This window comes from Labrus bergylta, chromosome 15 (genome assembly GCF_963930695.1).
Source record: "Labrus bergylta chromosome 15, fLabBer1.1, whole genome shotgun sequence".
Classification (NCBI taxonomy): Eukaryota; Metazoa; Chordata; class Actinopteri; order Labriformes; family Labridae; genus Labrus; species Labrus bergylta.
The window spans coordinates 6,902,102-7,045,438 of NC_089209.1; the positions used below are offsets into that span (position 1 = coordinate 6,902,102).

Genomic DNA, 143,337 nt, shown 5'->3' on the forward strand with positions numbered 1-143,337 from the left:
AATGGGTTTTCTTTTTGTCCCTGATTTACTGAGAATCCAAGTATGAATTTTATTTCCAGGTCAAGTATTACAAAACATGTATCATTTACTTGTTTTCCACTTTAAACTAAAAAGCCTTAGTAGACAGCTGTAGCCAAAGTGAAACTCAGAGAGTGAAAGCTTGATAACATTGTAAAACACTGATATGAAACATCAAGGGAACCTGAAACAGTTAAGCATTAATGAAACAAACCAAAGGTCTTCTTGTTCCTTAACTCTTACATTATTGCACTTCTGTAGCTCCCCAACAGGAATAAGAAGAGGGGGACAAAACCTTGCAAACAAACCTGAACACTAATCTAATCACCTCTGGGACTTGTCAGGATATGACTTTTTTTTTTTCTTCCAGAGAAGATTAGGTGTGTATTTTAGCCTGCAGGAGTGATCTTGGCCTGGAGTGAATGTGGGCGGGACTTCCAGCCTTTTTTGTCCGGCACGCTCCAATGGGAAAAGGCACCTTGTTTCATTTATGAGCACCTAAAGGCCACGTCCTATTTGAAGGGACTCAACATAGTGAAACCAAACAGTGTTGTGCCAATATGAAAGGACACAGCTGAGGACATTTCCTGTGCAGTTCTTTATTGTTGTGCACCATAGCTGTGTTCAGTGACTACAGCGCTACAGGTATGTTGAGGATTTGTGACCAGGCTGTCTATTTTAATATATCTACATTAGCTCTTTCCATACAGCAGACTATTGAATCCTCTTTGAGCTCTGTGTTTGAGCATTTGCATGTGTCTACTTGTATGTGTGTGTGTTTCTGTGGTAACGTCAGGGTGTGGATGGGTGCGTTCTTTCTCTTACATGACTAATGAGGCAGCAGAGATCAGATCCAATGTTTTGGAAAAAAGAAAGTTTGCTCAGCAGTATTTACCCTGAGCTTTCTGCGCTTTCTCCGGAGTGGACAATTGACTTCTCCACGTTTTCCTGTTCCCTCTCTGAGGTTGATCTTTCGCTGTGGTTGGAGGCTGCATGGCTTCGGGTGGAGCAGAGGAAGACGATGGAGGCATTCCATTGGACATCGACAACATGCACATGCTCCTCCAAGGTCAGTCTATTCCTGTACTTTAATATGTGCTGTGGAAAGTGATTTGTTGTCATGGGAATTACAGTGCTGACCAAACTCGCTCTGATATGACAGAACTCTAATACTCACGATGAATGCATGAGTTTACAATGTGCATTACATGGCAGGTTGACCCTCAGGTTAAGGCAGCGCCAAGCTAAGAAGTGAGAGTGTTACATGCACTGTGGGCTCGTACATTTTGAGGGAAAGTGGAGGTGGTGGCCCGTCTCACCAGCTTTTTGTAAACTTAATGACGACACATTTTATTTTTCTGTTTCAGGACGTCACATCCAAAACATTTAAAGACTTTTCTGACAATCCAAAACATTAAGTAAACAGAAAGGCTCTGAACGGGGCGCTGCTGGGGATGTGATTAGTGTGCACGCTCCATGTACAGAGGCTATAGTCCTCTTATGTGGGCGGCACAGGTTCGAATCCGACCTGTCTGCTTTCCCACATAATTTCCCACTCTCTGGTTTTTGGCTCTATCCAGTGTCCTATCTCTAAATAAAGACAAAATAATCCCCAAAATAAACCTTAAAAAAACTCCAGAAAGTCTGTGAACTGAAACCACTGAGACAATGTAACATGTATGATAATGAAGGGGTTAAGATTCAGAATATTACAATGATTTAGAGAATCTGCTGCTTTGTTTTTGTGTTGACTCATTTAAAAAAAAAAACTGTCGTAATTTAAAAAACATTTGCACAAAGACTAAGTTATAAAAAGTCAACTTTGAATGTGATCTATATTTGTAATACAGTCTCTTTAACATCCATTATCCACCCAACTTTTTGCTAAGTCTGCACAAAGGGACTGATATTTGCCCACGTTTGTAGAAAAAAAAAATGAGGCATGTAATTTATGAATGAATTCAATACAGTTGTTTACCTATTGACATAGTATCAATAATATTTTAATATTCACCTGAACACACTAGATGACAGCTGCTGCTTCAGGCACACACAAAAGGACAGTTGTAAGGTCAAGTTTACAAAATGTTCTGTTGTTACAGAGATGTATGCAGCCTCTATCTTTATTTTTACTGTTGAATTTAAAGACTAAATAATGGCTTGTGTTTGGTATGAAATGATTCACTCTAGTTCACAAAAATAAAACATGTCACTCGTTGTCTCAACAACTGCAGACATACAGTAAAGTCTGTGTTTCTATACTGCTCCATATTATATCTTCAACTTTCATCACTAAAAGACCTGTAGAGTTTGTTTGCTCTACACCAATAAGCTTGCATTTGAGGAAACATCGAGTTTCCTGGTCTTCAATCATCATTGCATTATTTTGACTGGATTATTCGTTTTACTTCATGAAGTAAAAACTACCGCGCAGGAAAGATGTTCATTTGGCTAAAACCTCTAAAAATGTCCACTGCAGTCATAGTATACATCGTAGCCAATCACCAAACATACACACATGACAGAACTAAACAGGTCATGTCATTATTGCGTTGTAAAAATAAGTGAATGAATCTTAATTTCATATATTTGTTTTATATTTCTGAGACATTTCGATGCAGAAATGTGCAGAACTTAGTAATGATGTCTCATCAGTGTCCAGAATTTACATTTTCTTTCACAGTTTTTTTTAGAATAAGATTTTATTAACCATCAGGCTCCAAAATAAATGCACGACTATAATTACAAGTTATTAATATGGTTTATTTTGGGGCTTTTTCTGCCTTTCTTGTAGAGACAGGACGAGTGGATAGAGTCTGAAATCAGGGACAGAGAGAGAGTGGGGAATGATATGCGTGAAGGGATTTGAACCCAGGCTGTCCACTCAGAGCACTACACCCGTTGTACATGGGGCACGTGCTCTAACCCCTATACGCTATCAATGCCCCCCTTACTATGGTATCCTAGCTGAATATAATATCACAATGTCCTTATTGAAATCTCCACACACACAGAGACTCTCATGACATTAAATCATTTTCTGTTTGTTGATCTATAATTGGTCCATGAGAAAACACATTTGACTGATGCGTCTGAAAAAGGCCTGAAGCGAAAAGTTATTATACATGTGATGAAGCCGCTTTCTTCTTTTGTACTGGGCATGCCAGTGAACTGGGTGGAGGCCAGCGATTAAAATTCTGAGGTATTCCCCTCCTTGGCAAGCTCTTAAACAAACAGCCGACTCACATGGAGGACAAGTGTGAGTGCATAAAACTGAAAGCGATTTTCTCTGATTTCCACAAACATCTCTTTATTGATAAAAGGATTGACTGATGATTTAGTCTCATGGGACCACACACTACTACTGTGTGTCATTATGAAGGTTGTATTTAAAGTCAACACTATCACTGATCATCTAAACCTCTTGGGTAACATCATCGCTTTTAAAAACATAAAGTACAGGACCAGGTGCCCTTCTGTGTGGAGCTTGCATGTTCTCCCCCCCCTGCATGTGTGGGTTCTCTCTGGGTACTCCAGGTACTCTGGCCTCCTCCCACAGTCCACAGACCTGCTCGTTAGGTTTATTTGTGATTCTTGATTGGCTCCATTTTTGCTGTCAATTTACTCTCCAGGCTATATAGAAGATAAATTCCTATGCTATACCTCCCTCCACATTCCTATGAGATTTTCATCTCTCCTATGACACCGTAACAAGGACATCCTTTAACACATTATAAATAGTATAAGTTTAATATTTTGGTAACAGAAGCTTACAGGTTCTGGTCTAGTACCCTTTGAAGAACCATGTATGACCAAATCCGCTCACTGTGTGTGTGCATACGTCTGTCTGAGAGTTCATTATCGCTGTGAGAGTGTCTCTGTGTGTATTAACTGTGTGTGAGAGTGTCTCTGTGTGTATTAACAGTGTGTGTGAGTGTCTCTGTGTGTATTATCTGTGTGTGTGAGTGTCTCTGTGTGTATTATCTGTGTGTGAGAGTGTCTCTGTGTGTATTAACAGTGTGTGAGAGTGTCTCTGTGTGTATTAACTGTGTGTGTGAGTGTCTCTGTGTATATTAACAGTGTGTGTGAGTGTCTCTGTGTGTATTATCTGTGTGTGTGAGTGTCTCTGTGTGTATTATCTGTGTGTGAGAGTGTCTCTGTGTGTATTATCTGTGTGTGTGAGTGTCTCTGTGTGTATTAACAGTGTGTGAGAGTGTCTCTGTGTGTATTATCTGTGTGTGAGAGTGTCTCTGTGTGTATTATCTGTGTGTGAGAGTGTCTCTGTGTGTATTAACAGTGTGTGAGAGTGTCTCTTTGTGTATTAACTGTGTGTGTGAGTGTCTCTGTGTGTATTATCTGTGTGTGAGAGTGTCTCTGTGTGTATTAACAGTGTGTGAGAGTGTCTCTGTGTGTATTATCTGTGTGTGAGAGTGTCTCTGTGTGTATTATCTGTGTGTGAGAGTGTGTGTATCTGTGTGTGAGAGTGTCTCTGTGTGTATTAACAGTGTGTGAGAGTGTCTCTGTGTATATTAACAGTGTGTGAGAGTGTCTCTGTGTGTATTAACAGTGTGAGAGTGTCTCTGTGTGTATTAACAGTGTGAGAGTGTCTCTGTGTGTATTAACAGTGTGTGAGAGTGTCTCTGTGTGTATTATCTGTGTGTGAGAGTGTGTGTATCTGTGTGTGACAGTGTCAGTGTCTATGTCTGTCACCGTCTTGGAAGCCATCCCGGCTTGTATCCAGATCTTAGCTGGCAGCCGTACTCCAGCGTTAAGAGGAACTCCGGGTCACCGTGTGTTAGACAGGGCCGTGTTATGCTGTTTAAACTTCCCTCATTATACATGGATTTACTGACTATCGCTAATAAGCATGGAGGGCGGAGGAGTGTGTCACTCGGCTGCTGCTGGTGAGTATCTGATTACCTGCCTGCAGCTCAAAGGAGCGCTGCACTGTTGTTATGAAGTTTCAGGATTATGAATGATTCAGCTGCAGCATGTTTCAGACAGGGGAGGTCAGCTCCCTCTGAACATTTATATTTAATAGTTTGTTCAGTCCAACTGGAGTTGGAACTAGCCTACCAATGACAAAAACAAAAACAACAATTTCACACCATTGCTGCTCTACCTATTGTAAAGCATAGTGAGACATAAAGGAAACAATGTACTAATAATGAAACACTGCGTGCATTTTTTATTTAAACTCAAAACTCAAGTTTGAGTTTAACAGAGGCGCTGCTTGTCAACAGGCAAGGCAGGCAACTGACAGGGCTGCAATGACACTAGGAAACCTTCCTAAGAGGGCCCCATCTGGCAGCATTCCCTCTTATTGCCCTGCTGAACGCTGGTTTGAGGGCCCCCCCCCCAACTGATCTTTTCCTTGGGGCCCCAATAGACTCGCCACTGGAGCTTAAATAATATCGCAGCTCTTCATGTCATCCAACAGAGAGAGTTCTAGCGTTCTCTCATTCTTTACTTTCGATTGTGAAACGATTCAAATCTTTTGTCTGTTTCCTCGACAGTGGAGCATGATCAGATTCAGAAAAGGACGTTCACCAACTGGATCAACGCTCAACTCTCGAAGGTAAGTTGAGCATCACGGGTACACATATCACTCATCTGTGACGCTCGTTGGATAAATGAACACAACATGTTTGCTGCATTTGTTGAAGAGCGCTCGAGAGCTGTATGCATGTTATACTTAAAACAACACAAGAGTAATCTTTTTTATGCTTGTCAAGTCAGAACCTTGTACTTAAGATAAGATAAGATAAGATAATCCTTCACTGATCCCCAGAGAGGAAACTCAAGTGTTGCAGCAGTAAAAGACAAGAAGAAGAGTACAAATAAAATGAGAATTTATAGGAATAAAGATAAAGGCAATATGTATTTACAGCTATTACAAGCAAGTAATTCAAAGTAATAGTAAATAATGTGTTTTTTTTTCTTTTAAATGAAACTTTATTAAAGATAACAGCACATAAACGTTTGTTATCAGCTATCAAATGAGAAAGATCTTTATGAGATTTTTCAACTTGTCAGTTGAAGTGTTTTATAGTGAGTGTGTAAGAGAAAGGATGATGTAATGGTGCAGGTCAGGTTTCCTACTATTTGTTCACATGTAAGAGGAAAACTGTTTTGTATTGCATGCCTTCACTTTCTGCACAAGCTTTAGAAATGTCTTCGATATTTTGTCTTAGATGGAAAGTGCTGACTTATGTTTTTGCACAAAGTTAAGCTGCTTTTCCGTGTGCTATACTTAGACAAGCTTGAGCATTAAAAATGTTTTCTTAAACTCTACCAAGGGACTGTTGTGTGGCATGATGTCATGCTGCGGTGAAGCTGTAAGTGATATTAAGCAAACTTTAGACATGCTGACTCATTGCTGAGGTTCAGTGAAGCAGCTCATCACAGATCTGAGACACTGAGACGTCTGTGACTCTCGCCCGGCGTATAAATAGTTCCCCGGTGAAGCAGAACAGCGCGTAACCTGAATCCTGCCACCTCGTCATAAAAAAACACTCATGCCCATCTGACTGCACTCTGAAACCACTGGTTCATAACCTGCCATCTGTTACAGCAATCTCCTGACCAACCCCCAACAAGAGATTCTTCCTGTATGTCTAGAGGACAGCAGTCACTGCTTGGCGTGAAGCTTCGACCCCTGAAACTGAAATATGAAGCCATTACAGATTCATAACAGACAGTTTTAAATGAAGGACTTTTGGAGTTATCACATTTATTTATTGAGGAGCTACAGTATATGTAGTATTTAAAGAAACATGATATGACCAAATAAATACTGATATACTTGGCTTTTTTTTTTTGTTCCTTGCACGTCAGGTTTTTTGTTTTATTTGCTGAAAATTTCATTTTCTCAATCCTCTTGTTTATTTTTTACTGAATGACAAGAGAGTACTCTGAATGACTTCTTGTTTTGTTTATTATCAGCAGATTGATATTCTGTCAAACAGTGACCCTCTGCTATACTTGAAACGTCCAACATCCATCTACCATTGACACCAGAAGCCCCTAAATGTACTCTAGACGCCCCCTTCAGAGGCTTTATCATTGTCGGGCAATAACAGATCGGTTCTGAGATTACTGGGTCCCCAATGATTTTAGTGTTATGATCAATTGCTCTTGATGCTGTTGTTGATAGCGTATACTTTAAACTGTTTATTGTGTAAATGCAAATTAAAAAGGCGTTGATCTTCTTTGCCAAAGATTGACAAGTGAAGAGTCGTCATAGTTGCACTGGATGGATCAGTGCAGTTTAAGATGGGTGATATTTTTCCCCTGATCTCAAACATCCTGCAGCTGGATTGACAAATAAATCAAACTTAACTTTGTTTGTTTGTTTGTTTGTATTGTTACAGAGATGCCCTCCCTCACACGTGTCAGACCTCTTCTCTGACCTTAAGAATGGGTCACAGCTGCTCGACCTGCTGGAGGTGATGACTGGTCAACCTATGGTGAGTCAATCAGATGGTTTTTTTTCTGATTCCTCCTAAAAAAAAAAATCCCTCCAAGAAGTTTATGATTGATCTGTATGGCAGTATTCCAGTGTGAGTGTTGGGCTAGTCGAAATCCAAACAAACACAGAAACAGATAAAGTGGATATTATTCTCACAATAAAGCTGATGTTGTGATTTGTCTTCACAGAAAAGACAGAGGGGCCGAGGGGTTTTCCAGCAGAGGGCCAACATCGAGACAGCACTAAACTTTCTCAAGAAAAAATCAGTAAGCTTCCACAAAAAAAAAAAAAAAACATGAATAATGGCAGAGAAACTCAGAGAGAAATACACTTAGGTGTATTAATGAATCTGTTTTGTTTGATCAGATCAAAATGGTGAACATTAACATCCCAGATATCATGGATGGACGGCCCTCCATCATCCTCGGCCTCATCTGGACCATCATCCTCCACTGTCACGTGAGTACAGATCATAACTAATGTTCTGAACACCAATACTGCTTTCAAAGGCACGGGTCATGTTATAGCCGTTGTATTGTTCTCTCTGTTTTAGATAGAGGAGCTGGCCAGCACTCTCTCCTACAGCTCTTGTCATTCCTCCCTCGACTCTCTGACCAGCCTGGACTCCTTTTCTGGCAGCCCGGTCCCAGCTAGTCCAGTCCATGCAGGCCGGACTTCACCTCTGCATAAACACTTCCGAATATCTGCCAAGAAGGCCCTGATCATGTGGGTCAGGGACCAGTGCCAAAGGTTGGTTATCCACCGTCTGTGTACGGTAAATCTACTTCTAGGCCTACACTGCTTTTAAGGGTATTTAATTTGTGGTTCTCTCTCCAGGGCTGGTTGCTCTCTAAGTGTGAAGGACTTTAAGAAGAGCTGGAGAAGCGGAGAGGCCTTCCTGGCCATCCTGTGCTCTCTCAGGCCACAGCTGGTTGATCTCTCTCTTGTGCGGTTCAGACGCAACCAGGAGAACCTGGAAGAGGCGTTTCACCTGGCTGAGAGGGAGCTCCACATCCCCCGTCTGCTGGAGCCCCAGGGTGAGGCTGACTTTTTCAGATTGTCAATAAAGTGTTCTAGCCATCTATATCCAAATAACAAAGAGCATTAAACGTAACAATCAAGGTTAAGATTTTTTGGACCACAGTAGTAGTTTTGAATTATATTACGTTGGTCACCTGTTTAGCCTCATACATGTGTCTGCCACCTTGATTTTGGTAGATGGGTGCGACCATAGACTGGATGTTATCTCAGTTACATCGACCATTTGTTTCTAAAGAAGGGTACTAAACCTTTCTTTGTATTTTCACTTCAGATGTGGATGTTAAAGACCCTGATGAGAAGTCCATTATGACTTATGTGGCCCAGTTTCTCCAGTACTCCAATGACATGCCTTCACCTGATGACCACCTGCAGGTAGGCAACCAAAACCAGAACTTCACTCTCAGTGTCACAGCTTCTGAAAACTTCACTGCAGAAATCACAACATAGCTGAAGTCAAATCTGAATCTGTCCTCTTAAAAACAAACTACTGTTTCGCCCTGCTGCTTTCTTTCCCTGCTCAGTCCTTCAACCCAACGTTTCCTGTTTACCCAACATTTCCTGTTTATTCTTTTGATCCTGTTTATTCTGTTGTGGTGTTGGTGGGGTAGCTGTTTCCTCTGGTTGAGCCCTCTTCTCTCCCATCTGTCAACTTGCCTGCTCACTTTACTCCTGCATTCGCTGTCTCACCGTTACGCCAGGTAGCTGTAACAACTCCTCTTTTCTCTTTAAATCTTTTATTTGCTAGCTTTTCGAAATTCAATTTTCGTGAGTTCAAAAGTTATGACTCCCATAAATACACCTCAATATTGAACCTTTAGGTCCCCCAAAGTGAGCGAGCACTAGAGTTGACCTCCTGGCTGCAGCAAGCCTACCAGGAGCTGTCAGAGGCACGCACAGCTACAAAACATTCAAGCTTTGCTGAAAAATATCAGGTGAGGCAAAGAACAAGCTCTCAAAGAATAGAAAAAAAACAACAACTGTGAATCATTTGGACAGTGTTAAGAAGATATGTCTGTATGTGGATCATCAGGTACTTCAGAAACTGTCTGACTCGTTCACTGAGCAGAGGAAACCAGTGATGACCCTCCTCGCTGCAGTAAAGCGCTGCCCTGAGCTGAGCCAGGAGCAGCGAGCTCTCAGGACAGCGTCGGATCGTCTGGAGGAGGAGGTGAGGACGTCCACAGATGGAGAGTTGTAGTCACTTATGTTTTGTCTGGAGTAATAGCTCCGTCCAATTCACTTCCTTCGTCCCTCTTCAGCGGACTAATAAACACTTCGTTAGGCTACATTGCAAAGACCAGAATCTGTACTCATACCAGGTTTCTGTATGTGTGTGTCTTGTCCAGCTGCAGAGGTGTAAAGCAGACCTGGACTCAAGTCTTCCTCCTCCTCTGGACTCAGTTGTGGTGTGGCTGCAGCGTGCAGAGGCAGCGCTAACAGAAGACGGAGGAAAACAGAGAGATCATGCAGATGCTGCAAAAGATGCAAGAACTCAACAAGACAAGTTAAAGGTTAAAAACAACAGACATTATGCATTGGCTTCAACAAGCTGTAGACTGGGGTTGATTTAGGCCATAGATATGAACTGGAAATGTGTGTTATCTGTCTACTTGTGAGATGAAACTAGTTGTCATAATGTAACATTTTTATAATGTTGTTTTTTCAGACATTGATTAAAGAGATGAGCCATCATGTCAATATCCTTGATACCTTCAAAAACATGGATGTCTCGGGGAACTTAGTCGTGCCCCTTGAAAAGTTTGATGAGGTAAAAAGACGGTAAGTGATATTCAGTGATATTCAGTTTTGATTATTATCGCAGCATTTTGGTTCCATTAAAACATTCAAATGATGCATAAAAACCTTCTTTTTTTTGGAACAGTTTAACAAATATCAGAGTGACAGCCAAGTATCAAGGGATCAAGTTGGAGTACAAGGAATCTCGTCACACTGTGCTTGATCTCCTGGGCCGCGTTGATGCTGAGGTTCAGACATGGAAAGCCCCCTACAGGTCCCAGGAGACAGTGACCCAGCTTCTGCAGGACTGGCATGTGAGTATCTGAGAGCAGGACATCAAATAAAAAAAAAAAAACTCATTCTGGCAGTATTATTGTGGTGGAAATGGATTTTAACAAACTCTCTTGCAAAGGATTTAGGACGGCAAATCGATGATATTGGCTTTAGTTAAAAATAAAAGAGTAGTGTGATAATTGATGCTTTTTTAGAAACTTGCACAAGTGACGACTTTGGTTGATTTGTTTTCTAGGAAACTATGGACCGCCAAGGACAGCTTTTGATTCTGATGGACGCTCTCCAAAAGCTGCAGAAAAAGGCGAATGCTTACACAAGCAAGGCAGCGTTAAGTACGAGCTGAATATGTGCCTGTGATTATTTGCTCTAAAGCACCGAATCCTACCTTCATATTTTATGTGAGGAAATCTTATTTCCAAAAGATTTGACCTCTGTACACTCTCTCCCGTCCAGGTGGAGATTCCCAGACTGTTACTCTGCAGGTGAAGGAGGCAGAGAGGGAAGCTGAGTTGATACAACAGGCTGTGACGGCGGTGAGAGGGACGATGGAGAGAGTGGCGTCTGAGTGGGAGACTTACAACGACTGCATGACTTCTCTGCAGACATGGCTGACACAGCAGAGAGACGTGATGCATGATCAGGTACCTCAGTCTGTTTGTCCAGAAAGAGAATCTTTTCTGACTCTCAGTGTTGCAACGTAAACTAATTCCTCATTGAAGTGGAGATCCATTATCATTTCTTGTTTTGATTGCTGCAGGATATGAGTAAGTGGACATCGTGTCAGGCCAGGTTAAATGAGGCGGGGAACTTTCTCATCGAAGTGACAGATTCTTCAGCCAGCCTCGCTCTGACAGAGCAACTCAGAAAGATCAACATGCAGTGGGCTGGATGTGTGAAGAGGACGAAGTTTGTGAGTATCACTGCTCTCACTGATCCATCCACTGTCACTTCAGACTTAACCTGTCGTTAAAGTAAAGCTCAAGTAAATGTAGACTTCATTTCAAAATGATGTAGCTTTTTTTTCCCATCAAGGCTTTTTTTCTTTGACTTTTTATGGAGCAAAACAAAATGTGATTTTCACATGATGGCATGTTTCTCTCAGGGTGTATCCTCAGAGTCCAGTGTAGGCCCTCTGTGTCTTCAAACGGTGCCTTCACTGACCCAGGAGGCCAGCTTTCTACTAAATCAGCCACTGGAGGTGTCCTCAGTCCCACTGAAGGCTAAACAACAGAAGCTACAGGTTAGTAAAGATACATGAAGGGAAAGATGGAAACAGTCATAACTCTATAAGAATTCTTATTTTATTTCTTTTGTTTTCTCTTGACCAGCTGATCAGCAAAAAGATGACTGAGGTGGACCTCTCCTCTCTCAGTCCGTCCACAGACTTCACACCCCCACAGGTGATGCAAAAATCCCCAACCTATCTGTTATACATTTCAACAGGTTTCATTTCTTCTAGCAGTTAAAACTAAACCAGTTCTGTTCATAATGCTGTGACAAACTAAGGGCAGGTTTTTACATCTGATGACATCTGATGACTTGTACGTGTACGACAGGTGCTTGCTGAAGCAGAGAGGACCTGTGGAGAGCTGCAGAGGGCTGCATCCAGGCTGGAGGGCCGTCTGGCAGAACTGAACCACTGGAGCACCGAGACCCTGGACTGCTACCAACAACTAAAGGAGAGAAAACACAAAGGACGTCCTGCGCTGCAATCTACAGCCAAAGTCAGCGAGCTAAAACTTTGTGAACACTCTAATTATCAGGCATTACCATAGTCATCGATGTTTTGTTTAAACCATCACAAATAATCCCAGAACACCTCATACTCATATATAACATGTAACACAGGACAAAATACATAAACAGTATAACATGATAATATAAGTAATATAATAGACATAACACACTGCGTGTTATATAAATCATTTCTAGGCTCTGATCTCTCGAGGCCCGCAGCTGGAAAACCAGGTTGTAACTGAGGGGCAGGATCTGCAGGTCCTTGTGGCTCAGGTACAGAAAACCTCTCCTCTGCAGCACCTCAGCACCTCTGACATGCAGGACAGGATCTCAGAGGCGGTTAACCACTGCCAGGTGAGTTCAAGTGACGTTTGGTTTCGTTCCTCAGGTTCTTCAGTTGTTGCATATTTAATGTTGAATAATGTCATCTGTATTTGTTTTATTTTTTTTTCTCAGGAGATTCTTGGCATGTTTAGCTCGCTTGGATTCCAGCGACCTGTTGGAGCAGCCAATCAGACACAGAAGCAGCCAGAGCCAGGGGCCATTGTTGTGGCCAGAACCAAACATGTGGACAAGATTGGGAATGTTTCCGTTCAAACCCACATCCCAAATCAGTTTCTAGCAGAGTTTCCATCTCAGTTGCCTCGACAAAGAGCGAAAGATCTCCAGCAGATTGTTACGCAGGATGAACCGACCATTGTCATACCCCGAGTCCAAATACTGCCTCAGCCTTTAAGAGAACCAGTACCACAAATTCACTCTCCTCTCACTCCAACTAGAAAAGCTACTGAATCCCATCCTATGATTCAGCCTCAGTCATTTCCCCAAACCTTCAATCAGGCTCCAAGTCCAAGTTTTTCTGAACTTGTAACAAGTACAGTCTCCAAGGAAAAAGAAAGCCCACACACTTTACAAACCAACAAATCAAAATCCAGATCTGTAAGCAAACCGAAGACTCCACAGACAGAGAAAAAACCTCCTCTTCCACCAGCCATGGACCGCAGTGAGGTTCATTCAAAAGCCCAGTCAATGGCAAAGAGCCGACTGCTGAAGGCCAGGTTTCACCTGCAAGGACGCATCCAGCAAGCCATCAACTTATTTGGAGGCAGAGACATTTCAGACACACAAGCCAAGAGGAAACAGGTATGCTTTAAAAATACAAATTAAAAGGTCAGGCTTATTCCCAGTGCATGTTTTCTTAGTGACAAAAAAGCACATCACATATTTTATCCAGTCTTTCAACGAAGAGCAATGTATGTGGATTTGCAGCAATGGTATTTTCATTGTTTGAATTTAAAACCAGATTAAAAAAGAAGTACTAAAGCAGATTTTGTTTTCTACATTTACCCACCAAAAATATCAACTCTGTTTTAGCTAATAAGTAAGAGTTATTTCAGAATGTATGTGAAGCCAGCTTGTTGGCACCATGTTGCTTCAAAAGCGTAAATCCAAGCTGCTTTTCATGTTCCAACATCCAGACCTTAAGAATAAAAAAATCCAATCTTCAAAATTCAGATCAGTCCTTTAAAGGTCTGTGGTGTTTTGCTTTGCACAGCTGCCAGTCTTGTTTGTCCGTCTTTGTCCAGCTTTGTGTCTTTTTTTGTTCAGAAAGCTTTAAAAGTTCTTCAGCCTGCCGTCCTCGAGGAGTTCCTGGGTGCAGTGGAGGGTTTTGGGGCCTTTTGCACGGGGTCCCAACTCCAGGAAGTGAGCCGCCTTTCTGACTCGGTCAGGAAACAGTGGGAGGTACGACAGGGGCTCCATTTGGAAAACCTATACTGTTTTTAGAAAATTCTGTCAGAAAGAAAGGTCCGGTTGAGATTTTAAAGCAGTATTAAGGCTTTAAAAATACATTTTTTTAAAGTATCACCTCTGAATGTTTCTGTTTTTTTCCCATTTGTAATAAATTAAATGTCTTAAAGATTGAATAGATGGAGTTGGTTAAATGTGGGAGACCAGTGGTAGACTGTAACTGGCTGTGGCATCAAATACATTTATTAATATTCGAGCAGGTTGCTTGACAAGATGACAATTCTTGGGGCAGCGGAGAGCCTAGCGGTTATGTCGTGCGTCCCATGTACAGAGGATTGAATCCAACCTCGGCCCTTTGCAGCAAGTCATCCCCCACTATCTCCTCCCAACTCTCTCTTCAGCTGTACTTTCATATAAAGGAAAATGCCCCCCCCCCCCCCCCCCCCCCCTCCGAAGAAAATTGTCCCTTCTAGAAGTAAACTTACTCTTAGCTTAGCCTAGCTTAGCTTAGCTTAACACACAGACTGGAAACGGTGGTGGAAACATTAGCCTAGCTCTGTCTAATGTTTAAAAAAAGCCTAGCAGCTCCTCTAAAGCTCCTCTAAAAAAACAATATAACTTGATTGTTTAGTCAGTAAAAAACTAAGTTGAAAAATGTTTTTTTTTTCCCAGACTTTATGCTAAGCTAGGCTAACCGTCTCTTGGCTTTAGCGTCATATCAAATGGACAAATGTGAGAGTGTCTATCATCTGACACTCTCTCTCAAAATTGTACTATTTCTGATAAAATACCGTTTTAAATAATATCCAGTTAACTCTTTTACTCACAAACTGTCTGAATTTTTGGTTAAACTCTTAAACTGCGGCGCACTTCCACAACTAAATGAGATTATTTCAGGGGTTCCGTTATGATACATGATGAATCATGCATGATTACCTGGCACCACTTAAATATAAGTGTCTGCTTGTTTGTGTCGCTCTCAGGATGTACGCAGAGAAATTGCTGCTTTTGTTCCCGTCTTGCGGTCTCACATCAGAGCGGGAGAGCATTCATTTTCTGTTGTGCAATGTGAAACGCAAACTAACAATCTGCATGAAGCGACTGACCAGACTGACCGTGGCTCTGTGCTGCAACAGCGACAGGTATTTGCCCTAACTCTGTATGATTCACGTTAACATTTGAAAGTGTTGTGTGACTCTGTTATTATAGTAGCAAGATAAAAAAAATAAAGTTTGAGTTCAGTGACTCAGGAGTTCATGTTTCCTCTCAGGCCGTCACAGATGAAGACGCATCTGTGGAGGAACGAGCTGAATCCCTGCAGGAGCTGTGTGACACGCTGACACCAGGAGAATCGTCCCTAACAACAGACCCACTGAGGGAGTCAGAGGAAGTGCAGGAGACACAACCCAGTGACACAATGCTCCAATCTGACCAGTAAGATCCTGCTACAGACAAGCACTATGAGATGTTGCATACAATTCTTTCATATACAACTGTATGATTTTGATTTGTATGCATTGAAAGTCTGCAGCTTTCAGAAAAAAACATTTTCTGCACTGCAAGTTATTCTTTGGATCAACAAGTCAAAACATGTCCTTTACCCAGCCAGAATAAAACTGTTTAATGAGGATCATCATTACATTGTAAAAAAGGAGTTAGTGTAACATTTTTAGTTGAAAGCCTTTTTCATTTTTTTCGAGATATAATCTGTGACTGTGAATCAAGTTTCAGTGCTGTGGATTTCACCGTTAGGGCCTTGTAGTCATTGAAATAATATTGGCCACCCAAAAATCCTTGACTATTATTGTTTAATTGCATTGCCAGAGGTGGGATTTATGTTGAAATTGATTTTTATATGACATCAGAGTGCCTCGGACTTTCACTTTAGACTGCCTCTCCACACCTCAAACTTTTTTATTAGCTACTTTAAATTGTGACTTTGGATTTAGATATTGTTTTGAGTCCCTGAGGTAATAAGCGTATTAAGCTACTTCATTAAGATACATGTAAACATGCATTTCACCTCTTATTTGTAAGATCAATTGAAGTTGAATTTCAAATTGAGATAAAAATGCTTCAGGTTTTATATATTTGGACTAAGCCTAACCCCCTTAGAGTTAGGCTGCACACAACAAAGAAGATCAGATTTCCGTTTGAGCAGCTAATTTCAAATTGGAATAAAACAGAACAGAATAAACCCTGAAATTATACAAAGATTCATCGCTACTCTAAATGTTGAGTCATCGTACTGCACGGTCTTATAGAAGCAGACAGCCTCTCTATAAACGTTTGTCACTCTGTAATCCTTCAAGTCTATTATTCTTAATGAGGTTCCTCTTGTACTGAGTGGTTCTAACTGACCGGCCCCGACTTCCCCCCCCTCGATGAACATTTCTTAACTCAGCAGGGGACGGCAGCTCTGGGGTAACACCCCGCTGAGAGCGACTGGCACGTCGGCCGACACACAGCGGAGCAACAATCCCCCGCAGGAACAACACGCTGACAGCCCACAACAAGACCTCTCACCCATGGGCGTCGGTGTGTCGGTGCAGCCCTGTAGGGATGTCCTCCAGGTCCGAGCTCAGGAGGTCCCAGCTGAGAACAAAGATGACCTCAGGCAAAGTAAAAGCTCTGCGTCTGGGAAGAATCTGAAACCTGCACTTAAAGCCAAAGAGCAGCAGCTGACAGCTCGTCTCCTGCACATCACAGGAAGACATCAGCAGACACAGGCTCATATACAGGTATCATGAGAACGCACGCTTTATGCACTGAATTTATTTCTTTGTCTTGGTTTATCAACTATTTCTAATAGCATAATTTAAGCTTGATCTTGCATCTAAAAGTTACTTTTTGTGTTTTGAAAGTTATGTTAGTTATTTAGTTAATTAGATAAAGAACTCACTATGATTTAAAAACAGTTTTAACTCCATGCATCTTTTATAATGAGTCTTTAATTCTCTTTATTCTTTAGTTAACATTGCATTATAAGTTTTTGTATTGAACTTTTTTTGTGGTTTTCTGTGCACGTGATCCTCCACAGGCGGCCTTATTTAACAGTAGGTTATGTTGGGCCTGTCAGGCAGTCTTTAATAGTTTTTGTTTTAGTTTTTTATGACATGATTCAGTTTGCTTCTTTTAGTCCAAACTGACGACCCATCTGTTAATATAGGACTATCCTGTTTTATATGCATGCACCCTTTGAAAAATATGAGTGTAGTCTGTCTTTCTGCCTTTGGATGTGTAACTAGTACAAGCATTCATAATCATTATTTTGATCTTGACTGAGAGGTCGGTGGACTTCACAGAGTTAAAGGACAAATCTCCCAACAGACCTGTAGTATTGCTTAATATGTAAATTATGTAACCTGAAAATATGACAAATGTTTAGACAAAAGAATCCACCTTTCACGACAGCCCCATAAAATACCTTTTATCTTTGTCAATAAACGATTAGGAAATTATTATTTTTTTGTTGTACTTTTCTAACCAAAAGTCAGTCATTAAGGCAGTTTCTGAGTAACAAAGAGAACATTTTCTGATATCTGAAATATATTGATAACTCTGGTAGCTGTAATGCTGGATTATTAGAGAAAATATCCCACATGGTCTCAAAAGTTTTTTATTTCGGGGCGCCGGTACCCTAGTTGTTAGAGCTTGTGCCCCATGAATGGAGGCTGGGTCCTCAAAGCGGGCGCCCCGGGTTCGAATCTGACCTGTGGCTCCTTTCCCGCAAGGCATTCCCTTTCTCCCAATTTCTGATTCTATCTGTCCTGTCGCTGTATTAAAGGCATAAAAAGCCCCCCAAAAAAACTTTTTAAAAAAGAAGTAATTTGTACGGTTTTTGACGGGTTAAAAATGTAAAGGACTCGAGGAGGTTTTAGTTTCATTCCATAACATTTGAGATGCTGAGGTCCTAATTCGAAAAGAGAGCATGGATATTAAATACGTCAACACAGAAATAAAATAATAAAAAGTAAAAGGTTGTGAGTAGAATAAAAAACTTAAATTTAGTGTAAAAAGAAATATATACCAATATATGAAAATGTAACGTCAACAAAAATGTTTAAATGTGGAGAAAGAATATTAGAGTAGTCAAGTCAAATGATACAGACAGAGGCAAAACAAAACTGTGTACAAACTCAAAACATAATGTCACTGAATTATGTAATCAAATAATGAGGGAGTGGGAGGAGGAAGCTAAGCCACCTCAATCACACATTCCTGATATTTAACTTTAGCAGCAGAGACACAGATGGCGGAACTGAAACATTTGTTTTAAAGGGTTTGCAACGTTGATTTGAAAAGACAGCCTGCTGATTTTTGTGGATTGTTTTTAGAAATAGTGCATTTTCATCCAGTTCTTCATGTTTTCTTTACATTGTACTTGTTGCATATGCAGCTTTGAATTGTGTTCCTTTTAAGAGACATGTTAACAAAGTGTAAAATGCATTTCCTGAAGTGTTGTGCAGGTCAGATAAAAGCTCAGCAGTCTCTGTGGCTGGGAGTGACCTGTAGAAGACACAGCAGCAGCTGCAGGGTGCTAATCCTCAGTAATTGGATAGGCTCACCGCTCGCTCCATCTTTCCCTCCCTCTCTTATCTGCACAGTTACGATGTGACTCTCCCATCTCCCAGGCTGTTGTCAGGGGCAACACCGTGGAGACCAAACAGGAGCCAGAGTGGACCGTCATCCCAGAGACAGCCGCCCCACATCAGGAAGAGCTCTCCCCTGAACAGGAAGTACTGGAAAGGTAAATTCTGTGTGTTTGAAGGCAACAGAGCATGAGAAGTAAAGTTACTACTTTGACCTGAGAGGTTAGCAGAGTATTCAAACTGGAGAGAATTCTTTCTTCTGCTTCAGCTGGATCACAGACTCCTTCTTTTTTAAACACTGACATTATAAACTTAATGTGCTTTAAGGATGATAAAGTCTGTGATACTTTGATTCCACAGGTTGTAAAATGATTCAATTTATTTTATTTTAATGATCGATAGTTAAAGAACCAAACTTCAGCTCTTCAGGCCTATTTTTAACCAAAAGCTTCCGCGAGCTGAAAAAAAAGAAGACTTTCTACACTGCACAAAATAACGTTTCCAATGTATTTATGCATCGTAGACTGTGTTCAGGAGTTTGCCTTGGACTTGTGATTTTGTTGCCATGGTAATGAAACAGGTATCACTATTGATACTTTTTTTGATGTTTAATTTTGGGCTTTTCATGCCTTTATATCTTTAGAGATAGGTCAGTGAATAGAGTCAGAAATCAGGGAGGGAGAGAGAGTGGAGAGTGACATGGGGGAGTAAGGAGCCTCAGGTCGGATTCTAACCCAGGCTGTCCGCTTGGAGGACTATAGCCTCCGTACATGGGCCGTACGCACTAACCACTAGGGTACCGATGTGGAATATTGTTAAATTTTTCACTAGAATTGTATTGAAGTTTAAAATTCAGATATCGTTGAAAACAGAAAAATCCAAAACTCACAACAATCTGTCTTTCATCAACCTCATTATTATTATTATTGTTCGAAATGAAAAAGAGACAATTTAGTAATGAATTTGATGTTAATGTTGATGCAGGTTTGAAATTAAAGATAAAGCCACCCAGTTTTAGGGGCTAAGAAACTCATTTTTGTTGCTGTGGTATTGAAACAGCCATTATTTAATTTTTACGAGAATCTTATCAACATTTCAAATGTTGGTATCATGATAACTCTGACTTCCCCACAATAGATAACCCACCTATCCTGATATTAAAGTTACTTTGTCCTTGACTTCTGCAGGTTGACCTGTGTAGAGAAAGCTGCTGACCTGATGGATTCTGCGGACCTTCAGGTGACACTGACGACAGAAAGACTTGACTGGATCATCAGAAAACCAGTAGACATCTCCACCTTAACACTGCCTGATCCTGATTTGGTTTCTGATTTACAGGTACATCCATGCCTAGTTCAGACTATCAAAACATGAAGTCTACGAGATAATTATGCAACAATTATGATGAATCCCTCTTGTGTTACACAGGAGATGGATGTCAGGCTGCAGTCTGAACTGAAAAAGCTAACTGAGGAGGAAAGACGAGGGCAAAAAGTCAAAATCTCGTCATCCCTCAGTCCGGCTCTGCACAGCAGCGTCCATCATCTGGAGCAGCTCAGACAGCGGCTGGAGAAGGTTCAGTCAGCTGCCCTGGCCCTGGATCACTTCCTAGTCACAGTCAGGGAAGTGAAAGCTGAAATCCCAACCCCGTCGACACACCAGGACTCCAGCAGGCAGCAGAATGAGACAGACTGGAAGCAGGACAGACAGTCTTGGCAGCAGAAGTTGCAGAGGGCTGCGGAACAAGCTGACAGCCTTTTAAAGACAGCGGGGATGACTCTGAGCAGGGATGGTTCGGCCGTGACGTGCCAGGATGTGGTGACGTTTTCGTCCCAGCAAGCTGAGGAGGAAGAGTCGATGAGTACCAAGAAGAGCGAGAGAAACAACGAGATATTTCTGATGGGACAAAAACACAAAGAGGGGATTAAAGAGTTGAATCCTTTGGAGGTTACACAGTCTTGGGATGATTCATCACAAAAGGAGGGAGCACAGGAGCAGAAGATGTCTCCAAGTGTAGTAGAAGAGGAGTCAGAGTTGGAGGCCAAAAGACGAAGACTGGAGGGAGATAATGAAACGAATGAACAAAGGGCGAATGTGCAAAAGGATCAGACGTGCAAATCTGAAGAGAATGTCCACAAAGCAAAGGACGAGAGGAGAAGAAGAAGCAGCCAGGTTAAGAGAGAAGAAGAGAAGAGGGAGAGTTTGGTTCAGAGGAGAGTTGCATTGATAGGAGCACTGAAGGAGATGGAGGGAGCAGCTGAACAGCTGGGGTTAAAGGAGCCCAGCCTGCCTGCTCTGCAGCAGAGGTAAGACACTGATCACAGACGTGCAGAGAGAGAATCTCTGGTGTTGAAAAATGAAGCCGATGCAGAAGTGCAGAGGACTGCAGTTCCTTTAGTGTCCACTTGAGGCTGGCTGCGAAAGCCTGGATATCCTCATTAGAGTCCTTTTTAAAATGCCCAGTGTTACAGAAAAAAAAGCTCATTGTTTAATTAGTTAAAACCGAATGGGGGGGGGGGGGTTCTTAATAACTGATCAGTTTTGATTATGTATTGAAAGCAGACAGATACTCATACATTTGCATGTTTAAGATTGTGGCTGAAGGTTGGCATCTTGTCGCTATTAACTCCAACATAACTTCATCTCTTTGCCTGTTTCTAGAATAAGCAAGTTAGGTAGAGATAACATTTCCAATATGGCGGCAGGCTACAGCCGTTGTTGGGCTTCAAAACTTTGCTTCAGCAGAGAGAATAAAATGAGAAAATGTATATTTTAGAACGTCATAAATTCCTTTACACATATACAGGTATAACATAAAATAAAAAAAACTTTTTATAATTCATGTTATACACAAAAAAAAATAAACAAGGACATGTTTGTTGCAGCACTTCATTGCAGATATATATTAAGCTCAAGTTAGGGTAAAAAGTATCATTATACTGCATACTTTGGATGAAGCAGTACTCTTTATCTCTATGCTAATCTTGTCTTCTACATGTGTACATAGGGTATTAACAAAAACAATCTTAACAGTCAAAAGTATCACTACTTACTATGTAATTTAAAAAACCTGTTCCCCATTTTGCTGTTTACCTACCTACCTTGGGGCAGCGGCTTGGGGAACTAAAAAAAACTATGTAGAAACAATTTTGTTGCTGATGCACTTGTTTGAATTCATAGGTCATAAAGAGGCATTACTTTTTACTTCATCCTGTTTTATAACTACAGAGAAACTCCTCACAGTAGTTCCTGAATTATAACTATGAATATGAATTGATATCATTATTTATTTTGTTATCTGGATGTTTCAGTCACATCACTCGGCTCTCTCAGCATGCTTAAGTGAATTTCTTGTGCTGCAGGACACGCGCCCTAAAAGAGCTGGAAAGTCGTCTCGCTGGCCTCCATGCTGAGCTTCAGCACCTTAAAGAAGAAGCATCAGAAGCAGGGTTCTCTGACGGGAGTCAAACCGGAGAGGTGGAGGAGGTCTGGGAAGAAACGACTAAAGCTGTGACTGAACGGTAAAGACAGAAGTTTCTCTTCCGCTCTCTTCCTGAATGAATGCGATCTCAAGGTGTTGTGGTTGAGTTTGATGCCTGTGTGTGTGTTTTTTTTAATTCTGAATCACATCCAGACTGCAGCGGTGTCGAGTCCTAACAGAGCTGCTGAAGAGGTTCCAGAGCCTCCGTGGTGAGCTGAGTGGGACTCTGCAGAGGGCAGAGAGCGACATAAATGAACAAGCCTCCTACATGGGGAAAGAAAACTTGCAGAGACTGCACACTAAGGTACACCACACCTCTAATTCCACTGGTGAAGGAGTACACCTCTGTTGTTGAATTACTGCTCGAGTGTGTTCAATGCGCATGGTGCGTGCTTTCTTGTGTGTGTCTCCTCAGGTCCGGGAAACAAAAACCGAGCTGACCGGCCTCGGGGACAGGATAGAGGAGGTGCGCAGTGTTTGCAGGCAGCTTCACACTCATCTACGTCAGATCCCAGAATGCACCACCATCCCTTTTGAGGAAGAAGCAGATGCTCTCATGGACCGCTGGCTGGATGTACGTACAAGTTTCAACAAGCTGTTCTATTTTAGTTATCAAAGCATGTGGTGGTCAGGGTTTCTTTTCTTTTAGTTTCTCAGCAAGGAAACATTTTTTGTTTACACACTACAATCCTTGGTGTGCTGCTTTGCAATCAAGAAAACTCCTTAAATGAACAAAAATGTTGACTGTATGGGTCTTGAAAAAAATCGGTGACAAGGAAGAATAACTTTGGCAAACGGTGTATGTGTGTCCTTCTTCTGAGTTTAGATCCTGTCCTGGAATGGTCTGTATTTGTTTTGACCAGGTAGGCTGTTTTAAGACACCCCCACACGGCTGTTTTAAGGCACCCCTCAGTTTGTCAGATATGAGACTGGTGATCACGGCAAGCCAACAGGTGGTGCAGCGATGGAAGCTTGCAAGCGAACTGATTCAGATAGAACCCGATCAAACAAGCCTCTGCTTGTTTCTAATAAGCTCCAAGAGTAGAAACATGCTCAAACTAGGACAAATATTGGAAAATGGAGAGAGGTTAGAACGCTAAAAGGTTTACAGACCGATGCAGAGCTGGCTAAACACTGAAGCTTCTTTGTCCGCTACATGTGCACATCTACTCTGTGGAGGCGATGTGGGGAGATGGCTCCCTCCAATGTTTTGAATTTTTAGACTGAATTACCCACTTTGAACACTACATGTCAGAGTTACATACTGCTCCTTTAAGAATGATTTTCTTAGCATTTAACTTATTAAAGGAGACTTCACGTCTTTGTTTTATCGAGTTGTTGATCCTAAAGGGAAACACATGTATTGTTTTGTTGATGATTAGAATTAAAACAAGCAGTTTCCTGGATCTTGATGTTTACTTTGGTTAAGTGCTCACTTTCAATACAACTCAAATTCTCACAGATTTCAGAAAGAACCGATTCCCACCTTGAAAACCTTCACCTTGGCCTGACTCTGTGGGAGGGGGTCCTCCAGCTGGGAGCAGAGGTGGAGAACTGGACCACCAATAAACTGGCAGTCTTCGCTGAGTCTCCATCCTTTCAGACTGAGGAAGATATTACAGCCTTACAGGTAAAACTGACACCCCCTCTCTCCACCCCCAACCTCTAGATATGGACCTGTTTTGTGAAAGAAACATGTCCTCCAGTTTTCTGCGGTTTCTTTAACAATAATCATCTCCTTCTTGCTGTTTTAAGAACGAGATTTTAGCCCAAGAGGAGAATACTGAGCGTTTCCACAGGAGAGCCAGTGAGGTTCAGACGCTGCTTCAGAGCGCAGAGCCTCCTCTGGAGCTGCAGGTACAGCATGCAGCTTTTGATTTAGTTTTCTGTTTGACATGAAGATGAATCAGCTTCATATAAAGCTACTGGGATGGACGAGTCAGCATATACAAAGGAGGTTTAATTTTCAACTCCAGCCTACTTTTCTGATGTATTAATGATAAAAAAAAACACATTTCTGTTTGTGACTATTTCATTTTGACATATTTTAGGGCCTTGTCACTTTACATTATGGCTGAAAGATACTTTTGGGACTCTAATCTAGCACTTCTGTAGTTATGATGGCACCATCTTACACTGAGTCTTTCATTTAATGATGAAATCTTGACCCAGTCGACCCTCAGTATCCTGTCAGCAGTTGACCAGACAGAGTCAGGACAGGTCTCTTGATTTCGTTTGTCTTGTTTTGTCACAGGTTGTGGAGACCCAGATGAGGAAGAAGATAAAGGAGCTGAAGGAGCTTGCCTCTGAGGCCGAGGACGTTCACAGGCAGATGGTGGCTGCTCAGGAACAAGTCACGGCGAGGATGACTGAATGTGCTAACGCCCTCCAGAAGATCCAGGACTCCCTCCTCACGCTCGGGGGTTCAGATGTTCCAACAGTCCTCGCAAAACTTAAGGTGAATTACATTTTAAAGTTTTTTACTTTCTCTGAATTAAGGACTGAAAGATCCTAATTTATAAAATATTGCAATGAGTTTTGTGAACATTGCATTCTTTTAGCTGGATTTTAGGTGTAGGAGATTAAACACAGTTTTGAGGTGGAGACCAACCAGGTGTTATAAATCATGATGTCGTTGTTTGTTGAAAAATATGATCATGATGATCCCACAAAAGTAGTTTAAAAAAAATCTACTAGACTCAGAAACATAGAAACTAAAAAGGATGGGAAACAAGATAAGCATTGACACCAAAAAGTTTTCATATTGTTACAAGAATTTGGTGTTTAATTTCTGTGATTGATTTAGCTTTTGTGTCTTTCAAATCATCTATTTTGAATGGAAACCACATGATAAGTGTACTGAGAGACTGTAATCACATAAAAAACTGTACACATAGAAGCTATTTCATTGTGACAACAAAGTACGTGTTGATTCAAACTTCTGAGGCTGTGCTTGTAATAAACAGAATCAGCTGTTAACCACTACATACACTTTTTTTCCCCCTGTACAGGATCTAGTGTTGGAGCTCCAGACTCAGGATGAGCAGGCAGAGAGTGTCCTCGGGGACCTGAGTGTCATCTCCTCCATAGCCAAACCACTCAGCCTCCAGAGTCTGTCTGTGGACGGGATGCAGCTGCAGGACAAAGTCCGAAACACTCATCAGCTCTTCTCTGAGGTGGAGGAACAGACTGAGAGGAACATCCAGGCTCTCGACAGGTAACCGTGCAGCGTGCTTAGATTCATGTTTCAGCTGTCATTTAATGCACAGATTTCTACACCTGCAAAGTAATGCTGATTGACGTCTCTTCTCAACCATGTGGCGTACTTACACACATCAGTCAACATTACAGCTTTTATTGCAACGTTTAAACTTTCCAATAAGGCCATAAGAGAGCTGCTGGACGGGGTTTCACACGTTGTCAAGGAGATCTAAACAGAGAAGCTAAGCAGGAAAAACTGGACTGATAATGAAGCGAGGAGTGCAAGGAGCGTGTGAACATTTGAATTCATTAAGAATGGAGGATGCTTTTTATTACACATCCGACCTATGAATTCCAATCATATACCAGAATATATTTTTCACTTTATTTTCAGACTTCAGCCACAAATAAAACACACATCTGTAGTTCACACAGATAAAAGGTTCTGCTTATTAAAGGGTTGGGTTCATGGCATTTGTCGGTGACTAGGAGATATATTTAAAAAAAAACACCAGACTTATCCTTTAAGCTCTACATGTGACAGATACCAGCTCTGTGTACAAACAGTCTTAGAGATTCATACAGCTCCAACTCTGAAGATCAAAAAGAAGACGGCAGGACACGTTTAACTTGTTCTCTCAAGTCCTCTTTGTAAGCTGATATCCTGCAGCAGAACTAAGATTTCACTTTTACATACAGTGTATTGTTCATGCTGTAAGTGTGTGTGTGTGTCATGTGCATGCCTCCAGTCATGCTCCATGTGTGTCGCAGGCTGCAGAGGGAGAGTGAACATTTAGCACGATGGTTGCAAGCGGCTGAGGAGAGAGCGGGGAATGAGCAAGACCGTAGTGTCTTACAAGTGGAAACACTTCAACAGAGGTAAACTGGTTATTATGCAAGAAATAAATATTAATAATAACTAGGATTTATATAGCCCCTTTCAAGGAACCCAAGGACCCTTACAATGGTAAAAAGTGGGGTGGTAGTGAAATAAAATTAGATCATCATAAAGATGGGGGGGGCACACCCATATATAAAGATTTCAACACCAATAGTCTGATCATGTACAATCCATCCATCCCTCCGTTGTCATTTTTTTGGATTTAGCTTAAAGCTCGTTTACACCTGCTGTCAATTGGCAGAGACTGTGAAGTGAAATCACAGTTCTGTGAAGTGATTTTGATTGATGAGTCAGCAAATAGAAAGTTGTTTAGTCTGTTACACCTTCGAGATGACTGACACATGTATTATTACATGACCTGGTATTTCTCCGCCTTCTGAGTGACAGCAATCAGGCTGAGGCGTCATAAAAGACCAGAATAATCATTACCTACCTGTTGTTTAAATTAATGGTGTGGGAGGTAGGGCATGAAGTATTTTCATACCAAACAGTCTTATAACCATGCTGCTGCTGCATCATTTCACACTTAGCACATCAGTTATAAGCTTCATGCTGTCTCTCACCGTTAAATCATCTCTTTTTAAGACAAAACTTTGTTCAATTCTTGTTCAAATGTCCTTTTTGTTTTCTTCTCATGCCCCAAGACATGTCACTTTCTTCCATTCTTCTTTTCAACAAAAAAACCCAAAAACCTCCATTTATTTTGTCCCATCATTAACATTTGAAAGTGTGAATAGCAGGTGATTGAGCATCATCATTGCCCATATCATATTTTTTTCCCCTGCAGGGAGAGGACACGAGATATACACGAGCTTGTGTCGTCTTTACAAAACAGCAACCTCCAGGAGTCTCCTCTGGTGGAAGAGGGGAGCAAGCTGCTGGAGAAATACAACAACGTTCAAACCAGTCTTCTGGGTGGCTCCTCTGAGAAGCAGAGCTCTCTGAGCAGGAATGTTGAAGCATCTCGGACTCTTTCAAAGTCTACTCAGCCCTCAGTCGCAGATCTGAGACCAACTGTTGCCTCTGTGCTTGGAGAAAGTGTTGATACTCAGAATCCTGAAGATGGGAGACGTCAACGTGATCGAGTAAGAAAACAGTGATTCATGTAACGGAGCAGTGTTGAAGTCACATGAGGGTGTGGTCACACTGATCTGTTGTTTTTTTCTCTTCTGCATTTGTTTCTACTTGTCCTGCAGTAAGGAGTGTCCAATTGTTGCTGAAAAGGCAGAATAGTTTGCACAGATAGTAAAGGCAGAACACTCTTCTGTCTGTCTGTCTGTCTGTCTGTCTGTGCAGGGACAAGTTTCTGTGATTACAGATTAAAATGTGTCATTAATACTTCCTGTGAATGTTTTTCAGGCTGTGAAAAGTGCCATGGCAGAAGAGGAGGCTCGCCTTGAGGAGGTCAGTGTCAAAAATATGAGAAATAGTTAAATATGGTAAAGAATCCTCTGCCATCAGGGTGTGAATGTGTAGGTGTGGCACGTGCTGTAAAATCACTTTGAGTAGTCAGAAGAAGAGAAAAGTGCTTTACAAGCTCAAGTCCATTTACATTAACAAATAAAAATGTGAAAGCATTTTTTAATGTTGTATTAACATCCTACAAGTCCCATAAAGTGATTTTATTATCCTGTGTGCACACAATACTCTGTGAATATAGCTGTTCATGATTGCCCTTCAACTACGTGCTTTTTCTAATGATTCCACGTGCCATTTATTTCCATCATTAGCCATTATTTGTCATTATTTGGCACTATTTGGAAGTACTTTGCTATTCCAATTTAGTGAATATTGTTAATGATGGAATCTTTGTAGCTCGACATCTGAATTGATGTTTTGTGTGTAACATGATCAAATAAGTTGATTTTTCTTGTTAAATCTGATATTTATCATGTGGCATGTCTGAGACAACCTCTAAGAAATGATGAATCATGAACTGTCATGCACAGGATAAATGTTCCGGCCTCGAGGAAAGTGCACGTAAAGAACATCAAATTGGTGAGTTGATGCAGGACTGCCAGCGGAAATTGACGTCCCTGCAGGAGAAGCTCTCAGCCTTTCAGCCGGAGCAGAAAGAAAGCTCAGCCGCACTGATCACTGATGCTCCGGCTCTGGAGGTAAGATCCATTAAGGGAGCTCACCAACGTAGAGTAACATGTCAGACATCTTTTATTTCAAAGTCCTTCTACTTTTCCTTCTCCATGAAATACGTTTTTGGTTTAACCACCTGTTGATCTGTTCCTAAAAATGTTCGTCTGTTGCTCTCTCACGGTTCAGGCTTTGCTACAAGAAGTGACAGACGTGGAAAAAGACCTTTTACAAATTGTAACACTCAAGGACTCCATCTCAGCCAGTGCCACAGCCGAGGCTCGGGCCAGCCTCTCCCAGCAGGTCGGCATCCTCCAGAGCCACAAGAGGGCGCTAGACGACAGCGTCAGAGAAAATCTTGCACTGCTCGCTGAGAACAGAAACCGAAGAGTACAACAAGTAGAGGAAGAAATCTGCTGTGTGCAGACAGCAATGAAGGAGCTGATGGAAAGTTTAGATGGGAATCTGTGTGGGAGCGGAGAAGTGTTACCTGATATCAGGCCGCTCAATCAGCAGTGGCACATACTACAGGTATTGTTTACTTAATCCCAGAATAACAGCAGAGAACAAGCCAATTTTTACTTCAACTTTAAATTCACCTACATGTAGACACTCAAATAAACATTTCTGTCTCTCTCAGGATTGTGAAACCAGGCTGGAAGAATTGGCTGCAAAAGTTTCTGATCTGCAGAAGACTGGAGAGACAAACATCACACATGAAACACATCATCCAGATGTTATGTTGTCTGTGGAAACAGCTGCTAAAGACCTGGACAGGTACTCCAATCATCGTTTGAAAACAGAGAAGACGCATTTTTAAAATGATTGATCATCCAGTTGTTATTGATAAATGCTAAGATGATGGTTTTATTACAGCTAAGAATTTATTAGAGGATAAGGAGTGTTCACACTAAATTCTTAACTTTTAGAATTAGACATGTAGGCTTCAGAAGGCTTCAGTGTTTTTTTTAAAGTCAGAGGTCAGGGGTTGGGGTGGATGAAAGGTCATTTCCACAGTAATAGTTCAAACTCGTTCACCGTCATGTCAGTAAAAAGGAGGGTTTGTATTCTCTCTATTTTTGACTGTGTTTAAGTTTCCTGACATCGTTGTTGACCCTCTCTCTTGTTCTCACTTCACAGCCTCAGGTCTGTTGTTCTTCAAAGTAAGCAGGAGTGTGTAGAAAACACAGCTGACAGGGTGAGACAGGACATCAGCCGGCTGCAGGAGTGGAGCCAAACTGCTGAACCTTCATCGTCCAGCCAGGTAAGACTCACACACTTTTATGTTCATCCATTTATTCAAACTCAGAACATAAACAGGTAGGCGCACTTCATGTCAGACAACAAACTTTAACAAAGTTGCACTTTTTATGTCATTTATGCAACACAGAATCGTAGACTGATGATTAACCAACATTTTTCTTATTGGAGGAATGATTCACTGAAAATTAAAAATCATTCACCCGTCAAGTGTTGGCTTGGCACCTTCCCATCTTTTGTTCTTTTTGGCCGGGTTTCCAGTTTCTTATTTATCTTTGATTACTTTGGGATGGTGATATTTACACTGAATAAAGCTCAGGGTTAAATTTTAAACCTGTGTAGGCTCCTGTATGATAAACAGGTTCAGATAAATGAATAATAGAAGTTTTGTTTTTCAGAGGTTTCATTGGTTTCTTTAAACAATCGAGCACTGCAGCTCTTTGAAGGTGTTGCTCTCTGTCGGGGACTTTTGGTCTTTTCTTTGTGAATTATTTTACTTCATGACTTTATAGTAGTGTTGTAGTTCTCAAAATCGGTCTTGATCTCGAGACCACTTCTTGAAGGTCTCTGTCTCTTCTCGGAATCGGTAGCATTTTTTCTCGGTCTCAGACTGGACAGATTTTATATCAAGAGCGTTCTAGACCACCACTGAAAGGCTATTTTTCCAAGTCGTTAATGTGATCAGAAGCAAAATGCCCCTTTTTAAAAAGAACGCATAACTTAAGTTAAAAAGACATCAACACGTCCCCATGAAATGACAAACAGATTTTAATCCAGCGTTCATGTTTAAATGTTCTTTTATGTGACTAATATTTTCAGTATCTTGTTTCAGTAGGAAATATGTCACGACACAGCTGCTTGATACTCTTTTAAGTTTTGTTTCATTGCGACTTTAAACTCTGGTTGTTGCATCCCCATTGATTTGAATCTGAATTGAAATCCTTATATTTGGTTTTAACTTGAAAAGTCATTTTTGAGTTTTCATATGCGTCTGTCACAGGTCGCTCTGGATGAAGGTTTGTTGCTTCAACACTCTCTACGTGAAGTACTCTCTGATAGAGATTCTCTTTTGAACTGTTTGGGATCACAAGTGTCAGAGGAGCTGCAGAAAAGTGCTTCAGAGGCTCTCAGTCAGAGTGCACGGACACTTCAAGAATTCACAAAAAGCCCGGTCAGTCTTTGTCTCACTCACAGAACATGTACCTTTTAAAGGTAGATGATGTATTCTGTTTAATAGTTGGGTTTCCTTGTTGTTAATTGGTTTTCATTCAATGGTTTTCAGTTTGTAGCGGAATTGAACCGACATTTGTCCATCGACGTGGCTGAAGAAATACCAAAAAGTGAAAGCAAAACAACTTTAACATCGCCTGAAGAAACTCCAGCCATGCAATCTCCTGCTTCTCTTTCACATTCTGCAACAGGCCACAAAGAAAACAGCGCCAGTAATCAGTATGACAACCGAATGGAAACCAAAGATATTTTGGAAAAAGCCAAAGAAGATACTAATCAATACAAAAAGTCAAAAACCAAACAAGAATCCCAACTGTTGACATCAACTCCACCCAAAACAAAAAGGGAGGCACAAACAGGTGTCGAGCAAAGAGATGAAACGGACACGTTAAGCTCTGGTATCCATCCTTTAAGCAGCGAGCACAGGACAGCTAAGCCAGATAACTCTCCCCCTTTTACCCCTGAAAATGTGTCTGAAAATCTAACAGCACAGACAGTTACAGACGCCCGAACACAACAGAAACACGGTGAGGACAGCGCTGTAACTCCAAAGAAAGTGTTCACTATAATGTTAGAGATTGATCCCTGGGACATGCAGGTTAATGAAAACGCAGGTCCAGATGTACTCGGACGTTCTCAGGGAGTGTTCGATTCAAAGCCTGTTTCTAGTGCGGGATGTCTTGAGAATAATTCTGGAAAAATCAGCCCTGAATCAGAGAAATCAGAAAAGAAAACAAAAGCACAATCAGACACTTTTAAGGCAGTTTCTGATGCTCAAGAGAAGGAGAAATTCAGTGTGGATATCAGTGAAACCCAGAAGAAAGTGTTGGACACAGAAGCCCCTGAGTTCCAGTCAGTGGACATGCTGCAAAGGGAAAATGTTGGAGCGTGTAGTCCAGATATATCACCATATTCAACAGCAGCAGAGATAAATGATGCTAAGCTAACACAAGACACCATTGTAGGAGTACCTGAGGAGAAATCTAGACCCGTTAAAACTATAACCAGTCCTGAATCAGGTGATAGAAATGTGAAAATAAAAAAGAGTCTCACATTAAACGAGTCTCAAGCTGCACATTCACAGTCAGAGAACTCCATGCGAGTAGTTTCTGCAGGACTTGAGGATGTAAGTTCTGCAAGTGCAAATTCATCATTCCAGGAAACCCGTCAGGTAAAGCAGGATGAGGTCTTGAATTCCTCCAACCCATGTGGCAGTGTTGCTGATCGTCAGCTCGGTGTAGCGCGTGCAGCTGAAACGCCTTTTCCGAGTGTCAGAAGAGAGGAGATGACAGATTTCTGTCCGGCTGAAGGGCAAACAATGAGCTCATTCTTCTGCGTGGAGGGAGAGAACGTAACAGAGACACAAATACCTGTCAGTGAAAACAAACAGCAGGCTGCTGCACAGAGCACAAGTCCAGGAGTTTTGGAAATGACAGAGAGAGAAACCAAGGAGGGCCTTAAAATCCCGGAGGCCGAACTTTTAAAAGCTCCAGAACGACAAGATGAGGAGACACTGCTAACAGAAGAGAGGGAACCCATGGTCCCTGCTTCATCAGAGGACAGGGAGGTGGCACAGACACAGGTAGGTGTTGAATTAGAAACATACTCAGACTTTCCTGTCAGTGTTTTTTTGGGCCTAAAGGTATAAAATCAAAGGAAATAACAAAATAACAAACATTAGATGAAAATGTAGCAATACAGTTAAGTTGAGTTAATGTTTGCAGTATGACTACATATCTCATCTCACACAACTTCACAAAAAGCAAATAATTAAAATGAATCAATGCAAATTTAAAAGAAAACAAATGACTAGGTGGACAGCAATCAATAAAAATAAAGTAAAAACATCTGAACATTTCTTCAGGGAATCAAATCTATGATCCCTCCTGTTTCTCTGGACCTCCTCGTCTAAGGAACCAATGTTTCATTGTAATTTGAAAGTGTATCCCTCGAAGTATAGTGATGGTTTTATGCTGCAGCTCCTCAGAAGACATTGGATAGTTGCCCTCCCATGCTTGTCGTCCACCGAGAGGACTTCAGCCTCATCCTCATGTGGCGTGCGCACTAACCACTATGCTACCAGCGCCCGAGCCTTGATTACATTTTGTAGATTACGTTAAATGCTATTCAAATTGAAAACAGTTAATGAGTGTCATCAGCCTTCGATATGCTGCATGTTGAGACAATATTTTAAACTGCTATGCAGAAATGTTACAGTCATTTTTTAGATTCTGACTATGAAGGGCTTTTGATATGTGCACTGTTCTGGATCAGTATTATCATTATTATTTTAAACTCCTGATACCTGAAGTGTCAACATGTTTAGGACATCGCAGCCTACAGTAGTGAATGGCAAGTAAAGGTTATAGGAAAGGTGTTGGCAGAGAGAAAGTGAAAGGATATGAGAAAAAAAAAACATTGAGACAGCTGAACTATATTAAACTGTAACATACAACATATCATAAATTTACATATCTATTTAACATATGAGGAAATCAAACATGGGAAATCCAGTTCAACGTTATGTTTTGCTACTTAGGAGCTTTTAGAATCATTAAAGCCAAAAAAAACTTTCAAAAGAGTGACAGAAAAAAGTTGTCAACCTGTTGAATGAATCTGAAGAGCAGCCCAGTGATTTGCATCGTGCTGGCAGGAGACCCAGATCTACAGTCCTTGCTCTGCTAAATTACACTAATCCAGCACCCAGTCTTCTTTGACATTTCCAAACCATTGGCCTTTCCTTCTCTTTGAGTTAGGTAAGGGCTGAATATTTAATACAAAGTAAGTATTTGTGACATTTGGAGAGTGTAATTGTCTCTCATATTCAACACAAGAGTTAGCTGGAACTTATTTCCTTGAAGTGTATTTATTCCTCCCACCGTTTGGCATTTGAATGTCGTAACATTTGCCAGAGGCCGGTTTTGATCATCCTCTTTTAACCTGGATGCTGTTCATGCAGTGAGAAGGAAAAAAAAACACATTCCCTGCGACAAAAGGAGGAAATCTGTGCTGCATATTGGCTTATTTGTTGCAGGGAATACATATAAAAATGAAGACACATTCATTTAAACTTCACATATTATGCAAAATATACTTCACAATGTTTTTCTAACACTAATGAGTCCCTAGTCCGTCAACAAACCCCCCCGAAGTTATGAGAAAAGTCCATCCTCTCTGTCTTTTGCTTGTTCCACTTTTCAGAAAAAGTGTGCTCAAACAGGCCGTTTGGAGATTTTCCCCTTTGTGACATCACAAAGGGCAGTAACCCCTCCCCCAGGTGGGTGACACTCCCACAGCTAGGTGTTTGTTCTGCCCTCTGAGTCTGCCTTCTCACCGTAAACAATCAGACACGGAGTGAGAAAGCCACTCAAGCCCTTCCAGAGAGGGGGCGTGGTCACACACAGCTCATTTACATATTTAAAGGTACAGTCACACAAACAGCCTGTTCTGAGCAGGGCTGAAATAGAGGGGTTTATAGGCATGATCAAATACAGGATCAGAGTGGATTTAGAACAAGAAACTTCACATACATGTTTTGGGGAGCTCTGAGATTTATTTGAACTTGTTGAAAATGAGAATAATATGTGACCTTTAATACAAACAAGAACATAAAACACAGCTACAAATGCACCAGCTGCACCAGCTCAGCCTGCAGTAGCAACAAAGATAAGAGGGCTCTACTGAGATCAATAGCACACTTGATAACTGTCATTATCTGAAGAAAAAGTACAGAAGCCTTACCACACTTGAGTCCTCTTCTCTGGAGTTTACGTCACCCACTGAAAACTAGACGTAACACTGGTGATGCTTAGCAAAAAGGTTCTCATGTAGAGCTCTCCATGTGTCTCTGCACAACAAGCTAAAATGCTCAAAGGACATGAGGAATGTCTCAACCTGTCATTATCAAGAGCAATGACAGCACTCCTCTCTCTCTCTCTCTCTCTCTCTCTCTCTCTGTAAACAGCCGACAACATGTTCCTTCAAATACCACATATTTCTATTCAACAAAAATCACTCACTGGCTTTCTTTGACACTTTAATAAGATTACTTAAGAATGTCAAACATTTTAAACACCCTGGATATTGACCGGTTAAGCATCCTGATATATTTTGTTAGTTTTTGATTTTGAATGATTCAAATGATTCTACATTAAATTGCTTGACTGACGTACAAAATATTACAGAAGCCCTAAGAGGACATGCATCCAAATATTTTACTGAATCTGTTTCCTCCGAGAGATGACAAGTAATTAAATGGTTGATTTCTCCAGATCTTGACTTATTTATCGCGTATCCCCAGAGAACAAACATAGAATTAGACTTAGCTAACCTCATTAGTGTTGGCTATGGCAGCATGGCATGTTGTGGTCCGGCCTATCACAGAGATCAGCCTATGGTTTTGTTTTCTACATTGCCAGAAATGAGCTTTCTGGCAATGTAGAATGAAAGTTAAGCTTTTTTATTTTGAAAATGACGAGACAAATCAATCAGTTGTGATCAGAAAACCAGCTTTGTTTTGCTTTTGTGAGACTCTAGCTCAATTTACTTTAAGCACCTTGAGTTAAAGTTGACATATTTGTCATGTATGTGCCTTAATGCTTGCACCACTCTAACAGAAAGTATTTAAAGTCAAACGTGTCTTGCTCAGTGTGAAATGACAATCTCTCTGTCAACCAGAAACCAGCTGTTTGTTTTCAAACCTACTTCCCGCGCTACCTGCACTCTCCTCTAAGACACGCCCTGCTCTTACCAAAAAATATTTCAAGAGGCACCTTCCCTGTTTGTATCAAGTCAACCAAACAGTTTGAGTCATGTTTTGGTACTCGCCCTGTTTTACCAAGTTATAACAGATCACTTATTTCTTTATAGAAGAAAGGGAGGCAACTCTGTAGCTGAGCAGACTTTTCCCTTGGGGCAGACTGCTCCCTACTCAGGCACATTCTTGTGCTAACTGTGCTGACTCGCCGGGCCACCGTCAACACAGTAATACTTACTACAGCAGGGAAAGAACAGGAAGCTATGTTATTATGTGTGGACAAACACAAGAGAGCAGGAGGCTTATATGTTGCACCACACTTGTCCTCTGTGTATGTAGCCTCAGATCACAGAGAGCATGGAGCCTGAGAGGACAGCGCCTGGTTTGAAAGCTGATCCGCCAGCCGGGGAGACGTCAGGTGGATCACAAGACTCCCGCAAACACAAGTCCACCATGCAGGATATTTTGACTGACATCCAGAGCTTGGTGGAAAGGAGTAACATAATAAATGTGAGTATCAGCTAGCTTTAGTTTAACACACAGCTTCCCTGCACATAATTAGTTAAATCTACTTTAGACGGAGCATGCTGCAATGGGTGAATTAACTATTTAGTTAACGTTAAAAAAAGCAAATTCTGACATTTTTGAATTCACAAGTTCAGCTCAATGTTTATTTTTAAAACACACGTTCTTACGAGACTAGACTCTAAGGAAACTCTTGCACAATGTCTAACTTGCAAAAATAAATTTATTAGCTGCAATGAAATTAAATTAAATAAAACAGGTTGCCTGATTAAACTTTGTAGCCAATTAATGTTTTTTCAAGTTTTGGGTTTTTCAAGTTAGACAGTGTGCCTGGGTTTGCTTGCAGCTTTTGATAAAAAATTCAGATTACAATCGCCCTTATACATTTGAATTGTCATGGTTTTTAGTGTGACTGCACAGCTTCTAGTGTCCAAAAAAAAGGCACAAGATGTAATTAACGGTTACATTCAGCAAGAGAAGAGATAAGAAAAGCAAAGTTTAGATTGATGTTTGTGTGTTCCCATGATGCCTCAGTCAGGACGGTTCACAGGAAGGACATCTGAGATACAATGATTTCCTGAAGGGCCATTAGTGTCTCTAATTACTCAGTCATGTCCGAAGTGGACATGTATAATCTTGATAAAGAGGACGCAAAGCAAACCAGCAACTTTGTCATTTCTGCTCCCTTACTGACTCATTGTTGAGCAAGTCATTCTAAGTTCTGCTTTGGATAAAGATATTTTAGTTTGCAAACTTTTTAAGCATATATTAACATGTTGACTTTTAAGTCATGTGACGAAAAGAGCCTACGTTTTAACATACAGCATCTTCTTGAGGGAAATGAACTTTTACCTTTTGGGCATTTTAGAAACCTGATTTAAGCCTCCCAACCTCTGTTTGTAACTGTTTTACATAAGTGTGTTTATTTATTGCAGTTTTATACTCACTTAATTATCTTTTTAGACTTTGGTAGACTGATTTTAGCAGACTTATATTTATCTGTCCCCTGTTTTTCCTTTTGATTTAATGTCTGTTTTCTAATTATTTCTGTAATGACTCGATGTCATTGTAAATGAGGGTTGCCCCTCAATGATCTTTCGAGTATAAATAAAGGTTGAATTGAATTGAATTGAATTTTCCAAACCAGACAAAGATTAAAACATAATTATGCAGATCAAATGACATACAGTGCTTTGACTTGCTTTGCTTTTCAGGAGAAGTTTTATGTCTTTGTTGTTTTGTTGTAGCGGACTCCTCACATCGATTTGAATTGGTACCTGAAATCCTCTCCTGGGGAACCAGAGATTCGATTGGTACGGACTGTCCAAAAGGTTCTGGCATGTCGTTATCAACCAGCACAGCTCGACATAAAGGCGATGGCCAAACAACTGCAGGATGCAGAGGTACTGCTTCTCTTTCTTATTAGTCGTGAAAACTGTTTGCACTTTCTGACCTTTTAACTAAATGAGGACAATAACATCCTGTGTCTTAACTCGTGATTCATCATCATCAGAAGAAAAAAGAAATGTTTCTGATGACTCTTGTGTCTACTGCAGGACTACAGGTGCTGTGTGCAGGATCAAGTGGCTGCCATGAAAAGTAAGAGTGGTGCCAGGGTTTGTGCCCCAGATGCCTTGAAAAGTGTTGAAGCACAGTGTAGTGCGGCACTGCTGGACGCCTCGGCCACTGTGCAGGTCAAAGCAGCACAGCTGGATCAGGTCAAACAGTATCAGAGACAGATGAAGATCATTAGAGCTTTCTTGGCCGTTGTAGCTGTCGAGAAGGAAAAAATGAGCTTGTGAGTACTTCTATGAGCTAATTGCCTTAATCATAAGTATTTAGAATTTGTCACCGGATTCACTCGTATTTTATTGTTGTTTTTTTCACAGAGATATTTTAGGAAGCAGTGCCCTTCAAGCTAGCAAACTCAATGGCCTGCTGCAAACAATGGTACTGAAAAAACACATGATGGAAGAGCTGCTCCGGATAAGTAGCCAATTATCAGTCCACCTGAGCGACGCTGAGAGCTCCGGCGCTCTACTTGCCCAGCTTGGAGATGTCCAAGAGGAATGGAGGCTCTTAGAAGGAAGTGTGAAAAGAGCTCTGCAGCACGCTTCAAGCTCGACCTCTCAATCCTGTCTTCTGATAAAAGACACCAAACAGCTTAGAGCCAAGCTTGAAGCTCTTCAGATGTCCAGCTTTGAAAGCAATGACAGCAAAAGCGCTTTAGAATCTGTTTGTCTCATCACAGACCTCAAACTGTTCAGCCAGCTCTATCTGCACCTGCAGTCCGAGTCTGACGCTCTTGTCCAGTTCTCTCTGGGTCAGAAAGAGAAAGACGAGATCAAACGTGAACTCCAGGAAGTGGGCTCTCTGATAAATGTCACCAAGAGCAAACTTGACATTTCAACATACAGCTCTTCAGCTAAGATAAACAAGCAATTACAAGACTTGATCACGTGGGCCAAGCAGGCGGAAAACCATATCTCGATTGGGAAAAAGTTAGCTCTTTTCCCAGAGGAGGCTCGGATTCAAATTGTTGAGATGAAGAAATTTCAAACGGATATTTGGTCTCGAAGGTCCAAGATGCAAGCGGAAGTGGAGCAGATGAAAGACATAGCCTCTGGCATGGAAATGGAGGAAAGCAACCAAGTTTTCAAGACCGTAGAGGACCTTTATGTGGCCATCACTGACAGCTTGGATCATGTTCTTGACACCATGAAGAAAGATCTGAAAGAAAGGGAGACAATGTTATGCCAGCTTGCTAGCATGGATGCCTGGCTTGCAGAGATGCATGCCAAAAGAGACCCCTGTACGCATGTCGACAATGTTTCAAAAGCCAACATCAGAGAGCTGGAGAGCGAGCTGAAAAGTCACAAATTTGCCACGGTGAAGATTGAGAGCACAATAAAGCTTGTGGAAGGAATGGCAGAAAGTTGCAAAGAAATAGCTGCAGGGTTGAGTCCAGGGGAGAGCCGCTACCTTGTCAACAGACTGTCAGGACTTTGGACAGAATTAGATGGATTGCTAGCTTTAGAGAAAGCAACCAGCTGGGAATTAGAGGAGCTGATTCATGAGAGAACTTCGTCAGACGAGGAATTGTTGACCATTCAGGCTTGTTTAGAGAACATCTCCACTGATCTGAAGCAACAAATGTTCCCTTTAACACATGAAACCATTTCAAAAACAGCCCAATGGAAACACATGTTGATGGAGCATCAGTGTCAAGTACAAGAGATCCAGCACTGCCAGGAGGCCCAGCGAAGCTCCCTGTTGTGCACCATTGGGGAGCTGCAAGACCAGTGCAAAGCTCTCAGTATTAATGCCTTTGAACAAGAGAAATATCTGCACAGGAGGAGCCAGATGGAAGCATCTAGGGACATCACCAAAGAGCAAATCCAGCGTGCCAAAGATAAAGATATAAATTTGGGTCAGAGGTTCAGACAGTGCCAAACACTCTTGGTTGAACTTCCCTTGGTCAAGACACAGTGTCAAGAAGCAGCTGACCAGTTGGAGGCCATAGCTCAGGAATTGAACCCAACTGAGCTCAATTCAGAGAGGCAGAGAATTCGCCAAACTGTGGAAACTTTAGTCTCCTGGGAGAATTCTGTCACAGACGATGTCAAGAACCTAGAAACCAAGCTTCTGCTCGGCCTGCGATTTTCCTCCGAGCTTCCTGCCTTAATAGAGTTTTTCCAGAGTACGAGAGCGGAGCTGGAGGGAGCCAAACCTGTAGATCCAGAAGAGAAAGCCATAGATATTGCACTACGAAGGTGTTGGGTTATTTGGAGAAATATGGAGTCTGGGATGAGGGTCTTGGAAGGCCTGGGGCGAAAAGAAAAGACTAACCTGAAGCACAACAAGGAGCTGTACTCCCTTAGAGATGCCACCATGCATGAGTGTCATGTTAGAATGGTAAGCGTAAATTATTTTATTCATTCAACAGACTTTTGAGAGTTTAAAACCTAACAACTTAAACTTGTGTGTATGCTATTTTACAACTATCGACATGTTACCAACAGGACAGTTTGTCCCAAGCTCGAGAGTCCCTGAAAGATTACCAATGGGCTGCTCAGGGAGCAATCAGTTTCCTTCATAATGCTGAAGCCACCTTCCTCTCAGCTCCTGGAGGCTTTTTGGATTGTACCGAGGAACAACGACAGACGCAGCAGGCACTAGAAACTCTTGAGGATGGATTTCAGGCTCATATTTGCCACCTTTTCGAGCTGGTGCCCAAACAACCCTGCCTATTTCTCCAAAAGACTGAGCAACTCCACATCAACATCTTCAGTCAGCTGCTGGTTGGACGAGCCTTACTGGAGGCCCAAGCCCAGCTCAGACTGGAGTCCTTGGAGAGGTACTGGGTATACAGTCTATATCAAGTGGTTGTGTTCAGCTTTTTTCCATTATTATTTCTCTATATATATGTCCATAATTTAACTATCAAAATCATCTAAAGACGAATGTGTCACTTCAGGTGTGAAGCAAGACAGCAAAGCCACAGGAGGTGTCATGAAGACATACGTCAGCATCTTTCCGGGCTCGAGGCTCAGCTCTCTGAATGTGCTGGAGAACAAGTGACATCATATGATAGATGTGTTGCCCAACAGAAAAGAGCTACGGTAGGTTTGATGAAGCATTATTGTGTTGGTGGTTTGCAAATATGCATTGCTCAGAGTCTTCTTGACCATTAAAATGTCATAATTTGTAAGTTGTAAGTTCCATAGGTTTGGTAACAGCACACCTCCATGGTTGGTCCTTTACTTGGTACACCATTTTGATCCAAAGGAAAATTTCCTGTTATTATTATTTTTAAGATGCTTAAGGTTTTTTTTCTTCAGTTTTCATTTGCAACAGAGGTTCAATTCCTTTTGACTTTCAATATCTGATCATCTTATGTAAAGAACTACTGCAACATTTAGGACAGGTATTCAAAGTGCCCAGGATTTTGATGATCTCCTGTATTTTCCTCAAGTATCACAATTGGCCCTGATACAGAATAAAAAATCATGTCTCCATAAAGAGAAGGGGTAGAATAAGTAGTTGTATTTATATAATTTGATTATTGCTGTAAACTCTTATACCAATCTGCAACCTTTTGGTGTTGAAAAATGAAGAAGAGCAAAAAAACTGCAGTTCCTCGAGTGTCCACTTGAGGCTGGATGTAAATGCAAAGGAGTCCCGAGAAGGTCCCAGGTCCTTTAGCTTCACCTCTTTAGCTGTTACTTGATTGAAAGTGAGTTTCACATGGCATATCTGAAATGGTGACCGCCGTCGCTTGCCTTTAAAACGCCTCTTTAGAAGCCAATTTATGACATCACTGAGACGATGTCCATGTGTTGTACAGTCTATGGTTTATGACCGTTTCAAGTACCATTGTTAAAGGACTGCACTTTGCATGTCCATAACACATCTTGGGGAAAATCTGCCTAATTCAAATTTAAATTTAACCTTCTTTTTTTCATCACTTTATCAAGCTTTTGATGGAAGATCTCTGCTGCCTCGCTGGTAAAACAGAAGAGCTGAGAGCAGGGTGTCCGATGCAGGGCTGTGTTGTTGGAAAGGACGGTGAGCTGGGCGCCCTCTGGAGGCGCTGGGTGTCGTTACGACGTGGTATCGGCTTTCTAATGGCACACACAGAACAGAGAGGAGAGGAATGGAAGGACATCACAACAAGTGTGAGTTTCGCCCCAAAAAAAGAGTTTGAAAGGTTTGACCAAATGTGAAGTACCATGTGGAATTCAAAGGGGAAAACAGATAAATGCAAAATGAAATATAATGGAAGTAAAAGTAACATAAAGGTTTATTGAGGATTGAATTTCTTCCTCTTTAGATGGAGCAGTGTTGCAGCTTTTTGGCCAGTCTTCAGGCTGAAGTTCCCGACTCCTCCACTGTGAGCTTCATTAAGGAGGAACCCCAGGAGCTTCTGGCTCAGGCTGAGATGCACCAAGCTGGGCTGGAGCAGGAGCAGCAGGCCTTGGCCTCGCTGGAGCACCGACTGGAGCATGCCTTGAGCTTATCTAGTTGCCATGATCCCATCAGCCCCGGACCTGTTGGAAAAACACTTGTGAAGATCCAAGACAATGTCAGGAGGTGGGATCTGTTTGATGTGCAAAATGATTACCCATTAATGTCAGAGATGCTAAAAAAATATCATTTTTCCTTCCACAGCTTGAAGGAGAAAAATCTGCAGGTGGTAGCAGCAGCACAGGCGGAGGAGAAAGAGAGACAACAAGTCCAAAAGGAGATAGAAGAGGTGGAGCAACAAGTGTCAGCGGTTCTTACTTCACTGGAGGCCAGTTCCAATCCAAGCACACAACAGGTACGGCTCCTTTTTATGCTTTATAGTCCAAGCTTTCAAATTTGAGCTTGAATAGAAGCCTATCACAGCAGCAGAGAGAGAGGCCTGTTTTTCTCAGATGCGGCTACAGAGCACATATGGCTTCAATAATGAGACCTTAATGGTCATGGTAAAGTATGAACCATCAGCAATAAGATGTTTTACTGCCTTCTACTTTAAAGACAGAGATAACCGAGACTGTGAGGAGCTGCAGTGAGCTTACCTACCTTTTTTTTGGAAAAAAAGGACCTTAGAGCTAAACTTTTGATCTCATCACTCATGCGGTCTCTCTGTGGTTTTTATATTCCATCTTCTGATTTTTTTTTCCCCCCATTCATTTTCACACTGACAGGAGCTCAGAAAGGATTTGTCCTCCCAGAAGGCCAAACTACAGAGCATCATGGCCGGTGTGCAGAGCCGGTATGCTGAGATACCACCTGATATCAACAGGAGGCTTCAAGAGGTTCAGCTGTCTTTAAGAAGAGAGGAGGAGAAGGTAGAAGAGAACAGAAAATCAATGTATCCTCGACGCCACAAATTTCCAAACAAATATCATAAACGTGTTTTTTTTACTGGTCCCTCTGCAGCTCATGGAGAAGAGCATCTCAGTCCGAAAGCTCAACAACCAGGTGGCAGAGTTGGGCTCCGGCCTGGAGAAAGTCAAAATGTCACTGGAGCAACAGTCACCGACAGTCCCCGAAGCTCAAACATTACTCAAGGTGTGTGTATTTTAGGATTTGTGTGTGTGCATGTAATTTAACCCTGGTGTTACAATACACACAGGTTTAAAAACATGAACATGTTTCTTTGTTTGTTTTGAAATATTTGAGTAATTTATCTTCCAAATCTGTCACCACTTTTTCATTTCACATTTAATTGGAGCAGTTGGCATCGCTGACTTCGGGGTAAAATCAATTGATAGCACAGAAAGTTTTCACTTTCCACTACAGAGTCTTTTACAACTGAACAATGTCTGTTCATATTTCGAGTGGAACAAAAAACTGCAACCATTGCTTACATTGTCTCCTCAAAGCTCCACATACAGTATGGATACAAATACAAATGTTATTACAAATATGGATACATGTAAGAAGCTTTAATGTCATTATACTGAGACCACAATACTACAAAACTGCAGATCAGTCCTCGAGTCAAACCCTGAACTATGTCCACACTGGACTCTGTTTGTTCTCCAGCGTGTGTGGGATGAGTTGGATCGGTGGCACAGCCGCCTGATGCTCCTGGAATGTGAGGTTCAGGATCTTGCGGAGCAGCATCCAGATCAAGCCCACCTGCTCATAGACCAGCTCACCCAACCGCTGCAGCTCTACCAAAATACAGCGCAGCTGGCCGAGCAGCGCACAGCCTTCCTCAGCAAGGTGGGGAACACTTGGTTATTATTGTCGCATGTTCTGTGTCATCACTGAGGAGAGGGGCTTTTTTTTTTTTTTTTTTTTTTTTTTTTTTAAAGTAGTTGATGAAATTGTGCTTCCTCAGATCCCCTGCTGTCTTCAGGAGTTTGAGGACATTGTAAACAGCGGCACCTGCTGGTTGGGCGAGGCCCAGTCTTGGCTCAGTGCTCCCTCCTCCTTCACAACAGCAAGAAGTATCCAGAATCATGCAAACTCCCTGCAGGTCAGTGACAGCAAACACAACAACATTTGAACCTTTGAAGACGCATTACATTGGATATTTTTTTCCTCTATTGAAGCCTGTTTGATTTTCATTAATTAATGTTGACACTAATAGACATGATTCATCATATATAAAAAGGTATTCACCAGTATGTTCATATATTTTATACCCATTATAAATGTGATTTTTAAACTCTGGACTGCAGCTGGTGCTTGATGACTCAGAGAGGATCAGAAGCGCCCTGCAGGACTTCAGACCAGTCCTGGATGAGGTCTCTACTGTGTGTGACATGAGCACCCAGAAGGAGAAGTTGAACCAGAATGACCAGCAGGTCAAACAAATGCAAAGCAAGATCCTCGAGCCACTGGAGCAGCTTCTGCAGGCTGTTGAGGTAAGAAACTAGAGTGTGTCGTTAGTTTCCCTCCCGATCCAAAAGTGAGGACGCTGATCAGGTCTTTGATGATCTTCGTTTGAAGGTGGTGGAAGAAACCGAAACGGAGCTGAAGACGATGGAGAAGAATGTCCAGAAGATCCGAGCCATTTTATCCTCAATGGACAACTCCAACATAACTCTGACGGAGCATCTGCAAAACAGACAGGTGCAGTTATTTTGTCATTTTGCCGAGAAAAACTAAGAGGAGGACCCAGATGCAGAACTAACAAAAAAATATTTATTTAAACAAAAAGGCCAAAGGCAAACACACAACTTACTAAAGCAGAAAATTAGCCACAAGGAAACCACAAGTAACACTAGAGCACGAGGAAAACAGACATCTACTGACACTGCTAACTGATGTACAAACAACAATGAACTGACACCGAAGGAAAGAAACACAGAGACTAAATAGACATAGGGTAATCAGACACAGGTGAGACTAACAACACACAGGTGAAGACAGTCAGGGCAATCACACTGGGAAACACAGAGGCAGGAATACAAGAAACACTGAGGACAACTACAAACTAAATCATGAAGACACACAGAACCCAAGAAGGAAACAAAACACACTAGAACATAAAGAAACACTAGGATATGAAGTTACAAAATAACACATGAAACACTAACCTAGAAAACACACAAGGGAAACAACACCATCAGGGAAGAATGAGAACTTAAAAACAAGAAAACCTAAACTCTGAAAATAAGAAACCAAATCATGACATATTTAGTCTTATTAAACGTTTCAACATCATGCAAATCCTTTACAGAAGGACGGCACAACTATAGCATGACAACAGAAGCAAATACTACAAACATGAAACACAAACATTTGGAATCAGGGATCTTTCTAACTCAAAGGAAGCATCGACAGAATATGACTTATAGGTCATTCCCCTATTATATGGAGATATGTCTAATACTGCTCATACGGCTATGGATACAAATATGCAGCTTCATTGTATTGGCATTCTTATGTGTATGATTAAGACTCTATACGTTTTAAGGGTAAATAAATACTGTAAAGCATCATCTAAGATAAGTAACAGAATCATTGGTTATATTTTTTATGCTTAAATCTTAAAAGGATCAAACTTTATTATTATTTATTCCTGTTGTCACTGCTGTGAATGTTAGAGCACTAGGGTGTTAAAGGATCTTTGTAATGGTGAAAAAAGGTGAAAAAAATCAATAAAAATCTATGTAAAAAGATCAAACTACTTCGACTAAGACTAAGGCTCACACATGACTGTCTTACCACATTGAATGATTTTATATCACAGCCGACTCGTAATGTTCTGAACACACTTTAAACATTTTTTTTTTTTGACCTGAAGGTGATCCTGGCCAACGTGCAGTCGATGCAGAGGACGCTGGAGGAGATGGAGAGATGCAAAGGAGATCTTCAGCTCCCACAGGGAGCAGAGGAGAGCCTGTTGGTCTTCTCCAGAGCCAGTCTGCTGCTGCAGCAGCTGAAGGAGCTGGAGCAGCTCACCCAGCAACAAGCCACAGTGCTGGAGGTAACGCACGTGAAGTTAGAGAAAGTTCAAAGTTTTTTTCTTTTTGTTACTTTCCTGTACAGAACGCAACACAAGGTTTGATCTGTGGAATCTTTGTGTCTTTTCTTTTCTCGTCCTGAAACAGAGGCACAAAGAGACAGCCTTGAATATGCTTTTTGTATCAACTCGTTTTTCACATTGTCCTGTTCTCAGTTCTTCTCTGTTTGTTCCGTCCTTTCGTCAAACATAGGAAAACATTCGGGAGGAGGACGTCAGCATCACTAAAGTCTTTGACTCGTCTGAAGGAACAAGAGCCACACAAATAGGCTCGGTCCAGGTAATATTCATCTCAATCATAACATAAAGCGTTCAGTGCAAACAATAACACACGAGTCATGTTTGAATTAAAACCATTAGAACTTCCTCACTAATCATTTCATAATCTATAGCAGTCCACCACTTTTAATCAAGCTATTTCAGGGGAAAAGGGCAGCAATTAAGTTTAGGACTTCATCTGTTTTCTGAACTCTAAAAGCTGTATTTGAATAAGGAACATCAGTTCAATCCCTGAATTCTTCAAGGACGTCGACTGGCTGACTGTAAACTACCAGGAAGTGGTTGAATCTTTCCTGGTAGGGTTCTGTTTTCTGAAACAATGTCCGTTGTTAGGGATTTTTTGGGATGAGGGAGGTAATTCTGACCTTGTATAGTTCCTACCCACCTTGATCTACATCATGCCCAATGGCTGCAAACTTCTTCCTGAATGTTGAGCAAAGATAAAAACTGAACTTTGTTTAGCTCACTTAAAGCAACTTCTTCTGCACAGAGAAATGAAATGATTCAACTGTTTTGAATGAACCTACCAGAATAACGAACAATGAACAACAGGTTATTTTTAAAATAATCAAGAAACTGGTGAGACAACTTTAACGTCCTTGAAATTTTAATCCAATCATGCACCCTCATCACTGAAAGCAGGAGGCTGCTGAGGTGTCAGAGGAAGAGGAGGATGAGGAGAACAAGAGTTGTCACTCGTCGTCCTCTGATACGCTAACATGCAGCATACCAGAGGTAAATCTGAAACCCAATCACAGCTCAGGAGAGCACGTTTCTGGGCACCTCTTTGGTTTGGGTTTCATTACAAAATGTCAAACCTGACAGTGTAATAACTCGTCCCTGTATTTTGGAGTGAAACTCAACATTTCCGGGGCTTCTTCTTCTCTTCTTTCCCTCCTTTCTTCATGTTTTAATTGCTTTAATTTTTTTTCTGGGGTTTTGAGGATTTCAGCAACATCTTTGCATGTTTGAAACTGAGCCGTGTCACACAGGCTGTCTTATTTCCTCATGAATCCACTCTGACACTGTCAGAGGCAGCTGCTAGAAACATGTTGCTCCTTAGAAAGCTGCCGTCTGACGCACGTACACAAGGAGAAACACACACACATGAGAATGGCATGAACGCATGTGTGTGTGCGTGTGTGTGTGTGTGTGTGTGTGCATGGATTTCATTTATATTTGTGTCTGAATATGTGTGTTAGGACCCAGAGGACATGCTCGACGCTTTAGATGTGCAAAGTCAGGATATCGATGAAAGGGAGCCAACATCAGAAGTTAAGGTAAAATTATATATTTGATTTCAGAGATTAAAAACTGTTAGAGAAGAATTTATGATGTTTTTCACGTTTGTTTTTTGTGTGTTTAGAAGAACTTCTTTATTTCCAAATGTAAACAAACCTGTTCTGATAAATGATATGGGAGTTACAGTAATTATGCGAACAAAGTAACCGATTTAACGTCCTCCCTTCTCTTTTCACTGTCTCTTCCATAAACTGATAATCTCAAATGAAATGTCGTTTTATCGGTTCTTATTTTTTATTGCCTCTCAGAAACTGGAGAGTTTGCCTGGTGACGTTTCTACTGATGTAAAGATGAGTTCAGAAGACACAGAGACAATATCTGTGAAGCCTGAGCTGGATTCAAAAGACTCTCTCTCGGGACGTATAGACGCTACATTGATGACGATGGAGTACAAAGCTGATGTTGGGGAAGCATTTGGTCCTGACACTGCGGCGGCCGAAGATGAGGTTACTGCTGCGACTACAGTGGACCGACAAGGATCACCACAACAAGAAACCCTCAGCACAGACCCTCAAACAGAACCACATCAGGCAGCAGCTGCAGTGGAAGACAGAGGACTGATTCCTGTAACTCCATCCACTGACGCAAGAGCTTCAGAGAGATCTACAGCAGAGGAAGACAAAGACCAGTCTTTAGACCTGGTACGTATCTGAGAAAGAAAACAGACCGCTTCAGAGTACTTTTCTAATTTATTTTAGAATTCTTAAATCAGAGGATGGTTGAGAACATTAACAGAGAAAGGTCTGTGCAGGTACAGGGAGCACAAATAGTCTGCAGTAAGTCATGTTTCCACTAAATTGAACATTTCTCAAAGTTTTTTTTCTACTCAATATCACCATTTTCTTCCTTTTTTTTAGGCAAAATGTATCATTTTAAATCCTCAGTATTTATTTGCATGCTACAAAAGGGGGTTGTGCAGTTACCATTACTTACAGTAGCCTGTTGGGAGGCAGTCTAATAAGTTTTCAGAAGACTTTTCCAACATTCATTAGACATATTAACCTGTCAGTGACGTCCAGCTTTGAAGCCAAGACTGATTTAGTTACAGTACCTGTGTGGTGATAAATGCACATTAATAAAAACCCTGTGAATGAATGCAGTCAATGCAGTGCATGATAGACACACTACACTACACTACAAAAAAAAAAAAGTTTATTTTCAGCATTTCTTCTTCAATTTTCAGGGTTCTCTGAATGTGTTGAAGAAGCAACAGAAAGATGGCATCAGTCAGAGTGGGTTTGTGGAGGAATCCATACAAGCCGAGAAGTCCCCTGAGTTGCAGATCAGGTACAAAAAAATAGAGAAAGGTGCCATAGGAGTTGAGAATTAACCGACATGTGTTTTAATGTGCATGTGTGTCTATCGGTCCATAGCTCGGCTGGACGGGAAGAAAAGGACACGGAGCAGCTGAGGTGGAGTCAACTCTACACCCAGATCTCTCAAAAAGTGAGCACTCTGAAAAAAGTGAAGGAGGAGCCTCAGGAGCTCCTCAGCTCAAAGGACGGAGCGACTCATGAAAAGGTAGGAGGAAAATACAGACACGTGATCATCTTGAGGGAGCGATGAATCAGATCTTCTCAAGCTGAGCACAACGGGTCACGAGGGTCAGGAGGGACCTGATAGACTGACGCAAAATGATTTCCAAGAAGTAGACACAGGGAAAGCAACACCATCATTACATCTGTTTCCATGGCAACAGTCAGGCTTAACGTTCAACAATCACTTAGTTTGGTAAAGGCATGATTCGGTCCTTTGTTTTCCTCCCACTTTGAGAGTTAGAAAGTCCTTTGTTTTTTTTAGCAAAACAATAAACAAAAAGAATAAAATAGAGTAAAAAAAGAAGAGAGTATTCTTTAAGTGTGCGACTCGCTATCAGCTCTAAATTAGAAGCAAGACTGTTGCAAACTTTTCAGTTTCTTTGACTGCAGTAGCCATTAAATCTTTGACAACAATAAGACTGATTATTGTCCTCCTTTCAATGACACTACAAGTGAACATGTATTTATCCTGAAAAGAGAAAAAGGGACTGCAGAAGTTCTTTTAACAAGGGCCCGACCGATTAGAAATGTTGGTACCGATAGTCACTAGATATGATAATATCGGCCGACATTATCGGCTGGCTGATTAATCTGTCGGGCTCTACTTTGAACTCCTTGCATGTTTTCCTCACTGTGAATCCAAACTACCACTGAGAACAATTTTTATTTTTAAAATTCAGGATCCAGAAAAAGAAATGTTGTCATCCGGATCTGCTTCTTCTGTTCTCCATGGGATTAATGAGTCCTCCTCCGTGCTGAGACAAATAGTAAGTAGAATTGTACCAGAGGTTAAATCTGCCTCGTTAGAATCACTACTGTTCAGGAGCAGTGATTGGTGACCCGTCTTAAATACAGTTTCTTGTGTAGACACATCTAAGTAGATATTTGGTTGTATGGGTTTAGTAATGGGTAGTGCGGTCTGTAATTGTAAATGTTTCTTTTCCCAGGTGAGCTCTGCAGACGGCTCACATCCAGGTGTAAGTGAGGAGTTGTACGATGCGGTGCGGAAGGTCCTCCTCAGTCTGAGCGATTTGACCGACTTTCTGTTGACGCCCTGTGGCTCTGAGGAAGATGACGACCAGCTGAGGCTGATACAGCAGGAGGTGACTGACCATGATGCTACTCACACACACACACACACACACACACACACACACACACACACACACACACGTCATATACAACTGTACTGCCTATTGTGTCAAATCTATTTTACTAAAGATTATAGAAAAACATCTTATTTACTTTTCAAACTTTTATTCATTTACACTTTTGATTAGGACATCAATTTAAAAAATACTCTTCAGTGTTCTTGTTTTTGTGGTTCTGTCCTTTTTTCCCTCATAGTGCGTCTCAGCTGAGATGGTGACTGTGTCTGAACTGTTGAGTAAAGTGGAGTCAGACACCGAACCGATGCTTTCCAGTGAAGAACCAGAAGCTCTCCAGTGTTTGACCTCCCTTCAGGATGGTCTACAGACAGTCCAGCTGATCTCCACCTCATCCCGCAATCAGCTCCTTCAACATTTGGGCATGGCACACCAACATCAGGTATGGGATACAGATCAGTCACACGGTTTGGTGTTTTCTAGGATCAAGGATTCATTTCTTACAGTATCTAATAGTATTGTGAAAATCAGGGCTGAGGGCAGAGTTTGAGGGACCCATTATTGATCTCTCCGAAGAGCCACCTCACAGTTCTTAACTATGATTGGCTATTTACCTTTTCAGAGGCGGGACTAATGATACAATCAGCTCATTGTGTTCTAGAGTCGAGCTCTGCTATAACTTTCTTTGCATTTCAAAGTAGCACATTTTTCTTTGATAGTTCTTTAGATCGTGACGTTGGATATTTGTTTGTTTTGACTTAGATGTACGTTTTCATTTTGAGTCTTAAAGACGTAAGCTGTGAATATTTAGTTACCACTGCATTGGGTTACTTTTTAAAGTCACGAGATATACACAGGAATGTAAAATCTTTAAGTTTTTTCAATGTTAGGAGTTGAAGTCATGCAACTCCTGCAGAGGTCAGTGCCCCAGTTTAGCCACTCAGTCTGGCTCCGCCCCTTATGAAATGTGCAACTTAATTTCTTAACTTTTACACAAACATTTGATTTTCAGTCTTTAACTTGAAATAGATCATTTTTTACTTTGTGGTACTTTAACTTTAGTCTGAATACTTCTTCTCCCCCCACTCTGAGAAAACCCATCGGTACGTTTTGTCTCTTAGGAGCTCCCGTCCAACAGGCCATGTCTTCTGGACGAGTTTGAACAGGGGAAAAGAGAGATTTTCCCCAGCATAAAGGAAGCTCCCAGTTTGGAGGTAACGAGTGCTCGGCTGCTTTTTGTTTGCTTATGTTCACTGATGAAAAAGTCCAAGAAAAAATGTGTTAATGATGATTAATGTTCTCTAAGAACAAAGATGGGACGATTAAGAAAGGCTTAATTGGTCCAAAGAGCAATGGCTATAAGTGTTTCATTGTTATTTTTCTGATTATGATGATATAATGAACATTTCAGAGATCATTTAGAAAACTGAAAGACAATACAAAGGCTTCCTCTTTAGCAGAAAAACACTTGATGAGGTTTAAATGATAAAGTTAGGTATAAATATCTGCATTTCAAAAGTTTAAACACATGTCCTTTAAACTTTCAGCTGTGTGTGCTGGGCAGACATCTGAGGGAGGGTCCAGGGGAAAAAGTCAAGCTACAGCAGGCTTCCCGGTCCTTGCTTCAGGGGACGACTCGTCTCTTGGAGCTGGGTGAAGAATGCTTCACAGAGAGGCAGATGAACCAGGTCCATAACCGCTGCCAACTTCAAGCCGTTCTCTGCAGACACAAGGTCTCACTGTGCTTTCAACAAGTTGTTCAACAGGCAGGGGGAGACCAGATTTATGCTTAGGCACTATCCCAAAGGTGTAGAGAAAGCCTCATGATAGATATCAAAGGGATATTCAGTGCTAAAACAACCTGAAACGACAGCTTGTGCTTGATTTTTGTGTTTCTCTTTTTGTTAAAACAGAGATGTTTTGGCCTCGGTTTACATTCAGAGTCTCTGGCTTCATTTCTCAGGCTTACTTTGCAATAATTTCCCTTCCCTTCTGTCATGAATCTTGTCTCTTGTCGATCCAGAAGCTCCTGCAGGTCCTCAGATCTCAGTTGGCTTTTGTTCAGCATCTGTTCCAGCGTGAGCCAGAAGCGCTCGAATGTCAGGAGGATGAGCGGGTCCAGCTGGAGGTCCGAGCCAAAGCTTTGCAGCAACAGGCTCTGGGACTGGAAGCGGCTTCTCAAAGGAGACTCCAGGTTTGTAGTGCACATTTGCTGAGGGCCATAAAAAGTTCATACATAAACAAGAAGTGGGGTCTCTGCTGGAATAATTCCTTGTGTTCTGTGTTTGTGCTCACAAATCAAATGTTATTTACTCAAATGTTATGTTTTGTGGATGTGTGCATGCTGCAGGAGTGGAACCGCTGGGAGGATAATTGCGGTCGGCTTGGAAGGCTGCTGGACGATGTCGAAGCCTTCATCAGCAGCGAGGAACCGGAGGGAGACGATGAGGAGTTAGTAAAGGATCGTTCACATCTCTGCCAGGTGACAACACCTCCAACACTACACACACGCATCATTCAGTGTTTGCTGCCTCATCAGAATTTGTTCCACTCATCTCACTCTGATTTTACCCAGATCTCTTTAAATCACTCAGACACCCAATAAACAAGATTTTCTTTTTGTATCATAACATTTACTCTTTCCAGTCAACTTGCCTCTTAACTTAGTTTACATGTTTAAATGGTGCTGCAGAGTATGTGGAGGGAGTGACGTCTCTGCCTCAGCTTTAATGAGCTTCTTGTGATCCTCATGTGCAATAAAGGAACACCTCCATGTCCTTTCAAAAATAAAAATAAAAGGTTTGAATTGAATGTGTCATGATAGATGACGACATGGCAAAAGTCTTGCTTAATAAAGTCTGATGAACACATTATAATATCTTGAGAATGTGATTATAATTCATCTCAGACAGGAACTTTATAGATATTGTCATTAAAACATGTGTTCAGAGCGATTTCTGCACTCACTAAAGAGATTGATTTAATGTACGAGTGGTTTTCAGAACTGCATTTAAAGTATGAATTATGAGCCATGAATTATTTGGCAAGTCTATGTCAATCAATCAATCAAACTTTATTTATACAGCACCTTTTAAGACAAATTAAATTGCAGTTCAAAGTGCTTTACAAGAGTGCAGAAAAGTTATTGACAAAAAAAGTAGTTTATAAAATCATTGATAAAAGTCATTGAGAGACTAATGCACACCAATAAGAATTAAGAAATATGTATAAAAAATAGAAAATAAAATACGACACATAAAAGCAAAAAGATATTAAAATTAATACATAGGAGAAGAATATTTAAAATTGTAGTGGGATAAATAATGTTAAGATTTGAATTTATATAAAGCACTATATAAAAGCCAGACTGAATAAATGAGTTTTAAGACTGCGTTTAAAAATCTTGATATTCTGGGCTCCTCTCAGACCCTCAGGAAGGTCGTTCCACAGTCTCGGAGCGTAACAGCTGAAAGCAGCGTCGCCGAAGGTTTTTGTCCTGCTCTGCGGAACAACTAAGAGAGAGGAGCTGGAGGATCTGAGGGGGCCGTACTGGTTCATAAACTAAAATCATATCTGATAGGTAGTCTGGTGCAAGGTCATGTAATGCTTTATAAACTAATGAAAGAATTTTAAAATCAACACGAAAACTAACAGGCAGTGTAAAGATTCTAAAACAGGTGTGATGCGTGCTCTCCTTCTGGTCTTTGTCAGTACTCGTGCGGCAGAGTTTTGTAGTAGCTGTAGCCGATTGGTTGTGTTTTTGGGAAGACCAGAAAGGAGAGCGTTACAATAGTCCAGCCTGCTAGTGATGAAAGCGTGGATTAGTCTCTCTGTTTGGCTCAGAGAGAGAAAAAGTAAACTTACACATAAAAAACCCAATACAGCTGGAATGCAGTGATCCTTGTGCTCGACGATGAGATTGGCAGTCGACTCTGACGAATGAATCGTCGAGTACTCGACTATATGAGGTCACCTCTTCATCTGACCCTTTTATTTCTGACTGACTCCACTCTTTTCTTTTGGTTGTTTTTATATTTTCAGGGCAGGGTTCAGATATGATATGTTTGTCCAGAGAAAAAAAAAAAGACCCGTTACCATAGCAGTGGGGTTATTCAAAGAGCATGAATCAGTGGTATCTAACTCTCTAGCTGATTTGTCCTCTCTGTAATTTAACCTTTTTTACATTTCACAGATGCAATTTTGCCACAATTTTCTGCCCCTTATGTCAGATTGTCTTTTAGTTTTAATAGAATTTCTAATAAAAACTGTATGAAAGCCAGAAAAAGCACCATCTCTTCTCCAACCTTTCCTCTCAGCAAACACTGGTCCAGCTGGATGAGAGCAGAGCTTCTTTAGGACTGCTCCTGGATCAGAGGAAGCTGCTGCAGATGGAGCCAACGCTCACCGCCGCGGTCAGTCACACGGGGAGCGCCCTTGAGCAGCGATGGCAGAGCGCCTACAGGTGGACAGAGCAGGAGATTCAACGCTGCATGGACATCCAGGACAGCCGGACCAGGTAAGACTGACTGCAATAAACAAACAAAAAGGAGGCGGATAATGAAACCTTCCCGGCAATTTGATCCATCCCTTAAACGAGGAACACTGCAAAAACTCATACCCTACTTAGTACATTTTTCTTATTATATTAGTCTAATTTCTATGGTTTCTTTCCTCCTCCTCACAGATTCCACACAGATTTTACTTCGGTCAGCGATTGGCTGGTCGGTGCCAACAAACGTCTGAAGAATTGGTCAAACCTGGCCGACACCTCTGAGCTGAGCGCCGAGTGTGTTCACAGCAATCTGATCGAGCTGCTGGTAACGCTTCAAGTCTTCTTAGAACATTTATAAATCATATTGTGAGGACGGCTCCTGTTTCCATTTGTGTGGTATTAACACAAGAACACGGTCTTTGTTCTCCTCAGCAGACACATGACAACTGTGCACACATGTTGGTTTTTTACATCTCTTTTCAAAGTTGAATTAGCTCTAACTTGTGCCTCTGGTTTGTGCAGTCGGACTAGAGTTGGAAATGTAAGAAGCACAGGGATAATTTAAAAATCACACATTTGGTTTACCTTTCTTTTCTCACTTCCGTGAAATAAAATAAAAACGCTGGATTAAATGATCTGATCACATTGAATGAAATGGGGTCAGTGGCTCGGTCTGTAGGGACTTTGGTTGGGAATCGGAGGGTTGCTGGTTCAAGTCCCAATGTGGACCAGAGGAAGGAAGTTGGTCTGGTTGCTGGAGAGTTGCTAAGTCACCTCCTGAGCTGTTTCATGTGCAGCCCCCTCACTCTGACATCTCTCCATTAATGCAGGTCCACAGGCTCCTGTTTGAGCAAGTGTGTGAGAAGCATGTCTCTCAGAGTGTAAACCACAATTTCCCCCTCTGGATTAATTAAGTAAAATGAAACAAAAAAATGTGTTAAAAAAAATTCCCTTGAATGGGTCAGTATTCACAGAAATAGTCTCTGAATCAGATCTTAGTTTTTGGATTCAGATCAAGTCAAATGTTGGTACGTAGGCTCGATCCACATCTCTACTCTCCATGACTGGACGGACTTTTCGCTCTGAAAAAAAAGACCTGCTTTATTTATTTATTTATTTATTTATTTATTAGTATTTATTTGAATCTCATAACACAGCATGAATCTCCAGAAAAGACCGGAACAACCAGAACCAAATCAAATAATATTAGAACTTTCATTTTAGCCGAGTAAATAAGATCTGTCTGCTTCGGAACAACAACGCACTCCTGTTGCTCATAATTAAAATCGAAATGTTTTTAAACAGAAGATATTCAGTTTAATATTGTTATTGAAACAGGTCGTTGTGTGACATGAATCTCAATCACCTCTTTAAAGTATTAATCACACATAACTGATTCATTTTCTGACACTGCTTCTCCTCACAAACCCCCCCTCAGGACTTCTCCATGGAGGTCGAGTCCCAGTCAGTGCAGAGGGCGTCTGTATCCCGGGACGCCTCTCAGCTGCTCCACCTGAGAGAAGCCGACTGTCCCGGGCTGAGAGCTCAGCTCAGCCAGCTGGATTCAAGCTGGAGCCAGCTGACCTCTGACCTGTCGAAGATACAAGACCGCCTGCAGCAGGTACAGTACTCACAGAGAGATTTCACAGGGCATCAGTTTATAAATACAGATGCACTGATGCGTACCACGGCATGATGATCCAAACTTTCTAGATCTGGGTGCAGACCTAGTTGATCTTAACCTAACGGCTTGTAGGTGAAGGGAGATGTTGGTTAGCGGTGAGCTTGTATGCAGGCATCTGGTGATCAAATCCCACCCTACCCATGAAATCTTTTGTGGTCAGTGACGGCGATGCCCTGAACAGTCAATGCAATCATTTTATCAGCAATATTTATGAGATTGGATTTGAGAATTGGCGTTAACATGTGTGGGAACGTGTGACCAATCTTGACACAAGAGCAGATTTCCCGGTGAATTCTGGTCTGAACTGAACATAATTTCAACGGCTGCCCGAGACATCTTTTAAACGTCTTTTCAGCAGAGACGAAATGCTAACTGGACATATCACTAAATCCAAATCCATTGAAAAGCCTTTTTCTATTCAAAAAATACTCAGCCTTGGAGAAATCCCCTCCCACTCCTCCTAAAGGGGGAGTCTTTGTGCTGTATCAGCTTTGGGGTGATTAAAGACTTCAGGAATTCAGGAGTTGAAGATCATTTTTTTTTATTTTCCCCCACCGCCGTTCATCACCAGTGAATGGAACCGCAGATCCTAAATTATATTAATTAAAACTTTCCTGCCAGGTCTGTCTTGCAGAAAGTTCATTTCTATATCTAAGACGTTGTCAATCACCAGAGGAGATGATGTCACGATGTTATCAACCAAAGAAAGGTTCATTCATTTAGACGGGACCAGATGTCTGTAATCCAACTGAGAGTTAGCAGATGGCTAACTCACAGAATTAATTAAACTATTAAAAAGAGCAAGGATAGAATTAGAATTTTAAAACCTCCTTCCTGTCCGTTAGCGCCTGCTGACAGTTTGGCCTCCTCTGAGGCTGCTGTGTGAGCTGGAGGACTGGCTGAGGACACAGGAGGCTCGACTGAACCAGGAGACAGACGCTGTCCTCAAGGCCGAAGACGCTGCTCACATCACTGAACACCTGCAGCACTACCAGGTCACTCAAACGTACACTGTTTCTCTAAGTTTCTGTACAGAACTGGTTAATTTGAGTGTTTATTCCAATGGTAATGATTGTATTTCAATATTACACACTGTGCTAACTTTAAAGACATTTAGTGAATTAGCTTAAGTCTGTAACATCAATCTTTATTTACAGCCGGCTATACAGCCGGCTCAAAGCCAGTGACAAATGGCGGGAGGAGACAAGGAGTTACTCCAATATGTTACATTTATTTAAGTTAATTAGTGAGTTCAGCAAACATGAGATGTGGAAGTCATTCAATCAGTTGTGTTAAAGTGTATGCATGAGCAAAGGTATGAGTGTTTAAAATCATACAAAAGGAAAGAGGAGCATGGCTAAATCGGGGAGCAGCCTCTCTCTCTCTGTCTCTCTTTCTTCCCAACAATGAGGAAGTGGGGCCTGCTCTTATGGATTGGGAACACCCGTCCCAGGTGTTCTCAACACCTGCTGAGCATCTGAAACACGCAGACAGCACAGCCAGCAAAACAAGCAACCAGCAGGGTCGTCACAATAGCGCCAATTCACACTAAGAGATCCTACTGGCCTTAGCTGTTTCTCTCATGTGTCTGACCTTTTTCACTCAGAAAAGAAAAAACAACTCAACCATACTCTGCTTTAGAAAGTATGTAAATAAAAACTGTTTCCCCCCCATAGTCTTACTTACAACTGGTATAACCTATAACCTGATCGTATATCTTTATCATTTTAAATGCAAATAAAGGCTGTTTCTGCAATTTTCTTGTCTGATTGTGACCCTGTGGCAGCGGTTAAAGACATTATTAAGGCATCAGTGTTAATTAGTCAGTTTCCCTACCAGCTTAAAACTCCTCAATAATATTCTCTTAATGGGCAAAGATGAAGTAGAAGCTTATAGCTGTTACTCTCATATAAATGTGAATGATTTTCAGACTTCAAGAACAGTGAGGAATAAATAAAGTATGCGTTCAACACTGTGTACATGTAAGCAACTTCAGCAGCACAGCAGAGGTACCTGTATAATATCACAGCTGGATGATGTGGGCTTGTTTTTCATATGTAACTCTCTGTATAACTTTCTGTATTCTCTGAATATGAACGTTTCCTTCTCAGGAGTTAAAGGCAGGCGTGGTCAACGGGCAGCTCCTCCTCGATTTCTTGTGCCAGTCTGGGCCTCATGTTGTTGAACCGGACGTCCATGCTCTCCACTTTAAGCGTACAAAGTTTGCAGAGGACCTCGGCGCCCTCAGACTGAAGTGGCTTCACGTTCAGAGAGAGCTGGAGAGCCAGGTGTGTTTACTATGTAGTTAGAGTTCACGAGCTGCAGAATCAACAGTGAAGCGATTCCAAATGCATCCTTCTCCTGAGGTCTCTGGTCTAAAATATCTATCAAAACAAGGTTACCAGGGCATTTGTGTACAGTTGGAGCAAAGTTTGCAACAAGCAAATATGCAAAATGTTAGTAGGACTTGTTGTGAAAGAGAGCTGATGTAGCAAAAAAAAAAATGTTCTCCTGGGTGGCTTAGATCTTGAGGCAAACAACTTTTCAAATTCAAACTCAAAGAATCGAAGAGAAATCAAAATGTCTCTACCACGAAGGGCTCAAAGATGATTATGAGTAGACATATCGGTTAAAAGTTTATGAACATTTGAACCAGCCTGTGAAACCACAAAGATAATTCAGTTCATGACAACAACAGTGGAAACAGCTGCAGGACTCGTCAAAATAACTAAAAAGATGAAGATTGCATTTCTGCCTTGAATCAACGACTGTTTGTCTCCGCCGCCCCTCCCCTCAGATTCGAGGAGCTGAACAGATACATCACACGTGTGCGGACAGAGAAAGGCGTTTACAGCATCTTAAGAACTGGACAAGACGGCAGAAAAAGCAGCTAGATCACTGGAAACAGCCGAGTGGTCAAAGTGTGGCGCGTAAGGCTCTGCAGGCGTCTGAGGTACGGTGACAGGATGAAAAACTGGTGCTTTTGTCTAAATCATCTCGCTTGCTCATTCTGCCTAATCTGAGACTACTTTGTCTCCCAGGATGTTAAGGGCCGAGTGAAGAAAGTGACCGCAGCTCTGCAGAAGTTGAAACTGACACGAGTGTGTGATGGAAAGGATGAGGAACACACCTGTGATGTAATCTTCTCTGACCAGACAGAGAGAGTTTGTGAGGATTGTGATGATCTGGGTAAACAGGTACAAAACATTTTGTTGTTTTAAACCAATGTTTGTTTGCTTGTTAAACAAATCTGGGTAAAAGTCACTGCTATATATTTTCAAAAAAGGCAACCTGATACTCTCAAATGAATGAGTGAGTCCTCCAAACTATACTGGAGGAAACACTATTACTTAATAAGGTTGTCAAAAAGTTCAATACTGTGATACTCTTCAATACCACCATAACATCTCTATAATTATTAAGACCAATGGTATCAAAAAGTACCAAAACACTACAGCTCTTCAGTCATATTTTCCCCCCAAAACTGCCATGAGTGAAAGAGAGAGAGAGCAGCGGTGGTTCATTAAAATTCACAGGTCAATTTAGACGACATTATACTCTAAGTGATAATTGAGATGACATGTTTGAAGTGGGTCATTTCCCTATTATGTGGACAACTGAGGTCACTGTCTACATTGCACAAATACATTCCATGTGCTATTTAGACAGTGTGTTGAAGTATTCTTACAATTTTGGGTCATTAAAAACACAAAAGTGAATGCCCAGGACTTCTACTTTTGTTGCCATGGTTTAAAAATAGTTATCAATATCGTTTGATTTTGTAAGTGCTGAATCAAAGTTTTAAATTCTGGTGTCCTGACATCCCTTCTACCGAATAACATGCTATCTGTCTTTGTGCTCATTTTGCAGATTGAAGCTCTGACACCAGCTCTGCGACAGACTGTGGAGGAGTGGGGACGCTTCGAGAGCGATCTGAGGGAGGCGTCTCTGCACACCACTAGGGCGCGCTGTTTTCTGCAGCATCAGCGAGCTCCTCTGTTCTCGCTCAAGCAGGCAGAAGGAGACAAGGACGTCCTCCAGGTGAGAGAAAAAAAAAAAGCTCTGACTTGTCATGTCACATAAAGGCCACATTCTATCATAATAATCTGCACAATCACTCGGGTGCTTTTTTACCACTTCAAGCCTCCGGCATGTTAAGAAAAGTCTTAAAGGCTTGACAGATTTAAGCTGCAGTTTAATTTTTTTTTCCTCTGAAATAGCCAGTTGTAATTGTATGAAGTTGAAAGCCTGTCCATCTAGTTTTGACAGATTCATTGAGGTACCAGCCTTCATGGACTTGAAGCTGTCAGTATTTGACAGTCACGGTACTTACAATGAAGGAAAGTATGTGCACCTCTCTGAAGAAAACCAATAAAAGGTTGTTGTTGTTTTTTTTCCCCCACAGCAATTTCAAGAAAAGGCTGAAAGAGAGGGAGAGATTTGGATGTCCCTGGACAAATCCTACCGGGGTCTGGTGAAGAATCTACATCATGTAGCAGCTCAGGGTCTGAGTGATCAGATGGAAAGAGAGAGAAAAAGGTCAGTGGCACGAAGATATAAGTATTCTGCACAGTGGAAACTCTTTGAAAGTGCTCTGCAGAAATAAAAACAGAACAATTGGAACACTCAGAGCATTCACAGAAATATGACATTGAGCAAAGAAAGGCCTTAAAATACAAAAAATATTGTGATAAAAAGGTTTAAAAAAGACAGAAATAACCTCCCATCCTGGAGGGATGTCCCTCCATTAGTGCATGTCCAAAGGATCCTGTTTGTGCATGTGTGTGTGTGTGTGTGTGTGTGTGTGTGTGTGTGTGTCTGTAGCATGTCTTAATAACAGTGTAAAATTGAATTTCCCTTTGCTGGATTAAATAATCACATCTTCTTATTCTTCTAATGTACTCCAGTTTACCACACAGTTTTAGCCTCACTGTCTGAATACACACATGACAGAGTTTTCCAGTACTGCTGTGTTCTGCTTGCATCAGGTGGAAGGACGCGTTGCAGGATCTAAAGGATGAGCACATGAAGGCTGCAGAGACACTCTCCCTCTGGCAGGAGTACACTCAGCTCTCTGACCAGAGCGTCCTGAGCCTGCAGAGAGTGAAGACTCAGTGTGAGGAGCTTCTGTTGTCGTCCCCTCAACAGGACACTCAGGATGTGGTTCAGTCAGTGGAGGTGAGTTCAGGGTGTTAAAGGAGGATTGGTTCAGCAGTCAGGTGTGAGTGTGTAAACCAAAATCATGAGGGTTATGACTCCAATTTTCTATCAGCTGTTTTCTAGCTGTTGGCACAAACTGGAATGTCAAGCTATGGTTCATCCTTACATCCTTACTATGGAAAGAAAAAATCAAACACTAACAATTTAAATAATTAAGTGTTTAGATTAGACTGCATGTATAAAGACCATAAACAGTGTATACAGTTGCAGGAAAAAGTATGTGAACCCTTTGGAATTTCTTAGTTTTCTGATTAAATTGGTCATTAAATGTGTTCTGATCTACATGTAAGTCTCAACAATAGACAAACACAGTCTGCTTAAACTAATACCACACAAACAATTATATGTTTTCATGTTTTTATTGAACACAACATGTAAACATTCACAGTGCAGGGTGGAAAAAGTATGTGAACCCCGAGGCTAATGACTTCTCACAGAACTAATTGGAGTCAGGAGTCAGCCAACCTGCAGTCCAATCAATGAGACGAGATTGGAGATGTTGGTTGAAGCTGCCCTGCCCTATAAAAAACACACTTCAGTTTTGAGTTTGCTACTCTCAAGAAGCATTGACTGATGTGAACCATGCCTCGCACAAAAGAGCTCTCAGAAGACCTACGATTCAGAATTGTTGACTTGCATAAAGCTGGAAAGGGTTACAAAAGAATCTCTAAAAGCCTCGTCTAATTGTCTATAAATGGAGAAAGTTCAGCACTGCTGCTACTCTCCCTAGAAGTGGCCGTCCTGTAAAGATGACTGCAGAATCCTAGAGTGTCAGCTAAAGGCTTACACAAATCTCTGGCACATGTTAACATCTCTGTTGACGAATCTACGATACGTGAAACACTAAACAAGAATGGAGTTCATGGTGAGGACACCACGGGGAAAGCCACTGCTGTCCAAGAAAAACATTGCTGCACGCTTGATGTTTGCAGAAGGAGGACCTGGATGTTCCACAGCACTACTGGCAAAACATCCTGTGGACAGATGAAACCAAAGTTGAGTTGTTTGGAAGGAACAAACAACACTATGTGTGGAGAAAAAAAGGCACAGCACACCAACATCAAAACCTCATCCCAACTGTGAAGTATGGTGGAGGGGGCATCAGGGTTTGGGGCTGCTTTGCTGCATCAGGGCCTGGACAGATTTCTATCATCTACGGAAAAATGAATTCCCAACTTTATCAAGACATTTTGCAGGAAAACTTAAGGCCATCTGTCCAACAACTGAAGCTCAGCAGAAGATGGGTGATGCAACAGGACAACGACCCAAAGCACAGAAGTAAATCAACAACAGAATGGCTTCAACAGAAGAAAATACGCCTTCTGGAGTGGCCCAGTCAGAGTCCTGACCTCAACCCGATAGAGCTGCTGTGGCATGACAACAAGAGAGCGATTCACACCAGACATCCCGAGAATATTGCTGAACTGAAACAGTTTTGTAAAGAGGAATGGTCCAAAATTCCTCCTGACCGTTGTGCAGGTCTGATCTGCATTTACAGGAAACGTTTGGTTGAGGTTATTGCTGCCAAAGGAGGGTCAACAAGTTATTAAATCCAAGGGTTCACATACTTTTTCCACCCTGTACTGTGACTGTTTACATGTTGTGTTCAACAAAAACATTAAAACATGTAATTGTTTGTGTGGTATTAGTTTAAGCAGACTGTGTTTGTCTATTGTTTACTTGCATGAAGATCAGAACACATTTTATAACCAATTTAATCAGAAAACTAGGAAATTCCAAAGAGTTCACATACTTTTTCCTGCAACTGTACATATGGACAGCGTCTCCATCTCATGTCATTATACAAGTGAAGCCAAAACACCCTCATGACAGCCAATGATCGTCCAGGTCAGTACAGTCCACAAATCAGATTCTTGTGTCGGTGTGAAGCAGAAACTGATGGTTATGGAAATTTCAACGATGTGATGTGATTGACTGTTAAAAGAAAGCAACATCAGGCTTTTTGACTTAAAAAAAACGCTACTTTAACATGTGCAGGACTAGATTAGCGAAGAAAAAACGTGCAGATTTTTCCACAGGGGGCGCCAGAATCCACAAATACCAAAAGTTCCTCACAGGAGCTTTTAGAACGCAGAAGAATCTCTAAGTTGGTGGTTTGTTTCTATGTGGTTAAAAAGTGTCATTACTGTTGAGGACATTTGTAAGAACTTGACTTCACACAAGAAAGGATTCAGTGAGACTCATGTGGCTTAAGCTGAAGAAAGTCGTTGCTTATGTAGTCACAGCTCACTCTATCAGCTCAGTGAATAAACTGAATAATGTTACATGTGGTGAATCTGGCACAATGTGTTGAGATTGTAAGAATTTGAACAGGCTCGACAATATCGGATTTTAATGAACTCCCAACTGAGTTGAGAAACAAGCACATACAAACAGAACTAGTTTAAAAAACATGATTACTTTTTTATGCAGCTTCCATCGTTCCCAGCTTGTCTCATCTCAGCTCATTCAGAGACTCTTTGCTTTACATTCACTATTTAATTTTCAAAGAGCCGAGTCTCTTTATTCTTGGAAAAGAACAGACTGCGTGCTCTCATGAGCAGAAATATCAGATATGCTCTTCTCAGTGGATGGAATCTCATTTCTTGTGTACTACTTGTACCTGGAGTGACTACATGCGACATCACGTGTTGTTTTGCACATTTTTGTGGAAAAACAAATTTTTTGGGACTCCATTCACGTCATTTTATTTTCCATTTCCATCCTGTACAAAAGTGGACAGAAAAGTGTATTTTGGAACATCTGAGTCCAAACAAACCAGGAACCGCATGAAAATCTAGCTCGTTATATCCTGATAATTACTTAGTGCAAAGATAAAAACAGTTTGGACAAACTTTATTTCATGGTTAAACAGAAAATGGACTTATTGAAAATGGTAAGAACTGTATATGGACTTGAGCTTGTCTTTGAACTACTCGAAGTGCTTTACACCACAGGTCACGCCTTCCCATTCACCCCCATTCACACACTGATGGCAGAGGCCACTATGTAAAGTGTCCATCAGTATGAACTAACCCCATTTATACGCATTCATATGCATTCTTAATAGCAACTTGGGGTTAAGTGTCTTGCCCAAGGATACATCTTCATGACGCTGATCCACAGCCACCCCAATGAATCTATTAAAAAAATGTAGTGATTGCAATCTTTCATCACTTCGTCCAACTGGCTGTTTATTGTCTGTTCATTGACACCAGAAGTTGCAGGAGGCTGCAGAAGATTTGCAAAGAGGCATGGGAGATGTTCTTTCGGCTTCCAAGCCTGTAATTGGACGGCTACAACCTCTGGCTGCAAATTTTATCCAATCAGAGACCAGACTGCTGTCACGTGACATCCTGCTGCTGAGCCAGGCAATATCAGGAAGAAAGAAACATCTTCAGGTGAGAACAAATGTTGAAGGCAGGAGTGTTGCTTCACTTGAACTCATCTCTGAGGTGACTATCAGTCATCCTCATATTCAATCAGTGACATTTTTGATGATGCAAATTCCATTGAAGTTAAATGTGAAACTGTTTCTTGGCGTTCAGACCAAACAAATCAAGGTGAAAATAATCATGACATCTCTCCGTGTCCGTGCAGGAGGATTTGGAGCAGCAGGAACTACTTCATGCTCGTCTGGAGGCCTTCGAAAAGCAGACGCAGGAAATTCAAGATAAACTTAACAAAAGCCCGAATAACACAGATTCAGTGAAGGTTAGTACAGAATCCTTCTGATTTCAACTTAATTTACCTTTAATTTATGACACTTACTTTTGTGTAAAAGTGAGGCATAAGCTGTTCTATGTGTCATAACTCAACAAAACTTAGAAACACATAGATCTGATACGTTTTTTCTTTTTAGGTTAGGCATGAGTTACACTTTATCTGCCCTCGTCAATAAATCCATTCACAGCTAGATATCAAAAGAAACCCTCCTTTAAACTCCAGAACTTTCCTTAATATCATCACATTTCTATGCTTTCCTTAGAATTTGATCACTGGTAGTATAGTTGGTAGTATAGATGGCATCAATTTTCCAAAATGAAGAGAACTATGCAAATATTTGGGGGTTAAGTATCTTAGTCCAAGGTAATGTTATATACTATATTCATATCCACTGAACCCGAACATTGAGGGAGCTGTAGGTCACAACTGTAGAGCCCGACTAGGTCCCTGAAGCTTAAGTGTTAAAGTCACCAAAATTGGTCCCAAATTGAAAAAAAATGTTTTCTTTCTCAATGGGTAGCAGGTTCTCTTTGAGCTCAGTGACCTGTTTGCACCGCTGGTTGACGTCAAAGAGATGAGTGTCTACGTGAGCCTTAACAACAAGGAGACGGACAGACTGCACACACTCAGCAGGCAATGGGTTGAACGCCTGACTCACATGTCTGACATGAACAGGTGAGAAAGTTCAGACACACAGAGAAAGGGTGTCATCATGGTGTTTTACGTTGTTTTAATATGCTCAATATGAATAATCTTTTTTTATTTTGGTGTGTTCAAAATCATCTAGTGTTCTTGAGCAAATGTGTAATGATGTAATAAAATCGTTGCATTGACCGTCCCTTAACGCTAACTTGTTAAAGGTACAAGCTGCAGCTTTTTAAAGCATGAATGTTGTGTTTTTTCCAGTTTATACAGTAATAATGAGAGATTGTATATTTTTTTCCCCAGAGAGCTGCAAGCTGAGCATCAGCGCTCTCTGAGTTTTCAGGAGAAGTGTGAGAACCTGAAGTCCGTCCAAACGAAGCTTGAAGAAGAATTGATGTCTAAAACACCTCAGAGTTACTCCAGTCTCCAGGAGATGCTCTCTGATCATCAGGTACAAAATCACCATTTTAGATTCTCTTCATTTCTTTTATTTTAACACATCGTTTAGATTTAATCAGCTCACAGGTGCCACATTTCTTTATGGCTTTTTGGTTTGCATTACTGCAGTACTCATTCAAGGCGCTTTATGTTTGTTGCATCAGAGCAAACAGAAAAAAGCATAAAACTCGAATGACTTAAACCTAAATGACACTTTATCTCATTGCTCTGTTGGGTTGAAGCAGAGTAAACTTAACAGCTGTTCTCACTTCAGAGTTCATTTTTCTGCAGAGTTTTGGTTAAGGCTTTCCCTCCAATAGGTTACTACATACTGTACATAATAAACATTTATATTTGATAATATTAAACACAAAATATTTTGTAATCAGGGCATCAGGAAGCTGAATGAATGACCTCATCAGCGGCTTGTGAATTGTGGCTTTTTGTCAAAAAAACAAACGACCACTATTGACCCGCTCCAGTTGGTCCGTACGCAGGGAATAAGGACGTTTAATGTCTGGTCACTGATCACTTCATTTTAATTGAAGATCACGCTAAACGAACAAACATTTTTGTGCCGCATTTCATTCTCCTGTTAGAAAACCTGCGTCCCTTCCTGATGTGTGACCTCACAGTGACACACCTGACACGGTGACCACTGCCCCCCCCCGGTGTTCACCTGAAGGACAGCCAAAAACAAAAGCAAAAAAAAAACAATTAACAAAATAGCTCCTACAACATTTTTAACATATCATTATGATCATGGCAGCAGAATATGGAGGTACGAGTGCCATCTGTTCTAAATAGTGCATGCTACTTAGTTTAAAAAAGTTTGTTTTGAAAATCAGTATCACTCAGTGTGATATAGAATATATGACTATTTTGTCTCATGTGCTGCAGTGATGTGAGTTTAGTTAAAGATATGTTTTTTAAATCTCATCTTGTTCTCTCTCCTCCTGTTGTTTTTTTTTCTCTCCTGCAGAAGCTTGAGCTTGAGATGATTAATGGACACCAGCTCCTGCACAGTCTTCTCTGTCAGGCGCTCGAGTCCATGGAAACAGAAGTAGAAGAGAAAAGGTGAGTAATGGAAACATCTACGAGGATGTAAGTTAAATACTTCAAATCCAACGCTTGTATGAATGTGTAACCTTAATGAGCTTTCCTCTTTGAGAGTCTAAAACACTCCATCCAGCTTTGCGGGCCGCTTCCTGCTTTAAGCCCTCGTTTCTCCGGTTCTGCTGTCCATCTTTGTTTCTTTTCAAGACGAGAATTCAGAGACGATCTTAGCTTTCTTCAGTTTCAGGGGTTAGCTTAGTCCACAGTAGTGATTCTTTCCAAATAGGCACAATAGACAAGAGTCTAGGTCTCTTTCATTTTCTTTATTCATTTTCATCACATTTTAAGAGCAGTTTTCCCTTCTACTCCTCCTTCTCTATTTTTCTTCTTTTTTATGAAGGTTCAAGGTCTGTCTGCTTCTCAAAGGTGCATCACTAGAGAAAAACTAAATTTAGATGTTCAACAAATAATAGAATAGATGAAACAAAGATTAAAAACTGTGGCATTGAAAGCTGACTGAGAGTCAATCAGAATTAGAAGGGGAGTTTAAACTTAAATCTGTGTGTTTAATCATTCGAGAAGGGATTAAATGTTCTGGCGGCTGTGGCTCAGTGGTAGAGTCAGTCATCTCTCAACTCTCTCAAGGTCAGGGGTTCAATCCCCAGCTCCTGCAGCCACATGTCCGATGTGTCCTTGGGCAAGACATTTAACCCCAAATTGCTCCAGCTGCTATGTCAGCGCCGTAAGAATGTATATGAATGAATGGGATTAATTCATACTGATGGTCACTTTACATAGCAGCCTCCACCATAAGTGTGTGAATGTGTAGGTGTGACATGTGGTGTAAAAGCGCTTTCAGCTATACAAGCTCAAGTCCATTTACCATTAAGTAATTATTTTTATCCCTGGGAATCATATCAGCTCTGTCTGGTTGTCATGCTGCAGAGAATCTGTTTAAACACTCACAGTCCACAGTTATCTGACCTTGTTGATGGTTAATCTTGCATTAGATTCGAGGTTTGCCCATCATCACTCTCCTTTCTTCTCCTGTGAGAACCACACACTGACTGGTTAAACACTGACGCACAATAGAAGGCATTGTGTGCAGGTGTTTCCTGCCCTAGAACAGTTGGATGTCTCTATCCCTAATACTTCCTTAAATCTCTTCTTTTTTTTTTTTGCATTCTTTGGAAAGCTTGAAAAGCTCTTAAAGAATCTGAAGAAAATATTATTTTCAAACCCCTGCTGGAACTGGTGCTCAAGGCTTTACGAGAGTCTTAAAATCCTGCTGTGTCCATGTAGCAATTAGAAAGATAGATAGACTCTGAACAAACTATGACACATTTTTTACTGTTTAAGTGTTTATACCCATGGAGTCTTTTATTAATTGGAGATCTTTCAATCTTTCCACTCGTACCACAGTTTGTGTTTCTAGGCATAGATTACAATATTTACCCTCAGTAAGAGGCTCAATGATGTGGATTTGCTGCCTCTAATAAATGACTTAATAAATCAGTCAGTCTTGGCTCTGGTCTCGGGTATTTCTTGGTCTCGGTCAGTGTGGTCTTGAATACAACACTAGACACTTTTCATTAGAATTTTCTAAAAATGAACACATATGCATGTACATAAAAATCTCATCTCTTAAGTATCTAAAGCAGCGATACTCAACCCGAGACTCTCGAGCCACATGTGGCTCATTTGGGACTAGTTGCTGCTCTTTTAGGTCCTACTTGGAGAAAAAAAAACCAATGTAATTAATTAAAGAAGGGAAACATTGTCAGCAGAAATCATTATTTGCAAGTCATGTCACTGTGTTTCCCACACATATTTTAGGAAAGTAAGAGTTTTTTTTTGATTATGGCTCTTGCAGAATTCTTTTTTTTGGTCAGTGTGGCTCTTAAGTCTAACAAGGCTGAGTACCACTGATGTAAAGTCTCTTTTAAAGGCATTTTTGACTTATTTGTTATTACTTTGGGGGAAATGAATAAGAAACAGAATTGTTAAATGTATCCTCTCCAACTAAATAATAAACTAAAAGTTAATAGAAATGAATAAGGCGGCACAAAAAACTGCAGTTCCTCAAGTGTCCTCTTGAGGCTGGCTCCAAAATCAAGGAATCCCCATTAACTCCCATGTTAAAGAGCCCATCTTGACAGCAGAATTAAACATGTTTACAGCCTGGTACATAAACCGTTTTTGTCTCTTAAGCTCAATTTTACATTGGTAAAAACTGTACTGTAAAAGTTGTACTACCAAAAGTTAGGAAGAGTCAGCATTTCCAATATGGCCACCACAATTGTCAAAACACCTCTTCAGAATCCACTGGGGGATGTCACTGAGACTACGTCCATGTTTTATACAGTCTGTGTTTTATAGCCAACACATTTTACAACAGTTGTCATTTGTCTTCTGTTTTTTTAACTCTAACAAAGCTGCGCCTCTTGCACAGATCTGAACTCATCGCACGAGTGACTCGTGTGAGGAAGAGCTGGTTCAACACTGTGGCCCTGGCAGGCGAGCGCAGGTCCTCCATAAAAGAACAAGTGGGAAAATGGAGAATCCTCAATCGGGGCTCGAAAATTGTATGGAAACTGTTGAGGGACGTTGACCCCTTGCTGCCCCCTGCTGGACCAACTCTGTATACACTGCATCAGCTACAGAGCTGTACAGAAGATTACCAGGTCAGTGTATAGGTTTAGGGTTGTGTTCTGTCGGGGAGGAGTGGTCAAATGAAATTCAAGAGAAGTTAACCAACAAGCCCTGTGTCATCCTTCATCTTTAAAGTGTGTCGAGGAGGCTCTGCGCCTGCACTCCTCCGTGTACACCCAGACGATGGAGGCTGGCAGACAGCTATGTGACGCCATGGCAGACTCAGAGTGTCAGAGCAGACTGCTGTCAGAGCTGCAGGCCACACAGGAGGCCTGGGAGCGAACCAGTTCACTGCTGGAGAGGAGAAGAGACCTGGTCAACACAAATCATCAGGTTAGGTCCAAGACTACCACATTTTCATTTTGTCATATTAAATCTTACCACATTTTATTTACAACTAATTAAATCTAACATGACACTCACTTCCACCCAGCTCCATAGTCACTTTACAGTACATTGATGTTAAGATCTTAATCAGACTTTATACGTTACATCAATGCACACTGAAGTCGAGGATTGTCTGTTGCACATATTTGAAACTGTAAGATATTTACAATTACCATCATCTGTCACTTTCCTTAACAACTCCACAGCTCATGGAGTATTGAATATAAATATAAATATTGCACTATTTGTAGATATTTAGTTTTGATATAGTTTGGATCTTACTCTGTTTAAGTTCCTGGACAGTAAGAGTTTTGATTTTTTATAGCTTTTTACATTTTTTAATCTTCTTCTGGGGCCAATGATTTTCAACAAAAAAAACACCATGACAGATTCCTTGTATGTTTAAACCTACCTGATTCTGATATCACATGTTCTACCATGTAATAAGAGAGTTATAGAAACCCAAATAACATAAGAGTGTTGGAGTATTTTTCAAATGGAATGAAATGATAAATAAAACAGAGATGTACCTTTCTATGAGTGTAACCGTTTCAGCCAGCTGTTCAGACTGAACGTTAAACTGCAGCGAAGACGTCTCTAAGGTATTATTATAAAATATCCTAGATTATTCTTGAGTGAACGTCTCTTTGTTTGATACTGTCTAGAAATATCAACACTCTTCCTCTGCAGATATGGCAGGTTGTAGAATCTTGTGAAAATTGCAGATTTTTTCTGACAAGTTTAGTGTTTGACCGAAATGACAGCATGTTTAACAGTATTAACAAAAAGAGCAGGAGGTGTCAGCTTTGCATGACCCATATCCAGGACACACACACACACACACACACACACACACACACACACACACGCACACAGGATCTGGTGTGTTGCCGTGGCAAAGGCCTCCAGCCAAGAGGGATCAAAGAGAAGCTTAAATCTAACCATGATCCACATGTAGAGAGGGCTGTTTACCAGCGTCTGTTCTTTTCATTATTTCACTACATCGCTTATGTATCGTACAATAAAGCCTTTAAAAACATGTTATTGTGTTGAAGGGGTAAAAGATACCACTGTTGTCACTGAGTGTTTCTTGGCTGTTGTAGGACAGAAATGATGTTGTAAATACTGAATGAGTAAAGGTCACATATTTATGCAAAGTACACTTTTCTATGTTTTTCTTACAACAATATATGGCCCTATAGTCCGTCTACAAACCCCCCAATTATGAGAAAAGTCCATCCTCTTTGTCTTTTGCCTGCTCCACTTTTTAGAAAATGTGTGCTCAAACAGGCCGTTTGGAGATTTTCCCTTCATGACATCACAAAGGGCAGTAACCCCTCCCCCAGGTGGGTGACACTCCCAGAGCTAGGTGTTAGTTCTGCCCTCTGAGTCGTCCTTCTCACTGTAAACAATAGGGCATGGTGCAGGAAAGCAAAAGTTCTTCCAGAGAGGGGCGTGGTCAGACACAGCTCATTTACATATTTAAAGCTACAGACACAGAAACAGCCTGTTCTGAGCAGGGCTGAAATAGAAGGGTTTATAGGCATGATCAAATACAGGATCAGAAGAGATTTAGAACAGGCAACTTCACAGACATGTTTCTGGGAGCTCTGCGAGTTATTTAAACTTGTTGAAAAATGATTATAATATGTGACCTTTAATACTTTAAATGACTTTACTTCAGATAGTGTAGCTGTGTGTTGGTGCCCAGGCGCAGAGAGGTCAGGGAAAGTTGTGTTGACCCCTGTAAGCTGAACAGGATCCACCCCAGAGAAGGGAAATCCCTCTGAGCAACATGTCAAAGATCACACAGCGAGAAGCATCACTGCACAAAGTGGAACTGGCAGCATGAGACCAACCTGGTCATCAGATTACAGTTAACAAAATAAAGGATTATGTGAACATGAATGCGATCTGGCCGTGGTTATGTTCCACTTAAAGTTTGCTTTTTTAGCTTGATGCCAGACTCCAGTTACTAAATCACTAAAGCAGATATCCTGTGTCCTTTTTCCAAGAATGATTTAGTTGTTCACAAAACATTCCTTTCAGCTTCACAAAGATTGATGTTTCTGGGAATATTTAATAAAGACAACCAGAGATAGTATTGCACAATCCTACCTTTCACATGGTTTTACAAACTCTATCAGGAAACACACTGCATTGTTTCTGATGCTTTTACTGCAAAGGTAACCAAACCAAAACCACTTCTTCTTTTTCTTGTAATGCAAAATACCACTGTCAACATTCATATTGTCCCTATCTCACCCCAGACAATTTGTGATTTACATGGGCGTATCCAGATGGGTGGCCAGGGTTGGCAATGCCCCCCACCCTTAGAAATGTGTTTGGCCACCCCAGACCACCCAAAAAATCCTAAACTGTGATTGGCTTAACTCTTTAAGTTCTGACTTTAACATACATTTCTTTTTGTGTCATTAAAAGATTAAGCTAATGTATCCATTAGCTTGTGTTGTTAAGTAGAAATTATTTGTGAATCATTTTGATTTATTTGTGTGTGTTTGTGCGCACATCACACTTCAGGCCACCCCAGCATAGGTCAGTGCCCGGGTTGGGCCACCCCAGTCAAAAAAGTCCAGATACACCCCTGGATTTACTTTATAGAAATAGCAATATAAAGCAATCCGGATCTCTGTGGTTTCTGATTATAGATCATTTTAGATGTTTAAAACTGACTCCTGTAAAAGAAACTCTTCCCTGTGTCTTCTGCCTTTCATTTAGAAGTGGTCTCAGTGTCAGGAGGGGATAACCGGCGTCATGTCCGACCTGGATGAGATGAAAAACAGGCTAACACGACCAGAGAGACCACAGGACTCAGAGGAGGAGAAACACATTCAGGTAATTACTCTACCATGACTCTACACTCTTCTTGTTCCCAAACACTGGAAAAGAAAGAAAGCAACACTTGAATATTCTACATTGTCTTAAAAACACTGACTGATGGAACAGATTTTATACTGCCGCTCTTAAAGATATCATGACTTCTGAGAGACCTTTATCAACCGCATCCTTACTTAGTGAACAGAAATTACGTATTTGTTCCTTTTGTAAGGCTCAATGGTTGTAGTGCTGAGTGCCTAACTACGGGACGACAGGGGGAGTTTGTTTTATAAAGATAATTTCACACACACACACACACACAGATTCAGAGAGCTGTAAAGAGGAGCCACAAACTAAACTAAAACAACTTAATCAAAAGATAAATGGACATGACACATATAAGACAAACTCATAAGATTAGTTTTATACAACTTTGTACATCACGGGGCGTAGTGGTTAGTGAGCGAGCCCGACGTACGGAGGCTGTAGTCCTCCAAGCAAGCGGCCCGGGTTTGAACCTGACCTGTGGCTTCTCTCCCCGTGTCATTCCTCTCTCTCTCTCTCTCTCTCTCCCTGATTTCTGACTCTATCCACTGTCCTATCTCTAAAGAAAGGCACAAAAAGCCCTCCACCATCTCCTTGTATATCAAAATAATAATACACAGGCTGTTTAGATAAGTAATGCTTCACAAAATCCACCCGGTCATTAGTTCTTTCGCTGTGCTGCACGATGACAGAAAGCTGCTTCCTCTGGGTTAGATTTGCCTCGGTGCACGGTGCACTCCATAATGAGAGATGAAAGAAAAACTAAAGCACGCAGCCCTGTTCAAATATCACACTTTGATATTCTGAAGTAATGTGAAATGACTTTTCATTTCTCGATCAGTAATCATTTGTTTTGTACTGGTTGTTACCAGCTTTGCCTGCTATTGAAACAAGAATTATACCTTTTTATTCCAGTGTCCTACAGTCCCCTCTTTTCTTTGTATGGTCCTTAGACGCAGTGCTTTTTAGAGTGTTAACAGCTCATAGCAACTGATAGGAAATACACTGTTTTTTTAGGAAATAATACAAAACCATGTTAAAGCTGATTCCAGTTGTTATTTCTTTTTTTATGTACTGCTTTAAGTCAATAAACATGAACGGACAAAAAGTAAAGACAGTATTTGACCATTAGGATTTTTAAAAATGTTTTTGTGTTAAAATCCCCCAGACTTTAAAAATATATAATTGCACAAACAAGAAGAATAGATAATCAAATGTAAAAATTCCAAGACACTTATCTTTTTGAACACTTGGACTCACAAAGCCGTTATTATTTATTATTGATTTGTTGAATCCTTGTCTAGTCACTGTAGATAAAAGTGTCCAGTCTTCTGTCAGAAAAGCAAAGAGACAAAACATTTAGTACTAACAGTGCTGCAGCTCACTAGGATACATTTTCTACTAAAGCCCCAAAAAATGGTTTAATGAGTTACTGAAACTCAAATAACTTCTACATTTCTGTGCTATTATTTGCATGAAAAATAGTCACAGAGGAAAACTTCCTAGCGTGACCTGATATAATGGAAGAGTTTATTTTCTGGTTTTGGATGAAAATTAGAAAGTAAAATGAGAAATTCATGTCAAAGTAATCACGCTGAAGAATAGTTTTCATTTCACACTGTTTATGATATTAAGATGTTAAGTTGCTGTTTGAGCTCCGATAAATCAGCAACATGAATCTGCTGGATGGAAACCAAACAGGTCAGCTGGTCCCTACACTGACCATAGTCCCCCCCCCCCCCCAACCCTCTACTTCATCAGGGTCCGACCCCCATCCTCTACCACCAGAGCCCCTCTGAGTTTACCCCCCTTTCCCTTATTTAATAATACCCCATGCTTTCACTCCCCTCCCCCTTTCTACCCCCTCTCCCCTCCCCCTGTCCTGTCCACAGCTCTTTAATCTGGACGGTCAGAGCGAGAAAGAGTTAGAGAAGCGTGTTCATGCAGCTTGTTCATGGCTATCTGACTCAGTGTTCAAGTGTCTGTGTATATGTGTGTGTGCGTGTGTGTGTGTGTGTATGTGTGTGTGTTATGCAGGAGACAGAGCTCTCTCTGCAGCGTTTGAACAGTGGATTGAGGGATTTGACCACCATGAAGACGGACCTGTCGCAGTACGTTGCAGCCGCTGACTCGGCTCTGCTGGAGCAGCAGCTGGAACAACTCCACGGTCAATGGGAAGAGCTGTGTACCAAGGTGAGAACTGGAGAAACACACACACAGAAAAAGAGAGAGAGAGAGAGTTTGTTAAACTTTGTTGTGAAGCAGAGAAAGTGAGCTTGTAGAGGCTGCAGGTGGAGAGGAAAGGAGGGAGGGGGAGAGAAGGAGGGAAAAGTTGCTACCAGCGGTGTCTTGGTGGTGACCAGCAGCACAAAGCCTCTGCACCACTGGGGCTAAACACACACACACACACACACACACACACACACACACACTCAGGCACATACACACACTCATTTGTTTGAGAAAAGAGCCACCATGTGCAGCTTCATGGAGGGAAAACTACAACATTCAAATTCAAATTGCTTCCTATCAGGGCAGTTTTATATGTTTTCTTAATGTTTGTTTTACAAAGGTGCAGAACAGAAGCGTTTTCTTTGACTTGTATGCATGCTGTTTTTGCTTCCTAATCCTTTTTTTAAATTGGAGTTTTTTCTGCTTATGAGCCTTTTGAAGTTGGTTTAAATCTTCGAAAAATCCCTCAACAGCTTCTCACTTTGAAACTCTCCTGACTCAGCCTATTGAACTGTAGCAGCCTGTTAATTCTGTTACTTAATTATCGCTGAAAAAAAAAAGCTTGACTGAACATAGACAGGCTCAAATTCCTGCAGTTAAGTCTTTTTGGCTTAAACACAAATGCACTTTTGTTCTGGAGAAACCAACAGTTATGCCATGCTTCTGACATTTCCATCAGCTATTCAGGGTTGAGGGATCATTTTCAGAAATGCTAATTGAATCCCAAAGTAACGGTGTCTGCCTCCACCTGCTCCTGTGCTGGCCGGAGAGACTGGGCTTCACAGATGCAGCAGCCACTGTGTCCCATCATCAGGTTTTCTATTGATGCATGGAGTCAATCGAAAGTGTGAAATGCACGCTTCTGTATGAAGTTGTCTCTGTTATTGTACAGCCGAGGTTTGTCTCACCCTGACTACTTCATTTGACCTGTGTTAATGTGAAAACTACGGAAGCCCTGAGCAGACCTGCATCCGTTTAATCAATTTTCCTGTCATGAGTTAATGTCAGCTATTTTTTTTTTAGATCTGGACTTATTGGTAACTCTCAGAAAACCATGTAACTAACAGAATGGATGCATGTCCCCTGAGGGCTTCCTTAGAAAAAGAAAAACTAAAACATGCAACATATAATATTAAGGATTACTAGATATCTTCAAGAAAAGAAAGGTCTCTGACAATATCCATAAAAGCCTCCGTGAATCATCGGTGTTGTTTTCCACTTTATTATCGTAAAGCAAATCATAAGCCAACACAAAATCGAGTTTCCAGCTGGACACTGAGCTGCTCAGAGAAAAGTCGTATTTAATGTAATATGAGGAAGCACTGACTTGTATCAGCTGCAGCATCATATGAGACTCTTCATCCCTGTTATTAATTCCTGACATGGCCGGAGGGCAGCTTGCTCTGCGGAGCTAACAGGTTGTTGGTGGGGGGAAGCCACTGGAATGAGTCCGACGAGCAGATGGCCTGGCTGGGCTAAAAGAGGGTTCAGGGGACAGGCTCTATTGTTCCAGGAGAAGCACAAAGTCCTCACAGGGTGGCAGCAGCTCACAATGCACCCCTAAATTCTCCAGAGTTAACAAAGCTCCTGCAGTGCGAGTACATTAATACTAAAGCGGGGCTCATTTAAATCAAATAAATGCCAGTGAACAGTAAAATATAGCTGGTTGGAACATGCCCCAGGGGCTGGCTAAGCCCTCTAACCTCAAAAAGATCATCACCCCCCCCCCCCCTCCCCCTCCCCCTTGTCAACCATGTAATGGGGTGTTTTCATGGTGTTAAGCTGTCATTAGGAAAATGGACCTTGTTAATTTTATCAAACTGCCTCTGGGTATCCCCTCAGGGATTTCTCTCATTTTCAGTCTGATTCTGAGTATTCTGGAGGTTTAATGGTGCTGTTGCATCAGTGTAATAAAGACTTCATATTCAGGTCGTTTCTACGTCTTTTATCCACGTCTGTTCCGTGTCATCCGTCGTATCAAAAGATACTTCTTGGAATTACAGTATTTTTAAAGCTTTTAAAAACTGTCCTCCAGCGTTGTTACAGGCTGCTTGCTCCTAACTTACATCGACTAAATGTACGTTCATGCAGTAGAATTAGGTCACAGTTGCTTGGATACATACCAGGATGTATTATAATAAAGGACCCTGTGTCAGTGTGGACGGGATTTTGGCAGCACATGTTGAACAGTTGAGACCTTTACGTCTACAGTACCATGGACTTAGTAAAGAAAGTAACGTTGTAGTTGAAGACTTAAATACTTCTGTCTTACTTTGGTAATGTGATGTCACTTTCATGGTTTGTGTAACTGTGGACTGCACTTTTATTTTAGGCCTTTTCATCTTGTAGAATCCAGTACAGACAACAATACAATTTAACGGGGCTCTGGTGGCCTGGTGGTTTGTTTGTGCGGCCCATGAGCCGAGGCTGTAGTCCTCGAGGCGGGCTGCCCGGGTTTGAATCCGGCCGTTGACTCCTTTCCTGCATGTCATTCCTCACTCTCTCTCTCTCTCTCTCTCCCAGATTTCCGACTCTATCCACTGTTCTGTCTCTCATTCGAATGCACAAAAAGCCCAAAAATCAATGTTATGAAAAAAGACTATACAATTGATTCCCTCTAAAAAAAGAAACTTGTATAAAACTAAAATAATAAAAACATGAAGGTAGAAAGAAGAAATAAAGGAAAGAGAAAATAAAAAATGTATTTAATGTAAACAAACACATGTCTACCCATATATGTGCATGTGTTTATGCAAAGTTAAACAAATAGAAAAACTATGAACCCTCCTCTTGTTGGAAACGGCCTCAATCCCTTCTTTCGCTTGTAAAATCATCGCATTATCACAGCTGTCATGAAAGTGGCGTTCAAAGTTCAATCTTAAACCTGTAAAATGTCTGTAAAAACGCAACTTAAGCTTTTGTCTGATGATGGTGAGATGTAGATAAAGATCTCAAAGTGGTCTAGTTGTTCTGCAGCTCAGCACGAAAGCTCCTGTGGGGAGTTTTGAACCTGCAAACAAACACAAATCAATATGAGCTACAAAAGCAAACAAGGCCATCAGCGATCAGATTGATTATGTCTGTATAGTTGTTGTATTTGCCTGTCATCACTGCCACAGGGTAGGCGTCAGAAGAGCTGATAAACAGCATGTCGAAGCAAAGATTCATTTTGATATCATGTGAGACATTTAAAACAAAGAAGGGTGAAATATTTGGTGAGAAAACGCTACTCACACACGTACAGGAAGAGATCATCAATGAGAGAAGACCAACACTTTGTACACAGAAGGCTCTATAAGCGACATAAACTAAAGTTCCTCACAGCAGCTCTAAAACAAAGTATAAGTAATATAATGGATCTTGATATTGCACATGGTAAATATGTGAGCACTGGTCCCTCTTCTGTGTTGTCGTTTCTCTGACTGCTGTAAAATGTACAAAAATAAACACTCAAGGGCTGTTTTTTGATTCTTCCCAGGTGTCCTTGCGGCGGCAGGAAATTGCAGACCGCCTCAACGCCTGGACCATCTTCAACGACAAGAACAAAGAGTTCTGCGATTGGCTGACTCAGATGGAGAACAAAGTGTGTCACAGCGGAGACCTGAGCATCGAGGAGATGGTGGAGAAACTGAAGAAGGTTAGAAAATCCAAAGAATATGTTTGTCTTGATACACAAACACATGGAAGAACAGGTGAAACGTGTTTGAGGGTTAACATGACTTCAAATATGACAGCTGGATTAAAGCACATATTGCAAATGTGAATTACGTTATTCACTTTAATATTCACACACTTCCTTCAAAAGTTATTTGCTGTAATCCCCACCATCAAACCCTTGATTCCTGGATTGAACGTCACTTGTGTAAGTTTTCCTCCATACATGGATTATGTTGTTTATAACAGATGGTGGCCTGGAAAGGAATATCTCCATGTCCTTTGTTCTTACACAACAGTTGTCCTTTCAGTGTATGAAAGCCTTTTGTACCTTCATGTGTCAGAATGAATGTGAGAAAATATTGGATTTGAGCGTTGCAGAATCTTTCTCTTCTGAAAGTTTTGGACTCTTAGTCCTTGATAGTCTGTTTTTAATTACGGTACTTGGTTTGCGTAAAATGTCGTTTTTTTCCTGGTGATGACGAGTGCTCCAGGGCTGGAAACAGGTGTTTGTCAAGATGAATGAAAGGGACATTGAGGAGGGGGAACAAAACTCCCTCTTTGTATAAAGTCCAGCCATATCTTTGTCTCTCAACATGTGTCCTGTTTGGCTTGCGCTTTAACTGTTTTTAGTTGATGCTTTATTTATGGATCAAATGTGTTTGATGCTCTCATTGAATTGACTTGTTTCTGGTGCCTTTTGGTGCCTTTCCCTCCCAAAAGAGGGAGCTTTGTTCATGGCACTTTGACATTTCAAACTGTATTGAAATCCCTACCCGTAAATGTGTTTCTGATTCAAAGCTGTAGAAGATTAATCAAAACGAAGGCTCTTGTACTCATCCATGTGATGCCCTTTGCTCTAAAGGGAACACACATTGCTGTACCCGAGCATGAAACATGCAGATTACCAATGTGAGAATGAAATGATGAAAACTGGGCACTTGTATTCTCCACATCTATATTGATTGAACATTGGCATAAAAGCGTCTGCATGCGGTATAATAGAATCCCTGGAGTTGTTTTTTAAACCAGATCTTATCTAATGTTGTAATGTCTCGTCTCCACAGGACTGCATGGAAGAAATCAACCTGTTCAGTGAGAACAAAAGCCACCTGAAGCAGCTCGGTGAGCAGCTGCTATTGGCCAGCGACGAGGCCAAGCAGTCGCAGGTCCACAGTTCTCTGCAGGAGGTCAACCAGCGCTGGCACAACCTCTTTCACCACATCGAGGCCAGGTGAGAGCGGCCACAGCTGGCACAGAGGCCGGAAGCTCTGTGGGTGTTTATATCGATTAAGCTTTTGAAGGTGACACAACAAGGAAGCAAACAGATTAAATCAGAATGGCTCGAATAGTGTGTGGATATCATGGAGCAGCAGAGGTAAAAAGGGAAAGGCTTTTTGTTGGTTTAGAAGGTTACGCAGTTCAGCTGTCATCTACGCACTTGATTGCCTCCCGTAATTAGCCTTCTGCAGGAGCACCTTTCACACGACGCCACTCTGCATTAACAAGCGTTGTTATGAACTCAAAGGCTTTAACAAGGAGCCTTTAATTAACCAATAGCTCTGATGTGAATCCATCCACCTGCTGTTGAGATGAGTCTTGCTCTGCAGCTGTCAGGAGTACATGCCTTCTAATGTACAGACTGTAGGTTAAGCCCCCGTGTTGATGAACTGTTACTGCCCCCCCCCTGCTGCCCCCCCTCCCCTCAGACAGATGGACAGTCCTGTGGAAGAGCAGGAGATGCAGACTTCCCTCCTAAACCACCGACAACAAAAAAAAAAGATGTGCTTAAGTCTCAGACAGCGCCATATGTCCTCATGTGGACAATGACTCCACCCCTCCCTTTTTTTCTACCCTGTCAGATTGTGGGATGACAGGGTAGGGGGGGGTTTGGTGTGGGAGGGGCCGGGGGTCTGTCGGCATGCATTAATCGCTGGTTCTCAAAGCGGGGGCCCTGTTTAAATAAAGAATGAACAGGTTTCAGAGGGGATGATCCCAAACAAGCTAGGGTGGCCCGACCAGGGTGCTGACTGATGAAGGGGTGGCATGAAGCATATGTGCATGTGGCTACTGTCCTCTTCACGCTGGTCACCAGTTCAACTCTGAATCATCAACACTCTGGTCCATGTCATCACCCACTCTCTCTTCAACTGTCCTTAAAGGATCATGTTTAAAATGGTTTTATAAAAACATGTTGTATCCTCTGTATTTTAGACTTAAAAAAAAAAAAACAACAGAGTGACAACATTTTTATCTTCCAAAGGTTTTTTTCTTTAAGGATTAAAAATAAATTCAAAGTCCAAATTTTCAGGCACTCATTCGAGAAAATGTGATATTTTAAAATGCTGAGAAAGCTACCAGCAGCTTTTTGCAACACAGCCTAGTAGTTGTTTTTAACTCGATTCTCTGGCGAGGTAAACAGCCGATTCAAGTTTAGGTTTTAGCCAATCGGATTGCCATGCCACCCCATGCCACATCTGGACATTTTCCTGGATGTTAGCCTTTTATTTTTTAATTTATTTTTTCATCTTTATTATTGGAAACAGCCTTCTGCTGATGCTTGAAAAAGTTGTGGTCAAACCTGTAGTAAAACATTCAACAACATAACATAACTATACGGGGACTTTTGGGTCTTTAAATTCAAAACCAGTGATCTGAAGCTCCTCCTAAAGTGACACCTCGAGTGATACTTTTTACATTAAGCTTATTTTTGATTGGAAGTTATTTTAAAACCAGTGATCAGTAAAGCCCTTTATTTCCCTTTTCTCTGTAAAGAGGTTCTGAACACCTGAAAACATGGCACCTCTGTTTTATATAGATTTCTACCACACTTATGGAAGAAATGGCAGCTTCTACTAGTACTACCAAACATCTTGGAGGAACTCCCTGTGTCTTTAGTTTACAGCAACAACACGTTTAATGTGATGCAATAATCAAGTAGGCTAATGTAAAATGTGCACTCTATAATTCATGTTGCCAGCCCTGAGAGTCAAAGCCTGATTATTTATGTAAAAGTAAAAAGCACATGTACAGTAAAGAGCTGCAGGATCACAGTGACTACAGAAGGAAATGTCAGTTGGAGTTAAGGCGTGTGAGTAACTTGGAGCCCTCCTGCGGTCTGCTGTACGTCGTTAACTCGACCCTTCAACCATTTATCTGAACTTATCCTACAGCTCCTTTCTGCTCGGTTTTTTTCTCTCCATCCATTCTGCTCCTGCTCTGTCCCTCATCGAGGACCCCTGACCGTGTTTTGTGTCTTTGTCGGGCCTCCACATGAAGCTGCTGGTCTTTGTTAGGCTGTCAGAGGTGGAGCGCGAGTGAAAGAGAGGGAGAGGCAATTTAGTGGACGAGGATGGTCGTATCAGCAGAGGGGACGAGTGTTTTCTGGACAGTATGATACACTGACTCGCCTGTGTTTTCATTACACGGCCGTAAACATGAAGACACATTAATGACACACAAAACCTCCCCTGACTACACACTGTACATTATTCCTGATCTCTATAGGGTTTGGAATCAGTGAGTCCTTTTAACGAGTCCGTCTGACACCTGTGCCTTTGTACAAACTCCAACAATGTACAGCTTTTAGTGCACTTCTTAGTGTATAGCTAGCTTGATTAATGTTGAGATCTGACATTTCCAGAAGAATAACCTGAGGTAATATCATATTTTGGTCAAAACTTTGAATTCATAATAAGAATGTTGATTTTATTTGAAGTCTTATTTAATTTGTAAAACAAATTTCTATACCAAAACCAACTCTTCAGCATTTTATATTTTAAACTTTACTCTTAGAAATTGATATTTATTTTTTTTAAAAACCCATTGTAGTCATGCATTATTTGCATAAACTTCAGTTATCATTACAAATTAGCAAATGTAAGCATGCTGAGGCACTAAAAGTCAGATTGAGACTTTTTGTAGTTTTTATCTGCTATGCTAAACGTGAGCATGTAGATAGCCGTCGCTTACGTGTCGCTAAACTGATGCTAAATGGACTTGGACTGTAAAGGGATTCTTCTAGTCTTGTCTGTACGCTGGCCGACAAAGGCAAACCAACCTGCACCGGCCCAACGACTTCTGTTAGGATAATACAGTTAATACAGAAATATTGATAACTGACAAGGAAATTCTAAAACAAATAGAATGACTGAAACACGATGTGGATGAAAGGAAGCCGTGCTGCAAATACATGACCAGCACAAAGTGAAAGAGACCACGCTGCAAACCCTGCCTCAAATGGAAGTGGTCCCGAGCTGTAGAGGCATTAGGATAACTTCACATGAACTCATGAAAGCTAAAGTAACTCTTTAAAGGAGTTAGCGTCATCCAAAAAGACAAATATTCAACACTCTGAATGGATTCAACGCACTAACTAGATCTCGTAATAAAAGCTCGAAAAGGACACACTCAACTTCTCTATAGTCGGCCCAGCATCCGGCATCTGTTGGGACCCTTTCATGCTTTCTTTTAGCCTGCCGCTAACACTCCCAGCTGTTTGTAGTGCTTATTATTTCGGTGGAGAGCTTCCCCCTCTCAGCCCCGACAGGCCCCGCTGGACCCCGACAGGAGAGGAAGGATCAAATGTGGAAATTAACTCAAACTCCCTGATGGGGCACACTTCAGGCTTTTAAGCCTCCAAAGAGAGCTTTTATTGTCCCAAGCGTTGCTATGACACCAGTCTGTGTGTGTGCGTGCGTGTGTGTGTGTGTGTGTGTGTGTGTGTGTGTGTGTGTGTGTGTGTGTGTGTGTGTGTGTGTGTGTGTGTGTGTGTGTGTCTCCACAAAGGGGTCAGTTGCCATGGTGAAGTTGAAAGTTGTCGTGTAAGATACTTAAGAACATTGTAGATTAGTGAATAGTTTGACTTTCTTTCCTCTTTTAACCACTTCGCCTCTTAAATATTTTTCGGGGATCTCTTCCAGCTTTTTTTCTTCTCTTAATGTGTTTCTTCTCTTTCTTTCTCTGCATCTCTGTGTTTCTTCTCTTTCTTTCTCTGCATCTCTCTGTTTTTCTCTTTCTTTCTCTGCATCTCTTTGTTTTTCTTCTCTTTCTTTCTCTGCATCTCTCTGTTTTTCTCTTTCTTTCTCTGCATCTCTTTGTTTTTCTTCTCTTTCTTTCTCTGCATCTCTCTGTTTTTCTTCTCTTTCTTTCTCTGCATCTCTCTGTTTTTCTTCTCTTTCTTTCTCTGCATCTCTCTGTTTTTCTCTTTCTTTCTCTGCATCTCTTTGTTTTTCTTCTCTTTCTTTCTCTGCATCTCTCTGTTTTTCTTCTCTTTCTTTCTCTGCATCTCTTTGTTTTTCTTCTCTTTCTTTCTCTGCATCTCTCTGTTTTTCTTCTCTTTCTTTCTCTGCATCTCTGTGTTTTTCTTCTCTTTCTTTCTCTGCATCTCTCTGTTTTTCTTCTCTTTCTTTCTCTGCATCTCTCTGTTTTTCTCTTTCTTTCTCTGCATCTCTCTGTTTTTCTTCTCTTTCTTTCTCTGCATCTCTCTGTTTTTCTCTTTCTTTCTCTGCATCTCTCTGTTTTTCTTCTCTTTCTTTCTCTGCATCTCTCTGTTTTTCTTCTCTTTCTTTCTCTGCATCTCTTTGTTTTTCTTCTCTTTCTTTCTCTGCATCTCTCTGTTTTTCTCTTTCTTTCTCTGCATCTCTTTGTTTTTCTTCTCTTTCTTTCTCTGCATCTCTCTGTTTTTCTTCTCTTTCTTTCTCTGCATCTCTCTGTTTTTCTTCTCTTTCTTTCTCTGCATCTCTCTGTTTTTCTCTTTCTTTCTCTGCATCTCTTTGTTTTTCTTCTCTTTCTTTCTCTGCATCTCTCTGTTTTTCTCTTTCTTTCTCTGCATCTCTTTGTTTTTCTTCTCTTTCTTTCTCTGCATCTCTCTGTTTTTCTTCTCTTTCTTTCTCTGCATCTCTTTGTTTTTCTTCTCTTTCTTTCTCTGCATCTCTCTGTTTTTCTTCTCTTTCTTTCTCTGCATCTCTGTGTTTTTCTTCTCTTTCTTTCTCTGCATCTCTCTGTTTTTCTTCTCTTTCTTTCTCTGCATCTCTCTGTTTTTCTCTTTCTTTCTCTGCATCTCTCTGTTTTTCTTCTCTTTCTTTCTCTGCATCTCTCTGTTTTTCTCTTTCTTTCTCTGCATCTCTCTGTTTTTCTTCTCTTTCTTTCTCTGCATCTCTCTGTTTTTCTTCTCTTTCTTTCTCTGCATCTCTTTGTTTTTCTTCTCTTTCTTTCTCTGCATCTCTGTGTTTTTCTTCTCTTTCTTTCTCTGCATCTCTTTGTTTTTCTTCTCTTTCTCTGCATCTTTTTGTTTTTCTTCTCTTTCTTTCTGAATGGTCATCTATCTGTCTCTCTTTTATTTTTGCCTTTGTTTTCCTTGTGTTCCTTATTTTGTCCATCCCTTTAGTTTTTCTCTTCATCTCTCTACTTTTGTGTTTTCACTTTGTCTTTTTTTTCTCCTGCTTTGTTTTTTTTTCACAGCAAAGAAAAGCTTCTTTGTGTTTAGTTCAACCACTGGCTTTATCTGATACATCATATTCTTTGTGCTGGAAATCAATATTTCTTTTTGTTCACACATGCAGCTGCAGAGAATGGTTCTCAAACCAGAAGAGTTTAGATGTTGTTCAACCGTGCAACTTATTGAAGAAGTTTAAAGCAGACTTTTATATACTGATTATAGACGTTAGGTCACACAGTGTTTAAAACAGTGTGTGTGTGTGTGTGTGTGTGTGTGTGTGTGTGTGTTCAGGGTGAAGAAGCTGAAGGAGACTCTGGTGACCATGCAGCAACTGGATAAGAACATGAGTAACATCCGCTCTTGGCTTTCACGCATCGAGTCCGAGCTGTCCCGACCAATCACCTACAGCGTGTGCCACCACCAGGAGATCCAGAAGAGGCTGGCCGAGCAGCAGGTACACAAAACACACACACCAAAACACAGAAACACACAAGAATTTAACATGACTCCATTTATACTGACGAGGTTTCTTCTCTCGTCTCGTCTTTCATGTCTTTCTGTTCGACTCTTCTTTCTGGTTTGTGATATTTTCCTTGCTGCTTTCTTTTCTCTCTTCTCTCTCTTTTGTTGTTCCAGCTCACTGTCACTCCCTTTCACTCGTTGTCTCTCTCTGCGATTAATAATTCATATCTATCCTTTGTTTAATTTGGGGAGAGGCAGTCCTCTGTCTGTGGACTGATGGTTAACACATGGCTTCACTGCTATGAGCCTCGTGCCCATGTCCGTCCTCACGTCTGTCCGTGTGTCCGTCCAGGAGCTGCAGAGGGACATCGAGCAGCACACGGAGGGCGTAGCGTCTGTGCTCAGCCTGTGTGACGTCCTGCTGCGGGATGAAGATGCTGCTGGTGGCGGCGGCGGCACCAAGGCGGAGAGCGACTCCCTGCAGGAGACCAGCCGCAGCCTGGACCAGCGCTGGAGGACCATCTGTGCCCTGGCTCTGGAGAGGAGGCTCAAGTAGGAACACAAAGACACTCAAACATGTCCTGTGTTTATCCTTCACATACCTGAAGCAGTGCAGACTCTAATCTATACATGCTGTTCTGTAACTAAGAACTTAGTTGTGTTCTTTATCCACGACTTTTAAAACTGATATTTCTACTGTCGGATGAAGCTAAAGCTAGTTATCAGATACCTTTCAGATTTAAAGGTGCCGATTTAGCAGTGATAAAAAAGTTTAGGGTTTATGTTGGATGACATGTTGCTAATGAACCCAGCGTCTCCCTGTAGTCACAGTAGTGGAAAAGAACAACACTGCTGCATCTTTAAATGTCTCATTTCACTTAAAAAACAAACTTCTACACAGGCCAGCTGACGAGTCAAAAATAACATCCAGCTCATGACTTTAAACATTTCACCTTTTTTTTTACTGTTCCTTTGAGCTGTTTCTATTTTGTTTTTGATCCATAACGAGTTTCTTTTTCTGTGGTTAAGTTAATATCGTAACCTTTGGATCTACCAGAAGGTCCTTACTTTATTTCAAAATAAAAGCAGGGTTAAAATTCAAACTGCAAGTAAAGTACTCTCAGCTTAAACAGCACAAACTTTCAAAATAAAAACTAAAAAAAACAATTTTTATTTTTAATGTGTAATAATGGAATTTTAAACATGTGATTTAAAATGCAAGTCAAAATTGTGATCGTTTGACAGACCTTATATTTATTTATATAGAAAGAAAGAAGTCAACAAAATGCAATGAATACATTTTGTATGAACAAATTCTCCTGCGGTACTTTGACCCTGACTTTCTGATATCCAATTTACTTTATTGTAAATGCTGCTTTTTGTCTTATTTATACTTTTTTATAATACTGATCTCATTTATTTTGTACTACTCTGTTTCCTGTTTAGTTGTTTTGCACAATGATCATAAAGACATGAATCGTATGTTCCCTGCTCTGGGTGGCAGTAGATCATCTAACCTGATAAAGACTTTTTACATAGTGCCATAGAAAAACCTCCAGCAGACAGTAAGTCTAGTGTGATGCTTCTTTGTAGGATTGAGGAGACGTGGGGCCTCTGGTGCAAATTCCTCGATGACTACTCCCGCTTTGAGGATTGGCTCAAGATGGCCGAGCGTACCGCTGCCAGCCCCAACTCTGCAGACGTCCTTTATACTGTCGCCAAGGAGGAGCTCAAGAAGTTTGAGGTCAGATTGGAGGTCGGGAGGCGGCTTCAGACACAAGTGGCTGTGTTTTGTTTTGTTTCATAGAGGGGGAACATTTTGTAATTCTTCAGCATTCAATTTAATGTTACTGAGTTTAGAGGGATTATGAATTTAGCAGACACGCAGAATGTTTCTCTTTTTGCTTTTCCATAACGCAAACAAAGTGTGTTGTGATATTAATTTCCACTGCCCAAAAAAAAAAACCAGTTTGGAGCTCATTTTAACTCTTTAACATAAAAATTCTGTTATTGTTAATATAAAAGTCCTCTCTTTCCCTCTTCCTTTATTTAGGGTTTCCAAAGGCAGGTTCACGAGCAGCTGACCCAGCTAGAACTGGTGAATAACCAGTACCGCCGCCTGGCCAGAGAGAACCGCACCGATCGAGCCAGCCAGCTCAAAGCCATGGTCCACGAGGGCAACCGACGCTGGGACACGCTGCACCGCAGAGTGGCCTCCATCCTCCGCAGACTCAAGGTACCAAAACAGGACAGACAGAGAGCTTGTCTTTCTTCTTCTTTGAAACATATCAGAGGACAAATGGGAGAGATTCATCATCACGCCTTCTTGTTCAATACAAAGGGATTTATGTGTTAAACCAAGAACTTTGGACTTTAGATGGAACATGTTTTTTTGCTATATTTTGGTTTATACTTAATTGTTTCACAAGATAAATACTGGGTAGTTAATCATAATGTAGAGAGATTAACTGGTGACATTTAAATATGCAAATGAACAGAAATGAGCTGTCAGATTTGTCGTAAAATGTCTGAATGACATTTACTAATATCAACTAGAGTATGATATCCTGGGCACATCCTGGGACTTAAAGTCTGATGTTATTATTCCAGTTTTACTTGATATAAATATGTTTATCTGATTGATAAAAAAATGTGCAAAACCAAACATCTTACAAGCACTTAACAATTTTCTAAAATGATGCAAAATCCAAGAAACACATTCAAGTCACAAAACGTCCAAAATGTAATTTAGAAAACGTCTTTCCTGTCTTTAATTCATGTCACTTTGTCTTCCCCTTGTCCGTCAGTATTTCACCAGCCAGAGGGAGGACTTTGAAGGCACCAGAGAGAGCATGTTGGTGTGGCTGACCGAGCTGGACCTTCAGCTCACAAACGTGGAACACTTTTCAGAGAGCGACGTTCATCAAAAGATCCAGCAGCTCAATGTGAGGACTCACTTCAACCAGTCAACAAAAGTCATGCTCCCTGTGTGGGGGAAACAACACTCCTCGTTTCCTTTCCATGAACACATTTTTTCATAACCAATGAGGAGGAAAAATAAACTCCAAACCGTGCACAAATGATGACTGACTTTTTCAAACGGTTTCTGGTTGAGTCCTCTATCACACAAACTTTTTGCTCACCATGTTTGGCTCGGTTTGGTTCGCTGTTACATTCTTCTCATCTGTCTCTGTTTATGCTCATCCGTCCACGCCACTGTCTCCCTGCAGAGTTTCCAGAAGGAGATCACTCTGAACACGGAGCGTATTGACGGACTGATCGTGTTTGGAGAGGGTCTGATCCAGAAGAGCTCACCGCAGGATGCTGCTCTGATCGAGGACGAGCTGGAGGAGCTGCACTCGTACTGCCAGGAGGTTTTCAGCAGACTGGTCCGCTTCCACCAGCGCCTCAGCCAACCCCCGGTGAGCTGGAGCGCACACACACACACACACACACACACACACACACACACACACACACAAAAACACTGCACCCATGTTTTTCTAATCTAACCATAAGAAGTCTTTAAAGTCATCATTCAAATCTATAATCTGCTGGAGTCTGTGCAAAGACTCAACAAAGGTTTCCATGTGGTCTTTCTTTGCACCAGGTAATCAACGAAGAACCCGAGCTCTCCAGTACCTCGTTTTCGTTGGAGTCCAGCTTGGAGCTGATTGGCCGGCCGTGGCTGGGGCGGAGTCTAGGAAGCTTCCCGGCCACTCCGACTCACCTGCTGGCCGGTGCACAAGAACGCTCAGGGCGGGAGACGCCGGTGAGCGTGGACTCCCTGCCGCTGGAGTGGGACCACACCGGAGACGTGGGAGGGTCATCGTCACACGAGGACGGGGAGGAGGAGGAGGAGGAGGAAGACCAGGAGGACGGGAGAACTTACTTCAGCGCTCATTCAGGTAGATTTAGAGTACAGACACATAGAGCTGAAAGCGTTTTACGAGAGTTGTTGTTTTAACTTTTGTTTGTTTTTCATATTAAGTCCATTTAATAAAGGCACCAGAAGCCAGTCACTGCACACTCTGGAGTGTTATCTCCTGAGTTATTGTGATGATATAACAGATATGACAGTCTAAATAAAGGAAAAAGAAAACCCTAAAGAGCATAACATCTAGCATCAGCAGGAAATATAGAGCAGGGTTCCTCCGGCTGAAATACAAGCAGAGCTTTTGAGTCTCTGAAAAAGTTCCTGGGTGTCTTTAAAAGTTGCTGCGGTTGTGAAGGATAACCGCAAAAAGAGATAAAAATCTATTTAATAGGATTTCCTTCATATTAGTATCCATTTTTAACACCAACATGGTCTCACTCAATCATTAACATCCAAACACCTCTGGTCTGAACCCCCTACCCCTCCAGAGGTGGAGTTGATGGAGAGCCTGGAGGAGTTTTTCGAGGCCCGGGATGCCCTACGAGCCTCCTCACTGGGTAGGCAAAAAGAAAGCTCACCACTACAATCTGCTCTTCACGGGAAAATGAATCTTTATGAAACACTTTCCAGCAGCTCGTTGTATCACTCGACATGATGCTGATGCCTTTCTGCCTTTCTGCCACAGTCTGCGGAATCCTTTAATGCCAAAGCAAACTTTTTGCTTCTCTTCTCTTTCTTCAACACATTTCAGTTTAACGGGGTCTGACGTTGGAAAAAAAGAACTCTAATTGGCCAATGTGTTGGACAGAATTAAAGATCAGAAATCTCTAAATGTCAAAGCCTCGTCTGACTTTCTATTGTATTTCATTATTTTGGGGTTTTATCCTTTGAGTTTGGCAGAATATTTACATGCATATTTTTATTCTCTGGTTGGACATGTCTCTCTCTTATCAAACTTTCTGAGGATGTATTTCATTCAGAATTTGCATTCTTTCATATTGTTGTCTGTCCTGACAAGCCTCCTTTCTTTTCACCTATTGAATTCGTCTCTGCTGTGTTCAAATCCTCCTCTTCCTATGTGACCTTCATTCTCCTCAGACATGTCGTCTTTTATCTTCCTCCCTTTTTTTTTTATTCCACTCACTGATCTCCAATTTATTCTACCACATTTTGTTAAATTGGACGCCTTCCTAGTGACCTTCTGTTTTTTTCTTTTCTTTCTCACAAACACACCTCACTTCTCCTGACATGATCACCTATAGTCGATTCATCATTTCACTCTTTGTGTCACAAACTGCACAGAACAAAGAAAACGTAGCCTATGGCCCGCACCAAACTTCAAACTGAACGCTATTAAATATGATTTTCATTTAAACTGTGTAAGAATTGGTTTTGCAGTTTCCCTCTGCAGCTTGCCCTGCTTTGGTATTGGCACCATAACCTCTCTCTCTTTCCTGTTGCTGAAGAATGAAATATGGCATTAAACTATCCCACAGATAAAAAGCTGCTCTGTTCTTAAGACTGCTGATTCATGCTTTGGTGGGCTCTTTACTTGAGTTCATTCCTGCAGACTTTTGGCCTGAAATGTGTTAATGGATGTTTTTCATCACTGATCACCACTCAGCTTCTTCAAGCGGCTGAGACATAATTGTGTTGACAATAATTTAAGTCCTGCAGCATGTGAGTTCCTGGAAAAATAGAATGAGTCATATTTTAATCTTGAAGTTTATATCTTGCAAATACAGAGCCGAATATAAGCATAAATTGGAATTGATAAAAATATAAATGTAACTTTGACCAACATGAGAATATTTACAACAAAAGTTTTTTTCAAGGTCACATATTCTCCTCCTTTTGAACAAGTTTTTAAAAAAGTCTCAGAGTTCCCAAAAACATGTCTTTAAAGTGTCTTGTTCTAAATCCACTCTGATCATGTATTTGATCATGCCTATAAACCCCTCTATTTCAGCCCTGCTCAGAACAGGCTGTTTCTGTGTCTGTAGCTTTAAATGCAAATGAGCTGTGTCTGACCACGCCCCCTCTCTGGAAGGGGATGTGGCTCGGGCTCTCTCGATCCATGAACTATTGTTTACGGTGAGAAGGCAGACTCAGAGGGCAGAACAAACACCTAGCTGTGGGTTGTGTCACCCACATGGGGGAGGGGTTACTGCCCTTTGTGATGTCATGAAGGGAAAATCTCCAAACGGCCTGTTTGAGCACACATTTTCTGAAAAATTGAGTAGGCAAAAGACGGAGAGGATGGACTTTTCTCATAATTGGGGTGTTTGTAGACAGACTAGGGACACATATTAGTGTTAGAAAAACATGGTAAAGTGTATTTTGCATAATATGTGACCTTTAAACTAAGATTTTGATGACTTGTATATGAAAATTCCTTTTACAGACTGTTTGGGGTTAATTATCAGTGATACAGTATTTGAAATCATAAATTTAGGAGATAAGTTTTATTTATTTATTCGACCTTGGAGAAGCTGAGGGTGTTTTGCTTCAACTCCTGTGGTTAAACTATTTTTTTTTTTTTTTTGCTCATTTGTCAAAGTTTGCAGCAGTTCCATGTCCACACTAGAGTCTCCAAGATGGCGCTCACAGGAAGATGCCGAAACACAATCTCTCCACAGTGAGGCTCCGCCCACCCTCACCAGCACGCCGCTGAAGCCGGGCTATGTAAGTTACAAAAAGTCAAACTAATACTCTTTGTGTGTACAGCCTGTCTGCAGTTTCAGCCAGTCAGTACTAACCGTGTGTTTGTTGTGTTTGTTGTGTGTCCAGCTGCGGCTCATGTCTCAGTGCAGCGGCAGCATCGAGAACATTAAGCGAGTCTCACTGATCCTGGATGACGAGGAGCAGCCGGAGGAGTTCGGCCTGACGGGACTGACCTCCTCAGACAAACAGTCCAGTGAGAATCTTTGTGAAAATAGTTTTTTTATTTCATCCGTAAAGGGAAAGTGATGATACTTTATGTTACATATAATAACTAGAGTCATGAAAGTGAGTCAGTAAGACATGTAGACGGACACATTCCTGTTTGTTAAGACAGAAAATATGGGTGCTACTTAATCATAATAAAACAAATCTTCAGGAATCATCAGTGAATGTTTTTGACCTCCCTCAGGTGTGATCGAACGCTGGGAGCTGCTAAAGGCTCAGTCCAGGAGCGACCTGCACGCTGACTCTCAGGAGTCCCCACAGTTCACATCTGACCTCGATGACATCACTTCCTGGTTAGAGAGCGTGATCCCACATTTGGAGCGCCTACAGCAGTCTGAGCCAGCGGTCGGTATGGAGGAGATGGCAGCCAGAGCCAAAGAACTGAAGGTGAGACATAAGTCTAAATGGAAAGATATGCTTGTAAGTATTTTCTTTTTGGTGCTGATAGACATGGGTATGTTTCATACAGGAGATGCAGAAGACGTTTGCACACTACAAGTCCATCATGCTGTCTGTGAACCTGAAAGGTCAGGAAGCTCCAGAACTTCAGGAGAGACTGGCTGGTATGAACAGAGACTGGAGTCAAGCGTGTACGGGTCTGCAGCAGTGGGACACCGGTCTGAGGAAGACACTGATGCAATGCCAGGTGAGAAGATTATTTAAAAACTGACTATTATAAAAGAGTTTTGATGTAGAAATCACCAAGTGAGACCTCTTATCAGGTCATTACTGTTTTACTTGAGGTCCTCCTGCTATGACAGAATACGAAGTTAACACTAAACGGAGCCACCACATGCATGTTTATTGATTAGAATCAAACATCTTATCTTCTTCATACAGGAGTTCCATGAAAGCCTCCACTCTCTGCTGCTGTGGCTGGCCCACGCAGAGAGCCGGCGCTACGCAGTGGACGTCAGTCACCCAGACACGTCGGTCAGAGCCCTGCAGCAACACCACAGCACGCTCACAGTGAGAGGAGAAACACGTTCAGTCATGGTTTACTGTACTGCAGCGATGCATCGTCTCTAATTCTCTTTTGTTTTTTTTTCTCAGGATCTGCAGACGGAGCTGCGGTGCAGACAGACTCAGCAGGCCTCCCTGCAGGCTCTGTGGTATCAGCTGCAGCCGGAGGACGACGCCGAGGAGAGCGACGAGGCTCAGGAGAAGCTTCATGTGACCAGGAGCAAACTGAAGCTGCTGCTGAGGCAGGTGGGCCAGGACCTCGGCTCCCTGCAGCAGCGTCTGGTAAGAGCCTGCTTGTGTTGCACTTAGTCCTGGATAAACATCCCATCGGACAAAAACAATGAAAAGTTAGACAGTAGACATACCACATACTTTTTAAGGAATACATCTTTTTTTATGGGGAATGGTTTATTTTAGGCTCTTTCATTATGAAGTAACAAAACAATAGAGACAGTAAAACAACTTATGCAATATTCATAACTAACATGAAGTTTAGAAAACAAGAAAAAAATGTATATTTACATCTCTACATATATACACACACATCTGCACATGTATAGATAGGTGCACACATGCAAGGATTGAAACACAAATACATTAGATATGTACCAACAAGGAGTTCATAAAAGTTTTCACCAAGATATTCATTCAAGGACACTTGGAAATTAGTACTTTTCTATTAAGGGAGACAGTTTACGGGTTACAGACGGTCCCAGGTTGCTCGAGGTAACGTTTCCATGGAATCAATAAAAGGTTGCCCGATCTTTACAAATACATCGTGTTTGTTGTTAAGGTCATGTGCAATTTCTTTTGCAGTGGCTTACAGTTTGCCATCTCTGATACCCATTTTGATGGAGAGTGTGGGGACTCTGACGTCCAGCTCAAAGGAATACATTTTCTGAAAACAGCGAGCGCTTTATCCATCACTAAAATAAAATAAGAACTTGTTTTTCTGAACTTGTTTACGAGCTGTGAGACAGAATAACATCTCTTTGTCTTTTATGCAGGAATGTGTGTCTGCATCAGAGGTTCAGGGCCAAAGCGTCTCGGCAGAGCCTCCTCAAGACGCTGCAAATTCAAAGAAAAGTTCCTCTGCTCAAAGGTAGGCAGTATTTTATGAATAAAGTCCTCTGAACATGATTTTAAACTATGTTAAATAAATAAAAAGTTCTGTTGACTACAAATTAAGAGTGTTTCATGTCATGACTCTGCCGGCTCTTCAGATTTGAAGTCTTCACACGATGATTTTTCTGTGTTTCTGTGTTCCTGTTTGTGGTGCAGAGAGAGGAGAGCCTCGTCCCCGCCTCGCTCCTTCTTCTACCGGGTCCTCCGAGCCGCCTTCCCCCTCCACCTCCTCCTGCTCTTCCTGCTTCTGCTCCCCTGTCTGATCCCGATGTCAGAGAGCGACCCCACCTGTACCACCACCAACAACTTCGCCCGCTCCTTCTACCCCATGTTACGCTACACCAACGGCCCCCCGCCCACATGATAACAACAAAGAAATATATCGAGTTCACCCTGAGAAACACAAGCCACCTTTTTGACACTAAACTTTCGAACATATGAGATGTTATAAAATGATTCTTCTTTTAAAAAAAAAGTCCAAAGTGCATAAATCGTATTTAATTATCTATTTGAAAAGATTTGATATTTGACAGTATTTATTTATTATAAATCAGGAAAGACGCCTTGTGAACACAAGAACAGATATTTTAGTTGAATGATTCAAAGATCTTGATGCCGTCTGATCAATCAGTTTATTATTAAAGACAGCTTTAGTGGATTCATGCAGAAGATGACGACTTGAGGAGGGAAAGCAGCAAATATATTTAAGCAACTTCACAAGAAAAACACTGAAAGATAAGCCAATTTGCTCTTTTGCGAAACTCGAAGCTGATCATCCAAATGTCTCCATGTTTGTATTCAGAAACCTCTCCTGTCATGCTCGTCTAAGTTTGTTGTTGTAGTTTAACATTTCATCATGTTTATCTTGGCTCTGTAAAAAAAAAAAAAAAACAGAGCACGCTTTATTTTTTTTGTTTTGGATTGTAATCGAAGAAGAAAATGTTTATTTTTTCAGCAGAAGACACTGGTTCAATTTGAATGTTATTTTTTTATACAGCCAACAGTACAAAGGTTTAGGGTTATAACAAAGCTGTTTTTGTTTTGTTTTGCAGTTTTGTACACAAAATGGTATATTTTTTTAGATGCTATTTGTCTTGAATAGATTGTGAGCAGACATCTTCACGCCTCCACTGCACTGTTGAACACTGTCTGTAGATATAGAGGGATGATGTGTCTGTACAGATTGTAATAATATAATGTTTATTTATGACATCCAACGGTGGATTTATGCTCCTGATTGACTGGTAGTAAACACTGATTGTCTTAACTCTTTTTTACTCCGAGTGTTTTCTTCATGTCGACAAAACTGGTGATGAACTTATAAATACTCTGTGCTTGACTATAAAGCCTTCTAACCCAGAGAGACAGGAATCAGGGAGAGAGAGAGAGAGAGAGAGAGAGAGAGAGAGAGAGAGAGAGAGAGAGAGAGAGAGAGAGAGAGAGAGAGAGAGAGAGAGAGAGTGGGGAATGACATGCGGGAAAGGAGCCACAGGTCAGATTTGAACCCGGGCCTCCCGCTTCCAGAGCTGAATGGACAAACAGCTGTGCTTGAAGTAGGAGCAAACAAAGAATAGTATACCTGTTCCTAGTTCTTGCAGGCTTGCACATAATGGTGGGCAGTCCTTCAACATCTCTACTAACAAGGGAAATGGATTAGTACAGTAGGTTCATAAGTTAGAAATTAAGACTAAAAGCCTCCCTGAAAAAATAAGGCTGAGCAAAACATTTCAATGCTTAAAATATGTCTATTTTATATCTTATAAATACTACATTTTTTATCATCTGATAATTATTTGGGACAGACCGATATAGGATTTTTTTTGGGGCCGATAATTATATCGATATTAATCAGGGAAATAAATCAGATACCGATATGTCGGACGATATCTTTCTTAGATCTATCGTCGATCTGTAGATATAAATATAGATAAACACATTTATTGTGTTGATCCCTGAAATGCAGTTATCAAACACTTAAAGAAAAGATACATAACGAAGATATGATGGTCACTCAACTTGAAAGTAACTGCTCATGTGCTTGCATCACTGTTTGTCAACCTGGAGAGTGATAATAGTTGTTGTAATCCATATAGCGCCCTCTGCTGGTGATAGAGAACTGCTAGTGTTATACAATGAAACTCAAATGAAATGCTATAACTGGAAAATAAATTTAGTAATATCTACACATATCTGCAACAAAAGTGTCCGATACTGATAGTCACTTGATATGCCGATATCGGTCGGGCCAATTTATCGGTCGGGCTCTAATAGTTATACTATTAGAATTAGAATTGCTGACTAAATGTTTTCAATAATTTCTCGTTTGTTCATAAGTTGATCACATTATCCTGCATGAATAATTTATGAACAAAACACATGAACTCAGTGAACATGATGCTGATTTTTCTGTGTGTAATTCAGTCCAAGTGAAGAAGGTCATCTGTATAACATGTTTGCTTTATTTTATGATATAACAAACAGAGCATGTGTAAATGTATGAAAATACAACGAGAACAAATTATCACCTTCATAAAACAAGAAAAACAGGGACCCAATGATTCAACACTGATGATATGTGAGGTGGATGAACAAAGAGGAGGTTGGGTTTGATAACTGGCTGAGAAAGCTGCAGATGAACCAATCGAACGTCTTCAGGATTGCACAAACTCGTCTTAACGAAAGCCTGTTCCTGTTCTCCATAAAGGTGCTCGTATACACTGACATCTGTGTTCTATGTTTTAGAAGCAGAAGTTTCCAACATTTTGACTTGACACCAGATCCTGACTTGGAGATTTTCTAGAACGATTGAGGCCCAGATTTAGAGATGTAAGCCTAGAACACCAACTTAACCCCAAGACCAGACATAATGTGTTGCAACATGTCCTCATAATGCACCGGATACATAATGAAACTCTTTAGGCACGCGGAGCACAAAGTGAGTACACAGTGATCGAACTGTTCTCCATGTCCTCTGATAAGAGTGTGTGCTAGAAGTGAAGCAAAAAAGCAGACGGGGCGAAACCAGTGCAGGATTTCATGGAGGGAAAGTATTCATAGTTCTTGCTGTGATCCTGATTGTCAGATCTGCACCACAACTGTGCACGCAAAAGCAGCGGTAGGTAGCAAGTTCTCAAATACAAAAATAGTTTCCTTTTTTCTTTAAGCAACACTTAAATAGTGGTTTTGATTCTTCACAGGTATGACAATAACGCCTGAACTGTACAGTACACAACAAAGTAATCAGGAGTAAGCCGTACAGCGCCCTCTAGTGGTCACCAGGAGGTCTGCTGTGTCGTATTCTTAATGAGCAGTGTCTTGATATCATGCCTAGCTGCTGACTGTAGCTTTGAATTTAGAATAGAGATGTGAGAGAAGGGCATCTTTTATTAAACGCTTGGCATGGATGATTACTAAAATGTGGGACTATACCTTTAAGGTATAATTATATCATATAACAATTTAGTATTGTGTAGTTATTAAACTAAGCAAGCTATCAACTGGTTGTATCTTCATGGCTAGTATGAAGATGTGTGTGGAGGAATTCACCTCAAGAAATTAATTTTACGAGCTTGATAACATCGCTTTGGATAAAAGCGTCTGCTAAGTGAATTGTAGAATTGTAGAAAAAACAAAATGTAGGACTATACCTTTAAGACAAAATAATACCATATTTTTGTCTGCGATTTCAACCCTGGATCATTTCTACGGTTATGGAAAAAAACATTTTCATATTTTCTCTTTTATTTAATCTTTTACCACATTAAGGTAATATGTCACGTGGTTACAAAATCCTGTAATTACAGTAACAGAAGGTAATGCACACAATGAACCAGTATAATAAAATCTCTCCGTATGTGTGTCATCATTTAGCTGAGGTTCATGGATATGCACGTTAAAACAAAGGGTTACCTATGTTTTTATAGCCAAATTATCTTCTCATAAGTCGCATTCTCAGTCAGACCTCCAGGTGAACACCAGGTATGAGTAATCAGAAAAATTGTGACAGCAGTGAGTCTGGTTAGAAAAGACGTTACTGATGTAGTGATGACGTGAAATAAGCAGCTCAGCCCACGACAATTATGGCAGCAACATAGAACACAAACATTTGAGCAAGTGCTGGTGCTACTGGACAAATAAGGATGCTTATCGTCTTCTTTCCGTATGTTGTGGTAAGGCAATGGATATGGCAGGTTTGGTCAATCTGATTCAAAAAGTTCATCAGAGTTAGTGCACAAGAGTATCAAAGCTTTAAATTCACAGACATTTGTGCTCTGCAGAATGTTCCAGTAAAAAAGTCTCATCAGTCTTGTGAAATGTGTAAAAGCGTTTTAAAATTTCACTTCACTGGACTACTGCTGTTTGCCGTCTCCTGCAGCCGCCGTGCTGCTGGGGGTCCAGGTGTTCGAGGCCCCGCGACCGGGGCTGTATGGCCGAGCGGGAGCCTCGTTCGGGCACCCGGAGTCCTGCTGGGGGGGGCGGGGAGGGAGACGGGAGCTGTGCATGATGTGAGCATCCAACATCTCCAGCAACAGGTCGTACAAAGGCACCATGTTCTTCATTTTCATGCAGTGGAGGTGGTCCATGCCTTTGTTGCTGCGTAAGAAAATGAAAAAAAGAAAGGATAAAAGAGTAATCACAACAGCTGCACAGTAGTGAGCATGTATTTATTTTAGATAATAAAAATGTTTCATATTTAAAGATGAGCTGTAAATGTTTGATAGTTCAACATTTCACACCGTGACCCTTTTTCTTTAAAAGTGACGCTCATGGTCTGAAGCTTAAGAATCCATTTATTTTTTTTATTTTAAATTTATATTGAGAAGCATAATCATTCATCTTTTCCTGATTGAATCACAACTGAAAAAAGTGACAGTGGGAAAACATTCAGAGTTAACTTGGGCCACTTTCGAAGTTGAAGCACACCTTTAATAACCCTTAAGCTAGTATCAGACGACAGCTAATGCTTCCAGCCTTTTCCCAGCTTATATCATGGTTAGCTAGAAAAAGGCTGCATGCTAACATTGTCTAGTGAAAGTCTTGGTTGAAGAGTGGTTGAAGTGCTGTTTGGGACATGGGAAAGGTGCTAAATTCAAGCTAACATTCAAGAGTAAGCGGTTGAATTTAAAAATTAGCTGTTTTCTGTTAAAGGCTAAAATATAACAATGTTTTAACTTGTAATACACACAGATTTCATGACCTGTTACCTAACACAGCTAATATTAGCTTAAAGATGCTTCCTAGCAACTATTACCTTTAGCTAGAAAGTGGCTGCTAGCTAAATATTACTATTAATAGTTTTGTATGATTCATTTGGAAAGGTGTTCAAGCTAACAGTAATGTTACAAAGGAAGCAGTTGAGGTTAACATGAGCTATGATCTATAATTATGTTTAAAATGTGTTTTTTGTTAACATAGTTCAACCTTAAGATATTCATTATTATACCAGTAGCAGCTCAATCTAACCTGGGTGAAAATGAAATGACCATTTTAATAAGTCGATGGTGAACAAAATCGGTGTATAAGCCAAGAATGGGACCAGGGGCCTAACACACAGAAATGTAACCTGGCAGTGTGTCGTCATGCGGTCTTTCTTTTTTACCTGACATGGCGGATGTGTGACAGCAGCATGAGCAGGTGGGCGAGGCGGGTGTACTGTTGGCGGAAAGTGAGGCCAGTTTTGGCGATGGCCCACACCAGAGCATCTGTCACAGTGTCCAAAAGACGCATTAGCTTCGAGCGACTCTGCAGCTCCTCGCTGGTGTCTGAAGAGCCGAGGCACATGTCTGGTGACACACAGACACAGAGAGGCGTTAAAGAAGCAGACGGCAATCCACCTGTAAATCTGGTTTGGCTCAACGGTTCTGTCAAAAATACATTTTTGCTTGCTCATTGGTCGATTAATGTTTGGTTTCAATCAATCAATCCTTTTTGGTGTAGCGCCAATTCATAGGAAATGTTATCACGAGATACTTTACAAAAAGCAGGTAGAAGACCTTACTCATAGCTTTATTACAAAGACCCGGCGTTAATCCATCTGTTCCTGTAAGTGATGTCACAAAGACGGCGATACAGACCTGCTCTGTCTTGAGGAATAAGAGCTAGTTAAAGCAAGACTCAGTGTAGTGCTCATGTATGATCTTGTTTTTTTATCGTATAATATATTGAATCCTGTATTGTGTTTTGTTGTGCTAGTTCGGTACCGTTCTTTGTGTATCTTTGTGTAGTTGAGTTTGATGTATTTTAAAGGCCTATCTTTTTTTTTTATTTAACCTCTATTTAACCAGGAAAGAAACTCATTTAGATTAAAAATCTCTTTTTCAAGAGGCCAAGACAGGCAGCAAAACATTAACAGGGTTTCACACGGACGACGAGCGACCAACCTTTCAAATACAAAATACATTAGACATTAAAAGACACAAATAACAAAATCAGAACAGCAAGTGTTTGTCAAAAATCATCCATAAACACATCAGGAAGAACATCTACAGCCAGATGAATCAGCTTCCAAGTCATTTAACTTCCTCTTAAAAGCATCCAATTAGAGAAGTTCATTAAGTTTCAGCTCTTTTTGTGATTCGTTCCAAGTAAAGAGAACAGCAAACTTAAAGACCTTTTTCCCCAGGTCAGTTCTGACTTTTGGAACAGACAGTAAAAAAGAAAAAAGGTCCTGAGATGGAAGATTATAAGTCCCTGTACTCTTCTGACTGATGGAGGACAGAAGGTACGAAGGAAGCGGACCTAAAATAGACTTGTAGATTAAAGTACACCGTAGGTTAAGAGAAGTCCATCCAACACGTTCATATAACAAACAGTGATGAGTGAGGGATTTCAAATGAGTGATGAACCTCAGAGCTCTGTGATACACAGTGTCCAGAGCATGTAAGCTTTGTGCATGTATAAAACACCACATATCTAGGGACGGGCATTGCAAATGAGCTTAAGCTATAAATGCTGTAGCAACAGTTAACATACTAGTCCATAAACATGAAATAAATAAAAGATCAATTAGGTTTCTTTCACTTTGACCATTATCCAACATTTGATGGGTTTTTTTTTTTTACTGTCTTGTTCTAGATGTGGAGTTTTGTCCTTTCTATGTCTTAATCGTGGTATTTTACAGTTTCCACTTCTGTTCTCACTGGTCTTAATGTCATGTTTAGCCATAAGTAGTTGTGCTAACTTCTGACTTCAAAAAAAGACTAGAGAAAAGTTTCTCGCTTTGCCTTCCATCTCTGGCAAGCACAGTTTGTGATTCTTGTCCAGGAATACAACTTGATACACTGTCCCTAATACTAAAGGATAATGTTAACACAAAGGCTTTCATCGATGGGACATGAGAGCGTTCACAACCCCCGAAAGTGAAGCAGCTAAATGGAATCCAGCCACCATTACATTTGATCGTTCAGACTGGAGTCAAAATGAGTCAGAGAATTTAATGAGAGTGACCCGACAAACAGTCTGGTTTAGAACATTAATGATCGCATCGACACGATCCAAATTAAACACAAATCTGACTCACATCTCAGATCAGCAGCTACTGTATGTCTCGTGTTAGGTCACGCATTTTAATGAGTAATTCAAGGAAAGCGTACTTGAATATGTTCATGTTTGACAACCTGTGATCCTATTAGTTTCTTTTAGAATGAAAATGGAAGCATTTTGTTCATGTAGATTGAGTTTAACTACCATTTATACTGCAGCCTCCTTCTAGTTTGTGCAGCAGGCAGAAAGCCAAAACAGATAACTTGTTGTTGTTGTTGCTGCCAGAGGAGACTGTGTGGGGGAGTCAGGAGCGTCATTTGTAGAAGGGGAAAGGTTAAACAGAGAGAGTAACTGAAGAGGATAAGCTGCCAGTGTGTTGCAGAGTTCATCCATCCTGCAGTCCTTTAAACAGGGGGGATCATTTATTGAAACTGAACTGGGACACATGTATAATTGCAGTAATTATTGTGCACAGATAAACAGTGTTAAAATGTTATATAAAAAACTCTAAGGGATCAAGAGTCAAGATCCAAAAGATCCAAAGGAAAGAACATTTTGGCAAACAGAAAGATTAGTCTGGCTCTGTCCGTCTTCACACAGGTACTGCCTGTGACTCATTCACAGACTCACACCAAACACAACATGTTCCCATTAGGGTTTGCACTGCTAATACAGCTGCTTCACACTCTACACACACACACACACACAGCCAAGCATGTAGACTCACTGGAGTTGAGGAGGATCATGGCCTTGAGACAGACGTACTCCTCCCTCTGCAGCTTCAACTCTCTCACTCTGGACGTGGCGGCGACCAGCATGTCAAAGATCTCAGAGAAGCCCTGCACACAGCTCCCCTCCTCTCTGACACACAAACACAAAGACACAACGAGTAGTTTATCACACAGCAGAAGATTCCTGTGGATTTAAGTAAGTGAATTGCATGTGTAAGTGCATCATAATCTAACTGCCACTATGGCTATGATCTGCATAATGCAATAATGAACCAATAACGTGATGTAACTCAGACAGAGGACGTCCTTTTATGTTTTATACAATTTGCTGATATTTTCCGACTTCTACCTCGAGACAAACTGCGCACGATTCTCCTAAAAAACGGTGCACAGAAAAAGAAACCCTGTCAATCATCACTCCATTAGCCGACTCAAAGTGTGTGTTTCTTTGTATTGTGTACTGGATGTTTGTGTGTGTGTGTGTGTGTGTGTGTGGGCAGGAGAACGGAAGTCCTAAGAAGAGGAGACATGAAATCAGAGCTGTTTGCAGAATGCCTCTGTTAGGACGAATTTTCATGAAATTCATTAATCTTGGTAACTTTGTGAAATGTATTATTCAAGTCTGTCTACCACGTGTTAACACTCCTACCTTTAGGTGTCTGAAGCTGTTACCTTATATGGGTGAAGCACCTAAGTAGTAGCAGATCTATGTTTGGAGAGGAGCCAACTATATGCTGTCAGCAACTGTTTGCTAGACAGAGAGTCAACATCTGTTACGTATACAAATCAGTGTCATGTCATCTTTATTGTTTTATGGTGATGTACCCAAATGGAAAGGAATTTGTGGGTTGCACCTTTTTGACAGAATATAAGCAGCACTGTGAACACTTTTACTTTGTCAGCACTTTGTCAGTCAAGTGATTTGGACGCATGCTTGTTTGATGAAGTTGTCTGACCTCGGCCGATTAAACGGTGTTATAATCTCCAGTCTGTTTCACGATTTCTTCATTGGATTTATACAAACAGAAACAACCCCCACCTAACAGCCTCCAAGAGAGAGTTTTTAACGTCTTGGAGGTGAAAAGGAGGGCCCTTTACGGTACATATTTACAAACCACTACTTACAAATCCAACTCATTCTGCCTTTAAGAATGTCAGAAATTCCCTTGTGAAGCAGTATGTGTACAGTGTGTCACCTTTGCTGTAGGAAAATGAAGTGAACACCTTCTCTGACAGTTTTTTTTTTGTCATCTTCCCACGACTCTGCAGCATGCTCTGCAGCACGCTCTGCCCAGACTTCAACACATGATAACATCATAAGGGACACCACAAAGGAAATGTTGAATTGCACAAAGCAGATGCACATTCTGTGAGCTGGGAACACTTTGTTCCAGCTTCTGATGACTGCTAAATACCAGCAGGTCTATCTTTGTAACCAAATGTGGACACATGGTGAGCTGCAGAGCGGGCTTTTTTATTGTCCGGATCATGAGCTGACAGATGGAAGGAGCAGATACCATGAACCTGTCTGTCTCTGTTGGATGAAAAACACACTGCTTAAAGTGAGTTGGAGAAATACAAAATTCTGCCAGAGCAATTCATTTATAAAAAAATTTTTTAAAAAAAGATCAAAGAAAGATTGGTCAATTGTCCAAAGAAAAACCAGCCTATATTCTTTGTTTTACATTAACATTACCAAACATAAGATCAGTTAAAGTTGTATCCAAAAAGATTACTATCCTGGTTGATTTGATGCAACCTGTGGCTAAAATAGTAAAACATCAGAAAAAAAAAAACCCTTAACAGCTCATGTAAAAAAAATTTTTTAAACGTCTATGTATTTTCCTAGGAGCTCTCTTGTCTCTCGTCTCGTAGGTTCTTCTGGATCGTTGGCAGGGACGGCCTGCTGCTATGGACCCCTCCCCCATTCTTCATCCTGCATCTCCCCCTATCCCATTTCCCACCTGTCTCTTTAATGAGGTTTGTTAGATTGTTCCTGATGTGACATTTTGTCAGCAGTACCTGCTCAGGCTGAGGTCGGGGGAGAAGATAAGTTTCCCTGGGTGGTCCACGGACCTCCACATCAGTCCCACCATCAGCACCTCCAACCAGCAGCACTCCAACAGGTGCACCTGGTCCTGGAGACTGATTTCCACAAACCCTGAAGAAAAGAGAGGATCAAGTCAACGAGTGCATCTGTTGGAGGTGTGGGGAATGCTGGAGATGTATCTGTGATACGTTTGGTTCAGTCTTTAATGAAACTCCCACTAAAAAGGCCATTAGGCTGCAGAGTGAACACAGCACAAGCAGACCAACAGCTTTACAAAAGGCAGAAATAATTTGGAGAAACATAACCATGAAATCATTATCGGCTGACTCCCACTGTGTGGATCAGTGTGCATTCAGTTATTTCACTAAAGTGGTGATTAAAAGCAGGAAGCTAAGAGAGGAAGCTTAATCAGAGCACAGAATGTGACACAGAGTATAAAAGTCGAAATGTCTAATTGTTCAAACTGGTGCTTAAATTAATTGTTGAATTATAAAAAGCTGATGATTTTGATTAAAATAATGATTTTCTAATTTTGTTTAGTATTTTGAGCAGTTGAAATCAAGATTTCTTGTAAAAAATGTGTAGACTAAAACACCAATTTCAAGATATAAGAAATAAAATGCTATGTATGATAATTATGATTCCAGTTTTAATTAGTTTTTTTCGCCTCGATGTCTTTTACGAGGCTCCAGATGAGGTCAGAGAAGCGATTTGTTTGAAGGTGCACACTCTGTAACAGGGAGGTACACTCTGTAACAGGGAGGTACACTCTGTGCCGTTATCTGATTGCAGCCGGGCTACGAGGGACTCCACCTGACCGAGGACACACAAACATGTCCCTTTAGGTTGAGGTAAAAGGTTTCTGTGTCACAATCTGTGTTGCGGTCTAAAGCTCAAACTCATTTCAAAAATGTAGATTTATTTATTTATTTATTTTTTAGCAAAGAAGTGGTGCATGTATAATTAACAGAGACAAAGTGATAAAAAGTTTTGTCACAGCTCATTGTCCACTTCAACTTCTAGACATTCTGCCACTGAGTTTTGCAGGACTGCGCTCACATGCTAAATAAAGCACAGACAATCACTTTGTTTGGCCAGGATGAGTCATTAACTCTGCGCTTTTCTGCAAGGCTGTGCAAGAAGACAAGAGGTTTAAAAATAATCCAGATACTGACAGTATGTGCTGTAATGACATGACACACAGTATGATACTGTGTGTCATGTCATTACAGCCATTGTGTCTTGATGCAGTTTTTATTATTTAATTAAAAAAAGAAGAAATGTGTTATTTTAATAGCCAAAGATTTCTCTTTGTGTTTTCAATCCTTCAAAAGCTGTACCTTCAATTCTCCACTGAGTTACCCACTTTCTCAATCAGGAGTGATGAATTTTTTTTTAAAGCTCCTCGGTGTCTAACACTAAAACGAATAAGCAGTGGAAGAACAACAGATACTTGAAGATTGCTGTATTGTCTTCAAAAGCGAGTGGCTAAAATTGCAAATTGTCTAACTTACCTTTTAAAAATGACAAATCGTCACAGCCTGTGATATTTACACAATTATCAGTCCTGAGGTTCTCAAGCACAAGTTTTAAGATGAAAAGCCGGTGCTGATTTTTTGCCAAGAGTTAAATTAAAACATTGGTTCCACTCTCATGTTTGTGTGTTAATTACAGAAATAGAGCATACGCTGTGTGATTGTATACAGTCGAGGTGGACTGTCATCTCACACTGATCGAGTAAATCGTTTACAACTCATAACCAACGCGTATAGTTTATGAGCTCACACTGTATGTGTTAAATAAGGACCGAGCGTTGACAATTGTTAATCAAGTAATCAACCCACAGATGGCAGTCAAAGTCAGATCTAAGTTTAAGTTTGACTACACCTTTAGAAAACTCTCTCTCTGTCTCACATGAACTCACACTCAGCAACAATAACAAAGACAAGCTAGCTAGCACGCTAAATCACAACAAGTATTCCCTGCTAGCCAGCTGGAGGTCCTCAGCTAATTCCTGCTGACGTTTCTCTCGTTCATATATTTAGTGAAAGTAAAGGGTAGACGCATCAAACATGTCTGCCTGCTGTTGCCATGGTGCTCTCAGACTAAGCTAACTCACCCTCAGCTCTTGCCTTCAAAACAAACCAAACTTTTTATTGATTCGGTTCAAGACTAAAAAGTTTGAGACAAGATCAAATGACTGGTTGAGTGTTAGAAGTTTGTGTTGTGAAAATGAACTAGTTATACAGAGTTAAATGTAGAACAACAAAAAGACAATTAGCACAAATAAAAATTGTGACAAAGGGCTAAACAACATGTGGCTCTCGCTTTTGGTTTAAAGCATTTTATTACTTCCAAAAGACTGAAATAACTTATTTTTTTTTTAAGTGTTCGACACACACCTGGAATTTTCTTGGCCCAGCTGATCATGTGAACCAGCTCTTTGTCAGCCAGGTTGGTGAGCGACATCATGATGTTTGCCTCGTTCAGCGGCCTCTTCACGTCCTTCATGAGGTAGATCTCCGGCGGCTCCGCCTCCATTATCCGCTCTATCAGCTGCTCTGGGGTCAGTGCAGAAGGGTTGGGCGCGCTCCACAAAGCTGCCGCTGATCCGGTCGACAGAGCCGGTCCATTGGCTCTGCTCTGTGGCGGCGGGCGGGTCACGCGCCTCGTCTGAGGCGTCCTGAAGTTCACACGCTCCTTACGAATACCTGTAACGGAAAATGAAGAATAAAGTAAGCTGCAGACTTTTACACTGTAGGTTTTAAATTCTACTTCTGATATTCTTCTGAGGACAACTTGTTATTTTTTTAAGATGTTTTTTTTAAAGATATTTTTTGGGTCATTTTGCCTTTTTGAGATGGGACAGCTGGGGAGAGACACTAAATGTTGGGAGTAGAGAGCAGGGGATGACATGCAGCAAAGGGCCGAGGCCGGACTCAAACCCACGGCCTCTGCGTTGAGGACTAAAGCCTCTGTACATAGTGCACGCGTCATAACCGCTAGGCTATTAGCGGTATAATTGTAAACTCACTTACTTAAGTCCCTCCAGATTGAAATATTGAAAACCATCATGCCTTTCAAACTCCAGCCTTTTAATGACATGAAGCATTTTTATTAGAATCTTTAATCTCCTTTTAAGTTTGGATTCAGTTCGGACCTTTAGGGAAAAATCGTTCTAAATGTGATTTGTAGAGAATATAGCTGCTAACTCTCTCAGGCGTTTTTTTGGGGAGGGTGTTGGCAGTCAGTGTAAAGTTTTGTTTTTTCTCAAAAACAAAAAAAATATTGGCTTTCAGAGGCTAAAACTGACACTGTGAAGGCTGTAACAGTGAATCAAACACAACAGTTGCTGGCAGGACATCTACATTTAGTTATGACAACTAGAGTTCCTTTAGTTTCAATACTTTTAATAAATGAATACAGAGGGGACACTAGAAATCTCAAACAGCTGAAAGACAACAACCGATCCTGGCTGGATTCCCTCAGCAGGATCACACACTCTGGATGTGAACAGTTAGGGAAACATTGTTGAACTAACACATTCACAGATAACTTATGATCTCCTTAAATGTAATATTACAGACGACCTCAGAAAAAAATAATAAGAGCATGTTGGTTAGAAAGAGAAAAAGATCTGTCATCCTGTTACAGCTTCATGTTCGCTAAGAAATAAAAATATAAACTAGCAGCTCTTAGGGAAACAAAACTAACACAAATGAGAGAATAGAAAGACACTAACCACACTTGGTCATGCCGACTTCATGACACTTGCGAAGGCGACACGCCTGGCAGCTCTTGCGGCGGTTTTTGTCTATAGTGCATTGATTGGTTGCGGGGCAGATGTAGTCGTTGTGTCCTGAAATGAAGAGAAGAGCGAGAAGGTTAAGTCACAACTACGGGGAAGGATAATCAGAAGTATTGAAATAAAGAAAAGGCTTAAGTGCCGCGTTGAGAGCCTCATAAAACTGCTTCACTGCAAAATGAGCCTTGATGAAAGGCTTGTACTGTTTTGTTTTTTTTTGGGATAATTTCAAGCCCATTTATGAACCGTGGACATGGTCGTAAAACGGAAGGCTGAGTCAGCGAGTGTGGAAACTGCAGTTCAAACAGTGAGATTCAGCTACAGTAACATGGCAGGCAAAACACCAAAGCTCGTAAATGTTGTTATTGATTTGTGAGCTATTTACGAGCTCATAAATATAGATAACAAGTTGCGATATGGTGTGTTAAAAAGGGATCAACTCCCCACAGAGGTCTGATGAAACATATCAGAGCCTATCAAGCAGCTCTGTGATGTCACAGTGATTAATTCACCGACATGTAACAGGTTTAATACCCATCATGTTCACCATCCATCAGCTTAGCTCAGGCTGTTTTTTTTTCTCCTTTAAGGGCGCATTCACACTAGGAAATCCGTACCATGCCTAAGCACACTTCACCTCTAGAGTCCAGTTGGTTTGACTAGTGAGTGCTCCAATACGTGCTCAAGCACCGTACACTTCTTTGGGTACACAACGTGGACAGAGTTCATTACAGAGAAAGTGTTCTGGCTTTATCTGATTCAATACACTTTCATACACATTCACATGCTGTCGACGAAGCAGCGGGAGCAATTTGCGGTTAAGTGTCAATCAATCAATCAATCAATCAATTTTTATTTGTATAGCGTCAACTCATAAGTGTTATCTCAAGACACAAAAAGCAGGTCAAAGACCTTACTTATTGCTATATTACAAAGATCCGGCCTATCCATCATGAGCACTTTAGCAAAGCAACAAAAGTTACAGTGGTAAGAAAAAACTGTCTTATTAAATAGGCAGAAATCTTCGGTCGGATCCCCGGCTCATGATGAAACAGCCTTCACAGGCCTAGACTGCGCCAGGCTTGGAAAGGGATAGGGGGAGAGATGGGATAAAATGCAGGAAGAGGGATAGGGAGCAAGGGGGTGGGGGGAGGTGTCTTGACCAAGGACACATTGGACATTTGGCTGCAGGAGCTGGGGATCAAACCCCCGACCTTCCGATTGAGAGACAACCAACTTAACCCTAACCCTAAGCCAAAGACTGCCCTTTATTGGCAGACCCAAAATTAAAGTTACAGACTGACAACGCCATCTTGAGACTCAAGGCTTCATCCTGGATTAAGGAGGCTATTTCTTGCATAAGGAAAAACTCTAAAACACTAAATGACTCATTGGGATAAAAAGCAACATCTCTCTAAGGTTCTGAAATGACCCTCACTGACATTTCCCCCCCCTCCAAAAACAAAGAGCATTAAGAGCCACACCAAACTAAGAACCTTGTGATTGTGTTGGTCATACATGAAGGGATACGGTACGTTTTTGGGTCTCACTTTGGATGCTCCTCTTGAAGAAGGCCTTACACCCCTCACACGACCAGACGCCGTAGTGGTACCCTGAGGCGTAGTCGTGACACACAGCACAGTAGTGGAGGTCCCCCTTCCCACCGGACGACACCACCTCCTCCTCGCTCTCCTGAGAACGCCTCCTCACACTCTGACTAAGAGAAAAACCACACTCGTCATTTCATCCAAAGAAAGGAACCAGAAATACTGTTTTAGCACGCGTATCAGGTTTGATTAAGCAGCTACAGGTTCTATTTTGACAAATCAAAAAAAGTGCAGCGACTCCAGGTTAGTAGACGTGAAAGTGATAGTGATGCATCATCCTACCTGGTTGATAAGACGGCGTCCAGCTGCGACAGCTCCACCCATTTGGACGGAGACTGTATCGGCTGAACAGGCTGAGAACGTGCCTGGGAGTGGTGGAGAGGTACGGGGGGCCTGACATGGCCGTGGCTGGACCAGAATAATGAAGGGCTCAGCGACTGCCGGACGGACGGACAGTCTGATATTCCCGGAGCACCATAGCTGAAGATGGTTGGACTGTAGAACGGTATTGCGCCAAAGTCGTGGCTGAGGTCGTTGTACGGGGAGGGGATGCAGATGGGCTGGCTTTTTTCTGAGGGGGAGGTGAGGATCGGAGAGAGGACACAACTCCCGAGTCGACTGGAGTCCACTTTCTGGAGCTGGAGGAGAGGTTGATCCATCTCTGGGGGGGTGGCAACAGCCATCGCTGCTACGCGATTACCACATCGTCGACAAAGACTATCACCTAGAATCGAGTCATTTTCCCTGGTGTCAACTTTACTGAGGGATTGTCATGATTTAGGAGTAAAGACTGTGAGATAGAAGTACAGACCAGCAGGCCTACCTACACACAGGCCAGTGGAGTTTAATGTTACTAATGAGCTCACATGGTCAATTCCCAGGCAATTGGATAATTCAGTCAAACCCCGAAGCTGGATTTAATGTCTCTCTGCCGATTGTGAAATGCCAGTGTGGAGATGGATTACATTACCATCCCATCAAGCACAAAGAGTTTTGATAGAATCCAAAGCGGCGTGAATGCACAGGTCTGCAGTCTGCAGTCCGTCCAGCGCGCAGAAGGGAAGAAGATCAGTGCTGCGTATCGATACAGCCATGGGCGTCACATCATAAATGTGTAGCACATGGAGTCATACGTGTAGTAGAGCCTGTTCACCTGGAAAACAAATAGAAAAACATGTTTGATTTCAGACTCTTGCTCTTCTTCTAAGATATAATTTTATGGCTTTTATCAACTTCATTCGACAGGTTTGAGGGGAAGATGTAGACAGAAAAGAGAAGAGAGAAAAAAAGAATATGCAACAAATGTCACCTACTCTATCGAACCATAACCTTTGCAGGTCTATCACATGCTCCATGGCTACTCAACTATCAAGGTTCAAATCTAAGCGGGCTCGTCTGAAGGTGATGGGGAGGACTGAAAACATCTCCCTACAGTCAATATATGAACAGTCTGTTCTCAGACAGGCACAGAGTGTTGTCTGACCTGTATCTGATCTTCCACTCTGAGTCCCCTGATGTAAAATGAACCGCTTTATAAAACTCTTTTGTTCCCATGTTAATCACAATTATGACTTATATTTTCTAAGGTTGTGCGGGTTGTGCAATCCTGTGCCATGCGGGCAATGTGCAATATACTGTACTGTATATTGTGTTGTTTTGCATTGGTATTGGCCTTTCTGTTTACATGTGGGTGTTTTTTTTATTGAGTCTGGTGGAAGCAGCTGAATGTTTGGCAGCACTTTGAGTCCAAGACTAATCACCCCAAGGGGACAATAAAGTATTGTGCTCAGACAATTCTTTGGTTAAAAATGCATCTCAGCTATGCAAAGTAATTACTATAACCCCCACCCCAGTACACTGTTTTCGCTTGTTTTAATGTGCTTGTAATCTTGACGGCATTGAAATTGTGTCAATGTCCTTTCCAGAATACGTAAAGATTTGAATTGAATTGGTTGAAGAAGTCTTTGCAGAACAATCAAAACCTGTGGAATAAATGAGTAAAAGAGCGTTAGTTCAGTTGTTCTCAGTGGCGACACCTGTGGTGATAGCTGGTACAGCAGATACGTTTCAGACTTAATCAATAGTTACCTCGCTCAAACACAGATCCAACCACGGTCACACAGTTTGTCTTCATCTCAACTTTATTTTAATTTCATGCTAGTTTTTGAAGTTTCATTACAAACAACATGAACTTTTACATGACTAACAAAAAAATACTAAATGTAAAAACTCAAAGTAATCTTTTTCTGGGACAGTATTTGTAGAATTGCTGAATCTTGCGTTATAATATAATCGCTTTACAGGATGATATCTTCCTTACATTTATTTATGAACTGGACTTATGATGATGATAGGCCTAATTCAGATACACAAGAGTCAAGCTGCTAAACATGAAACAACAGGCTTACAGTAGGATCAAATGTTATCACGTTGAAGTGGAATCTTTCTTCCTTTAGAGGAGGACAATGTCTGAAAAAAGTGGCAGGTAGATGGGAACACAGGATTTATCATTTCCTGTAGACAGAGACAGCTGCTGGATCAATAAACACAACACAGAGCTTTACACCCTGAGGACGTGTGAGGTTATTCTTCAGACATCTGATACAGAGAAATCAGCAGAGATAATCATTCTCTGGGTGGTAAGAGTCTGTCTTCAGTCAGGGGGGTTGGTACACATCGTCTCCACCTTTCTGGCATAAAGCTCACTTCTGGAAGTCATTATTTATCCTGAAAGTAAAAGGGGGACATTAATCTTGCCGACTGGCTGAAAGAAACTCTGGGCCGGCTCGCCAACAAAACTCAATAAAGCGTGGGACTAGCTGGAGCCTTGTGCTGGGAGCGTAAAATGAAAAGTGATGAAAACTGTCGGTGATTAAACTCACAGAGCTGCAACAAGTAGCGGTGACCATTAATTCTTTCGGATACTGTGGAAAGTCTGTTTTTTTTTTTTTTTATTATTTTAAAATGTTATTAAAGAAATCACCTTTACAGCTGTGAAAAAAAACCCAGAAATGGAGTAAATGAAGCGTGCCCAACATTACTTTCATCTTCAACAACATTCCAGCACACTTTCATTTCTGCTTACTCTTCAGCTTTGAGATTTATTAGCGGTGTGCACCTTTATTCTCACCACTGTAGCCACTATAATAAGGTTGGTTAGCTTCCCTGATCGAGAGATGAAATTATAATTGGTGGCGATATATTCATGAAGCCCTGGTAGGAAAATGAAACATCATTCATCATATCTCTGTCGCACTGGAATCCTGGTCCACTTTGAAGTCGCTCAAGTAACCGGCTGGTTCCTCGGGTGACGCAGGACAGACGCTCTGAGAAGACCTGCTTTACGCATTAATGTAGCAGACTCATGGGATCTCCTGCGATGTTAAATAATACTCGACACTGTGGGAATGTACGCAAATCATTTTGGAAAGTTGGCTTGAAAAAGTGAAAATGCACTTTTGATATAAAGCGGAGAGTTTCAACCCCGAGTATAAAAGAAACATCCATTACTTTTAGAAAAGCAGCTTATTTAACTGTCTGGACCGTTTGTCAAGACGAGGCGTGCAGGCATGGCTGATCAGATCATGTTTGACATCTCCCTGACTTGGTACAGATCAAGAGAGCTTGGCAAAGAGCGGGGCTGCTCCGGACAGTATTTATGAGTCCTCAGAGTCAGAATCAGAAGAGGCGGACAGACCGACATCTGAAAATCATTGATTTCTATTTGTCATCCATACAATTTTGGTTGTCCATACAAGTGATTTTTTTTCTGCCTCTTTTCCTTAAAACTATGAATGAGAAGCTTCATATCGTGTCTATAGTGTAGCGCTTTTTTTTTTTTTTTGCCAAAGTAAATATCCTCTGGTGACAGTAGATCATCAATGGCCCGCTGGCAGCAGAACAAAGACAACAACAACAACAACAACAACCACAGACACTCAACCTCTCCCGGCTGTACAATCTCACTTAACTTCCACAGATGTGATGGGATTCTGCCGAACAATGATTCCCAGTTATTAATAAAAACACAGAAGACTTCACAAACAGCTTTAACCTCTGCTTCATAATTTTGTTTGACAAATGATCCATTTCTGGCCGATTACACCGAGTGTGTCCTGGCAGTGGGAGGAACGGCAATTTGTACCCGACATCCGCACTCTGATGTCAGGAAATTAAAGAGGTTGAACTTATGTCAGTTTGAAGTTTAATTAAACGGCTTGCCAGCTCATCTGTTTCTGTTTGAGTCATGGAGGATTATCAATGATAGAAAGTATTACATCAGGTCACACAAACTTTAGTAACATCATGTTGCTATGACTCCTATGTGATGATATGTCATTCAATCTGCAGGTTATACAGTTTTACTGAAAGCATAAGAACGCCTGCTGTGAAGGGTGCTGCAAGGTTTGGTTAAGTTTCCAATGACCTTGTGTCTGTACCCAATGAGCTGACTCCTTAAACAAATGAGTCATTTGAATAGACATGAGAAAGGTTGTTGTAGTAAAATCGTTCTACTCCAGTGACCATAAGAGGGTAAAAGCAGATGTGGAAGAGATTTGATTAACTTTGAGACCTTGACCTTGTATCAAACCTCCTCACTGTCACACGATCCAGCAGCCGGCAGCTCATTGGGAGAGAAATCCTCCCAGCTTCTCCACAACGATGCTCATCCTTGCCGCTACGACTACCAGCTCAAACTCACAAAAAAACCTTCAAAAACGATACAGAAAGGCGTACTGTAGATCCTCTAAAATGGGGGTTTCAAGGCAAAGCTGTGGGTGGTTGGGCTGTGGGTTAAACGCCTTGGGGAAAAGCACTACAACAACTTGTAACTGTTATTCAACAACCTGGATAAGCAGCTCTTTGGTCCGTGCGGTCTGTGACTATTACAGGGCTGTCAAAACAAACGCACAAGTTCCACAGTGAACAGAGCAAGGCCACTGTATCCAAAGCACTACATGACTGTGCTCTTCCAAATAGTTGTGCAAAACACTGGATTGAGCCCCAACCTGTGTGCCAAAAATATAAACTTACTTGACCCCAACTACTCCACCTCTCCCCCCAACAACACACACACACACACACCACCAACCTAACCACCGTGATTCAGGGATCGATATCTGATATCACAGATGCTTTGGGTAAAACAGTATTCTATTCAGCTCTGATTAAGTCCACTACGTCCCCGTTTGCTTCTCATTCTTCGATGATATCTTTATTTTTCACAGAGATATTTGCCTCCTCTTTATCACAGGGGGAAAGCACAAACTTCAAAGGGGAGCAAAAGGATTTGTTTTTGGGGAAATAGATTTGCAAGTTGAACATTTTCATTTTTTAAGCTCTTTTAGCCTTCCTTAAAAACCTTAAGATCCTGCACTCCGGGGTTTGGATCATCTTACAGGTCCCATATTCTGCTTTTTCTGGTTTTATATGCTCTTTAGTGTGTTTTCCAAGTGTCCTGTGCATGTTTAGCCACATCTCTGTGCGGAAACGCGGCTTCTCCTACGTCCTCCTGTTAGCTGTAGCATTAGCCGCATGTAACGCTCGGTTCTAGCCCCCCTCGATAGAAATTTGTCAGTCCGACGTCATTGTCAGTGTGAGATCACTGATCTAAGCCCATTGGCTCGTTGTGGCCCTGCAGCTCATGTTGCACGCCCGTTAAGTTCTGTAGCACGCCCACGATATGCCGTAGCCTGCGGTAGCACAGTAGTGCTAAGGTGCTAATGTTTAAGCTCCCCTCGGACGTAGTCAGTGGCTGCATTCCAAATATGGTAAAAGAGGCGGGACATTTCCGAGAACCGTGCTGAGCAACTGACCAATAACGACAGAGCGGATCGGCAGACCAATCAGAGCAGACTTGGCCCACGTGAGGTCTAACAGTGTGGGCTCAACAGAGTGTAGCTGACGAACTCAGAGCGTAGAGGGAGCAAGGAGGAGCAGTTCATGAAAACAGACTACTTCACTAAGCTAGGCTTGTTAGCTAGCACTAATGGCAGTTAATCAGGTGTTACGTCTGTTACTAACTTTAATGACACTTGATAATGATTTTGTTTAACAAACTCAGATATCAAGAATTGAGCGTCGAAATGTGTGTTTTTAAAACTGCAGTAAACGGGAGTTAGCTTTAGCTAAGTTTACAAGTGGCTCTTACAGAAATTGGATGTTTCTATATGAAAATATCATTATGGGTAGGATTCTGCACTTCCTCATTGGCTTCATTTTTTAACACCAGAGGTTGCGGCTTGATGAAAAAAACACATGCACAAGAATGAATCAAACCTAAAATTCACATAAATAATAGTGTGCACAAAGCATGTACCACTATCTCCCCCCAATTTAAAAAAAAAAATCATACACAAAAGGTCAAAGCCAAACAAAAAAAAAAAGCCAACTGTGACATGACAAGAAGTCTTCCAGCAGTGCATGCCTTCAACACAAAAAGCAAGCTCAAGGCCATGCTGTTTTTCCCATCCAAAAAAATCTCACCGCCTCCCTAAAACCAACGGAAACGGATGTGAAACAGATCTGCAGAAAAGACGCAGTGCCTTACTTTCTACAGAACGGGAGTATGAGGAGGGATGTGAGCGGTGGGGTCAGTGCCAGAAAATGCCAAAAATCTAAGCAAACCTTTTGACCCAGGGAAACTGATGTGAGCTATATCTGTGCTTGACATTCACTGCAACAACTTTTTAAAAAGACAAATGTAACTTGATCATGTCCGTAGTTCATTCACCTGTAGTATGTTACCCATTTAAATCAGAGGTTTAAAAGGATTTTATATCAGGGGCTGTAGTTGTACTTTAACAAACAGGAGGGCATTTGAGGACACTACACAGCGTAAGAGTGAGCTATTGAACTTTTTCTCTTTTTTTTTTCTCCGATGTTCCCTGCTCACTTTGTCAAACGGCCGTCAGCACATGTGTATTAGCAGTTTAATGTGTCCAACTCGGAGTAGGACTTGTTGTGATGGAAAATAAGGTTTTTGCCTGTTGTCTACCTTAACGGAAAGAAAAGTGTTCAACCGTCCTCGAGTCAGAGGTTGTGATCTGTGACTGATGCTGAATGACAAGTGACCTCAAAGACATGCAATGATAGTTATCTTAAAAATGTCAGACTGGTAAGGTATGTGTTTTTCTTGCTCTGCCTCAGGTTTAAGTTTTAAATTGCCTGCAACAAAAGCTTGAATCGCTACAGATATTTCTGAATAGTCTTTTATGCTGAGAATATTTTTCACAAATTTATGCTTTAATTAAAGATTTGCTTAAGAAGTAAAGATTTGTACATATAGGACTAAACCTGGTACAAGACTGTCGATTACAGAAAAGATACAGCGACAAGGACAGCTCAGGGTGACTTTCATATAAGATTGGAAGTCAAAATTCAAAACATTGAAGAAAGCTGTGGACACTGAAGCTTCAGTGTTTAGCCAGCTCTACATCGGTCGAGAAGCATTTCTGCGCTCTAAGCTCTCTCCATTTTTCAAAAGCATCTCCAACATCTTCACCTCGTTTCTCGTCGTGGAGCTTATTAGAAACATGCCGAGGCTTTTTTATGTCGGGTAGGATCAGTTAAATCTGAATCAGTTCGCTTGCCCGCTTCCATCCCTGCACCACCTGTTGGTTCACCGTGATCACTGCTGTCCTATCGAGGGGGAACAGAGGGGGGTCCAAAACGGCCGTGTGATGTGGGGCTGCCTTACAACCGCCTCCCTTCTCTGGTCAAAACAAAGACGGACTATTCAGGACCAGAATCAAAACACAGGAGGATTACTGGCTGCTGTGTTGTTGTCAGAGAAGCCAGTATTTCCACTTAGCATTTCATTAATGTCTGATGATGTAGTAATCTGGTCATGTTATGATTTAATTCATATCTCTCCTTTAAAGGATATCACATTAGCAAAGCCAGTCTTAAATCCCTAACACAGAAAGAGACAGTAAATCCAGGTTTAGACCCAAAGTAAAACAGCTTCCCAGAATATTGACAGCCTGGATTCTGGTAATTATAGCCGTGGTCAAAGATGCTCTAAAGAGCTTTAAAGAGCTTCTGCCACTGTTATGGTTGCAGAAGTATTCCTCTCCGGTTATGAAGTTTTGTGAGAAGTGGAAGCAATAATTCTAACTGATTTTAAAACTTTAAAATGAAAGGAAAGACATTGTCAAGAATTTTTCATAGAACGTGTGATCCAAAAACTTTTTAACTAATTTGTGCCTTTGTAAAATCTCACCTCTATGAGCATGTATGACAAAAGAAGAAAATGAGACGCAGTCCATTTGTAGCAAACTTTTTCTCTGATTGTTGAGTTTTTGTTTCCTCCCTGAAGGTCTGTATGAAGCACTAGAGATTCAAGATTTTAAATTAAAGTAAGTATTTCACTTCTAAAAAAATATTCTGCTCAGACGCTTCATCATGAACTGATAGAAAATGTTCGAGTTTCTGCCTTTTTTTGGGACATTAAGTTGCGATACGGCTCAACAAGGACACAAGTTTGAATATCCTCACAATAATCAGAGAGGTAAATATAAACACATTCAAAAGAATATTAAAGCTTCATATATCTTTCAGAATAATGACAATAAAAAACAGTTTTTATTTGTATACACATACTGTAAAATGTCTGAACTGAAAAAAAGTCCACTATTACACAAACACTTATCTGTGTTCTGTTTTGTGATGCAGATGTGATTAATATTAACCACTAATCATGACTTGTTTGACTGGAGTCATTTTGCAAATAAAACATGTGAACAGTCAAAGTTTGTGCTCCAACATATACACAGGGGAGGAAAAAAAAAAAGATGTATTTTCTCCTCTGAGCACCCCTGCATCAGAGCAGCTGGTAGATAGCAGCTGCTTGTTTACACAGTGATAAGTGTCTTTTGAAGTGGATGGTATTCACATCAGGCTTGTTTGAATTGCAACAGCAGATTTTTTTTTTTTTTTTTTTTAAACCACATTTAGGTCACAGAAATAGACACAGATCCGGCGTTACACTGATTCACGTGTGCATCATTTTTTTTTTTTTTTTTTAAGATGTAGCCTATGACCAGATTGCTTTAATTAATGTGTTGATTGATGAATTATTCTTTCTAATTGCCGTTGCAGTTTAAAATCTGCAAGAAACTTAAAGAAAATGTTCAAATCCAGTGAACATCTGGAAGTGATTGAATGGCCCACAGCTTGCTATAAAACCACGATTGAAAGTCCCACATTGTTATTCTGTCACCTGTCAACCAATCGCAGTAAATGCGCAGTTTCAGGGCCTGCTACTTGTTGATTTTGGCCTCATTCATTTCATCATAAATCATTTCAATTTAATGTCCCGCATGCAGAGTTGCACGTCAGCAAACACAAATACGAAGTGCTCACACACACACAAAAAAAACAAAAAAAAAACAACAACAACATGACATTATTCTTACCGCTTACAGAGTTGCAGGGGGGAAAAGTTGTGAGTATGACAGCGTGTGGTCCCGTCGAGGTGTCGTGAGTTTGGAGAAGTGAGAGGAGAAAGAGTTTGTCGAGGTGTTACGAGCAGCAGAGTAAACTTCACCCTCTGTCAGATAGCGTTCATATGAGACACGGCTGTCGCTTTCTGCCAGAGGCGAACGACCAGCTGCGTTTAGGGAAACGGAATCAAGGCAGAAGAATGAGACGCGCAACATCCGGTCGGGACCTTCAAAATTAAAGTCCTCTATTCCGTTTTTCTTTTTGTTTTTTTTGCTCTAGGCCAGGGGTGGGCAACTGGCGGCCAACCATCAACCTTGAACGTGGCCCTCAGGTTAATTCTTTACACATCAATTAATTGGAAACATGAAGAAAACATGATGAAATCTGCCATGAAATCATGAAAACCAGAAATATGTCCATAATAATATTTGATTACTGGTATATGTTGAGTTAAATTTGAGACATAATCGACTGTAATCGTTTAATTTGGCCCACTGGCAGTGAGAATTAAATTAATGTGACCCTTGCTGTTACCAAAGTTGCCCATCCCTGCTCTAGGCTTCAGCTAGGTTTTGCCAATTTATAATTTAGCCTTCGTCATAGTTGCAACGATAAATTACACCTTATCTGCTTGGCTATCTGCTCCCACAGTATTTGCCAAACTTTCAAAAACTGGTAAATTTGAAATTTGAGTATCCTACCTTTTTGGAAAATCAATGAGTTAAGATTTCTTTTTTGTTTTTGTTTTAATCGTTTATTTGAATCAGGGACAGTGTACAAAAAACATTAGTCTCAGAAGATAACTAATTTCCATCTGTTGTCCCTGGGCAGCTGACGACAACAGCAAAATATAAATCAACCAGTCACACACACACACACACGCCCAACACACACACACACATTTTATAAGAGAGAAGAAAGACCAAGAACAATTTACAGATATTAAAACATTATGTACAAGTTTCCCTGAGAGATCTAAAAGGTTGTCGAGATGACACATTAATGCTGACGAGACTGGTGACTTAAAATCAATTTTTTGACTTCCCGGGTGAAAGTGCAGAAGTTTGTGCAAAGTTTAAGACTAGTTGGAAGACTATTCCATTCTTTAATGGCTTTAAAAGAAAACAAAACAGATTGTGCTCAAGCGGAGCCATGTTTAGGAATACTGCAATCTCCGTTAGAGGCAGACCTTCCAAGCTGTCTCCAAATTTAATTCAATACAAATAAGTAAATGCAAATAAATCTTGTTCTTTAGAGAAAATAAACATTCAGGATGCCATATTGATCGACGTTTTTTACCATCCTGTGCAATTATATAGACTTAAAAACCCATTGATTATCCTAATAAAAGAAGTATCAACACATTAATGAACAATAACCAAAAGAGTAGGGCTAAGTCACAGCCCTAGAAATAACAGTAAGAAGAAGCAATTGGATGTAGCAGCTTTCACACAGTATACAAACAATATGTAGGTATCCACTGAATGAAGCCGTAGCTTGATGCTCCCAGAACTCCTCTCTTAAGTAATTTTCATCCAAAAAATCCACGGGACCAAATGATCAAAGTTTAAATGTTTACTTAAACATAAATAAACAAAAAACAGATACAGGTTAGTCCAAAACTATACAAAAAGAGAGATGAGGAGAGAGAGGTCAAAATACTGTGTGGCTCCACTCTCTACTAGTCCGAACTGAGCCCAATTAAGTCCACAAGCCCCTCCCCCTCCCAGATCCAATGAACAAAAAGTATTACATGCATCCATAAATTTAACATGATGAGCAATAAGGCTCCTACATTACCGGCCCCTAATTGTTATCAATGCCCTTGAAACAATTACTCAAAAACATTAACTTAAATCAAAAGAGCCCACATGTTATGTTAAACTAAAGAAAACTTCTTGTTGTTCTTCGTCCCATCGAATACTTGGCGTAGGATCTAGTCCATTATCATCAACACCTCATCCTAATTGAGGGCTTGGTTTCCAGCACAGATCAAGTGTCCTCAGTTTCTTGAAGAAGACAAAGCTTGGTTATTGGACGCCATAGCTCATTAGTCTTGGTCTTCACTTTCACCTGGCGAACAAGGCCTTTCTTGTCGGGCAGGGTTGTCACGATTCTTCCAAGTGGCCATGAATTTCTCGGTGAAGTGTCATCCACAATCAGCACCACATCACCGACACAGAACTTTCTTCCAGGCGTGAACCATCGCTGACGTTCTTGGAGCTGTGTCAGGTATTCCTTGCACCAGCGTTTCCAGAAGACATCCGCAAGATATTGGACCTGACTCCATCTGCGGTTAGCATACTGGTCGTCTTTGTTGAAAACACCTGGAGGTAACTCTGGTTTAACCTTCAGTAACAACAGGTGGTTGGGTGTTAAGGCCTCTAAATCATTGAGGTCTGAAGATGCCTTTGTGATGGGCCTGCTGTTTATGACTGCCTCTGCTTCACACAGCAAGGTATGGAGACCTTCTTCATCAAGAACCTGTTCCTTCACCGTGATGTTAAGAGCTTTTCTTACCGAGCGTATCAGCCGCTCCCAGCTTCCTCCATGGTGAGAACTAGAAGGAGGATTGAAGTGCCATTGGACACCCTTCTGTTGCAAGTTATCAGCGATCTTACTGGTGTTCCATTCTTTGATTGACTTCCTCAACTCACTGTCAGCCGACCGAAAGTTTGTTCCATTATCCTTGACTTGTCCTCTTCTTGCAAGGAATCTCCTGATCGCGTTGAGGCACGCATCTGTGTCAAGTGAAGATGCGACTTCCAGATGTACTGCTCGTATGGCGAGACACGTAAAGATAACACCATATCTCTTTATTTGCCCTCTTCCTCTTTTCACCAGGAATGGGCCAAAGTAGTCAACACCTACACTTGTGAATGGAGGATCGTCAGGCAGGACCCTGCATTCTGGTAGATCTGCCATGAGCTGCTTGCCAGTAGTTCCATGTAACCTTTTACAGGGGACACACTTCGACAAGAACTTCCTGATGGCTCCATTCGCTCCAGGTATCCAGAATCTTTGACGCAATTGAGCCAATATGTGATTCCTTCCAGCATGAGCTGTTAAATCGTGAATGTGTCTTATCACAAGCTTTGTGATGTGTGAATCCTTTGGCAAGATGACTGGCTGCTTGCAATCATCAGGCATTGTCGCACGGCTCAACCTGCCTCCAACTCTAATGACTCCCTCTTGGAGTACTGGGTTCAACTTGTAGAGTGAACTGTTTTTCTTTACCCTTTGATGTTCTTTTAGCATTGTCAAATCTTCTTTGAAACTTTTCTTCTGACAGTACTTCACGACTTCAGTTTCTGCTTCATTTAAATCTTCACAGACTAGCTGTGTTCCTTTGAAAGCCTTTTTGAACTGATTCACTCTGCTTTCACCATGTAATGTGTTTGTTTCTTTTCTCTTTGCTTTCAGTTCCTTAAGCAAATCTTTCAACTTAAGAAAGCAGGCCACTGCACGCTTTAGATTTGTCCAAGATGAGTAATAAGTCATCAATTGGTCCATCACATCTTTGGGCTCTTGCACTTGAATGACATGTGCTTGAGCCACTCTTTTGACCTCTGGGTCATCAACATCAAGCATTCCAGGGTCTGGATTCTTAGGCCACTGGTCTTGTATGCTGAGCAAGAAACTTGGGCCTGAAAGCCAGCTTTCATTCTTCAAGAATGCTTCCACAGTCTGTCCTCTTGACACGTGATCAGCAGGATTCAAGTTGGTATTAACATATCTCCACTGAGAGGTCTGAGAGTGATCCAAGATTGCTGAGATTCTGTTAGAAACGAAAGTCTTGAATCTTGTGCTTTCACTGTTCAAGTACTTTAGCACAGCCATGCTGTCAGTCCAATAGATTGAGTCTTGAAGTTCAAGTTTGATTTCTTTCTTCAGAAGCTTGTCCATCTTGACTGAGACTGTGGCCGCAGTAAGTTCCATTCTTGGTATAGTTGGAGACTTCAAAGGTGCGACCCTTGCCTTAGCCATCACCAAGGTGCATTGGGCTTCTCCAGATGCATTACGCAGCAGTAGGTAACTTGTTGTACCATAGGCATCTTCGCTTGCATCAGCAAAGTGATGTAGCTGTGCAAAGACTGGTGTACCAAACTGCTTTGTCTTGATACATCTGTCAACTCCAAATTTCTCCAGCTGTTGCAAACTTGAGATCCACTTTTTCCAGATCTTCACAACATGCTCTGGCAGGTCTTCGTCCCAGCTGTATTTCTGCCTGCAGAGATCTTGTAGGATTCTTTTGGCGGGCAGTGTCACAGGAGCTAGAAAACCCAGTGGGTCAAAGATGGAACTGACAAGAGAGAGCAGGCCTCTCCTTGTGTGTGGTCGATCTTTGAGGTTGAGCTTGAATTTGAACTGATCTGATTCAGCACACCAATGGATTCCCAACGCTCTCTCTATTGGCAAACTGCAGTCATCCAAGTCCAGGTCTTTAAATCCTTGTGCTCTTTCCTCTTCAGGAATCGAGTTAAGCAACTTCCGGCTGTTGCTTGACCATTTTGTTAGACGGAATCCACCTTTAGCCAACATGCTTCTCACATCAGTGCAAAGCTTGATTGCTGTGTCTTCATCAGTAGTTGACTTAAGACAGTCATCGACGTAAAAGTTTTTCTTGACCGTCTTGGCAGCTTCCTGTCCAAATTCCTCTTCAAATCTTTTGCACATTGCTGTAGCGCAAAAGTTGCAACACTTGGCGAAGATGTTGCACCAAAGATGTGGACCAACATCTTGTGTTCAACAAGTTCCTGGTCGTAGTTCCCTTCAGGCCGCCATAGAAACCTGAATAGATCTGTGTCTTTGTCGCTGACCCTTATCTGGTGGAAAATGGCCTCCACATCAGCCATAACCGCCACAGCTTCTTGTCGGAACCTCAGGAGGACTCCCACCAGAGAACTTGTGAGGTCCAGACCCTGCAGGAGCTGTTGGTTCAGCGATGTTCCTTGAAAACTTGCTCCACAATCAAAGACAACACACAGCTTTTGCTTGACTGGGTGCCTGACTCCATGGTGAGGCAAATACCATGTACGCCCATCAGTTGGCCTGCTACCATCACTGTCAAGCTTCACTGCATAGCCTTTCTTGATGATGTCATCGATGAAAGCAACATACTCTGCGTAAAACTTGACATCTCTGGAGAATCTTTTCCGTAAGTTCAACACACGTTGTTCAGCGACTGTTCGGTTGTTTGGCATGTACAATGATTTGTTCCTCATCGGAAGGCAAATAGTGTAATGACCATCCACAAGTTGTAATGATTGCGACACCATGTTGATAAACTGGTGATCATCCTTGGACATTTCCATGTCTTCAGTTTGTCCAGCATCAGGAAAGTCCTGCTTGAACTGCAGTTGCCAGAGCTCCTCTAGCCTGGCTACAGAGATTCGATTTGCAGTAACTTCTGTCCTTTTGTCTGCGTCCAACATTTCACTTCCACCTCTCAGAGGGCCATTCACTGTCCAGCCTAATATTGTTCTCACGGCATATGGTCCATCATCCACACTGTTGACCACTTCCAGTGGCTCCATCGCCTTGGGAACATTTGCTCCAATGAGCAATCCAACCTCTGATTCTATAGTGGGAAGTTTCACCTCTTTTAGGTGAGGCCAGCTGATAATATCCTCTTGGTGGGGAATATTATCTTTGGTTACTGGGATGTTGTCTTGTGAATACACCTCTGGAAGTTCAATAAACTGCTTACCTTCAAGGCTGCTAATTTCCAGTCCAGTCACAATGCGGGTGTTCACCACAGATTAATTTCCCATTGTTCGTAATGAGATGCTTGTATTGCGTCCATGCATGTTAAGCTGACTTATCAGTGACTCAGTAGCAAAAGTAGCAGAGCTACCAGGGTCCAGAAATGCGTACGTATTCACTGTCCTGGTTCCCTTTTGTGCCTTGACACAGACTGGAATGATTGACAGAACACAATCATCCTTACCGGCCCCAGTGACACTAAAGGTTTCAGTGGTTTGTACAAGAGCACTCGAGATAGATTGTTGCTCACAACTTTGTTTCATTGTTAGAAACAATGTGAATGCCTGCAGTGCAACCCCATCTTCTGACTTGATTGTCTGCCAATCCAAGGCCTTCTTTATGTAGGCTTCTGCTATCTTGTAGTCATCACCAAAAAACTCCTTTAGCATTTGTTTGGCTTTAGCATAACCAGCGGAAGGTTCCATGTGAATACAGCTCTTAACCAACTCCTGTGGTTGTCCAATTGTGTACTGCAGCAGAAATTGCAGACGGTCACGATGATCATCAGTGCGGCCTTCAACACCATGTTCAATAGATCTGATAAAGGATTTATACTCAAGTGGGTCACCCTTGAATGTTGGAATGTTGAGATCAGGAAGTAATGAGGCTTTGTGATTCTTCACAAGGTATTCTGTTACATTGGCTTGCTGAGAGATGGCTTTGCATAAGCTATCAAGCACTGGTCCATTATTGACTTCCTGAGCAACTGAGGCTCTTAGTCGTGTTGCTGGATTTTCGTAGTGTTCGTACTTGGGACTAGAGTAGTCAAGTAATGGTGGTGGTTGAAAAGCATTCGCCACTTCCGTTTTAGCAAACTGTGCATCAGTATCAAAAACACTAATGTCTGCTCGTGTGTATTCATATTTTTGCAAAACTTCCATTTTTGCATCTGACTCAGCAAGAGCAGTCTCCATAGCATGCATTTCTTTTCTGGCCTTTATTGCAGATTCAATTCATTTTTGTTCAGCTTCAAACTCTGCCTCGCAACGTTTTTCTTCTGCTTGCAGCAAAGCCTCTCTGCATCTTTTTTCTGCATGCCAATCTGCTCCTTCTTTTTCTATGGCCAATTTATCCCTTAAAGCTTTAGCTTTTGCCTGTAATGCTGCACGCTCCATTTCTGCCTTTAACCTGACTGACGAAGCTGATGACGACACACTTCCAGATTGTGATTCAGGTCTACTTCGACGTTTCGTGGTCGTTTTCGAAGATGTAGACTTACTATCTTCTGCCTGTTCAATACGCTTCATGACCTCTTTCATCCATTCTTCACATTTCCAGAAGAAATCATTCATTGACTTAATTTTAGGATCAAACCAATTCTTCTGATTCTCCAAAAATTCTGCTTCCGTCATAAATCGTTGCAAACTAGAATTTAGGTCACAAAATTCTTGCTGCAAACCATTAAAGTCAACACGTAGTTTATTTTTCACGATGTCCACGTTAGCATCATCTTCCATTAATTGCTCAATTTGCTTTTCCATGCTTGTTAGCAGGGATAGCTTGTGCCTGCATGCATTTACCTGTTTAGCCTTATGCTCTTCTACAGCCTTTTCCGTCATTTTTACTTTTCGTTTTTCACTGTCCTGATCCTCCATGACGAGTGAATGTTCCACACTTATTTAGCAGAAATGGTGGCTGAAGAATGAGCTTTCTACGTACGTGAGTTCCACTTCAGTCAGTCTTGTGATGTCTTGTCCTCATAACACCAGTAAAACAAACATGCACACACACACACCCATGCAGTCCCTGTGTGCTAGCTTCAATCCAAAGACTATGGCAGAACCATAAAAGATACAACTACAGCGTGTTTTCCTTCCAAAACATCCGTGAAATCCGTGAAAAGTTAGTTTTTCCTTCATCCGTTTCCATGCAGAGCAAGTCTTTTGACTAATAATGTAGGTATCCACTGAATGAAGCCGTAGCTTGACGCTCCCAGAACTTCTCTCTTAAGTAATTTTCATCCAAAAAATCCACGGGACCAAATGATCAAAGTTTAAATGTTTACTTAAACATAAATAAACAAAAAACAGATACAGGTTAGTCCAAAACTATACAAAAAGAGAGATGAGGAGAGAGAGGTCAAAATACTTTGTGGCTCCACTCTCTACTAGTCCGAACTGAGCCCAATTAAGTCCACAAGCCCCTCCCCCTCCCAGATCCAATGAACAAAAAGTATTACATGCATCCATAAATTTAACATGATGAGCAATAAGGCTCCTACACAATATATTATATAAAGTAAGTGTCCTACATTCAAAATGTAAATGAGATCATAGACAATATACTTAGAATAACAAAAGTAAACTCATAATGAGGATGACCTATTTCTGAATCAGATATGTTGCTATATTGAAAAAAAAGTAGATTACGATATTCATCACTGAAGTGAAATTGGTTCTACTCTTAATGACTCGACTACTTATCAAATGAAAGTAGTGCGTGAATATAATAAAGTAAAATTGTAAAGTAAATTGGACTTTCTTCATTTCCAAAATATTGAGGAGTAGAAGGGCAAAAAAAACCCACTCAAACATTCAAATAAAGCTCCTTAAAATTGTATTTGTGTATGGTGCAGTATCCATCACTTGAACTCACTTAGCATCTACGACAGGCTGGGAACTATTTCTCCGAAAGTATCTTGGCCTGTCAACATGTTTATCCTATAAATGAGTACAGGTGATGATAAACCATTACAGACAAAGCCAGTTAAGTCTTAAACCTCTGTTTGAGATCTGTATTCATCTATTTGAAATGTTATGTGGTTACTTTTACTTTGAAGTACATCTCCTGTGTTGTCTTGTCTTGTCTTGCCTCTTTTTGTGAACTTGACGCTCCTCTTGGAAAGTCGCCCAAAGACGTCAGAATAAACCACACCTTCCTGCTGAATGTATTCCCACCACCCAGTCCATGTCAGTCAAACACTAATTGGGACTATTAGTCCGTTTCAGTGTTAGATGTCAATTAGTGTGTCAATTAAAGTTAAAGAAAGAGACAGACTGCTAATTCACTAAATATTACACAGTTTCTTTTTTTTTTTTTTTGACTCTTGAATCCTCTGAGGGACATTTTTGGGCTTTAATATAATCGCTGCAGATTAACTATGACGCTTATATCACTGGAAAATAACGTTTTTGATGTTTTCTAATTGAGCACATAGAACTATGTTTAATAATTAAAGAATCACTGGACCAAAGAGATGTAATGTTTTACTTCCAAGAAACACAACAAGTGAAATTCCACTAGGAAGTGAGTTTCTGCAGTGTGTGTCAAAAGTTCCCCATCATCTTGACACTTCTCGTCTGCAAAAGAGACAAGGAAATATAACCTCAGATCCAGTCTTGGTCTTCTCTTTTGTAGTAAAAAATAATAAAGTTTTAAGGTGAAATGCTGGCTGAAATCATACTTTTAAATATGACCTTAAATCTGTCATTTTCATTGGTTCATAGGATTTTGAATTGTCATGTTGTTATATATGTATTGTAATATATCCTCATATAGTGTTATGTGGTTTTATTTGATCTAATGCGGTACATTTTTATTCTGTTTGTTTACCCGAAGGCCCGGTGAGTGACGAGAGAAGGAAATTAGGAATAGCAGTAAACTCTCTGTGCAGCACATTCCCTATTAAAGAAATACATTCAAAACAACAACAAGAAAAACAGCACTGTATTTTATTTTTCATGAGTCTGCATCTGCTTGATGATTGTGCCTCTTGAAGGACGTTTTTTCCTTGTCACTTTTACTTCGCCTGTGTTGCTGAGTGCTGAGCTCATGGTGGATTCATGCTGGGTGTCTGTAAGTAATATAACAAACAGTACTGGCTCTTTTTGTAAAGTGTCTTGAGATAAGATGGGGGGGGCAGTAGTCGTGTCCTAAAAATATGAAGGAGCGTACTTTATTCAAAGCACATCAGGTGAGCTCAATTGTTTTTCCGGCTCGAGGTGTGTGTTGAAGCTGATCTGCATTCTGATTACGTGAGGCTATTGTTGTTGTAAACTTGTTTTTTGGGGGGGGTCGTTTTGAACATAAATTAGTCAAAGTCAAAGTCAACTTTATTGTCAATTTCAAAATATGCCAGACATACAGTGGAATCAAAATTTTGTTTGTCTCCGTCCCGCGGTGCAATACAACCAATAAGGTAAAATAAGATAAGGTAAAAATAGATAAATAAAATGAGGTAAAAATAAGATAAATAATATTTACAGTAATAAATTCTAAATTGTGCCAAAGGTAGTAAATAAAATTAAATTAAATTTAAAGAAAAAGTAAACTTGTGCAGTATGTGCAATGTGCAGTAAACTGAGTGTACAGAGTTTTTAGTCCAGAGTTCTTGGTGGAAAACGGGAGGGGGTTTCAACGTCCAGTGTTCGTGGGGGCAGAGGGGAGGGAAGGAAGAGAAGGGAGAGAGTTAAGCTTCCTGACAGCTTGGTGGAAGAAGCTGTTTCCCAGTCTGGTGGAGCCGGCCCGCAGGCTGCGGTACCGGTAATTAGGGAATCATATTCAAAACTGACACAGCGACTCAGCTTGAATCTGAATCTGGTGTGCATCCATGCTTTGTTCTATAGAGACAGTTTTATTGCATCAATGATCCTGCCTCCATGTTACGGCAGTGCAGAGGTCTCGACCTGCGTGTTGAGTGTTGAAAGCCTTCACACACACGGAGCATCAGGGCCCCGAGTCTGACCTCTGCTTTCCTCTGAGCTCATTAGCAAAGATTCCAGAGAGAGGAAATGCTTCACGATTCTGCAGCCAGAGACGCAAACAGGCCACAAAGAGGCCAGGAAAACAAACAAGGCTATTCCAAGAGGGATGATGCAAATTAATGCTGTTGCATAATCTGGGGTCTACTAGAGACTATAAATACAGCCTTTGCAGGAAATGACATCGTCACAGCAGCTGCAGTCACACTCAAAGTTATCCAGTATGCATAAAAGTGTATTTATAAATAATACACATGAGTACATATAAATGTCCTGCATACAGGTGGTGCATATTAAAAAGTCTGATGGCAGTTAAGAGAAAGGACTTCCTGTATCGTTCAGCTCTGATCATCAGCCTGTGACTGAACGTGCCCTGTTGAATCACGTCCAGGATGTGTGGTGTGTGTGCAGGATTTCTCAGAATGGACTTCAGTTTTGAACGCATTCTTGCCCCTGTGACCTGCTGAAGGGTTTCCTTTTCTGTCTCACTGGACACCATTATAGGTGAGACTGCATTAAACATTCTTTATTTTGCTTATTCAGAGGATATGTAACCAGGGGCCAATGTGGAATCAATAAAATAGAGTTGGATTTTTTTTCTGAAAATGTTTTCATGACAATGTAAGCCAGTAAAAGAGAGAGGAACACCATGTCCTGAAAGGCCCTGACGCACCAAGCAGACGGCAAACAACTAGTGTCGCCTGAGGCCGCCTCACATCGCCTCTTGTCTTGGCCAAAAAGTTGCACGAGAACACAACGAAAAGACTACAGCCGACGGCTATTTCTCAAGAGTGTCCTGGCCAAGACAGTTTCACACAAACAACGAGCAGCCACACATACACATGATCAGACATTAAAAGACACAAATAGGGAATGTAAAAAAAAAAAAACATTGTTTGTCAAGATCATCCACAAACACATCAGGGAGAACATCTGCAGCCAGATGTGTCCGTCTCATTTAACGTCCTCTTCTCTTAAAGGCATCCAATGAGAGCAGGCTGGATGCTTTTGTTCTGTAGGTGTTCTATGATGAACACCTTTAAAGGGCTTAGGGGTTATGAAATCAAGGCTCAAGGCTGTCTCATTTAAGTGCTTATTAGCAAATTATTTGTAGGTCCAAAAAAAAAACTAGCATCCTGTCAAGCACCTTGTTTGTCACCTCGGCTCACAAAGAGGCGTGCATATTAACTCCAGTCCGCAGATAAAAACTCCTCAGAAAGAGCTTTAATGAAGGACAAACATTCATTAGAGAGAAACATCTACTGAAACTCTTTCCGTGGCTTGTGTGTCACTCCCGGCTTGTTAATTTGTCTCTCAATCAAACAGAGATAAACATTTTGTTCCACACAGTCGCCCCTGCATCAACACTCTCGTAAATCATCATGTCGGGGAGGTTTGGCTGATTACCCACTCTGCTAATTGTAGGTCTTCAACTGCTCATGTACTCAGTCCCAACAAGCTGCTTTTCACGGGGACGCACGTCAGAAAACATCATCAGTGCTGCAGCTCCGACGATGCAAAATCATTAGAGAAAGAAATGTCCGGAAAAAACAGATAGGCTCCCTGTTGAAATTAGAGAAGTACTGCAGGACATAATGTACCATTCATGCTCTATTGTACTTAGAATCCATCATCTGGATTCAATTCCCACTCCACACCTGCTCTCCCAGGAGGCGGAGGGGCTGAGTATGACTGTCTGAAAGAGAGCATTTTCACCCTTACAATTTTCTTTCAAGGAAAAAAAAAAAGAAGCATTTTCCCCCCCACAGTCCTGGACAACAACCTCACCTGTCGAGATAATCATTCAGAATCACGATGTGCTCATTTCTCACCTCTTAAAATCCAATTTCAGTGATTACATCTGGAGGCTGCTTCAGAGGCTCATTTGACTTTGGCAGGTAATGGACTTCAGTCTTTACATTCTGACCAAACCGACATGAGTGCTCCGCAGGTTGCAGAGGTGCAAACTGTGCCAGGAGAAGTGACTACGGCTCCTCCCGTGTTGCAGTCATTTAGTTGACAGGGACCCTAGGGAGCAATTTGCCCCTTCAAATGGAGCTTTTAACCCATGGTTGTAATGATGGAACATAATGAAACTAATATTACAGGGACCCGGGTGGTTTCATATCCTCGTCCTTCACTCCTCTGGCACAAAGGTAAAAGCCCACACATTTCATTTTTTTCTACATTTATAACCAAGGACTTTTTAAAAATGTAGTTATTACTTACTAACCTTTGACCACAGTGATGCTACTTCAAGCTTTCCGCTCCTTTTGTTGTTGGTGTTTTCTTGTTTTCCTTATTAGTGTGCAGGTTGGGATGAACGGAAACAGAACATCAAAATGACAGCTGAGCTGAAATTCACATTAATGTTAATTACTTTGTGCAATATCTCGCTGTTAGTTCAACTATTATCAGATTTGAATAATGGGTTACATTACCATTTCTGTGAAGTTCATTACTCACAATACCAAAACTACAATCAATTTTTGGACTTTAAGGGGAGAATGAAATGAAATATCAGGGTTTGTGTTCAAATAATAAAAACATTGAGGTTGAGAAATGGCCGTAATCCTGAGTATAACTAGATCAGATGTGGCCATAGAGACTCATCAGTTATGATAACGTTGAACTCAGCAGCTCTGCTACAGAGATGAGGATCAGGGAATTTGTATTCACTGTTGGAGCCTTCCTTCTTGTAGTCCACCCGGAACCATGGACATGTGATCTAACTCAAGCCCTGTATGGTTTCATTTCCATGTTTGATGATGGTCAAATAGCTCTTCGTTGGGTCCAGGGTGTGTTGACCATGTGTCCAAGTGGATCTGAGAAGACCCCTGATCACACAGCGTAAGTGATGGGAGTAAGAATTGCAATATAAGCATCAATTCTCATTCTCAAGAATACTAAGTTAGTCAGTTCCTTATCAAAGATCAATGACCTGTGTGTTTGAACTCAGACGTACACCTAGTCAGGTCTGTAATATCTCTGTAAACAGCTCAGGTATTACTTCTGGTAAAATCTGAGGTTCAATCATGTCTCATAATGAATCTCCAGGGTACATTAGGGCTTTGGTCTTTAATTTAGGACCCATTAGGATCTTCACCTCCTTGATCTTAGAATAGAATAGAATAGACTTTATTGTCATTGCACATCTTTCTTTTTTTAAATAACAGTCTTTCATGAAGCACTCCAAACTCCCATCTCAGAGTCGAATCCAAAGTAACTCCAGGAAATAGAAGCTGGTAAAGTCATCTTGTCTTCAGCTTCAATATAAACCTGGAGTCCAGCTCTATCAGTGTCAGTGTTATTATGTTTGAGGAGTTGTATATGTACTGTGGAGGCAATTTGACATTGTCAACTTAGTAAAACAAAAACTCAAAATCAAACTGGCCATGTGGCATTGGGAGAATCCAAACAGATTGGGAATTCCCAGACAAACACACAGTTAGTTTGTGGCTATGAAATATTCTTTACTTTTTTTTTTTCTTTTGCAAGATCACTGGAGTCCATGTGTTCTCATGGTGGGTCCTGAGGTCCTGACTTTGTATGTCTTTGTCTATCTTTTTAGATAGGTTGTTGTAAAGAGAGAGAGAGAGAGCGAGAGCGAGAGCGAGAGTGCAGAATGACATGCAGGGAAGGAGCCACAGGTCAGACTCAAACCCAGGCCGCCCGCTTGGAGGACCACAACCTCATACCGGTAGCCGAGAGGTCAGTACAAATTCTATCAAAGTAAAAGCCAAATAAACACTAATACAAATAAATGACTTAATGTAAAATAATCACATTATAGAAAACAATAGAAATAGCTCAAACAGTATAATTCAAAGTTTTTACTTAATTTATATAATAACATTATATGTGACAATAATCCGTCAGTTGCTTTAAACTGCAGCAGGTTCATGTGCGATTTTTAGTTATTGATGAAATGGAGGGATTTATTGCACAAACAATCATATACATAATACATTTGCATGACTGCAGTAAATAAGAATTTAAACGTCTTGATTTTTACAAAAAGGCAAAGCCACAGTCGGCCTTCGTCGCCGCTAGTTCTTTGCTGTCAGCTTGGCGTGTCAGTGCCTATAAGCCTTTTAACTTTCAGCCTTTATGCTTTCTCCTTTTTAACTTCAAGTATTACTACAGTCGGTGGATTTACTTTCCCTATTTATGCTTTCCATGCATTTCATTTTGGTTTATATTTGTATCCTATTTTCACCAAATGGATTATCATTTTGCATCTTGTGTTATGCAATCTATTTTAATTTTTATTCACAACATAATTTTTTTCTATTATTACATTTTGTCTGTCTTCATATTCAATTTGAGCTCCATGTCTTGAATGGAAGTTGCTTTATAAATAAAAATAATTATAATAATTATATAAAAAGTACTGTCGTGCATGGTGATACATAACATTGGGAGAATTTTTTTTTTTTTCTTATTTTTTTTTTATGACACTGATTTTAGTGCGGAAACAGCTGGCACAGAGAAAGGAGAAGTCCAGTGTGCCCAGGGAGAGATGGACCATCAAGAAGAGGAACACAAACGTTATGCCCCCTTCAAAACACATAACCCCAAACAGCTGACCTCTAATATTCAAGTTCAAGTAGTTCAAATGTTACATAAACTACCTTATAGTTTCTATGACACCAAGGCTGGATAAATCCATGCTTCAGGTTAAAATCCCATCTGAAGCCTCTACAGTCCACTATCTGCAAAATGAACTTTTAGGGCCTTCCAGCATGCAAACAAGCAAACAAACAAACAAACACTCTAACAGCTCCTAATCAAATGTGTCCGTCACTGCTGTCCAGCATCAAAACAAGGAATCAAAACTGCCTGACCTTCAGGCGGTTGCGGCGGGGGGTTGTGCCAAGGTCAGAGGTTCATGTTGACCTCTGCAGGCCTGGGACAGGGCAGCGGTCACATGCCGGCAGCTTTGTAGAAGTGAGAGTGGGAAGTTGTTGCTCTTACTGTGGCAACCTGGATGGCACACGAGGTGACATTGAGGGCACTGCTTTGCATTTGGGGCAGCTGTGTTCACACACTGACCCGCTGTGGGAACTGTTTTTCTGCTTTGATTTAATTGTGGCAGTGCATAAATTGATTCAGACGGCTGAGGGTTTAAAAAACAGGGATGTTTGTGTGGGCGGAGGGATGATGAATGCTTTCAGCTCATCTCACCTTTACTTCTATCTGCAGCAAGCTGTTAGCCTACTTGAACTTAAAAGCACTAAATCCGATCCGATGATAATGAAAAACAAACTTCCTGCTAAAACTAAGAGTTATAGAGCCCTGCTCTTATTTAGTGTTTAATGAAGAGTTTAGGCCTTATGTTAGTGTGGGGGCGAAGTGATTTACATGTAATACAACTTCAAACATTTTGCATTAGATTGCATGAAAATAAACTTCAATCAAATACATTTTTTACTGTTTTTTGTGTGATTTACAACTGAAATGTAAATCATACAAATGTAGCTTCAGTGTCAACGATATGTAATTTACTAAAGACAGAGAAGAAGAAGACTTATTGTGCTGGCTAGGATGTCAAGTTCAAGATGCTTTAGAAAGCTAAATAATCAATACAATCAAAAATAATGTAACATAGGCAGTCATAGACCAGAGTAAGAATCAGTCATAGTGTTATTGGTCATCTGGTGTTTTAAGTAACCCTGCATTAGTGCAATACCTCCACCTGAACACTTTCATCACAGTTTTCCATGAATAGTTTGGCATGATACTAGCTTGCATGTGACATTTTTTTGTAGTATATACATCAATGTCATGTGTTTTTAACCCTTCCAATTTGATCTGTTGTGCTTAAGTCCTTTAAGATACACTCTCCCAGTGGGAAATTCCTGAACCTTCCTGAACACTAGTAACCTTTAAGTTTAGAAAATAGCTTAGTGCAGGTCTTTTTAGCTTGCAAGCAACCTTGATCTTCAGCCAGAGCCTGACTGTTCTGACCAAACACTCTGTTTCTGAGTCAGGTCGCACATTTCATTATCTCTTAAACCACAGAGTTTTTATGTTGTTTCTTTTTTTATCGCAATAAATAGCTGATTTAAAACACTTTTTGTCTCCCTTCATTCTGATTTTATGTATCACAGTCATTAAAATAAGTGATCTTTGCTGCATAGAAAAATAATTGTCAGACGGGAGAGTTGATTACAACAAGATGTGCACAGAGCAAAAGCTTCAAAAGGGAATCAGGTGACAGTCAGGCGAATTAATTCAGGATGTAGGACAGAGAGACTGTCTGCGTGAGTCAGCATCGAAACCAATACTGCTGGAGACCTTGTCAAGTGGGATGAAAACAAGCAAACAGCTGTTGGCTTATTGTAGACACGGAACAGATATAACAATAAAGGATAATGTGATAAATGTGGAGAGAGAGAAAAAAAGAGTAAGAAGGGACAAGACGGACTTTGATCAGAGGAGGGTGGGGTCAGACGCAGAGTGATGTCATCAGCTGCTTCATGGATGGATCAATGTTTGTGTTTTATTCTCCCACATAAGACGAAGAAACACCAAACAACACAAGGACTTAAAAGGTGTCTCAAAGAGCTCCCCCTGCTGACTGGCTGCAGTAAAGGTCAGACACCCAGCCCCCTTCAAGATAACAGAGGGGACACTGGTCAAACTTTAAAGTTAAAATACAAACCAAATAATGTTTCTGAAACCCAAATTAAAAGTTTGTATTCTGATCCAAGTCTAAATGTACATCTTTCTAGCTGCTAGCACCAATATCGCAGTTAGTGGACGTAGGCCCCTTGAATACATGTTTTCTGTTATTATAGTTAGTTCATATCATGTTAAGGTTTTCATTTCTCAGAGAAGGTTAGTTTCAATGAATTATCTGATGTTATTAAAAGAGGTTTAATGCCATGATTGACAGCTCAGTTGACAAATGCGGCTCCTGCAGTGATGGATAAGCAGAGGGGGAGGGGCTAGAGGAAAGGTAACAAACACTAAAATAACTGTTATTGAACTTCCCATACCAGAAAGTGTCGGCTTTAAAACCAACACAAGGATCTGTCCTGCTGTGGACTGTACCTACCAACCAGAGGGATCTTTGCTGTTTTATCTGTCAGTTGAGTCTGTGTTTTGGTTTGTGGACGGGGGCGGGACATAAATACTGCAGCTTCACCAGCCAATCACTACTGCACAGACTCTTGCTCCAAATGACGTCACCGACGAAAGACACCAGCGATACATTGGCTTTACTTTTCTACGATGAGAGGTGGTGGAGACAGCTCGACCATCGTCTGTATAGTTACACTGTCTTTAGATGCAGGGTAGACTTGATAATTCCCCAAGACGTAAACCTTCCTGTGACGGGGGTGTCGAGCTGAGTGTGAGTGTGGACCTGTGTAGTAATATTACAGAAGGAAATGGCAAAGAAAGTAATGATAGAGGAAGAGGGTGAGACTTGGCTGAAAAGAAAAGGTTGATGAGTGTGTGTGAGTCATTTAGGTGTGTGTGTGTGTGTGTGTGTGTCTCAGACCTTTTGCTGCTGGTTTCCTGTAACAGGCTGAAGAGGTTATTTATTGCTGGAGAGCGCCGTACCTGGCATTCCCCTTCAGTACATGTTGTGATGTGGGAGTAATGCTGCTCTTCTGAAAAGCAATTAAACCCATCTGGGATGGAAAAAAAATGAAGAAAAATAACAAGCGACCCCCAGAGCCCTCGCCATAATTAAACCTTTTTATACTGTAGGTAGTGTTTACAGCCTTTGGAGGCTTATAACGTTGATGCTAGTTTCACTCTCAATGTTTAGAGAATAAAACTGATGGTCCATTTAAATATTTTCCCCAAACTGTTCATAATAAACCCCAATGAAATAACTAATACTGTTTCTTTACCCTGCAAAGATAAGTCCATTTTCAATCTGTTACAATGACAGACTTCCAATACAAACAGACAAAAAAAAAAGTATCATGTCACATGACAGGAGCAGCGTGTAGGGTTTATAAGTATCTATAGATAAGATTGAATCCTACTACCAACTTATTAGGTCTTACCTCACCCTTCAAATGTGCTTTTTTTGGGCTTTTGTCAAAACGTGGCACACTTCACCAGACACCACCTGCAAGCTCAGGGGTTTAGAAGTGCAATCAATACAGAGTGTGCCAAAAACTGCAGTTCCTCGAGAGGCCACTTGAGGCTTGGCTCCAAAAGCGAGTTGACTCCCATTTGGACCCATATTACGATGCCCAATCTGACAGCATCAATATGTCAACAGCCTGGTAACCAAAAAATTATCCATAGCTGTTTAAAGGCAGGGTTGGTCATTTTCTCCAGATCTACTTTTTAAGATTTGGGTTGAAGTTGTCTTTAGGTCCTGACAGGAATTAATAACTCACGTGTTCTGAAATAGGAACAAAGAAAATCTGTCATCTGTAGCAGTTTGTAAGCCTGTAAAAACTTTGACCAATGTCTGCCACGAGGTACCAATCTGATGAACCAATCAGACGCCTCTCTGTCTCCCTGCTCGTTCTCTACCTGTTGCGTGCTCTAGCGAACACTCAAAGTGAGTCACCGATGATCACAGTTTATACTGTGAGTTTACTTACTAGTCAATGAGACATGAGACGACGTAGTTTCCACACAATGCAAGCGATGAGCTGAGGTCCGCTTCTGGAGCAATGGCGCTCGTGCGTGCAAGGGAGGGGGCGTGGCTTTTGAGGGAGAACAGAGTGGAGGGGGAGGGGTGTTGACGGAGCACTGAGGGAATGCTACTTTCAAAATCAAGCTAGTTTTTGAAAATTACCAACCCTGCCTTTAAGTTTTATAATTGACGTTAGCCAACCCCCCTTACTCCCTCGTGCTCACCTCTTGTTCAAATACAGTGACCTAATTTCCTACAGAAAACAACATGGCAGCTGAAGTCAAACAAAACAATGTCATAGGTCTCTGGAAAGAAGAATGGCCGTTATTTTACGCGCCCCATGTACAGATGCTGTTGCTAAGCGGGGATGTCATTCCCCACTCTCTCTCGCTCTCCAGCTCCTGACTCTATCCCCTGTCCTATCTGAATAAAGACATGGATTAGAATGCCAACAAATGGACTCTGAAGCAACATTGTCCCCTTTGTTCAAATCAGATTCAGATGAATCACAGATCATTTTTCATTACCTTGCAAAAGCCTTCTTGAAAATCCATAAAATCAAGTGATTGTGTTTCCGCTGAGCGAACTTGAAAGCCGTTTAATGGCTGTGTTGAGTTTCAGTTAACAAATCACTCACGAAATCCTGACTACTGAGTAGGCTTGGAACTCAAGACGAGTTAATGCGATTTTACTGAGTTTTGTGAGTTGTTGCTTCTCGACAGATTTACTGACCGCGGTTTCAGTTCACTCTGGGGTGAACACAAAAGAGATGAGTCAGCAACTTCAAACCAACTCATTAAGTTAGATTTGATTAAATTATAAGCATATTCTATTCTGTCCGTGCATGGATGACATTAAGTGTAGTCACTGGTGAACTCTGTACTATGGATGACCTGAACATGGGCCAGACTCAGTCGAGAAACTGACCTTGAATAGCATTTCACCAGACTGACTCTGGCGTCGCAAACTTGTCTCAGATGGAAACCAGAAAAACGCCCACTGACAACAGCATATCCCTCCAAAGTAGTTCAACAGATCTGGTGACTTTTAGTGCTACGATCTCTTAAACGCAGCATTCAGACGGGCTTCTTTTAAACACATAACTTTTCCAAATGAATCAAAACATATGAACAACTTTTGATTACATCCAACTACCAGCAGGGCCGCTTTAGACTTAATGGAGGAAGTTACTTACAGATAATTCACTCGTCTTTTAGTTTCAGGTCAACCATAATAGCGTCTCTCATGATCTTATCCTGCAACAGATGTGTTTTTGGCCACTTGGGGGCAGCAGAAACACTGTAAACAAAAGTCAGACTAAAGAAACACATGGACATGTAGGTTAATAACAGAGAGGAATGACCAGTATTCATTTCTGGGTTCAGCAGGTGTGGAGTTAACACCCACAGGTAAAAACAAGTATAATAATAATAATAACGTAATAATAATATTTTTTATTAATAAAAACAAAGGATCTCTTCCTTAAAATGTTCAATGTTACACTGTACAGCAGCTGGAGCCAGACACTCTGTGTGTGTGACTGTGTGTGTGACTGTGTGTGTGACTGTGTGTGTGACTGTGTGTGTGACTGTGGGTTAGGGTGTAGGTATGACACTGTCTCTAAAGAAAGGTAATATGGATGTTCAAATGTTCTATGTTCCACATTTATTCGAGCCCAATCCAACAAACAGACCATCAACTCACAGCTTGTAAATTATTTGGATATTTGCACTTTATTTTCATATAGAATAACAGTGCCCCCTAGTGGTCAGTTTGCAAACTAACACTCAGTTTAAAACAAAATTCACTAGGAGGTTTTTTCCTAAGAAATGCTCTAAATGTTTAATGTCCTGATTCAAATGAAAAGGTTTGACGTTTGAACAAGATTTTAAGAAAAGCTTGAGTTTGGTTCTAGTTGCACAAATATTCAATTCATTAAATTGATAAAAACAAGAACAAATAGATAGCAAAGTGTTACCTAAATGTGACATATTTTAGTCAATCAGAGACTTGATTAAATTCTGCTTTGTCACATTTAGCTGAAAAACATAAAAATGCTTGATCTCCAAAGCACCTTTTTCAGCATTTCCTGATATTATCTTTATCTATATTATTAGTGTTCCTGATGTGAGATTTCTGCTACATTCATTTTACTGATTAAAGGAATAGAAATAGAATCATTTAACACAAATGTTTAAAGAGCAAGAAATGCATCAGTCATTTGTTCTGTGTGCCCATGTGGTGAGGAGGCATCTATATTGTATTACAAGAGACACACACACACACACACACACACACACACACACACACACACACACACACACACACACACACACACACACACACAGCAGACATTGATACAGAGGGAGTAGTTCAGTGAAGTGTAAAAACGTTAATGGGATCTCTGACAATATAATTAACTAATGAGGCTGATGGAAGTGACCGCTCTGTCAGGAGAGACACACACTCCTCTCTCACTGATTATCCTCCTCCTCCTCTCTTCCTCCTCTCCTCCTCCTCTCTTCCTCCTCTCCTCCTCCTCTCCTCCTCCTCTCTTCCTCCTCTCCTCCTCCTCTCCTCCCCCTCTCCTCCTCCTCTCTTCCTCCTCTCCTCCTCCTCTCCTCCTCCTCTCTTCCTCCTCTCCTCCTCCTCTCCTCCTCCTCTCCTCCCTCTCTCCTCCCCCTCTCCTCCTCCTCTCCTCCCCCTCTCCTCCTCCTCTCTTCCTCCTCTCTTCCCTCTTCATTTTTTCATGAACAATTTACAAACATCTGTTGCTGTATGTATTGCTGTTTGTGTTCACTTGTCCTTTTTCTATTGTGTGTGTGTGTGTTATGTTATCTCTCTGTTTTCATTGTTTTTTTTACATTTGTTGTGTTTGTCAAATTGATTTATCAACTTATCTCACAATTATTTTCTTGTTTTTTTTTAGACTAATCTTTTTTTCCTGTTTCTGCTCTGATCAGTTTGATTCACAGCTTTTATCACCACATGCACTCATTTGGTACCAAGAGTGTGCTTTGGTACCTTCTGAGGCTCAAACAGCAGGTGTAAAAGATGAATCCTATTTTTTATCTCACATAAACATTAAATAATAGTTAAAAATCTGTACAAATAGCTCCTGTGAAACCTTCCTAGTAACTGTGTTTTTTCCTCTAAATGCTCATTCAAAAGCTTTCCAGCTGTTTACTGATTCTCTAACGCTGCTGCTGGTTAACAGTTAACCTCCCTTTAACGCCTGATTTCACAGTTAAAGTAACAATACCTAAAAGCAGAAAACAGACGAGGTCAGAAACGTGTGATTGTTGCGTCGCCACCGAGGCTGTGAGCGCTGCAGAAACATGACTGTTACATTGTGCTGGAGTGTCACTGACTGACTGCAGCAGCTGATTTATTACACAGACACTAAAAGGCTTTCTTTGTGTCCCGCTATAAAAGCCAGGAATGTTGGACGCTCCATTAATTAGGCAGTTTGTTGTGCTTTTGTTCGGGGAACACGGGTAATCATTAAACGACTGTGAGCACACAAACACAGAAACACATGCACACAAAGGTGTAAACATGGAAGAAAATCTCTTCTTCTAATCTTTTAGGTTTTTTTGGTTTAATTCTGTCTTCAGCATATGATTGAATAAAAAGTGATGATAGAGACTGATGATTGAAGCTGAGGGAGAAAGTAGAGAGTGCTGCATTCAGAAGCCTGTTAAATAAAGGTTTTTATCAGAAAATGTTCTTAAAGTGGCAAAGTAAGAGTACTCAGATAAAAAAGTGATTTCATACATATACAAAACTCCTGAAGATTTCCTGACATTTTCGCAGTAAGCTGCATGTGGGAATGAAATCTGCCAAATATTTCACCCTGATTTTACTTTTTCTGCCAGCCCCAAAGTCAAATTTCTGCATGAGGTTGAACAGATGTGTGAACGCAGTAGATAATATTTGGGATAATTAGCTGTGAGTGAGAGGAAGGAGGTAGAT

The 143,337-nt window shown here is 41.1% G+C and overlaps 3 protein-coding genes and 1 long non-coding RNA gene across 11 annotated transcripts; 2 read left to right on the forward strand and 2 right to left on the reverse strand.

Moving 5' to 3' along the window:
• The first annotated feature begins 919 nt into the window (after positions 1-919).
• Positions 920-9,513, forward strand: syne2a (spectrin repeat containing, nuclear envelope 2a). The gene is made up of 9 exons (XM_065964108.1): positions 920-1,087; positions 5,535-5,596; positions 7,392-7,487; positions 7,678-7,755; positions 7,856-7,948; positions 8,043-8,239; positions 8,327-8,526; positions 8,802-8,902; positions 9,349-9,513. Exons 1-9 carry the CDS (start codon positions 1,012-1,014, stop codon positions 9,511-9,513), a joined length of 1,068 nt encoding a protein of 355 aa, XP_065820180.1. The 5' UTR covers positions 920-1,011.
• A 53-nt stretch (positions 9,514-9,566) lies between these two features.
• On the forward strand, positions 9,567-96,427 carry LOC109988417 (nesprin-2). Of its 4 annotated transcripts, none has more exons than XM_065963469.1 (101): positions 9,567-9,698; positions 9,877-10,041; positions 10,197-10,309; positions 10,413-10,581; positions 10,797-10,893; positions 11,015-11,202; positions 11,319-11,471; positions 11,664-11,801; positions 11,890-11,961; positions 12,118-12,285; positions 12,494-12,652; positions 12,755-13,441; positions 13,907-14,041; positions 15,031-15,189; positions 15,318-15,481; positions 16,452-16,788; positions 18,682-18,797; positions 19,827-19,977; positions 20,068-20,945; positions 22,002-22,160; positions 22,274-22,424; positions 22,536-22,694; positions 23,583-23,750; positions 23,876-23,977; positions 24,375-24,578; positions 25,132-25,337; positions 26,093-26,200; positions 27,010-27,307; positions 27,582-27,626; positions 28,172-28,339; positions 28,500-28,841; positions 28,951-29,087; positions 29,451-29,574; positions 30,571-30,741; positions 30,853-32,382; positions 35,896-36,066; positions 37,329-37,484; positions 37,638-37,879; positions 37,971-39,996; positions 40,104-40,438; positions 40,559-40,703; positions 41,559-41,759; positions 41,915-42,174; positions 42,253-42,403; positions 42,774-42,917; positions 43,009-43,140; positions 43,618-43,800; positions 43,919-44,056; positions 44,262-44,447; positions 44,533-44,655; positions 45,833-46,015; positions 46,245-46,331; positions 46,973-47,065; positions 47,533-47,610; positions 47,881-48,273; positions 48,816-48,919; positions 49,006-49,153; positions 49,851-49,937; positions 50,118-50,273; positions 50,518-50,718; positions 51,398-51,490; positions 51,824-52,009; positions 52,300-52,470; positions 52,627-52,758; positions 54,593-54,792; positions 54,961-55,093; positions 56,207-56,389; positions 57,298-57,447; positions 58,564-58,740; positions 59,250-59,405; positions 59,494-59,649; positions 60,323-60,493; positions 60,858-60,991; positions 61,441-61,630; positions 64,891-65,073; positions 65,273-65,386; positions 65,919-66,073; positions 66,347-66,494; positions 67,464-67,558; positions 69,990-70,221; positions 70,325-70,522; positions 73,316-73,432; positions 75,497-75,652; positions 79,170-79,328; positions 80,413-80,579; positions 86,076-86,238; positions 86,599-86,798; positions 87,840-87,990; positions 88,300-88,482; positions 89,054-89,191; positions 89,477-89,668; positions 89,857-90,154; positions 90,612-90,680; positions 92,684-92,808; positions 92,914-93,040; positions 93,257-93,459; positions 93,542-93,718; positions 93,913-94,041; positions 94,126-94,317; positions 95,043-95,137; positions 95,317-96,427. In XM_065963469.1, the coding sequence occupies exons 1-101, from the start codon at positions 9,609-9,611 to the stop codon at positions 95,522-95,524; spliced, it is 20,940 nt and encodes a 6,979-aa protein (XP_065819541.1). In that variant the 5' UTR covers positions 9,567-9,608; the 3' UTR covers positions 95,525-96,427. The 4 variants fall into 4 exon arrangements, with proteins under 4 accessions (XP_065819541.1, XP_065819542.1, XP_065819543.1 ...); XM_065963470.1 differs by having other exon boundaries at positions 65,922-66,073; XM_065963471.1 differs by lacking the exon at positions 90,612-90,680 and having other exon boundaries at positions 9,568-9,698.
• LOC136182693 (uncharacterized) lies at positions 43,276-44,987 on the reverse strand. 3 transcript variants are annotated; one of them, XR_010668738.1, is made up of 3 exons: positions 44,768-44,986; positions 44,203-44,640; positions 43,276-44,050 (listed from the first exon to the last, which is right to left on the reverse strand). It is a non-coding gene; the product is annotated as an uncharacterized lncRNA (long non-coding RNA). The 3 variants fall into 3 exon arrangements; XR_010668739.1 differs by having other exon boundaries at positions 44,226-44,640; positions 44,768-44,985; XR_010668737.1 differs by having other exon boundaries at positions 43,503-44,640; positions 44,768-44,987.
• A 1,171-nt stretch (positions 96,428-97,598) lies between the features above and the next one.
• esr2a (estrogen receptor 2a) lies at positions 97,599-120,445 on the reverse strand. 3 transcript variants are annotated; one of them, XM_065963474.1, is made up of 9 exons: positions 120,262-120,445; positions 111,118-111,988; positions 110,764-110,945; positions 109,166-109,282; positions 107,826-108,134; positions 105,396-105,534; positions 103,370-103,503; positions 100,760-100,943; positions 97,599-99,753 (listed from the first exon to the last, which is right to left on the reverse strand). In XM_065963474.1, exons 2-9 carry the CDS (start codon positions 111,516-111,518, stop codon positions 99,510-99,512), a joined length of 1,710 nt encoding a protein of 569 aa, XP_065819546.1. In that variant the 5' UTR covers positions 111,519-111,988; positions 120,262-120,445; the 3' UTR covers positions 97,599-99,509. The 3 variants fall into 3 exon arrangements, with proteins under 3 accessions (XP_065819546.1, XP_065819545.1, XP_020495562.1); XM_065963473.1 differs by having other exon boundaries at positions 120,255-120,445; XM_020639906.3 differs by having other exon boundaries at positions 110,779-110,945; positions 120,255-120,444.
• Positions 120,446-143,337: the final 22,892 nt, after the last annotated feature.

What these genes read in the sequence shown, in the direction of transcription:
- syne2a (XM_065964108.1), top strand. Translation starts at nt 1,012, where the DNA reads ATGGCTTCGGGTGGAGCAGAGGAAGACGATGGAGGCATTCCATTGGAC. An exon ending in GTCAGGGACCAGTGCCAAAG is followed by an intron (nt 8,240 to 8,326) that starts GTTGGTTATCCA and finishes TTCTCTCTCCAG; the next exon opens with GGCTGGTTGCTCTCTAAGTG. An exon ending in CACCTGATGACCACCTGCAG is followed by an intron (nt 8,903 to 9,348) that starts GTAGGCAACCAA and finishes TTGAACCTTTAG; the next exon opens with GTCCCCCAAAGTGAGCGAGC.
- LOC109988417 (XM_065963469.1), top strand. Translation starts at nt 9,609, where the DNA reads ATGACCCTCCTCGCTGCAGTAAAGCGCTGCCCTGAGCTGAGCCAGGAG. An exon ending in CTGATGCTCCGGCTCTGGAG is followed by an intron (nt 28,340 to 28,499) that starts GTAAGATCCATT and finishes CTCACGGTTCAG; the next exon opens with GCTTTGCTACAAGAAGTGAC. An exon ending in AGACTGGAGTCCTTGGAGAG is followed by an intron (nt 40,439 to 40,558) that starts GTACTGGGTATA and finishes GTGTCACTTCAG; the next exon opens with GTGTGAAGCAAGACAGCAAA.
- esr2a (XM_065963474.1), bottom strand. Translation starts at nt 111,518, where the DNA reads ATGGCTGTTGCCACCCCCCCAGAGATGGATCAACCTCTCCTCCAGCTC. An exon ending in CCAAAGTGAGACCCAAAAAC is followed by an intron (nt 109,283 to 110,763) that starts GTACCGTATCCC and finishes TCTTCATTTCAG; the next exon opens with GACACAACGACTACATCTGC. An exon ending in AGTCGGCATGACCAAGTGTG is followed by an intron (nt 108,135 to 109,165) that starts GTTAGTGTCTTT and finishes TTTCCGTTACAG; the next exon opens with GTATTCGTAAGGAGCGTGTG.